Genomic DNA, 121,548 nt, shown 5'->3' on the forward strand with positions numbered 1-121,548 from the left:
TGTTCGCATGAAAACCACTGTGCGCCGCTGTCACTTTCTGCCCCTGCAAGCTGTCAAATACATCCTAACTTTTATTTACTTTCCGAGGTTTCGAGCGTGCTCTTACGAAGAGCCGTGGTGTTAAATGCAGCCTTGATGTTAAAATGAACCGTGCTGTTAGAACTATCCAGCCGTTATGTTATAGAAGACGGTGATGTTACAAACAACCGTGATGTTACAATGAGCCATGATGTTACAGGAAACCGTGATGTTACAAACAGCCGCGTTACAAGGAACTGTGATGTTACCGGGATATACCGACATATATCCAGCTCGTAACTGCTTAGCGCAGTAAAATGTACTTACAGTCATGTTCTTGAAGGCTAAGACAGAAAGCTTTTTCAAAGCTCCTCGGCAACTTTTTTTCTTGCTTCCTTAAACCTCAGTTTTGTTTGCTATTTTACTACTAACAAATAATACGTTCCAACATCTGAAAGACATTTCTTGTTCTTGTTTTCTCTGTTTCAGTCCTCCAAAATCATCAGTCATACTGCATGCCTGGATGTGTTTGGTGTTCTTACGGAACACTAAAGCCAGTACCGCTTCGTTACTAATAAAGCTCAAACCATGTTCTCTACTGCACCGGCAAAACGTCGCAGGGAAAAGCTGCGCATGGTGCGGAAGACCAAGACGGTAGCGTTGAACCGGCGGCAATGCAGGGCCGTCAGTAGCGCATCGCGGCTCAGGTGTCGAGCGTCCACTGATCTTTCGCCAGCCTGGAGGCGTCAAGGGTTTCTATATAGGCCACCAATACGCCCGATATCATCGCGCACAAGTTCAATGTTAAAGAAAAAGAAATCTGAACTCCAACTACATTAAGAAGGCGCTCAATAGGTTAAATTTTGGTGACAACATAATGTTTCAAGAGTTGCCAAGGACCGATTATTCGGTTATGGCAAACCGACTATTCGAGCCAAAAGGCAGCACTGCTCTGCGTTTTGATAAGTTGAGGGAACGCGTTGGATCTTGGAATGTTTGAGAACAGGGGGATAACAACTTAACAACTTCAGTAGCCGCCATGCTCGTTTCCAGCTCAAGCAGTGGTCAGCTATGGTAAAAGACACTTTTTCTGCATTTATATACATATATATATATATATAGAGAGAGAGAGAGAGAGAGAGAGTTCGTAATCGGCATGCACTAAAATAAAATACTCTCAGCCACAACATAAACCTCATTTAAGTTTAGTTTCATTTGCATTAACAGGAACAAGAAATCAAATGATCATCTGCACAAGTACAATGCGCTTCTTTGGTCGATCATGCTGCAGGGAAGGGTAATACATGCAATTACAAGCAATGAATATATCTTCTGGGCTAAAAAAAAATACTCTTAGTTTGAAGTATATCCAACAAAACCAACGCAACACGTAAATAAAAGAGGCTTAATTAAATGCCGCACACGATATAACTATACGCCGAATGGCATTGTCCCATCATGAAAAGTGGAAATGCACGCATCACGGCACCAAATAAAGCACACGAATAGCTCACACAACCTCCAAAAACCCGTCAAACAAAACTTTCTCGTTTCTTTGCCCATTCAGTTTCTTTTATTAACGATATTCGCGCCATCAACAAGTTGGCTTATTGCGTGGCTAAAAACAACTCGACGACGGCGTGTTTGCGTCCGGTGCAAAGAAAAGCCCTTCCAGACAACCGCGTAGGTCGCTCCTAATCCACCCGCTGTGCAAGACATCACGAATCCTTTTAGCAGATTCGGGACACTTGCAACGCCTTGATCTCCTACCCACGCGCTCCAGCGTCGTTGGTATATGTGAAGGCCGCTGACAAGGATGTGTCTCCGCCGCGACCAACGTGACTAGCCTGCTCATGTTAAAGACATGCTGTGCTATTCCAGTCGCATTCACTTGGGAAAGTATGCGATTATTGGGTATTAAAAATGTTGTACAAGAAAAAATATGAAGACGACCGGGATTCTCGTTTGAGAAAAGAGGCCAGTTAGAACTACAGAAAAAAAAAAGAAAAGAAAGAAAGATTCTGTTACGACCTGACACTAAGTCTCACGAAAGTTACATGCCTCTGACTTCAACGAACTCTAAAAGAGAGCGAAATTTCTGTGCCCTGTAGACATAACCTTCGTTATATGAGTACGATAATTTGTTGCTGATGGCTGTTTCCGCACGCACACAGTCAGCAATTCTGTTCACCGCACCTCAAATAGTTAACAACTGGCTCAAAACAACATCAGTCTACTGTTCACGGATAGGGCGAGCACGAAATACAACCTATTTTTATGCACAATATGCCTCAACTATACAAAATATTGCCGAACATTCTAGCACTCCGTGCAAGATAACATCCCACATGAAAACGCTCTTCGCAGGTGAGGCGTGGAAGATATAAGACGACAAGGAGGTTGGGGAGATTGAACAAAATTTGTTGAGAATTGGATAAGAAGTTGCAGGAACATCGCAAAATAAATTTGCAGAACATTGGGTATAATTGGGAGGATTCTATTTCTAGCCGCTGTTGTTGCAAATGATTCCAGCAACTGAAAGGCAAGTCTCGGTTTTAAGAGAGAGAGAGAGAGATAAATAAATAAATAAATAAATAAATAAAGGGGAAGGAAGGAAGGGTAACCGCAGGGGAGTATCTGGTTTGCTACTTTATACTTGGCGAGGTAGGATAGAAGGAAGATAAACGGTTAGAGAAGAGGAAGAGATCAACACCATCAGAGCGAGTACAACGCAGACACGAAACCGAAAGCACGCTGAAGTGCTGCGGTCATTTGCACAGGCCAGCTGTTTGGAGGAACAGCGCCATCTTCTGTACTGAGGATCGATGAGGCCAGTTTTGTAGTAACTTAATTTGCACGCGAAATAGGAAGTCCGCACTGCGCTCCATGTACTGAGTACATGCATTTCTGTTTGAGCGTACATAGTGTGCTAGCTGTCTAGAAGCCCACTGTAGCATACAACATCGTTATTCTTGCATGTCCTAAAGGGACTTGCTGAGGGCCTAGTTTTTTTTTTAATTTTTTATTGATATGAGATAAGGAGATGTTAACGAACAATTGAAGGCGCCGGCTACTCCTTAGCTCTTGAATGGGTCTATCTTAAAACATACAGGGTTCAAGATTACATATCAAATAACATTTTCATGCAAGCAGCAGGACCTGTCAAGCAACGTTTTCACAGTAACACTATGACGTAAGAAACGCATGGCACATACAATATACAAGTTAAATTAGTCCGCAGTACTGCAGAAAAAGGTCTCAAAAATACAAAGGATACTCTCGCCTAATAACACAGTATCTAGTCAGCGGGTGGTACATACATCGTGTAAACGCATTATCACATTTAGTCACAACAGAAAAGTCAACATAACATAATCCACAAACACATGCATACATACAGCGACAGTGAAGTGAAAGGAATAATAAAAGCGTTAATAACGGCCAAAAATGCCACTGTCTTCAAGAAAAGTCTTTAGTGTTTTTAAAGGGCTCTTCTGCAAGGACGTTGTTGGCCAAGGAACCAAAAGTTTCTTTAAACCGAAAGTTCTTAGGTCTAGTGTAGTTAGGGTTGATTTAAGTCGGCGTTTGGTGTATCGTGATGTGCGCAATCTAGAAGGAGGTGATGTATGTCTTCGTCTACAAATGCACAGTGACATTCTAGTTGGTGCATACTTGGCAGATTAACTAAGTACAAACCAGCGGCGTAGGAAGGGGCGGGGGGGCGTGCTTATGAGGCTTCAGCCGCGCCCCTTCCAAAATGTTCTCGTGATGTCATGCACCACCTACGAAAGGAACCCGCGGAGCCAGAAAAAATTGTGGATTTCATCTAGAATGTCTTTTTCATGCTCAAAAAGACATTTCAGCGCCAACATTGCAAACTCGGCAAGATTTCGCCACAACGTCTATGCACCGAGAGTCACATAACGCAAGGAGCCCCATCCGAGCACAATGTTTCAAGGGCATTTTGATGGCAAAAGGGCTCGTCGTGGCATCTCGCGGAGGCCGTGGAATCTATGGAGCGCATGGATTTCAATTCCGAAACTTTATGGGAATAAAGTTCTCATAAAATTTCGATGTGAAAGGTGCCTTGACATTTTCAATATCGTCATTTAGATTTTCAATTCTGGAACTTTGTGGGCTTAATGTTGTTATAAACATGCTATAAACTTTTCTTAAATCGTACATTGGGCCATACAATAAGACAAGCCGAATCAACACACTATCAGACAAATTGACAAAGCACGCAGCGAGGTCCGATGAGACGAAGCGGTGTTGTGGTTCATTTGTGCTGTCATGTCACAGAAAAAAATGTCAACATTTCTTTTCACCTGCGCCAAAGCATCTATGTCAAGACACTAAAGCCAGCAAAGGCAACTACGTTCTTATTTATTTTTCTACTTTGACTTTTATTCGCGAGGACACATTGAGCTCCTTCAATTTTGTTGTTCACGCTACCCGCGGGTTGCCAGAGCAAGCCAGAGCGCACACGTGTTTCTCGTGTTGCCCCGACAACCGCGCGGCGCACTTCGGTGCACCTTTGTTTTTGTCTGGTCGAGTGGATTTATGCCTGGCGGAGCTTTTGGACGCTTTCTAGCTAGCAGACGGGTAAAAGAAACAACGGTTGCTCGCCGCCATCACTGTGGGGACCCGACGGATTGCAACGCGTTCACTTGACCGCAACCTCTCTGAAGGTCTTGTCTCGCCGGTGTAGGATACCGAGCAGTATGCGTATGGTTCTCTGTGGGCCAAGCGTCTCCCGTTTTCTTCGATATTCCTTCGGTAGCCACATTAGGTGCCCGAAGTAGGTCTTCAATTGAGGCCAACGTGCTTTCCGTTGTGTCTGTTTTTTTTTTTTTCGGTGCTCCGGCCTCACAAAAGGAAAAAAGAAAAGACATTGTTGCGGCGCAGCGAATTGCCGCATGGTGAAAGTACGATTTCGTTACAACTTCTTTCTTTTGCGGAAAGTAATGAGCCACGGGACGCTTCAGTGGCTGGATACTCTTATTATATTATTGCGACAGCAATTATATGGACACTCCAGGTGCATCCTTACCATCGCCGTCGTCCTTATGTTCCGTATAAAGTCCAAGGGAGATAACATCGTGACTGCGCGCCGCATGCTGCATATGTCAGTGAAAGCGGGGGAGGGGGGGGGGCATGTGTGAGCCGATCATGGTGGCTCAGTCTTGTGTGCGCAAGGGAGGAAAGCGGGAAAGAAGCGCGCCACCTTCCGTCGCGTCCGATACATCGTGGGAAGTGGAGGGAGGGGGGCGGTCCTTAGGATTCTGGGATCTGTGAATCTGTGACTGCCCAACATGTTTCTTTGCCTTGTTTAACGCATTATAATAAGTGACTTTTTCTTAGATATGTAAATTCATTGAATACTTATACGTATATTTAAATATCTTGTTGCGAGGTTTTATGTATACTTGCACAGAACTTCCAGTGACACTTTTTTGCCCTTTATCAAGCTGTATCTTCGCATTTGTATATTTCATTGTATCTTCGCATTTCTAATGTACGAGGCCGAGTCAAATGAAAGTGAGCAGACCCACCTCGCGCAGTAATGGTTCGGTTCATTATATGCGAGGCATGTGCGTATAGCACATAGGCACCTTTTATTTACAAAAGTGACACGCTGGTGTGAAGATAAATGCTCTTTAATACTCTCATAAACTGGGTTGAACACGGTTACGTGACATAATGGGCGCTCCAATAGTTGAACAGCGTGGTGTCGTGAGGTTTTTGACAGCTGAAGGTGTTTCCCAAAAAGAAATTAGTCGCCGTATGGCTGCCGTGTACTTTGAACATTCCATTTCATTGGCCACTGTCAAACGTTGGAGCAAACGGTTCAAAGAAGGACGTGAAAGTTGCAAAAACGATCCAAGAACGGGCCAAAGGCACCGTGCAATCACCCCCAACACGATTGCAAAGGTTGATGAGCTGATTAGACAAGAACCGAGGATACGCATCGATGAACTGGCAGAGCATGTGAACATCAGTCACCGTTCGGTTCACACTATAATACATGAACATCTCAGTTATCGGCTCTTGTGTGCGCAATGGATGCCAAGATTATAAAAACCACCGCCAGAAGAGGGAGAGGTTGGGCGCTGCCTTGACTCAACTGATCCGGTATCATAATGATGGTGACGACTTCTTATCTGCAGTTGTCACCGGGGACGAATCATAGTGCCACTATTACGAGCCTGAAACACTACGGCAATGCTTACAGTGGAAACATTCGAATTCACCACCCCCAAAGGTAGCAAAGACCATCATTTCCACCGGAAATGCGTTGTTGACTTTTTTCCATTTTCAGGGGTCATTACTGAAGAATATGCTAAAGCTGGAGAGACTATGAATCGTTTTCGATACTGTGAAACCCCGGATCGGCTGCGTGTCGTCAAGAACAAACGACGTGGAAAATTGACGAATAGGGTCATCTTGCTCAACGATAATGCCCGCCCCAACGTCGTCGATGTGGTTAACACAAAACTGGCAAAGTTCAAGTGCGAATCGCTGCAACATCCGCAATACAGCTCATACCTGTCGCCTTGCGACTTCCACATTTTGGGGCAGTTGGAAAAACAGCTCAAGGGAACCCTACTCGTCTCAGGCGATAACGCGAAAGAGTTACATAATTTTTGAAGCAGCGATCCAATTACTTTTATGAGGCGGGAATCACGCGACTCGCTAGTCGGCGGGACAAATGTCTAAATGCTCCTGGAGACTACTTTTAAATAAAGTACCCCGTTTGTCATATATTCGCATTGGCTCACTTTAATTTGATTCGCCGTCTTATATTTTGAAGAACTCCTGCTTTCTATACGTGCTCTCTGTTGCGACTACAATTTCTGTGCAATTACAACACACGACTGGTGGCAGCTGCTGCTGCGCAATACATTGGAACGAAGGACAGCGTCATTGAGATTATTCTCTGGCTGTTGCATATGTACGAAAATGTAAACAAGCTTCTTGAATGACAAAGTTTCATTATTGTTCTGAACTTGTTCATTTCACGGCCTTTACATTTTTCATATCAGCGGCATGCACTACTGCTTTGCTGGTTTCGAACTGATACAGTTCTAAAGTTCGTGTCATACTTTCTTTACTTATTCAATAGACAAAAAAGGTGGAAGCGTTGATATCACTTGTATCGGCCACAATTTTTGGGGGCATACAAGTTTATTCTTCTATGAAAAAACACGTATTTTACTTGTCTTGACAGTGCGTAGCGTTCAAAAATTCTTTTGCAGCATCTTTAGAAATGGCAATGCAGTTATTATTCATGTATTTCATCCTTCGACAAACTCTATGAGACCGAGCTGCAACTATGTCGCTGACCCACTGTGTCATAGTTACATAACAAGATAAAACACGCAAGATAGATTTCAGCTTGCGACGCATAGAAAAGTATTGCACAATAATGCAAAAGAACTGAAAGTCAGGATAGTTGGTGTTGATTCATTATTAACTGCAGTGCGACAGGAAGACAACCTACTGAGACGAATGGAACACACAGAGTACTGATATCAAATGAGTTTTATTTGAAGGAAGAAAAAAATTACAACCTAATACGCATGCTTAGACTTGTACGTTTTGAGAAAGCGCCCCTGGGCTCAAGCTAGACGTGTTAGCCAAACAACCGAAGACGGTGGCAACGACAGCGCGCAATAGCATTCACATTTGTTTTCGCATTTAGTTTTGTATTCTCTGTGTTGAAATGCGCATGTGCGGGAAAAAAGGAAAAAGAGAAATAGTAAACTGCAGAGAATTTTTGCATAACACGTGTCTGTTGAGCCCTGCGGCGGTATATTGAAGCAACCACGAAAGTCCGCGCATGCATACCATTTTGTCCCTTATTTTTGGTTCTTTTAAATAAAACTCAATTGGTAGTCAACGCTCTGTGTTCACTTCGTCCCTGTTGTCTTCCTGTCGCACTGCAGTTAATAATGATCGCTTAAGGCAGTGTTTAGGAACGCCCATACGATACATCAAGTCGCGCATAAAATGTCTCTTTAAGCGTGCGTAAAATACAGCGTGCGCAGTCGAGCAGCTTGCAAGGCCTCCACTCGGTTCCCTATAGTGAGCAGCACCACTCTTTTTCCGTCAGTCGGCAAGCTGTTCAGAATTTCAGTGTACCTCGTATTCTGATTGGAACAGCACAGCATGCAGGGGATGTTCTCGCCCGGGCGATCACGTACAACAATGTGATCTCCTCGTTACGTCGAGGGCATATCGGCACAACGCGAGGTCACAGCTGGGACACGTATTCACTACCGTTCCGGTGCCTGTCCCCTTCGATTAGCGTTAGAAAAATATCCTCGTCATCTTGCTACCACATCAAACCTGAGAGAGAGAGAGAGAGAGAGAGAGAGAGAAGGGAAGACAGAAAGGCAGGGAGGTTAACTAGACTGAGTCCAGTTTGCTACCCTACACGTGGGGAGGGGAATGGGGAGCGAAAGAGGGAGAGAGAGAACTTAGGTGTAGGATGTCTACAGTCTGGCACTCAAGTCTGTTTCCCTCAGGTAGCGAAAAAGCGCTCGAACTGCTTTTTGGGCCAATGAACTATGAGGCCAGGCCCCCAAGATCTTCGCTTCCGTAAATGGCCTGTCATCAAGTCTATTTAAGGCACACTGGAGAGTCTCGCGTTGATTATCGAAGCGAGAACAGTGGCACAGAAGGTGACTGATGGTCTCTTCACACTTGCACTTAGCGCACATTGGTGAATCCGCCATTCCAATACGATAGCTGTTGGAGTTGGTGAATGCTACTCCTACCCACAGCCGACACAGCAGTGTTGCGTCACGTCGTGATAGGTTTGATGGTAATTTAAGTTTCAGTGATGGGTCGAGGCTGTGTAAACGACACTTAGAGTTCTGAGGTGTATGCCAGCAACCTAACGTGATTGTACGAGCGAGACTGCGAAGCTCTCTTGCAGCGTCGACTCTGGATAAAGGTATAAGGAGTGTCGGTGAGCCAGCCTGGGCACGTCGGGCAGCGTCATCGGCGAAGTGATTACCAACGATGCCACAATGTCCCGGCAGCCACTGAAATATGATATTATGTCCTCTTTCAGAAGCGCAATGGCAGGTTTCGTGGATTTGTGACACCAGCTGTTCATAATTGCCACGTCGTAAACTTCTCAAGCTCTGGAGGGCTGCTTTCGAGTCACAAAATATTGCCCATTTGTTGGGCGGTTCTATAGTCGTCAGGACCTACTGTCAATAGGGTGCGTTATCATCACAAAATATTTATGAAGAATACTAGTGCAGCGGCAGAATGACTTCAATATGCCCTGAAAATGTGACAGCTTGGTGCCTCCGTATCTCTATTTAAAATTGTAATAGGCTACCTGCCCACTACTGCAAGTTTAAAGGTTGGCAAGGCCCTCCGACCGGTGCCCTACCTTTTGTTAATAAGTGTGTGTGTGTGTTTTTTTTCAAGGGCATTAAGGTTAATCCACGTTTTCAATATAAGTGTTAGCGCCGCTAACATCAAGGCGTTCTGGCGACAGAGCGAGCGGCGCGTGAGCGGACAAAAAAAAAGAAAATGGGAAGAATAAGATCGCGGCCAGAAATTACTTTTTCCCTAAGCAAAAACCCTGTTGTCCCTGAGCGAGACATTATCAAAAGAAAAAGAAGGAGGGGGGGGGGGGAGGGTAAACAAAAGATCCCGGTCAGAAATTACTTATTTCCCTAAGCAACCACTTGTCTTAACGCGACATTTCAAATTTGTAGGCCAACTCGAGTAACTTGCACTACAAGTTGCTCGGAAACAAAACTTCTGAGAGAAAAGTCTTTAGCGCTATGAAGCACACTTTGTCCCTGCGTAAATGTCAATCTACACATGTGTCCAATTTGTTTATGAAGCTGCTGGGCGCGAGTGCGCGCGTCACCGATAGCCTGGCCAGCGGCAGAATCTCTGAACAGCTAAATTTACCTAAACCCTACATGCGCAACTGCACTGTTTATTATTCGGCTGAGTAGTTAGTCGCGCTAAATATCGCGCACACAGTGAACTTCAGCACGGCGCAAAACGCTGGCCGGCGCTCCGCTCGGCCCGAGCTGCCTGCAGCTTGTGTGCTTCTTGCGCAGCTAGGGACGTTCGCGCATTTCAGTGCGTATAATATATATATATATATATATATATATAACGAACACCCGGCTAATCCCACGACGGGACTGACAGATCTAGTCTCTCACTTTGTGGTGGTAATACGGCGCGTCGCTACTTTGCTTTATTGCTGATCACTATAATTTTGACATTAATGCCGAGATGGGTCCTGCCAAATTTTGTGTTTGTTTGTTTGTTTGTTTGATTGTTTGTTTGTTTGTTTGTTTGTTTGTTTGTTTGTTTGTTTGTTTGTTTGTTTGTTTGTTTGTTTGTTTGTTTGTTTGTTTGTTTGTTTGTTTGTTTGTTTGTCTGTTTGTTGGTTTGTCTGTTCTCTCGATCATTCTTCTGCATACATAAGTATGGCTGAGAAATAAATGCCATTATAGCTCGGTACACAAACTGCTGTTCATACACACCCTTCATTTTTGCACATGTGCTCTAAACGGAACGAGGTCATGATGCAGAAAAACGAGTTTTCAGTCTTTCATCTATCTATCTATCTATCTATCTATCTATCTATCTATCTATCTATCTATCTATCTATCTATCTATCTATCTATCTATCTATCTATCTATCTATCTATCTATCTATCTATCAAGAACGAACTCTGTACAAAATCGTCACTTACAGCGCATACATAGACGAGGGACAAAAAAGGCCGACGAAGACAAGCGCTTGTCTTTGTCGGCCTTTCTTCTTGTCCCTCGTCTATGTATGCGCTGCAAGTGACGATTGATACCATGGAATACCAACTAGCCCGTACTCAAACCTTGCTTCTGGAAAGAAAGTTCAGTTATCGCCCGAATGTCAGAAGAGCGCGAATCAGCAACAGCGAATGCTCCAACCAGAAACAAATTCACAGATACTCTCTCTCTCTCTTTACATTGTGTAGCGGGACCTAAGCTGCAGCATCCGCTAACTTGTCACCCGGTGATTGACGCGGAAGCTCAGCACCTCGAGTCGTTCAGCCACCAGATTTATACGTCACTCACTGCTGCGATCCGGAGGCACTGAAGGACAAGCTTGTCTTGTCTCACGGTGTATATGCGTAAATCCTCGCTATACATCCGATATTTTCCCGTGGCGCCATGTCGTGCTATCTTCTCCTCGTGCCGTATCCAAAACACGTAACACTACACTGAGACATTAATAGATCATCGCTCCCGCGTCGTCAGGCGATCCGCTTATCTTCTTAGCACTCGATATATAACGGTTTACGAGCTGAGAAGGCGACGGAGCCCATTAGCGCTCGTCGACGTCGACCGGTGTTCGCATCTACGGTGAAGCTGTTCACTGCATTCTGCCTTCATCAGCCGCGTTTCTTAACGAGTTTGAATCTCCTTTATCGCTCACAACTCGGGAACACCGTCTCCGAATTTTTCCGGAGGTTCTAATGTACGCGAAGCGCCATCGCAGATGCTCCATAGCAACGGGTGAAAGTCGGTTATCGTGCGACGCTTCCGGCTCGGGAATCTGTTGAAGCAAACAGAAAGAAAAAGTAAAAGAGACTCGCACACAGTCCGCGCGATGCGTTTGGAGGGTGCCTGTAACCTGTTCTTGCTTTCGTGTAGCTTGGCAGCGCTGTCGTTACGAAATAGCAGCCATGAAAGAGGTGCGCGTTACAAAAGCACCGAATATCTACCTAGAGTTATGAACAGATAATTAATGTTTTGCGCGTGTTTGTTCTCGTTGTCGGCTGGACTCATCCTTTCAAGTTTCTCTTTTTCAGTTGATCTAGCCAGCGGAGACTAATTAGGTGAAGTGAGACTATTCGTTGGAATATAGATAGACGGTAAATGAATAAAAAATGAAAGATTAATTACCGCGAATCGAGTTCTGGAGAGGGTGGTCTCTAGTCAGATGGACTCAGCTAGCCATAGTATATGCCTGGAATGATGTGGAACTAGACTCGATTATTATTATTATTGTTGTTGTTGTTGTTGTTGTTGTTGTTGTTGTTGTTGTTGTTGTTGTTGTTGTTGTTGTTGTTGTTGTTGTTGTTGTTGTTGTTGTTACGACGACGACGACGATTTATCGGCATCCCCTTTGACACGGGGCGGTGGGGAGTGGTCACCTATAGCCTGCTTGAGTTAATGAGTCATGTTATACATGCTTTTCATTCTAGCATTTCTGCATACATCACCTTAAAAATTTTTTTTTTCTCTTCCTCAAAACTTTTTCTTTCGCTGCTTTCGTTTTTCTGGGCGATGTTGTCATGGATAAGCTCCGATAATGGGTTTAGTGAGGTGCGCTCCTGTATGTCTGGTCGCAAGCGAATGATCGATGACACGTGCTACCAAATTTAAATGAACGCGAACGAAATAACGAACATGTTGCCAGCCGTAATTGGAAATTGCCACTGAGTTACAGCAAGACCGCATAACGAAGTGTACTTACCCTTCGAGAACATTTACGACTGCTTCCATGGTTTTCTACAGAACAAGAACTACACTTTACTCGAGCGGCACAGTAATAATTGATCTCACACTGTACCAAGGAAACGGGAAGGCGCAAGCCGTGCGAGCTTTTCTGCTTCCTTAGAATGCAGAAATGACGACCCAGGGAGAGAGAGAGAGAGAGAGGAAAGGGGAAAGGCAGGGAGGTTAACCAGAGAAAAAGATCCGGTTTGCTACGCTACGGTTTGCTACCTGGGTCGTCAGACGCTGATGAAACAGCGTCTGACGACCCAGGAAAGTAAATAGCACTAGTAGGTGCACAGGTAGCGGGAAGCTAGTCTTTTCATCCTGTTTAGGAATACAAATACCTGCTCATTGTTCCCTTGCGGTTCCTTTTGGGAGCGCATTCAGTGCCAAACGACTCGTTGCGGTTTTCTTGTATCGCAGCGTCGTCAGCGCGTGCCAAACCTCTAGAGTATACAGCTCTCCCTTTCATCGAAGAAACTGCCCCCGTAGGCACGTTGCACGAGTAACGACCGAAAGCGTCCGCCGTCTTGGTTAGTCTTCCACGCGAGCTCTTGATGGCACAGGCCCGAATGAATGCTGTCTTCGTGTAGATTACGACCCCTATATTTGTTTAACCTTACGTTTGATGTCGTATAACATCATAATTCCTGAATAACTGCTACAGCATATCGCTAACGTCGTGAACTTCATGTGCTGTGTTGCATGAAATGGAAAGGCATCATCCACCCGAAAGGCAGCACAAAGCTACTGAGGAAAACCCTTGACACGGTGGGGTTAAGAGGACTGTGTAAAGGGCACTTGTAGATGAGGATGTGCATGGGGCGCGGGACGTGGGGTCGCAGGGCTCGGTTCTTTTGGCTCTTCGATGCGGTGCGGCGCTGTGCGGGGTTTCATGCTGTCGACGACCGGTAGAACCGCCAGGCGGACACCTTGATCTTTCTTTTAATGTAAATCCCTGTGAATCGGTGTGGATTGAAACTGACTTACAGCTGAATTCTCATAATCGTAACAGTTTTATTCTAGGTTATGTCTATCGCTCCCCTTCTTCATCTATCCCTTATTTTCTAGGTGAACTCTCCATGGTTTTGCAAAAAAATTTCTCTTCAAAATAAGCAAGTCCTAATTGTCGGTGATATTAACATCAATTTACTTGACGTCGATAACGGATTATAACGTCGATAACGGATTATAACGTCGATAACGTTGATAACAGATAATAGATACTCAGATCACAGACCATTTTCCAATATTCGTCTCCTTTCAGGCCGAAATAGCTCAGTCCGAGCCTTGCTATATGTATACTTTTCCTCCAATTTTGACCGAGGTAGTTTTGTTAACACTATAACAAATACTGATTGGTCTGTAATTAACTCCCTTCCTGATCCAGATAAAGCTCTTGAAATTTTTTGTTCCATCTTACTAGAAGCCGTTCGCGCTAACACAACTACCGTCAAATGCAGGAAACATTTTAAGTTTCTCGGTAATCCTTGGGTAACGAAAGGTTTACTGACTATAGTATGCGAAAAAAGGAAAACCTACACAAGAATACTTAAAAGAAACCTTTTAATGTATGCTTAGCGGCACGCTATAAAAATTATTGTAACATACTGGATAACATGCTAAAAAAGTCTAAACAACAGTACTGCGAAAATGAATTTGCAAAACACAACAACAATCCCAAAAAAACAATGGCAACTTCTTAATGCGTTCCTGAATTTACTTAAGTCCGGTAATACTGCTGACAAAATAAATTACGACATTAATACTGATTCTTCTTGTTGTACCACTTATTTCTGACACACATTGTATTATGATTAATATTTTTAAATGTGGTATTTTCCCACTTCGCTTAAAAGGGCTAAAATTATTCCTGTACATAAGAAAGGTGATAAAACGGAGGTGTTTAACTATCGTCCTATTTTTATTCTCTCGTCGATTAGTAAAGTTGTTGAGAAGTTATTTTGTATGCGCCTGAATATTTATTTTAAAAACTTTAATTTATTTCACTCTTCGAAATTTGATTTTCCCGCTGGCAGTTGGACTATCTTAGCTTTAATAACCCTAACCGACTACATTCGTCACTCAATTTATACGGGTAACTTTGTTGGTTCGGTATTTTTGGACTTCACTAAAGCTTTTGATACGATTAATCATAACGTACTTTTTTTTACTAAGCTAGAAGCCCTGAGAATTACCGGTCCAGTACTAAAACTCCTAAAAACTTACCTGTATTATAGAGAACAAACAGGTTTTCTGGTGGTGCTTATTCTGATGCTAAGGTTATTAACCAATGTGTACCAGAAGGCTCCAATACTAGGTCCGTAACTATTCTTCATTTATATTAATGATTTACCCACGTGTCTTAAATCTGCTGCACGTTGTGTACTAAACGCAAACGATACTACTGTCTTCTTGTGTGACAATTCTTTAACAACCTTAATCCTTAAACTAAACAACAAGCTTGAACATATTGTTGCGTGGTGTTCTTTCAATCATTTAATCATCAATCCTACCAAAACTCAATTCATGTTCTTCCGATCTAGCCAAAGAATACTACCTGGTGTACCTGAGATAACTCTAGATGGTCACCACATTTCCGTTTCCGACTGTGTATCATTTTCGGGCATCAAATTAGGTTCTAACCTAAAGTTTTCTCAACATATTGCCTTCATTAAGCAAAAGTGTACCTTTGGTATTAGATCATTAATCAAATCGAGAGCACATTTCTTCAAAGACGCATTATTAGCACTATACTTTGCTTTAATTCATATTCACATTAATTACGGCATTATTTCCTAGGGAAACACATATTACTGTCATATCTCGTCTATTCAGCACTTACAAGACCAAGCAATACGCATTGTCTCTAATAGCGGATTTTTCCCGAGTGCTACTCTATTACTTCGTGAAACTAACATCCTTGTTGTAACGAACTTCAACTATCTTCTAATAATTATGTTTTATGAATTACTTACTAAACATCTTTCATACGAATTTGTTGATTCCAGGCACCTCATCAATAGTAATAATACCAGGTTTGCACGTAACTCCAACTTTCTATTGCCTATGGTTCATTCTATGGAAAAATGACATTATCATTCGCTGCTATGAAACTGTGGAATGGTTTACCCAACACCATCAAATCTTCATCCTTTCATGCATTTAGTCATGCAGTTAAGCTTTTTTAGATGCATAACTAAGTTTCCATCATTCATTACACTACATTTGCCATTTGTTTGTGTTGACAGTTTTTTTAAGCACTATATAAGCTTGTGTGCTGACAATTATTCTTGTTTATTTAATTTTATATGTCGTACCTCTCGCGATTTTATTTGTTTTTCTTACTTAGCTTTCTCGTCTTTCATACGTCTCTCCATTATTATTATTATTAACCGATGGTCCCGTTGCAGTCTTTGACATTGGCACCGTCGTCTGTTTATTTTCGCTTACCCATTCGTTGTATTTAAAGAATAATAAACTGAAACTTAAACTGCTTTTACCGTGACGGTTCGCAACCTTCTTCAGGTTATGCGTATGTGGGGGTAAGTCAGAAACCACTGCGGTTTCTTTTTTCCACGCAAGACGCCTGGCTCCTTCTATTGCTGCTTTTTTTTTTGTGCGTGTGTGTGTGTATATGTGTGTTTTGTTTTGTTTTGTTTTGTTTTTGTGACCTGGAGAATAAAAGGAGGGTACTCGAAGGAAGAAGCCCGATGTAGAAGAAGCATAGTTAATTATAATGTCTCATGGGGAGAGTAGGTTCTTTCGAATGACTAGGTATCTATTCTGACAAAGTTATCTATATATCTTTCCATTTGTATGCGCCTGCGCATTCGAGCTGTCTTGTAATGCTATATATTGTAAAGCCCAACGTTGCAATAAACCAGTTGGTAGTCTGCACTCGATTCATCCGTGTGTCTCTACTTGTGTACTGTTTCCCCATTTTGCGCATTTAGCAATCAGTCATTAGAATGAACAAACTAGCCCCTCAAGACATTCTGATTAACTCTAAGCCCCCTGTATTGCCTGTCACCAGTACTGGTTTCGCTATCAGTACACGCCTAACAAGCTGGCACTTCTTTAATGCAGACAGCTTTCCAACTCTCCCGTGGTAACTTCTCGTGCATGTCTCCCCAGATGTACGGGGGGTCACCTCTGCACAGAAGCAGCCTAGGTCATCCCCGACGGCATTGCACAACTATACATGTTTTCTCTTTCTCTCTCGCTACCTACAATGTTGCGCCACAGGATTTGGCTGCGTTCAAGCAGTTGACGCAACACCGGCCATACGAGTTGTCCATGATGCGCGGTTTCATAGTGGTTGCTGGTTAAGCGGATAACAAAATGAAATAAAGCAATACAGCTCACCCAAACGACGTCAAGGAAGGCAAAGCAGAGGCAATAAAATTATATAGTGAACCTTAACCAGAGATGTGCAATCAGATATGTAAAATGTTTTCCCCGTGGCATGTAAATATATTTTTACGGATAAATTAGCTAGTTGTGTGTTATTTTCTAATCACGTTAGCTACTAGGCTGTATACAATGCTTGCTTATTACTCTTACTTGCTGAAGATGAGCCTTTCTTTGTCCAGTACAGATTGATCTGGGGTTCGTGGAATTCCGGCATCTAATAACTTTCATCTCGTAAATAAGACGATTTGAGACGTTCTAATGCACACAGGACAACGAAAAACTCCTCGAAATGAAGCTCGGAACAAAAAATACCTTTCAAGTTCGCGTGTACGGAGCAGTAATAATGCGTAATTAGCGAAAAAAAGGCCGAAATTAAACCCAGATGTGCTCGCTAAAGTTATGCGCGCTTAAAGCTTTAACAGGAACTGTGATTTAGCTCAACAAAAAAGATTTCGGCCGATCCCGTAGATAGTGCTGTTTAAATATGCGGTTCCATCGCAAAGATAGTGCAGTTTGAAAATAAAAATAAAGTAATGCAAAGAAAAGTAAACATCCATTAAAGGGCTCTATGTGAGAGCGATATGGTATTGACGCATGGTAAGTTGGCGTAAGTGAAGTTAAGGGGACACAACAGAGGTTGACATCGAAGAAACACACACACAGTTGGAAGAATAGCAGACATTGAAAAACATGGAACAGCAAAGAGAGCGAGATAAAGAGGAAAGGCAGGTAGGTCAACCAGATATCGGTCTCCGGTTTGCTACCCTACACTGGAGATGGTAGATAGGGGTTATAAAGAGTACAGAGAGGAAAACGTTGAAAAAACAAGCACACACGGAGGCACACACACACAAGAGGCGTTCCAGTTAAAGTCGTTCACACAAGCAAACCACATGGTACACTTATGCACCCTGGAAGACTGTGTCTTGCTTCTATACCAAGCACTATTGGCTCACCTTTCGTGTATGTATAAAAGACATAGCAGATATTTCTTGTTTTACTTTCTGAGTGCGTACATCACATAATTAATGAGCGCAAGAATAAACATACCACGAAAAAATAAAGGGGGCGGGGAATAGGAGTGGACACAGAGACATTTAACTGTATATGCCTTCAATACTTGGAGTACGCTATTATGCAAAAAAGAGGTGAGGCGTGCAGACAGGACACAAGTAGAGAAATGGACAACACGAACGCCGACTAGCAACTGAAGGAGCACTGAGGCGAAAAAAGAAAGAAGGCACAAAACTCATCTGCGCAAGCTCAGGAATGGTATCACCACGTGTCAGTCGGGTACATGTGCCGGTCTACGTGAGAGATAACTGTTAAGGCACTTGATCTCTTCCTTATGTAAAGTAATCGAAGGCTGACTCACACACGCACTTCCACCATTATAGATATGTCATGCCTCTACTATAAGACGCGTATCTTCATTCTTATGCCTGTACAATATCGCGCATTCATCTAACTCTGGCGTGCAGTTACAATCTAGGGAAAGATTAGAAGACGATTCACCGGTTAATGTGTCCGGTACTCTTGTGTCCTGTCTGCACGCCTCACCTCCTTTTTTGCATAATGAATCCTTACCAACTAGCTCAGCTTTCTGTCGTTCTAAGGAGTACGCTATACCTTCCAAAAATTTGCTTGTTTTTCGTAGTAGAATTCGCTCTCATATATGTGTATGGCTTTTTCAGCTTTGTTGCAATGCTAAGCTCTGCCTGTACACTTGCTTTTGCAATTTCGCAATAAATAATTCTAATTTCGAAATTTTGGGCTTGATCATTGCTTGATATGCGCAGCGCGCACTGTCTTTACCGAAACCGCGCCGGTACGTGTCTTCCTCTGGGCGAGAAGCAGGCATCCTCTGATCTCCTCGGCAGAAATTGCACGAACATGTAACTGAGTCCTTAACACCTGTACGTGGTTCATACACCCCGGCGGTCTTACAGATCCTCGCCTATGCATTCTTTGCCATACATACTGGCCACAGCAAACGTAAAGCGATTTTCCGACTGTCCCTATTTAGCGTCCACGCTTGCTTGCTACAGAACGCGCTACGAGCTGGGTTAAGCTTCGCTTCATGAGCAGAAGAGCTCAGTGTTGGCTTTAATAAAACATGTAGTAGCAGGCGATATCATCTCGCTCGGCCTTGCAGCCTGCCTTGTGCAGGCGTCTGCCTTGCTTGGAGCAGTCTGCTTGCTTCAGGGCCGCGCTGCAGGCGAGGAAAAGGTGGCACGTCCTGCACCACTGTTCCACTGGTTCGGTTGTGACCTCAGCGCCTGCGGGATTACGAGAATGGCCACTCGCTTCTTTACGAGCCAACGCACTGTCAGCTGCGCGGAAAGGCGGGCCGCAAAGAGTGCCATAAATACAATCTGTTAGCCTTCTTTACTGCTTTGGCTCGGCTTATCGTTCTGACGCATATACTTACGCGTGAAACGGCCAGCTGCCGGTGTTGACAGCCGTGGGGCATAAAGGTGCGCCTCTCAGGCAGTTGGCGTGATACGTGAGGTGGAGTGCGCGTCACTGAGAAGGCTTTAGGTCATGTACGTGTAGGAAGTGAAAGCAGTCAGCTGGCAGAGCGACGCCCCACTCTGTATATGTTTTAAATGCGTAAGCATTACTATGCCTACCCAGCGAGGAAACCCGTCTTTCTGTCACATAATACGAATATATATATATATATATATATATATATACACACACAACAAACGAAATTCGAAAAGAATACCGTTGGCGCTGGCGAGTATAGAACCTAGGCTACGACTCCACGAATCAGAAGCTGAGTATTTTGCCCATTGGGCGAAACACCCACACTTGCAGAAGGTGATTATATCTGAACCATACGAATGTGTTGTACAGGCGGTGCAAACTAAATGTCAACGGAGAACAGTTTCTATGAAGGCTTTGCTGGAAGATATGGAGATGGTGAAATGAAAGTCATCTCTAGGACCCCGCATAGGGTCGAATTGGAGTATTGTACACATCAAGAAAATTCCGATTTCGCGAACATATAACACACGTCAGATTAATTATACACGTCGCATTCCCGATGCGTTTTGATGGTCACGGGATGCGCCCGCCGTTGGGGCGTTCCTTCCCCGACCGAAGTGCCATCGATCTCTGAGGGTTCATGCGCTTCACGTCGCGCCACACAGACAGACAAGCAGTCAAGGAGTTGATAAGGATCACAAGAATTTATGAGGGGCTATATGAATCTCATTGCGGTTGATAATGGTTTGACGTGGATGGATAAGGCACTAAAGCGATAAGGGCTTACTACGGTCGGATCAATTATGATAATGTTAATAGGTGTCAATAAGTGTTTATAAAAATCGCATCAAGTCCGATAAGTTTGATAAGGACCGGTAAGTCTTGATAAGGGCCGGATTGTGTCCCATAATGTTGATAAGGACAGATAACGGTTGATAAGGGCCGGATCTAGTCCAATAAGGCTGATAATAACCGATAAGGGTTTACAGTAACCAAATCAGGTTTCATAACATTGATAATGACAGCGGGCTGCGTGGAGAAGAGCAAGTGGCACAATACACAATTGCGCATACTTAGGCAATTCCCAGAGGAGTCTCTGCGTGAATATTTTTCTCGTTTCTTACTGCTTCTCTGTGTCCTAAATTTTAACGCAGGCCTACGTATGTTTTGAAGTATTTTATGCATACTTCTAAGAAGCAAGAAAAGGGGCAAACTTCGTTCTTGATATTTTCACCAGTGGTCCGATTGAACCACCTCGAAAGCAATTTATTTTTGCAATGGTGTCGCAAGCAGGCGCCCCCGATGTAAGACAATAAAAAATAACTAATGTGCGCTTGAGAGTTTGCTCACCTAGTAAATAACATCGACGTATCTATCTATCTATCTATCTATCTATCTATCTATCTATCTATCTATCTATCTATCTATCTATCTATCTATCTATCTATCTATCTATCTATCTATCTATCTATCTATCTATGCAAATTATGGTGCAAAAATAACAAAACGGTAGTAACAGCGGTAATGTTTACATATAGGTAAATAATGCCCGTAAGCTCCAGATATTAACGAAGAAGTATTTGCGTGAGTTATTTTCCCAAGTTCCTCTAACCTTCACTATCTGTGAGTGTGCTAAAGCGGCACAATGGTAGTAGGCGTCGCATCTTTGTTTGGCCGTATCTTGCAGGCTTTCTCAGTCAAATTGATGTGCATCTCCATCTTTGGGAAGAAATAGAAAATGTAAAGCTCAGTGCCAGGCAGCGAGTTGGAATTCACGAACCACGTGTGTAAGTGGCGTGAGCCGATGTTCAAATCTAGGGAAAGAGAAGTAATCGAATCAGAAGTTGATGACGGCAGACAATAGGATTTGCCATGCGAGAACTCAGCCATCTTCATTCTCCATCGCGCGAAGTTCGCGCGAAATTGGCGCAGCTGTTCAAATACGAGAAGAAAAAATGAAAGGCACTTGAAACAGGAGTCGATGAAGACATGACGAGGTCCGATAAGATTTGTCATCCGAAAACTCAGCTATTTCTCTCCTACATAGCGCGAAGTTCGCACGAAGCTGCTGCCATTCAAGTGATACGAGGCTCGTGATTTTCACTCAGAGACGACTCGATTCAAATTTCACAAAAATTCAGGATGAATCCTCATCCCTGACGTTCTCTTCGCTTGCGAGGCGACACGCCACGTCTGTCGAGAGAGCTCTTCGTATGGTGACAACTCGGAAATTCAATCAGCTGCAGGGCTGTCAAAACTGTCAACTTGACGAAAATTAGATATCGTGGACATGCGTCGAGCAAAGGCAAAGATTCAGTTTGCGAACTTCGAGAAGTGTCAATAAGAGCAGCCTTAGGCTTCCCTACACCTCATTCCTCATTTGGCTTCTTGAAATTGAACTGTCATTTTCTTTTTATTTTGCAGTCATCGTGAAACTTAAAAGCAAACGTTTCTTTCGTATAGTTTTTTTTTCCTTCGCGGGACAATTTGCATATCAACTAGCGCACGCCTCCCATCAAGTCACGTAACGTCGCGTTAGTCTCGAGTCCCAGTGGCAACGAGCTTTACAAAGGTCACTTTAAAGACTATGCACAGACCTGAGTGCCCAAGCTTCGCAAACACTTGCTGCGTTCCCGAAAATAAAGCCTGCGTTAACAGGTTAGGAGCTGAATCTAATATATTACGGTTGTGTTGAGAGGGAGCTGGCGATTGAATACTATAGAAACCGAAATAATATTCAAGTTTATTTCTCATTATTATCACGCAATCTAACCGTCATTTCCTTAACGCTGTTTAAACCATCCCCTAAGGCATTTGCGATAGTTACGCGCGAACCTCGAATCACCGAGCTAGCAGAGAGGGCGGAGTGGGGGGGGGGGGGGGGGGGGGGGTGAGGAAGGGGGGGTTAGGCGCTTTATAATTTAATTGTGCTTAATAACTGAAACGTCTCTCAAAAGGCAAAGTGGTCTTCGCAACATAGGGGATATTTCTTTTTAAAACCGTATACGATAAAAAAAGCACGATACAACACAGGCGCTGACCAACAATATATTGGTTGATTGCAAAGACGCAATGAATAGCTGCGGAGTTGTCGCAAACAAAACATCAAGCAGCTAAACCGGGAGAAGGGAATAGGAGGGGAAGAACATAGGAAGAACAAAAAAGAATACAGAACGAATCACGTTATCCTCCGTGCAGGATTCTTCTCGGTCATTCCCAAGCCGATTAGTTGATGGTGGTGGTAGATTTCTTGCCTAGCTTCAAGTTATAGTACAGCTAGGAAGGATTTAATTAGCAGAGAAGAAATTACGCATAATTTTCGATTGAATAGGAGGAGCTCCATACTGTGCCCGTAATGCGAGTCTTCCTATTTATATTTATTTGTTCAATTTCCACAGCCGCCCGACTGCCTGCGCATCTGATAAAGTTGAGGAAGACAAAGATGGATTGAAAGAACACAAAAAAAAATGCGAAAGTAAGCCTGCTGCATAAGCTTTTGGGAAGCGTGCTTTGGTCTTCATCGGAGACTTGCTGCTACTCCTCCCTCCCGACTTGGAGACCTGCGGCCACCAGCTCGCCCAGATGTCAGTACTATTGTTGCAACATAACTTGCCTTCTCGCAACAAAATTAAATTCTGCGATTTTACGTGCCGAAAATTCCCGTTTTATTACGAGCCACGCCCGTAGTTCGGAGCTAATTTTGACCACTCGGGTATTTTTTAACGCGCACTAAAACCTAATGCATGAGCGTTTTGCGCACGTCCCCCATCAGAATAGAGCCAACGCAGCCGGGATCGAACCCGCAGCCTCGTGTTCAACAGTGCATTGCAACGCCATAGCAACTGAGTTAACGTAGCGTGTCTCACAGGGAACCACAGGACCAGCTGTCAAAAGTCTGTATGTACAGACCTATTCTCTTTGTCGTCGTTTGGCTGCGGGAAACAAGAACAGGCGTGATAAAAAAAATATACGCCATCAATATCAATAAACGCACGCACACGCGCGCACCAGTGAGTGATACTAAATTACTGAGCCATAAAATAAGAAGGCGTCATAGGCGGCCCTGTAGGAGTGGCCGGGAATACAGCGGCGAACCGCGACCTGTACAGAGCACTTAAACAAAACGTGAAAAAGGTAAAAAGAAAAATTCGGTGAATCCCACGTTATATTTGGGAATCTTTTAGATGCGAAGCTCCGCTTTTTTTTATGTTTACTGAAACATCTGCACTTCTCCTCCTTCACTTCTATGCAGCTCAACGCTCTTCGCTCAATGCACGCAAAGAAAGAAAGCACAGATTCAACATGAGCGATCAAGGTGACAGAAAAAAAATGGTCGTACTATGTCCTTTATCCTTTAATTTTGCTCACTTTTATCGTTATTCGCAATCGTGCACAAATGACCGAAGAATCCACTTCGCCAACGCGCACTATACGCCACGACGCGCGCAGTGCAATCTGGCGAATCAAGCATCGTATGGCATCGTAGTGCAGCGGTACTAAAGGGCACCGTTACGATGCACTTCACAGCTCTGTATTACACACTGCAATCGCCCTTTCAAAAAGAAGAAACCATATGCCTCATAAACCCCATATCCGATAAGCCGATATGCAGTGGCGTAGCTAGGTCGTCTAGCACCCGGGGCCGATAGGTCTTCTGTCACCCCCCCCCCTCCCCCGGGTGTAGCCGAGGAAAGAGGGGTGTCTTCAGACGCATATGACACCCCCCCCCCCCCCTCCCCCACTGGCCCCTTGCACCCGGGACCAATGGCCCCCCTGCCCCCCTCGTTGCTACGCCACTGCCCATATGAAACTTGCAGGATCCCGTATCAAAAGCCGTTTTTTTTTTCATATGTCATATGATGGTATTTGATGCGGGAGTTATGAATAATACGGGGTTTTCATAGCATGGATGGCGAGAACTCTAGAAAGACTGAACCCCAATGCAAAATACAGAACGTCATCGGAAAGACCTCAGCAACAATAATGCCTGAATTTACATCCTAATTCCGCAAAAACGCGCTACACCGAAACGCGCTGTCACTCACATTCATAAACGTGCATTATTGGTATCCTATCTACATTTTATGCTGAAAGAGAAATGACAATATCAATAATGCGCACCGGTCACCTCACAAACACACAGCATACATAAAACTCACCCCAACACAGAACAAGAGTAATTGAAGCGTCATTATAAAACCAGCGTCTTGCAGGATGGTTTAAAACGCAGCGTGCAGCAAACTCCCATGTAAATTAACACAGAAGCGCTGTTTAAAGTAATACTTAGTCATCGACCAGTTGTTACTAGCTGTAATGTATATAGCCATGATGCCCAGACCCACCGGTACGAGTTTCTTGTTACACCAATGGAACAAGAACAAGCATCAACGTCAATAAAAATTCAGGTGATCTAACGTTTGACCACTTGCAGAAACTTAATCAAAACGTTCTTTTGATGTTTTACTGCGCTTTATAATATAATACCTATTCACGATTATTATAAATGAATGTAGAACCAAAACAAAGTCGCAGCTGTCACAACAAAGCACTTGCGGAAGTTCTGCATGTCTCAAAATTGGCTTGTTCAACGCACACTCACTCATTAAAGTAGCAAGATAAGTATTAATTGCACGCTTTACAGTCTATAATTATCTCAGTCGACTGCCCGCCCAAAGCACGCCGACTGAATCACATAGAGAGTTTCCGATGCGAAGCACTGGAGCGACCACAGAGGCAGTCTGCAACAGTTCGAGAACTTTCGCTAAACGCTCCAGGCGGTATTTGCCCTTCTTGTACGTTGTTTTCCTCCTCGTCCTCTTCCCTTCAGCACCCCAGGGCCATACGTGACCATCGGCATGGACGACTGTACAGCGCATAGCGCACTTCCCGGCTGTCATCACCCAAGCGTTCGCAATTCAGCACACGTAAGAGGGAAAAAATGAACGGAACCGCTGGCGAGAGGGACATGCTACTTTAAATGAGCTGCTCCCACCTCGCTTCAGAAGCGCGAGTGCTCGTGCGAGAAGACATTTTCTCTGCAGTAAGTAAATAAAATTGTCCATTAACGTCATGCACGTTATAGCTGGCCCTTAGAATATATGCTTTGTGACAAGCCAGAAAGATAGATAGATAGATAGATAGATAGATAGATAGATAGATAGATAGATAGATAGATAGATAGATAGATAGATAGATAGATAGATAGATAGATAGATAGATAGATAGATAGATAGATAGATAGATAGATAGATAGATAGATAGATAGATAGATAGATAGATAGATAGATAGATAGATAGATAGATAGATAGATAGATAGATAGATAGATAGATAGATAGATAGATAGATAGATAGATAGATAGATAGATAGATAGATAGATAACAAAAACTCAAAAGTCGTTTTTCTGCATCAATGCTTTGCTACGTTTAGAGCACGTGTGCTAAAAGGAAGGGCGTGTAAGAACATCAGTATGCCTGTGTACCGACCTTATAACGGTATTTATTTATTTTATGTTTATTTTCCTCGTATTTATTTATTTATTTATTTATTTATTTAGCCGTGGGATCAGGTGGCAATGTTGGAAGCAAGTGGACTGCAAGTAATATGAAACAACAAAAGAAACCTACACGGATTCCCCAGAAAGGAAAGTTTCGAAGTTGAAGCACAATTTGTCCTGGTCCAGGGAAGAAACCTGCCCCATCATTTTTCAGTTGCAGTCTGTATACTGACTTATCTTATCCCAAGGCCAGCAGACGGCACGACAATGACCAATTAACTAGTGTGCCTGTATATGCTCCCGCAGGGAGCAGAGTTCCGCATAGGTCCGCCGTTGTGTTCCAGCTCTGCAGTGAAGCAACTCCTCGAGCGCGCAGGAAACAAATCCCGCACGGCGTTCCATTTGCATTTTTGTCTGCTGGTCGCGAGCAACACATAACAATTGTTCGCGGGCGCTGAGCAAGATGACACTTTTTAATGCAGGCTACGTACGCTCCAACGATTGACGTAGCCGGAGGGGTGCCAACCTTCTGAAATTGTTAGTTTGTATGTACATATATACACGCACATATACAAACACACGCACAAAGGTGTATATAAGGAGTAAGACCCTCCTCGATCCCTCGAAATGAAAGTCTGACTACGCCCGTGGCTCGACCAGCTCAAAAGTTCACGTGCAAAGGCACATTACCTTGCAAAAAAAAGTGGTGCAATGTTTTTCAGCGGCATTTGAAGTTTTCTCGCGGAGGCCGGAAGGCAAGAAATATTTTAAATGGTGTTTAAAGAAAACTTCGCACGCGTGTGGTGGACAATTTTGTGAGCACATTTTGGCTGGCGTAACCAGACGAATAATGATCATGGCCAAGAGAACTATCGTGCCTGCAGTTATGTCAGTGACCGTTAAACGTGACCGTCATTCATCACGAACTGTCATTCACAGGTGCTGTACGTTTTTGATATATGCGGTACAGACACGTAGATTTAAACGCATTTCAAATGTTTACATGCGCACATTATATGCAAAGCTTCCTTTTACGATTCCTACCGCAAACTTCACAGCTGTTTCGTTGCAGCAAATCTGCGAGTGGAAAAAGATTAAAGATGCACGAGCTTCTAGATCAAATTTATTTCGTACAAGGGAATGGATGAGCAATGACTGGTAGCAGCAGGGGATGAGTGCTGGTTCTTGGAGCCTTCGTGGCAGAATTCAAAGGCACCGGAAAGGCAACAAGTTATTAAGAGTAACAACAGGTTATCTTTATTGCACTAATCACATAAGATGGCAGACTTGCAAAGTAATTATTCACACATTGCAGACTGTAACATGACAACACATATTTCTTTATCTCTTCATACTACTCAGGTCATTTTACTATAACATAGCGCTTATTAAACATACAAAAATTATTTCACATTCCTCACGTCGAGCCGCTCAAGCTGAGAGCGTTGTTGGGCTCACTCATTGAAGCCCAAGAACGCTCTCAGCTTGAACGGCTCACCCTTACTGAAACGAGACGCCTTATTCTATCCACGCTTGGCTTCACCTACCATCAGCAACATGGCCCCAAACAACCGATCTCGACCGACATCCGTAGATGGATCTACATAGATCCTGTCCCCAGAAACATGCGCCCTGAATATAACAGGGTCCGGCGCCAAGCTCGGGCCGGAGCTATCATAAAAGCCCTTGCTCACGTACCTGGCGTCACATTTGTTGATGCAGCCCAATATTCCCATGACACACGATTTGTGGCTGTCGCCACACGCGATGGAGTCCTACACCACGCCTCCAGTGTCACAACCCCCAGTGCCGAGACGGCTGAAGAAGTGGCCATCGCCCTGGCCACTCTAGATCCCACCTGTCACACCATCATGTGTGACTCTCGCTCAGCCGTCACTAACTTCAGCAAAGGCCGTATTTCTCCCCAAGCTCTTCGCATCCTCTGCCAGGCACCACACTTTAAAGACAGCATAATCTCCCTAACATGGATCCCGGCCCATGCGGGCCCTGTCCACCCACACCTCCCCAATCTCAACGAGGTCACCCAGTCCAGTGCGCGAGGCCTTGTCAACCGCGCCGGAGCCACTGGAGATGAGTTGGACACCAGGGACAATCTGACAACTTAGAACGATCTCGCTAAGGCCTTTTACCTCAGTCGCCGAACCTTTCCCCCGCCTCACCCCATGTTCAGCCGGGCACAGGCTACCACCCTGCGTCTGCTACAAACAAACACGTACCCTTCACCTGCCCGCCTCCACCTTATATTTCCAGACGTCTACAGTACCCCCAACTGCCGGTGCTGTGGCATTCACCCAGCTACGCTTCCGCATATGCTGTGGGAGTGCCCAGCACAGTACACACAGACTAACACCACGACTCTCTCGTCGAGGTTGCATGAGGCTATGCGGAGCTCCGCCCTCGACGACCAAACCTGGGCGACCCAGCACGCCCGCGAGGCGGCGGCGAGGCAAGCCCTCGCGTCCCTTCATGGGAGGCTTAGGCCCGGCCATCATAAAATGCTGATTGTACAATAAAAGTTTATTCCTCCTCCTCCTCACGTCGACTGAGGCTGATCGAAAAAGCAACATATTGCGGGCGGTAAATGCTGAACCTATCACAGCTGTCTCATCAGCGGTAGCGCACGATGTTTTCGCATACTACAAAACAATGAACACGAGTATGTTAATCGACCTTACATGATAAATCAGAACGCCGAACAAAAAAGGAAACAATAGAGAAAAGCCAGGATGCAGCGGGCAAATCGTATCTACTAGTATTTACTCTGTTTTGAACACACTGTTATAGAGCCGCATAGTCAGAACAATCGTACAAGCTACACAGCGAATTGGGCGAGTTGATCAGTTAACATTCTTCGCGTATATGTGCAGCGCGACACAGACGTGTCGTTCATTCTTTGTCCCGCGTCTGTGTCGCGCTGCACATACATTCCAAAAATTGCACAAGTGAACAACCTCTCATACCAGACGTACGCGTTTCAGCGTGTACAGGAGTGTTACTCGATATAAATGCTGCTTTAGTGTAAACAAGCCGAACTCAGCTGTGTAAACAAGGCGAACGCACCTCGCATATCCTGGCCCTTTCCGGAGCTGGCCGGTCTCGTCCGTCCGCACGGCACCGCGTAAAAAGCTTTGCCACCTTCCGTGCGATTTGTGCAGTTTGGTGCGCTGCACCCCGTCATACTGGAATACAAGTTTCAAAATGATGTGTTTCGTACCACTTCACTAAAGTCACTAACTTAATATCGTCGACCACCCTACCTGCAACCCGGAGCCGATCGGTGCAACGCACGCTGGACGGTCCGCTGATTGCAATTTCAATGGCACTGACAGAAATGAGTCGGTGCCGCGCCAGTAAAGTTGGCTTTGCAGCGGCTTCGCAGTTGAACATACGACGCCAATTTTGTATCACGTGATAGCGCTCGGCGAATAGCGGTGCGAGCGGCGCCGGAAAAGTTCTGCACAAGTCTGCTCCCTGCGGGAGCATATACAGGATCACTAGAATTAACAAGTTACTCGAAGCGATGCGCATTAATCAAGCAAATAGGGGCGCAGGTACCCACAAGGTGGCGGAAATTTTACGAAAAAGACATTTGGCACCAACCCTGATGTTCACATTCTGTCAACATCCAATTTATAAACAGGCTACATCAAGTCAAAGTACAATAGTCGTTTATATATACCGTACGTGATCTGTATAGAGGCACTCTGTTGGCTATACAAATACATAAGCTCGTACTATGTCCATTGGCTTCTTGGGCGCTCTATAGACTTACCGGTTTAAACTTTATTACAGTATTGTATTAGGAATATATACGCTTTTGTTTCATGCATAACAGGTAATTCTGCAAAAGCTAAAGAGAGTATTCTCACTGATCGCATGCGCGACAAAAAAAAACATGCATCACATATAAAAGAAAGATATAGGTATGAGTCATGGAATTCGTTATACCATTGTCTCATACATATCTAAGTCCCAAAATACGAGGGCGAATTCGAAACTCTTTAACCCTGTTTTTCATTAGCCGAGATAAGGTACATACAGGTAATTAGAAGTATGCGTACTATTTTACGTACTTTACGCTATCTTTCCGCATAGTCCCCACACCGGTTCAGACATTTGTCCCATGGCAGCACTAAGTTTGAGATGACTCTGCGGTAGAATTCGTCCTGCTGACTGTAGAACCACCGTCGAATTGCTGCCTTGGCTTCATCGTTGCATTTGAATCACTGTCCTGCCCGGCACTTCTTTAGCGGACCGAAACCATAGAAATAACTAGGTGTGAGGTCCTGACTGTATGGTGGATCGTCCAAACTCTCCCAGTGAAATGACCGGACCTTGTTGGCGGTTCTGAGTGCCACATGCGGCCTCGCATTCTCGTGGAGGATAACCGCGTTGTCCACATTGAGAATCCCTCGGCCTTTTCGCTTGATGGCAGCCAGCAGACGTGAACGCGTGGAACAACAACTGTCAGCATTGATGGCTGCACCTTGTGGCATGAAATCCAGCAGGAGCGGTCCTCGGCGATCCAAGAAGACCATTAACATCACTCTCCCAACATATGGCAGTGAATGGAATTTTTTTCTCACAGGCGAACCCAAATGTTTCCACACTATACTGTTGCGGCTCGGGGTGGCGTTAGGGCAAGGAATCCAACAAGCCCATCGACGAATACGTCCAGTTGTAGGAATGAAGGAAAAAGGGTTTGTTTGGCATTAGTTACACGGCTCCAGTTAAGGAAGCCCACTCTATGCCGGAGCATGTTAAAAGTGCGAGTTCACATCAGGACAAGGCGGCCCTAGTACATGAAAAGTCTCCGTTTTTAACACCGTCGTCTCTAGGCCCTGAATATCCTAGGTGAGTTGACTGGGGAAATTGAGGAGTGCATCGCAGCCAATCACAATCGTCGAAGCGGCTGCGATACGACGCCCATGCTATCGCAACGCTCCGCAGCATCTCCCTCTCCAAAGCTTCCGCTCACCCGACGAATAGAATAGGGGACAGAATAGCAACCTGGGAATCCACGGTCGGCACCGGGCTTCGGTAGCATGCTCACTCGAAGCATAAAATAGGGAACAGGATAGCAACCTGGGAATCCACGGTCGGCACCGGGCCTCGGTAGCATGCTCACTCGAAGCATAGAATAGAGGACAGAATAGAAACCTGGGAAACCACGGTCTGCACCGGGCTTCGGTAGCATGCTCACTCGAAGCATAGAATAGGGGACAGGATATCAACCTGTGAATCTACGGTCGGCACCGGGCTTCGGTAGCATGCTCACCTGAAGCATAGAAGAGGGGAAAGGATAGCAACCTGGGAATCCACGGTCGGCACCGGGCTTCGGTAGCATGCTCACCTGAAGCATAGAATAGGGAACAGGATAGCAACCTGGGAATCCACGGCCGGCGCCGCGCTTCGGTAGCCTTTGACATTGGCCCTTTTCATCATTAGTTCAGGCTGTCAGCTAGTGGCGGGGGTGGGTGCCTTTTGTGGACCCGTCAGCCGTCGGTGTCAACGCCGCGTTGACTTTTTCGTAGGCGCTGATGGATGGGTGCGGGTTGCTCGTGGCAAACGCCTATGGCAGTGTTGAGACGTAACAATACTCTGCTGCCTTGATTCCGGCGTGAAATGCAGTATCCATGTTTCAACGCCAGTAACAATGTGGTCCACAAAACTTCCACCCTACCCGGCATAGCGTTGCAGATGATTCAGTGAAACAATCAATCGCTTGCCTTTCATCATGTCATCCAACTGCTTAGACACTCTCCGACATGAAACCGTCCGGTACCCTAAGGATCGACCCGTGAACGATGCCGTAAACACTCCGATCCGAAATGCCAAGTTCCCGGGTAATGTCCTTGAGGCGCACACGCCGATCCGCTTTCCACATTGCATCCACACGGGAAATATTTTCGTCAGTCAGCGACGCACGTGGCCTCCCCGAACGCTCATTGTAATGCAAGCCTTCACGGCCTTTTACGAACTAACAACACCACCACCTCACACTTCTCAAATCGAGGAACATTTCCCATACGTGGGCTGCATTTCGCTGTGAACTGCAATGGGCATTCGTCCCTTGCTCCATAGAAAACGAATCACACTTTGTTGCTCGTACGCCGTGGACGTGTGAAGCATAACCGCCATCTTCTACAACTTATAGCAGCGCCATGCCGCAGAGCTAAGGCCGGGCGGATCGAAGAAAAGTCCACCACTGGTAATGAATATGTTGATTTCGCATTTGCAGCCGTGATTTGGCTAAAAAATAGGGGCAACGACTTTCTGATTTGTCCTCGTGTGATGCGTTCATTACATGGAAGGCGTCGCAAATATGAACCTATTTACTAGGGTGGCGGCAGGAAGTGAAGACCTGTAGCACTGCTGCGTATTGGGTTCTTTGGTATATACGAACTTGGATAGCATTTCTGCTTTCCTATCAATTTGCCTCCCCATCCCCCTTCCTCAGTTTATGGCAGTAAAACAGATTTTGCCTTCTGGTTAACCTTCCTGCCTTCTTCAGGCTCTCTCTTTCTCTTTTATAACGCCATCAGACAAGCATAAAATAGAGATGTATACACCACGATGCGCTAATTTAAACAGTTTATTCAAGGGAAAGTTTGTACATGTATACAACATGCCCAACCGCGCCACTCCTGCTCAAAACGTCGTACTGCCCCTACCATAAGAGGCAGTCTCTTTATCAAAAAATGCCGACAGAGGCAGTGCTAACGCGCCTTTAAGCACTGCGCCTGATAGATTATGCCTCCATAATATCACGCGCGTCCTTTCTCTGTGTCTGACAACAATCACGCAGTCATAAAACAAACATGTGCAGCCACACCACACACATTGACAGTGAACACACCAATGACCGTCGTGGTGATTGATTGATTGATTGATTGATTGATTGATTGATTGATTGATTGATTGATTGATTGATTGATTGATTGATTGATTGATTGATTGATTGATTTTAGCAATTGCTTGCATTCGTGATTGCTTGACTAGTTCCAGTAGCTTAACAGTAATTTAACGCACATGAACGAGCTCAAATGAAAGTGCATCAACGCACAAATGAGAGTGGTGACCACGAGCGAACACTTTGTGCTCTATTACGCACCCAGCGATCCCTTTCTCTTTCTCCTCCTCCTCTTTTCTCTTATCAAAAAGCTATCTTAAGCGTCGTGTCGCAGGCTGTCCTACCAGATCTTCGAGCCACTCTCATGGGTACGAGGTGCAGTGGTATCACAAATGGGCAAAGAAAGAGAAAATATATAGGCGAGCTCGCTTCTGCGTCAGCCGTGCGGCTGCGTCGCTGATCGCCCTTCGCCCCGCGAGTCGCGTCTGGCTGCCCCTGTGTCCGGATACAGCTCGTGGACGGGCCTCAACGACAGCAGCACCCGATGCCTCTGGAAGGCTTCGCTCTGTCTGAAGGCCCGGTCCGTGCCGTGCAGCCAGTCCAGGATTCCCAGAATGCCGTAGTTTCCGCGGAACCTGCGTGCCTCGAGAGAAAAGCCGGAAAAGTACGGTTCTTTCTTTCTTTCTTTTTTTTCGTGGCTTTGCCTTCGGTTCTACCTCTAGTTTTTTTTTTTTTTCTTTCCCCGCGCGGTGACTAATCGGAGCGGATGTCTTTTACGCGCCTCATTGGCCGCCCACCCGCTGGGTGCACGGGTCGGTGGAAGAGAACAATGTGTAGCGCCGGGAACCAATGAGGCTTTGGCGACTCAGAGGATAATTACAGCGGGAGCCATATAAGAATTACGGCCTAATAATCCTATTCTTGGCATGGGTCTGTGTTTCCCCGAACGTTACGCCTGTTTACTACATGTAATGCATCGCTTGAGTAGTCGTTCCAACTTACACAACAGGCGGTTCCAAACAAACATAACGATGTGCGATAAATACGCGTATAAACAAGTGTTGTTACCCTTAAATCGGCGCCTCAACAACATTGTAGAAACTTGTAGAAGCAATAATGATTCTGTGAAGCACGATATTTTCAAATTCTTTTCATATCGTTTCTCATCTTTCCTGCCCTTTGCTCTACGCCCAGTGGAGGGTAGCCAAGTGAACAATTAGTCTGGTTAGCCTCTCTACCTTCCACTTGTATTTTTTCCTATGCTATAGAAACAACGACGCCACATCTAACCTTATACAATTGAATATGTATCTCTATATTTAGTTTTTGTAGCCTACACATAGTGGTTTACTCCGGCAACTTCAATTCCATTCTGGAAGGGCAGAATAATAGCGGCACTTTAAGAATATGCTGCCCTCTTTTCCTTCACTCTTTGGCAAGTCCAGCAGAAAGAAAATCATCATCATCATCAGCATCATCTTATCTATGTCCACTGCAGGACGAAGGCCTCTGCCAGCGATCTCAAATTACCCCTGTCTTGCGCTAGCTGATTCCAACTTGCGCCTGAAAATTTCCTAATTTGATCACCCCTCCTAATTTTCTGCCGTCCTCAACTGCGCTTCCCTTCCCTTGGCAACCACTCTGTAAATCTAATGGCCCACCGATTATCTACATTACGCATTACATGGCCTGCCCAGCTCCAGCTTTTTCTCTTAATGTAAACTACAATATTGCCTATCCTCGTTTACTTTCTGATCCACACCGCTCTTTTCCTGTCTCTTAACGTTACGCCTAACATTTTTCGTTCCATCGTCCTTATCTTCTTCTCGAGCTTCATTGTTAAACCTCCAATTTTCTAGAATGCAATGGCTGTACAGAGAGAAAACGGTTTATGCATATTCTTGAAATTTGTTCTCACGGTATACGTATTGAACTCACAATACAGCATATCTCGCCCGTTACAGAATGCACCGATCAAAAAGATTATCTATGCCCCACCTCACTAAACTGGTACACCGGAATATTTCATAGCGATGCTCTACAGCTTCCGTATAAGTTTCCACTTTGTTTTAAGCGCAGTTTAACATTTATTTGATGAAATAGTTGAGAAATACAAGCAAATAAACGCATTACTCGCGCATTAATTGTTCCATGGCTATATATATTGCTGCGAGGCGGAGACAAGCAGGAATGTTGTCTATGCAAGGCGAATGGTGAAGGCACCAGCTGACCGTACAACATGGCGGTGGGAGCGTCCCAGCAACAATAGCACTTCTTCCATAAACCTTCGACTGGGGCTAGTTGGTATGGCATCGTTCTGTGTGTCTGTGTGTCGCACTGTGTGCCTGTCTCTTTTGTCCTTTGTATAACAGTATAGCGCAGCAAGCAGAACAAACACTTCTTCGTCATCGTCTCTTGTCTGCACGTCCTGTTCTGCATCGCGACAATTTTTTGAAACATCCAATCTACATTTTTAAGAGATTTAAAAAAAGCAATCAATTCGCTTTTTCTGTTGTCAATGGACTGTGCAAGCGTGCAGTATCAAACGCTGCACATAGCAACGCTCGCGAGCTAGTTGCTCACGGCGTACTTACTTTTTTCAATTTTAGTTCAACTTGGCAAGAGCTTGAGGAACGGAAGTATCCTACCGGAACCTGCATCTCAGTATCATTACGCCACACAATTTGACCGTTCCTTACCTATAAACGCTCTTTATACAATAAGTAAGCTTTACATATGTACAGTAATCTAACATTACACGTTAAATATAATTACGCTGTTATTTTACATTAGAAGCATACTCCTCTGCGCGAGACGGCATAAGACGAAAGCTTGCTCGTTCCTTTCTTATGTAGCCAACTACATACAATATAAAAAAGCGAGCCTTTTTACTGATTATACCTTGTCTGGTTCTAATTTGTGATGAGCTGTGGTGGACATTTGAAGTTCTGTTCAAATTGCTGTGCCATTCGATAGAAGGTGATGAAAAAATCATCAGGGAGATTAACGGATATGTATATATGATACGGCAAAAGCGTTCAGATATTTGCTGCAAAAGAAGAACGTTACGATAATGTAGCAACGAAAGCATTGCCATTCTGCTTTTATCATTCTGATCACTGTCAGTATACAGCATTCACGAAAGACTGGACTTCCGAGGCTTTCCATCCATTTCAATGGCACAGCAAAGTTGGCGCGCATACGAGATCGCCCAAGTCGCGCGTGGCAATCTATGAAGCAGAAGTCCCACGGGAACCAAGGAACGGAAGACCCAAAATGCTCTGGAAAAAATCGCTCAATGTAACCTTGGCTCGTGTTCACCGCAGACAAATTCACAAATACATCTGACAAAAAGCAAGCACTACTCTACTACAACGGCCCTTCCGGATGCAGACGTCAACTTCGTCTGCTCCACGAGTGCCTTTAGAAGCAACATTCCGTCTGGTTGGGTTTTCGTGCCCGAGAGATTACCCCGCTCGAAGAAGTCGCGCACTGAAGCGGATACGATCTTGTAGCTGCCTCGCAGGAGAAGAGTCTTGCCTCCATCGCCGGTAACAAATGCAGCCTTCGAAGCAACGCCCGATGCATCTCCCTACAGATGAATCTTTCCTGTCTACGAAAGAAAGCGGCGATACTATAGTAGTGCAGGGCGACTTTTCCACTAGCCTCACGTATGTTCTATCTGGCAAGGCAGACAGGCACCGTTCTGCGATCAGCCTGTTCCCTACAACGTCGGTCTTCATTCCCGTTTCGCCGGAGGTGAAGTAATCGCAGCGATGATTGCGTAAACCACCTCGCAAGGCGGCAATACAAATGGGTAGCCGTGCAATGTCGCATCAGGGTTTCCATTAAGCTTCGTTCTCTTGGGGGGACGTGGTGGAATGCTCGTACGGCGTAGCTAACGTCTAAAGATATCCTCGAGGTTTAATCAAGGCAGGAGTTCGAGCGGCATTGTTGCAGCTTGACAGCAACACCAGACCCGAGACAGTGACTACATTTGGCAGAACAGTTCGGTTCTGCCAGTATGTCGTAACTGCAGTGATGCACCGTGAACGAAAAGAGAGCTGTTATCAATATTTTGATATTACAGTCAGAGAGTAGGTAAGCGAACATATGTCGACACGTCCCCTGTAGTCACTGTCTTGGTCGATTCCGCTACACTACAAAAGCCTGCCTCAGATAACTCCTGTTCTACTTCAACTAAAGCCATCAACTATCTATTAAACTTTCTAATTTAAGCTATGACGCAAAGTTCGGCCAAAAGCTTTTGGACAAGTGTAAGAATACATGTTATTGATTTATCTTATAGAGCACATTTTTTTAGGCAAATCAAAGTGCTATGTAACCTGTAATTTCTTCTTATTTTTTGTATTTTAGAAATTGTTATAGATGTGAGCCTCGCGCCAGCACTTATCACTTCAGGTTTGCTCACAATACCGAAACAACTTCTGGTAGTCCCCTAGAAGAGACCTCTATCTGTGCAATTAACCAAAACCATCGATATCCAACATATACTGGGAGTGTAATGGTGAAATGACCAAGAATGCATGCTCTTCTCACAGATATCTGTTACTATAACATAAAGTCATATAAAATGTTGTCGTATGATCCTAATTTTGGAAGCTCATTGCACTCCCTACTATGAAGAAATAAGTTTACAATATTTCACTTCAAAATCTTTATTAGAAAAAGAGTTATGCCTGTTGGCATATGGAAGAATTGCGAAAAAATGTAGGTTCTGAGAAAATCAACAAGTGAGACAAGCTTTTATCGCGTAAAAGCCAGGTTTTATTCTAACTGGTTTCTGCGTATGAAGTTTGCCTCTCTTGACGTAAGGCTGTTGTGACGCCACGAAAAATACTCCCTCTACAATATGGCGTACGGCGACGCCACGTAAAGACTCCATATAAGAGACTTACGTCATTTTGTAATCCTATTCCCAGCTTACACTGTGCTGCTGCACCTAAGCGGATCGAGATAATACGCCGCTTTTCACCGCCCTGGCTGTACAACAATACAGTGGTCTCGATGACGTCATTGCACCCCTCCATGCCCCTTTACTTGGCGGCCTCTCCAGTGATCATTAACGACACTCACGTTAGGTGGTGAAAGTCGTGCATCTGCGGCGACGGAAGCAGTGGCAGGTGGTATCCCGAGTGCACGATGACGCCGTAGGGCGCCGTGAGCACGGCCCAGAGCCAGTGCACGCTCAGGTGCGAGCCGAGAACCACGGGCCCCACCACCACGGGCAGAACGTTGGAGAGCAGGTGCTCTACCGGGGTGCAGTACACCGCCGTGATGGCCACCGGCGCGGTCCATTCGTGGTGCTTCTTGTGGAAGCGTTGGTACAGCAACCGGTGGTGCAGCAGCCTGGGGTAGAAAAGACGACGCACGGAGGCGAGATCGTTTAGATCGCGTACCTCGAAACCACCCGCCAAATTTGGACGCTTTATCTCCATCCGGTGCGTCTTAACGACCCGTCGCGCTGGTTTAGTGGCTGCAGTGTTCTGCTGCTGATTATGGAGGCCGCGGATTAGGTTACCTGCTGCGGAACCCGCATACTCATCATCATCAGCCCATTGGTATGTCCTCTTTGAGATGAAGGCCTCTCCCTGCGATCTCGGAATCAGCCCTGTACTGCGCCAACTGATACCAACTTGCACCTGCAAATTTCCTAACTTCATCACCCCACATAGTTTTCTGCCATCCTCGACTGCGCTCCCCTTCCCTGGGCACCCATTCTGTAACTCTAATGGTACACCGGTTATCTGCCGGGCGCACTACATGGCCTGCCCAGCTTCATTTTTTTACTCTTAATGTCAACTAGTACATCGGCTATCCCCGTTCGCTCTCTGATCCACACCACCCTCTTCCTGTCTCTTAACGTCACGCCTAACATTCTTCGTTCCATCGCTCTTTGCGTGGTCCTTAACTTGTGTTGGAGCTTCCTTGTTACCTTCCAAGTTTCTGCTTCATATATTAGCACCGGTAAAATGCAATCATTGTACACGTTTCTTTTTTTTTTTTCTTTAAACGACAGTGCTAAGCTCCAGTCAGCGTTTAGCAATGCCTACCGTACGCAGCCCATTTTTATTCTTTTGTAAGTTTTCTACTCATGATCAGTGTCCTCAGGGAGTAATTGATCTAGATAAACTTACTCCTACACAGACTGCAGAGCCTGACTGGCGATCGTGAATTCCTATTTCCTTGCCGGGCTATTGGACATTACCTTCGTCTCCTCCATATTAATCTTCAACCCTACTCACAGTTTCTTGGATAAGGTCCTCATTCTTTTGTTGCAATTCATCCCCAGTGTTACTGAACAGAACGGACAGAGAAAAAGTTATTGGGAAAAGCACCTGCGAGGTTGCCAGCCCGCGCTCAGCCCACCCGACCATTTTGTGCGGTGAGGCATAGCCTTTCCACCGTGGGCCGCGCCCGCTGGATTGCGCATAGTTGGTCGTGTAGATCTGAGCTAGTCAGAGTGCTTAGCCATCGCTCCTCGACAAGGTCCGGTTCTATGTTGCCCTCTACGTATATCACTCTGATCTATGTGCATTTCGATAAGATGTGCGCTATGTCTGCGTGTTCGTGCTTGCAGAGCTTGCAGCTCGCGTCTGGGTATTGTTTGGAATTTACTCTGTTTAAGTGTGCTGGGTTTCCGAAGGTTCTGCTTTGCAACCTTCTCCAATCTGTTTCTTGAGACCTGTCGAGTTCATTGTGCGGTTGTGGGCATGTTTCTCTTTGTTTTGTATAGTGTGTCAATATGTCGTGGTACGTGACCAATCTGTACCTGTCGTCTTGTATCGCTACTTTGTCGTCGTTGCCTCCTCCGTGTTCTCCATCGCCTCCGCCACTCTTTCCGCGGGTGGTGCGGGGTGTTGGGCCGTCATTGTCCGGGCCGCGGTGGGTTAGTTCTCGCGCGGCTCGGTGGGCCTTCCCGTTGAGGTTGGGAGGAGTCCTCGGGACTTCCCCCATATGTGCCGGGATCCATTTGAGGTATTTGGGTGTCATATGCATGGCTGCATATGATGAGAGCGAAATGCGAAAACGCTCGTGTACTTAGATTTAGGTGCACGTTGAGAAAACCCGGTAGGTGGGCAAAGTCAATCCGGAGCGCTCCATCAACGCCGTCCCTATCACCCGAGTGCTGGGCAACATCGGGACGGCAATTCTCACATTTTATTGTCTAACTGTCTCAACAAACACTATATATGCGAGCGCATTATGTGCGCTTCACAAGGTTTCAAAACTTCAGATGTGATGCGCCCCTTTTTACGTTCACTATACTCGCGGACAACTTCCCGTGGTTATGGAAGGAAAGCTACGGAGGCAAAGTGCGCACAAGAGAGATCGCTTCTGAAAAGAGACTCCCGTTTTAATCCACGTTCATTTAGGCTGGGCAAGAGAAAACAAACACCTAATTATGAACAGTTAAATAAGATCGAAAACACGGCTGAGTGTAAAGGTTTACTTATTCTGCGTCTTTTCTCTTCCGCGTCAGGGCGAACGCGACAGAGTCACACATGGAAGCTGCGTCAATTCAGCGACTGTTCCGAGCAACCAAAGGCACTGTCGAACGCTGTCGGACTACTCGGCGCGGTAACACACGTGCAGAAGCTACGCGCCCATAGCTTTCCCTTCGTAGCCACAGAATGCTGTCCGCGAGTACGTAGGCTTTTTCACCGCGATGAGGGAATTGATTTCAATCCATGCAGATCGCCGAACGCCGCCACGTGCGCCGTGGAGCTGCTTTCCTCCTCTCCGACTTATGTGATCCGGCGTCTACACTCACGTAAGTCGGCAGAACGCGCAACATTTAAGTAAGGCTAGCTAACTTTCCGCGTTCGGTTTGCTACGCGGTATCATTCAAGTTCCGCGGGAAGCCACTGCGCAGTCGTGGATTCCACAAGCGACTATCTAAAGTGTAAAAAAAAACTGGTAGCTGAAGCATGCGGTTGTCACACTGCGGCTTATGCAGCTTGCACTGCTTCCTTAGGAAGATCAGAGGTACCTTTAGATCGCCACTGTGAACAGAGCAGAATTCACGCTTACGAATGCGTGACATGAGAGCGTACGGCTAACCGCATATGGTAATGCCTGGGGATGTGTTCGAATATAAAATTTTTTATTTGTCGCTTTTAGCGGAAATTTAAGGTGGCACGTTCTAGAAATGCCCGTGTATATGATCATCATCTGTCTTCAGTAATGATATAATTCAGCGTCATTCGTTCAATGCCGAGCGAAAGCATTATGCACTACTGCGACTGCGTCGCATAACTAAAAAGACTGAATGCGAAGGCTCTAAGGGGTCGGGTGGTTCAGCGTGCATACAAAGCTGTGCCCCACATACCGTAAAAATACGCACGCCCATTTAATTGTATATGTTGTGCGTGCGTGAAATACACAGGCAGATACCGCGTATGTCACACAGTCTCCTAAAGCCCACCACTGGAGCTTCTTTTTTTATTATTCTTTTTCTCGCAGATGGAGGGTGGGAGCAGGGGCCTTACCTGCACACTTCCAAGCTGCAGGAGGGACACTAGCTTCCGCCTTGAAATTATAGACGGTCCTTGCAGACTGTTAAGAATCAACCTATTTCCACACGTTTTGGTATTTTACGCATTTACATTCAGCCTAGAAAATAAATTTATGGAGACAGTATAGCGTCTGACAAAATTTTCAGATGTACCTACTTGCGTCGGTCTGTTCAGTAAAAGGCACTTCTGTAGCGCTGACCCACACAGCTTCCAGTTCGGAGCCTGCTGCAATGTCCTTAACTTCATTGACGGTGCTGCCTTTAGGCGCAGTGACATCTTTTCCAAAGCCACTTCCAACCACTGGGACGCTCAAGTCATCTTGCTGTTGAAGCTTAATGTTCCTTTGATTTGCCTGGAAGGGTGCCATCGCCCAGGCGGATCAAAACCGGATCACCGAACTGCAGCACTAGGAAAACGCGAGGAACAAAGTGCGTCGCTTGATGGAGAGCCACCGATACCTTACCCCGCAAAGCAAGAATTGTCTCTCTTCCTAGGGAGGGTGTCTCACACTCAAGGAGACATGTGAACTATGTGAACTCCACTACCGCGATGGTACAGCATCGCACAGAGGGGTAAAGGAACTCTACCGAACGCGGCATTCTCAGAGAAGCCTTCATTCGTTGGGGTTCTTACTTCTCATTCCGAGCACGTACAAGCCTTCTGGGCCGCAGTAAACTAAAAGGGCTGCGCGACTGACGATGACGATTGATGTTACCGTCTTTCTTAGGGACCGGGCGCGGCGAAACGACGCCGCGCTAACGTTATTCATGTTGATGTCCTAATCTCACTCCGTCCCCGCTAATATTTTGGCCTGTCCTGCTGCCCCGGGCGACAGTGACTCATTATTGATGACGCGGAAGATTCGATGGGAGGGAACGCGGCGGACGAAAGATGCGCGTGCCCCGAATAGAACAAGCCGTCGCCCAGTCAGACTACACAACACCACCGCCGTAATGCGTCGTGTCGCTTGTGTGTGTGTCTGCGTCTGTTTGGAGGAAGAAGGGGTATTTCTTTTGTCGGCCTAGTGGCACAATGTCGTCCACGAGAGGGACATCCAAGCACACGCTTCCTAGAGCAGCATAGAAAGAAATGTAGGAGGACAGAAAGAAAAGGTACGGAGGTCAACCTGACACGCCTCCCGTTTGCTACCCTATACGGGGGCACGGTCGTTAATGAATCCAAAGAAAGAAAGAAAGAGAAAAGAGAGATGAAGGCCACAGAGCAGCGGAAATCGAAAAAGAAAAATTCCTGGCAGACACCAACCTTGGGTTATCTTTGTGAACTAGCTCGCACATTACGACAAGGGACGCGCCGCATATCACGGTGGCGAACGTGTTTCTCAGCCGCCACGACGGACCTTGCAAAGAAAGCGGCACTTTTATTCAGCATCAAAACGTGTCGAATAACGAGACACGACGGGCCTCGCTTCGTAGAAACGCACCACAGTGCCACGACAGAGACGCGCAGTGAATTTCGGGGGGGTCAAGCGCGCCCCGTAACTTCCTTCTCCGTCGTCAGCTAGAAGCAGTGCGCTATGGTGCACTGCCCGCGCTCATTTTTTACAAGTAACTTGTTGCTACGCGATGCGCCTGACGCATCCAGCGTCGCAAGCGCTGGCTTGCACGAGAGACATTCTTAAGGAGGCCTTGTAACGTGCCAGGGTGAGCCTGTTGAGTGGCATCGATGGCATTGCGCCTCGGTGCGACGATTTCGTGTACTTCGTCGGCAGAACGCGACACAGAAGAGTGGCGCTACCATCACTGGTTTAATGTGTCATCAGCGATTTACGTTCGCACCATAATGCGAGTACTGCGACAAAACTACGGCATTACGTTTTACAACCATTTTAAGTTATCGCGCAGGCATGGGGCGAGGTGTTGCAACTGTGGGGAACGACGCATCAACGCACCGAGCGACATAGAGGCAGGAAATAAATTAGGAGAGAGCATTGCGTCACGCAGCGAACCTATAGGCAAGTGAAGTCTTTCCGTGAAGCCATTCCCCTCGCTGTTTCCGTCCCAGTATCGGCCCATCACGCGACCTATACCGAGAACGTTTGGTTCTCGGTATCGTTAATCGATGTACACTTGTCCGGCTGCGCTATATATATATCTAGGCTTGGAGTGGCGCCTGACACCGGCAGGAGATGCCGAGAGCAAGTGGGGCTATTCTAATCCAGGTACAACCAAATTACGGAGGCCCACTAAGCTTCAACAACCAGAACAGGAATTGACCTCACTGGTGGAGTATTCGGCCACTACCTCCCTCATGATTCCTATAATCGGTTGGCGCAGGACAGGGGTGATTGAAGATCGCAGGGAGAGGCCTTCGTCCAGGCCTTCAAAATAATTCCCATTAAAGTCAATAAACACGTCCAGCATTTCCTCCCACTGTTCAAAGCAGCTCTGGAGCTGCTCAAGCTCAATACTGTAGAGTGGCCCCTGCGAAGCTGTCTTCACGTCGTGCATAGTGGCAAATCTTTCTTTATCAACGTGTCTTCCTTTTTTTTTTAGTGATAAAAAAATCACAGGGAGCAGAGCTTGATGAATAGGGTACATGACGAACACTGACCAAAAACTCGGGGCCTAAATAGCATATCATTACCAAAGCAGCGTGAACTGTGGCGCTGTCGTGATGGAGCAACCAATCGCCCGCATTCCACAATTTTTCCCGTTTCCCTAGCACGTTCATTCTTAGTCACCTTGATACCTCCTTCAAGAAATAGCTGTATAGCACTCTGCCCAGGAGAAGCAAATATTCCTTGCGCAATTCCGAAAACGTTGGGAAAAAAGGAGGAAACCATGATCATCGTCCCCACACGAGCGTACTGTTCAACAGATTCAAGCCTTGCTTGGCTTCTGGGTCATATACATAGCTACAGCTTTCCTGAGCTATGATTATCTTCGAAAAAAGGTCTGGGTCTTTTTCTGTTTCATTTTTTTTAATATACTGGCACGAAATCAAAAAAGTTATGCTTTTTTAGATTTTTTTTTTCTTTGTCAGCACTGGGAAACAAACATCGCGGCAACCTGTGTCATGTCTCTTTCCACACTTAAAATCTACTCACAAGAGTTAAACTCATTTGAGCAGCGTCTGAAATCCTTTCAATTCTGTAGCGACAACTCTCGCTGGGTTTGTGTTGAATCTTTGCAATTGTGTACGACTGGTCGAAGGTTGGCGGAGATGATAATGTAATTTACACTCATTCATTTTCTTCGAACCACCCAATCCACTCATAACTTGTGTACGGCTCAAAAAACTTGTTCAGTGCCTCCTCCATAAACCTCGTTCAAAGCATTCCAATTATTTCTTCGGTGTTTCTTTGATGTCCGTTATATACAGACCGCCAAATTTCGCAACGGCAGCCTGAGAACAGTTGGGATAACCGTCCCCATAAACCTGCAAGACACTTTCCGGCGACGTCAGCTTGGGTACTGTCTTGTAAATCGTCCACCTACATCCACCTAGAGGGTGAACAGAGCAGTGCAATTAGGAAGAGCTCCATGAAGCTGGTCCTTTCTCTTGCCTTTCTTTTCTTTCTTTCTCTTTGTGTGTGTGGGGGGAGCGATGGAGCGGGGGGGGGGGGGGGGGTCCTTTTTTTTTGCATACACCACAGCATACTATGTGTCCCGTTCTGTCACTTTTGTGTTTGTGCGACAACGATACTGTACATCCTCCACTTTACAAGGCAAAGCGCGTATAATAGGCCAAGCCGCTGTAATAACTGCAAGGTGACATTCACACACAAATCAAAATAGTTTCCACGCGCTTCGCCGACATACGGACGCCGGGAAGTAAAAGCACTCCAGGGGAGGCCGACTCGTGCGTCTCTATTTGTCGCGCGATTAGTCAAAGCCCTTACCGACAGCTTCCCACGCTTTGCAAAGTACCTCTTCGCAAAAAAGCCGCCCTGATTGTCCACCCCTTTTCGTCCTCGTGCGCTCATTACGCGGCGCGCATAGACCGGCGCACCACTGATGCGAGCCTCTCACACTCCAGACTGACGCTGTTTGTAAGTTTTCGCTGTGAAGGTTCGTTTCTTCTGCGCGGGACATGAGCATTCTTAATCCCGGCCCGGCACTGCAGGAGAGTCGGCTGTGTAATGGTCCTCGAAGTGCTCTATCAGCGGCGGCGAAGTCCCATTTCGCCTCGTCGTACAGTGGCGCCGAGGCTGGAAGGAAGGGTTGGGAGGAGAACTCGTGTTCGAGATTGCCCTGCTGCCTTGATTGAGCCACGTGCCAAATGGCTGACAGGCCGCCGCTCTGCTGTTTCCTCGAGACTCTCTCGAGCAGCTGCTGACCCAGAACCCTGTGCAGTCTTCCTTCCAGTGACCAGCAGCCCACCCTGCTTTCTTGAAAGAGATAAGACTATGTCGCTGGTGCACTCATTCGGTCCACCCACTCTGCAAGAGAACAAGCACCTTCTACCCTTCAAGTCAGCAGATAAAGGAAGAAATCTGTCAGAGTGTGCTTAGATAATGTTGTGAGAAAATGTTGCTGTCACGGTGCGACAGATAGTTCGTTTGCACAATAAAATCGCCTCTTGCGTACTGGTTACCACCTGTAAATTCTACTGTCGTTAACCGAATAATATTTTGCCGAGACATCCGCTTGTTCGTAACCATGTCAACGCTTTCAGTCTTCTCAGTGAACGTAAAAGAATGGCTGTTATAACCACATGGGCACAAACTTTCACGCCACTCTATGAAGGCCGCAGAACGTGCTAGTGTAAATGCGGCGTTTCCAGATTCACGCAAATTTTCCAGGCTGTGCAAGTCGGCAAACTGATTAGCTACAATAGGCAAGGTTGCGTGTAAGGGTACAAAAATAGTTTTGTAGACTGCAGAGAAGGTGCCATGCATGAAATTCTTTTCTTTTCTGTGGTAAATATAACGCGGGTCAAGTGGGATGTCGTCTAAATGACAGGGGGTTTAGCAAAAGTTTAGAAAGTGGACGCGATGTTTAGCTTCTGTACACTGCAACACGTGCGAATACAGCTGCTCTTTCACAGATGTTCCGCTTTGTCGAAAAACGGAGAGCAGCCTACAAGATCGAAAACTGAAGCTATAGATATAGAGGTTGAATGCCTGGGTTTGCAGTTTTTAATATTCCTTTTTTCTTTTTTACAGAAAGAAAAACTATGATTGTGAATATCCGTTGGTGTGCGAATGTTATATATGCTTTTTGAACATCATAATTTGTTGAAGATAGCGGATGTGTCGTTTTCTTCTTCTGCCTGTCTGTTTATTTGTGATATTCTTTATGTATATATGTGCGGCAAAAATAAAATGATGCGCAGTTAATCAGCGTAAACCTTGTTGTAATCAGTAAACCTTGTTGAAGATTCTCATAGGGAGAATAAATCGCCCTAGTGCTTGTTTGGCGCTTCTTGTGCGCAGGAACTTCTTCATTCACCGAGAGCCTGGGATTTTACCCGCCGCATAAGCGCGGTTGCTTGATGTTTGCTACTTAATGAAGCATCTGTGTTAGCGCGTTCACGTAGTGCTCACTGCCTTTACCTGTTCCATCGCTACATTTCAGTGCCTTTGCTAAGCCTCATATTGTCCTTTATCGTGAATATATTCATGGCTCGTGTTTCTACGGCACTCAGTCGCAGGACGGCCCTTTTTCTGCGCCTTTCTTTAGAGCTAATCTTTCTTTGCCTACCACCACGGTTTCGCATCCGCAGCCAAAGAAATTTTCGCTTTTAGAACAACGATCAATTTCTTCGAAATGAACCGTGTTCCCCACCTGTGCGAGTAGTAGAACAGCGCCTCTTCGATCGCGACAAAACAGGCGAAGTGTGCCACGGCTCGAGACAAGGGCGGTAGGCTCAGGCTCTGGTCGAATCCGCGCAAGTCCTTCACCCAGTAGAAGAGGACGTTAATGGGCAGCTGAACGAAGACTTGATTGAACACCACCTGCCGCACCACTGGAACCAAACTTTGAGCGGTTGGCTGAAAGAAGAGACACGAAAAAAAGAAAGAGACGTGATTTGAATGCGTTCGCTGTAGCGCTTAAAGAGGGCTAACAACTCTGAAAAACTACGAGAGCTTTAAATTATTCGTCCCTCTTCGGCCGGTAATATGTTACTTTTGCTTATTGCAGGTTTAAATAAGCGCGCACTTTAAACGACGACAAATAAAGATAACAAAATGAAAACCTCGGTCTTTATTTTGTTGTCGTTCAAGGCGAACGCTTGTTTAAAGCTGCAAAAATGAATAGAACTATCCGAGCAGCACGTTCCTTTATAGGTTACCTTTTCGAATTCGCGAATCTGCGCAGCTGCCGCAAGTAGTTGTGTCTAGTAATATGTGCGCCACACCAGGGTAACTTTATTTGTTTCGTGCATGCCTTTTTAGGAAAATGACGCAAAAACGTAAACTAGTAAAACAGGCAGAGCATGGAGTGTAGAGGTCCACAATTCTGCACGGAGCACTTCAGCTTGCGTGGTGCTGCAGAGCAAGAAAGGTGATATTTGAATGCAGGTGCTAGGTTTCAGATGGAATTGCTCGATTTTTCCACTGCAAAGTCGAAAACGGGACGTGCGTTTGACTAACCACGCTGTATTTTCCTCTCCCTCTCTCTCTCTCTTTCATCTCTCTATCTATCTATCTATTTATCTATCTATCTATCTATCTATCTATCTATCTATCTATCTATCTATCTATCTATCTATCTATCTATCTATCTATCTATCTATCTATCTATCTATCTATCTATCTATCTATCTATCTATCTATCTGCGCAGTCGCAGCCACATGGTCCCACAAGCCGCATTACCCTGAACCTCGCAAGCCCAACTCAGCCGTTGTTGACATTTTGCGCCCTTGTTTTGCAGTGCATCCCCTAAACTTTGTAAACAGGTCTGTGGAGATCGCTATGCCACCCGGTCAGCAGAATTTACTGCGCGCGCTGCTTTCACAGTTCACAGCTCTGTATCGTAACTTGGGGCGTAAAGGTTTTAAAAGTGCCTCGCGACGCCGGACCACATCTTTCTTCCCCCCGAGACATTCGTGCACAGTAGAACTACTTATAACTACCCAGGAACACAGCGATGTGTTCGTGCGTTTCGCTCGTCTTGTCCGGTTTCGTGCCGTTAGATGTTCACTAAAAGTGTATATTAACCGCATGACGCTTCCTAGAGAAGGTAACCGCACATTTCAGTGAGAAGGAAGATACATTTTCTTAACAACACTTCGCCAGAACGTGCCACATCATACCGATACCTGGGGGTTCACACTGCCAGTAACCTATCCTGGAAAACTTGTACTGACTGCATAACATCTGATGCCACTCGTACACTAGGATACTTTCGCCGTAAGTTTTCCCTAGCGCCATCATCACTAAAACTATTATTGTATACTGCTTACATTCGTCCACAGCTTGAATACGCATCATTAGTATGGGACCCTGGACATAACACTCTCATACAGTCCCTAGAAGCGATACAAAATCGTTCAGCCTGTTTCATCCTAAACAACTACCAAATAACTGCGACTGTGACTAACATGACTGAAGAGGAAGTAAATAAAAAAGCAGACGTTCAGGTTTCTTTCACATCTTCCATTACTTTTTCCCTTGTTTCATCATATTACCACCCAGTTCGTGTCCTATCCCACACAGTGGTTTGTACCATTAAATAAGGCATCGTCATCATCATCAGCAGCAGCAGCAGCAGCAGCAGCAGCGTTCTAGCTGATGGCCGGCTGTCTGTTTCTTTTCAATGGGGCAGTCTACGAAGGACGAGCCTTAAGGTGATGCATCCTTGAGTGCAGTCCTCCTGAGTCTTCGCCGTCCCAGGTCCCTTCTGCCATGGAACGCTTTCCAAGCTTCCCTTCTCATAGATACGTTACCTGGAGCTGCCTCAACCTTCGACCTAATGAATGTGATGTTGCGCTAACAGGAAATTACAAACTTAGGAGGGCAAGTAAGAAACGATACGTCGAGCGCTGAAGTTCAGCGCTCGACCTATCTTTTCTTACTTGCCCTTCTTGTCTTCATTTCTCCTTGTTTTATATCTCAACCAACTCGCCCAGCAACAAGTTCTACTCAGCCTTCGAGTTGCGAAGAGATGCTGGCCACGCTCCCGTTGCCCCACCAGAGGCGCAAGTACTCGTCGCATCCAGGACTCCGCGGCGGCTCCTGGCAGGTCAACAACGGCGACCTTGCTCGGGTCAGCGCCATGCTCTCCCAACAGCTACAGAACATGGCAAGCCCCTTCATTTCCGGCATCGGGTGGGCCGCACTTAACCTTATGCCGAGAGAGAGCTTAGTACTGCACTGTAGTCGTGTTTCTACACAGTATCAGTTGTAAGAATTCTTCTAGAGTGTCTGTGCTCCGAGATATCCGACTCGAATTTTTAATTGTCGTTCGCATGATTACGCATGCAAGAGAGTGAGGATCGGCGCAAAGCTCTTCCCTGATGTGACGCGGCCGTTGCGTGTGGCGTTTAGTCTGACAACAGGACGGAGGCATAGACAAAGATAACTGCAGAACTTTTTTTTTTGCAATATGGACGCTCCAAGCGCATTTCCGCCGTCATCGTGATGTCCCGTATAAAGTCCAAGGGGGATAACATCGTGGTCGCGCCGTATGATGTGGATGAGAGTGAAAGTGTGCGAGGGTGAGCCGAGGATGGTAGCTCGGCCTCATGCGCGCAAGGAAGGAAGGCGGAGAGGAAACGCACCATCTTCAATCGCGAGCAAAGCACCGAAGGTGGGGGTCTACTACGGCGGCGGCTGCGTATGGTACGGCTGAGCGCGGCAGCGCTGGCCCTATCTCGAAAGTGATCTGTGATGCGTACAGAGCCTAGCAGTGACCAGGGCTGATAGCTTCGCATGCGCTGTGTTCTCGCCTCGTAGTTCGCGTTGAAGCGAGAGGCAAACACGAAGGTCAATTTGCCCACTGCTGCCGCCGCTATCCCTCACGCCAGCGTTTTGACAGCGAGTGTGCGCGGTCATCGAGGGAGATGTGTTCATGTTTGACGGTGCGTGTGTGACGCCATGCTTGTTAATTTAGTTAGTAAGCGAGTGTTTACGAGGTTTTACGGCCGATTAAACTACTATAAGTAGTTCACATAGCTGTCTAGATGGCATTGCAATTGATGCTGCTCCTTTCAGGCGGAACTGCGAATTTTTTATTATTGTTTTCAACCTCGCGCTTATGCCTTACATTGCGCCATCCACTATTTGTTTCTTTCTTGTTTCTTTTTAATTTGATTTCTTTTCTTTAACCTGCTAATCAGAATTTCTTTGTGAGTAACTTTCATCACTCATAGTGCCTTAGCCCATGTATAAGTGAAATGATGTATCAGAAAGCTTGAACTTCCAAAGTTACCACGTACCTGATCCCCAATGGCTAAAATTATCTGTAGACGCAGAACTCACCTTAGTCTCCGTCGCTTGTACTTTGTACCTCCTCATCCACGAAAATGCTTTGCTCGTGTCGGCCACCAAGAAAAGAAGTCCTAGAAACCAGTAGCTGCCCACTGTTAACACCCATTGACCTGCGATGCATGACAGATAGGTACGGGCGACACATTAGAAACTATACATAAGAAAAACAGGAGACAGCGCCCCCCTGTCTCCTGTTTTAAATGCGTAGGCATTTCTATGTTTATCCAACGAGAAAACCGTCCGCCACGTAAGACAAAAATGTGGGCCGATCCCGGAGATTGTGAAATACCGGGCCCACCCGCGGCGGAGGTGAAGCAGGCTCCAAGCACTCAGCAAGGTGAAGCGAAAAGTGCGTACATTCTTTGGAATCACGCATAAGATATAGACAGAGCCCGCAGGAGCGAGCGGCTTTACCTTCGTGCTGCCTGTCGCTTCCACGCGAACGAAGCGGCGAGAACACAGCGCTCACAAATTTATAAGCACGCACCGCACCCTGCTCCTTTCGCAGGTCGCTTTCAGGATATGGGCCCACGCGTCTCTCTTCAACGCGAAGTGGCGAAAACGCAGCGCGCGAAGCTAACAGCCGTCAGCACTCTCAGTCTGCATTGCAGATTCCGCTCAAGATATGGTCCGCGCGGCGCAAGATGGTTCGACGCGGATGGATGAGGCGCTAAAGAGCGATACCAGCGCATAATGATCATCAGTACACCTGGCGCCACCACATAGAGTAGTTTGCTTGCCTCATCCATCGCAAACGCATCCAAACCAAGATAATACATCAGCAACCATCCTGCTGTTATGTGGACGCGTCTTGTCAGGCCTACGGGCGCCAGAATCGCCGAACCATCTCAGAAAATGGACGTGCTGTGCGCTCATAAGTAACCTTTCAGGTGAGTTTAGAGAAAGCGAAAGCTCATTACAATAGTTACTGGCGATCAACGTGAGTGAGAGTGTAGCCATCACGAGAATTCACGCTGAAGCGGGAGCCATGGGTGCCGCCATGTTCGACAACACTATTTCTTAGCGTCCGTAAAAATTACGAACGTTAAACTCGCCAGACAGCGTACGTTATCATAGTGCACGTAAACCGCAGAAACCCAATAACGTTCCGAGCATGCGCATTGAGGACGACGCTATTTCTTTACGTTCGTAATGCGTTTACATTCCGTTGCAAACGCTATTCCAAAACTGTCTATTTGGTAAGCTTCCTACGCAATATGTCGAACCCACGACCTTTGGTGTTATTTAGGGTGACGTCGATTATTGCACGGTTAATTAAGGTAGCTTTAATCAAGGCACTCGAACCCACGACATTTGATGGTAATTAGGGCGTAGATGTTTAAGGTACAGTTAATTAATGTAGCTTTAATTAACGCACTCGAGCCCACGGCGTTTAGTTGGACAAAATAAGTATAATAAGAAGTAACAACGTATTCAAATGAAAACGTCAAGCAATTTAGTGGATGTCTCTTAAGCGCGCATGTTTTCGCCTTCACGCTCTTTGGCGTACGCTAAAGCGACTGTCGATATTTTGTGTAATTGTTTATTTGTGCCAGAAAAGTTTCAGCTGTATTAATGTTTCTTTAGTCTTGGCATCTTAGGTGGTGCGTATGTGTGTGTGTGGCGATTTGTTTTAATAATATGTTCATGTTTCGTTAACAATCGGCTTCGTTGTTTCCTTTCCCCACTGTAGATTCGCGTCAGTGGTGGCCAGAATAATTCGAACAAACATGCAAGCGTAAATATAGTCTTGGGCAAACACCACCGCGTCAACCAAGGCAAACAAAATCATAACAGTGCCACTGGGAACGTGTCGCTCTGCAATGACGAAAAAAATCTTTTTAACTTCTCCGATGTTCAGCGGAATCGAGCACGCTTAACAAGGGTTCCTCAAGGGCAGCTACGCAACGCATTAGCAGGATGCGCCACGATTTCACTGGGCATACGCCACACTTCAATGAACGCATTTCACGTCAACGCTTTAGCGAGCTGTGCCATGAATTCACCGGGTGTGTGCCGCTCTTTAATAAACCTGTCGACAACTTGGGTCACTGATTATGTGCCACTGAGTGCGCAGCAACCGAGGAAAATATTCTCGGCGTTCGCAGGCACCGGCACGCCACGCTTCTCGTCTCGGAGGCCACGCGCGGATTTCTCGGCAGTGCCACTAGATGGCGCAGTGTGTGCGGAGAGAAGCGCGCGAGAGGGGCCCGGTTGCCGCATGACGCGTTTCGCAACGTTCGCCACGCGCCGAAGCGCCATGCATTTGGGAGGCCACGCGCAGGCTTAGCGGCGGCGGCTCTAGATGGCGCCGAGTGTTCTTAGAGAAGCGCGAAAGAGTTATCTCACTGCAGTACACGCCTCATACATAACTAGTTTCCGACGCTGGCAATACGTTGTGTCGCTGTATTAATTCAATGCTAAACGCATTACCGTCGACGGTCATTGTGAGGTGGGGTTCTGCCGCAATATTTTTTTTTTGCCTCGGTATCTGCACATGCTTAGCTTCTCATCACGCCTCTTACAGAGAGAGAGACAGAGAGAGAGAGAGAGAGAGATGCAAATGAGAGAAAGGCAGGGAGGTTAAGCAGAGTTAAAATATCCGGTTTGCTACCCTGCACTAGGAGAAGGAAAAGGGGAAGACGGAAAGAAGAGCGTGACAAAAATAAAAGCATGAAAAAAATGAAAAGGGACGGAATGGGATCATTATAGTCTTTCTAATACGCCACTGCCACGTAAAAAGGTCAACAAAGGCTTGACCGACTTTCGGTGCGACGACAGTTGATGTCGGCATTCCAAGACTGGTTGTTCTGAAAGTGGCCTGTCGTCAAGGCGTACCAACGCGGTCGCTAGTGACAGCCGGTGCGCGCTGTATCGAGGACAGTGGCAATGTACGTGTTCTATGGTCGCCTCGCCGTCGCAGTGACCTCTTACAACCACCACAAGAGTGGTCGTGTGGCGAATGCTCGCGCCCTGGCGTCTGGGAGGTGGTAGGAGGGACGTCCTCTGGGCAGGTTAAAGTGTGGCCCCTGTCGGACGGGATCACGTGCACTTTCGTGTTGAGAATGAGCTTGGGCTTAATTGCAAGATGGTCGAGTTCGTCGAGAGAAAGGCAGTCCACGGCTGGCGCCTAGCCGTGTGGGCTTTTGCGGTACGCGGATCTCGGATAGGTGAGGGGCCAACACAACACCCTGTCATTCAGTTTTATATATATATATATATATATATATATATATATATATATAGCATGACGTTTCCTAAAATCGACCTTACGAGCGTTTTCGCATTTCTCCTCCGGTGAAATGCGCCCACCGCTGCCGGGTTCAAACCTGCTACCTCGAGATGAGCGGCGCCATGGCCACTGAGATTTCGCGAGGAACCGGATCTCGTGTTGTTACGATGTCAAAATAGACCCTTTGATGCACAACAGTTCATAACGATTCCGTCATCCTTGATGTTTACTGACCAGTAAATCCTTCCGCCTCCTTTGAATGCCAACGCTTCTGAAAGGTGTACACACCCTATGGATCTCGCTGGGAGGATATCTTGGCATTCCATTATGATGTGTCGGGTAGTCTTCGTTTTCTTTTTTTCTTTTTTTTTAAGCGTACACATGCCTCATCCTCTGTCGCATATTTGCTCCGGTATATGCTTTGTCCTCAGGCATCCAGCTCGGGCCTCAAATAGCAAGGCACTCCCCTTTGCGTTATCATACATACTTTCCTTCCTGATTTATTTCTTGCCGTATTTTAAGTTGCCACGATCTTTTTTTGTTTCGATCATTTGCGTCCAATTTACCGTCTCTGTTTCACTAGCGTTCTTCTTTTATATATACAGACAACGAGGACAGGATAACTACACGACGATGGCGTAACCGAAAGGAAGTACTAAGCAGGCCCAGCTTCTAGCTTTTACATTACTATTGCAGTCGAAAAAGAAAGATAGGCCAGACCAAAGAGCTGCCCCGTGTAATTCAGCTTTCAAACTTTTATTACCAGCTCACAACAATTAAATGGTAATCGATTTTTTTTTTTACTTCTAAATGCTGAAGCTGCTATTATAGCCCTTACACACTCCAAGGCTAAAACAGAACGGAAGCAGACGATGTTTCATTTATACTTTCAACTGTTCCAAAATGAGCTCGCGCACAAGGCTTTTCCTTTCTTTATTGCTCCCCCCCCCCCCCCCCCCCCCCTGGAACGCCCCTTAGCTGGCACGTGCCCTAAACACTGCGGTGGTTGCACGACGCCGCCAGCGCACGTGACCTGCTTTCCGACAGCTGTGGCTGCCTTGAATGCTCCGTCAGCGGCAACATTCATGCTGCCGTTGCTGCCACCCAGGAATGAGAGAGAAAAAAAAGCGACGACCATCAAAAGAGTATCCTTTCACGTTCTCCGTCTTCCGCCGTCTTTTGTTACCAGGTCCGCGGTCGGGATGCTTCGCGAGTTCGATGAAGCAGCAAGGATACAGCGGCGCGGCTCGGAGGACACGCCTGCACGGGGAGAGGCGAATGACGTGCGCCGGGGGGGTTATTGGCTCCGAGAGAAAGCTACAGGCGGCGCGCCGAAGTCGGGCGAAGCGTCGGTGAATTCTTTCTCGTCGCGAAGAGAGAGGCGGCGAAGGAGGCATGCAACGAGGCCTAGCGAGGACGAGGCTCTCGGATATCGTTCAAGCGAACAGAAGAGCCTTTCCGTATATACTCGGGGCCGGGCGAATGACGGGGAAGCGCCCAGCGAGAAAAACAAACGCCGCCGTCCCTATTAAAGGCGGGTTGGGAGCTCCGTCGATGTGCAGTGGCGTCCGTAAATCCGTGCAGTACGTCGGGGAGTCAAAGCGTCATCTAAGTTGTCTGATGTCAGTGCAGGCCAATTGCGAGCAACAATTGTTTACATAACCTTGATTCACAATTTGACTTGGAAATCGGCTATATTACTTTTTTGTTGGCATGTCCTGCTGAATAAGATTGGCGCGATGCTGTCTTTTTCCAGTGCGCTGTATCAAGTGTGCCTTTCTATCAACTACATTTAAGGACAGGTTGGTGTCTACATGTAGCGCCGGTTACTTCTCTTCTGTGACATGACAGTTGTGCTCGAAACAGTGCTTATTACGCAACCAAAAGCAAGACTGCAAAAAATACATTCATATTTATAAAGCCCTTCAGGCACCAGTTAATTCTGTCCATCGAAAATTAGGGTTTAACCACAATACATGCATTTTGAGAATCGGCAAAAGCTAACAGCTGCAGAACAAATTGAGAAGTTTATTTCTTTTTTGGAGTTATATCAAGTTTGGCAAATGTGGACTCCATGCAAGAAGTCTCGACAGGAACGTCAGATATGATAAATATCAACTACTTCACGTCATGCACACGCGGAAGGAACCCTATCCATTCATTTGGAACTGATGCCTGATGCCAAAAATTGTCATAAACAATGAAAGAAGTAAACCCGCTACATGACGACACACTGGCATCGTGAGCAAACATGCCGCAGACTGGCTTCCAAGTCGTTTCACAAAAGCACTCTAGAAATAACTTTCAAACTGGCATCACATGTCCAATGAGAAGTGTTTCAATATGCATGCGGCTCATTTTGAACATAAACATCTTTGTCAGTGCTATTTCTTATGATATGCTATGCTGAAGTGCACAATTGTGCTCAAAGTGCCTGAAAAGGTAAAGCTGCGTTGATCTTCATTGGAGCAAAAGCTTTATCTCTTCGTATAATACTTATACTTTCTCCTTCAGCAATTTAATATTGTAGAATGGTCGGTCGGTGCAGGTTACGAAATTTTCTGATCTCTTCGAAATAAACATACGAACCAAAAAAAGAACAGCCTATCGATTCGTCGGATTCGCCGAACGGTATATAGAAGACCAATTCGTCTGCAGTCTAGAACGCGTAAGCAGAAGACGATATTTTGAAGATGCAAGAACGCGAGGTTAAGCGGTTAAGCGGTTAAAGCGAGCAGAAGGGTTACAGATGTTGCAGCAGATGAGTGCAGAGATGGAAAAATCGCTAAGGCTGTTGATTTTCCTGGCAGCCGCGGCTGCACTCAGAAAACATTCCGTAAGTTCCACGTCAGAACAACCATCGTAACAATTGCTCCGTGATCCAAAATTTAGCAGCGTTGGGAAGTCTAAAGTTTGCGCTCTATAAATGTATATTAAGACGCTTCATGAAGCGTTTAAATGCACCCTAACGAACTACTCCGTCGCCCTATCAAACTTTCATTTTGTCAATGAGTAGTCAATTGAATACATTCTATAGAATACGGCAGATGAAAAATGTGGGACAAAATAGTTGCAAAACTTGCTTTATAAGCCTATGTAAAGTGCGCCGACCTTACAAATTGTCTGTGCGCGGTCTACAAACCTTAGAGGTGAATAGATATGCACTTTCCAATGAGTACAATGCTAAAGGTGTCAATTTAGAAATGGTTTTAGGCGCAAGAAAATAAGACACTCACAGGCGCACACTCGCAAGTAATTTTTTTTTCCCCGATGCTTCACTTATATACCCTCAGGCATGCGAACAGGAACATGGACAGGTGAGGTCACAAGAGATAGAAACCAAACCTAATCATATCCTATTAGCCAGGAAACTAAAGTCATTGTGAAGTCAGTGAACTCTAAACTCAGTGATGCGTCGGGGAAAATAAAAAATCAGTTGCGAGCGTGCGCCTGTTCGTGTCTTTTATTCTGTTGTCCGTGTCTTATTTTTGGCGCCTAAAACCATTTCTAAAAGCCATGTACCAACCAGCCCGGCAGCAGACGTTACTAAACTAAATGCGTCAGCTAAACATGCACTGATTTTACGAAGCTGCTCACAGCTACGAATGATACTCGAACAGGTGACTTGTCCGCTGCTGTAAACTAACACACAACGGCCCCCAGATAAGTGAAAAAGATACAATTTTCATCGTCAAAAATCTCTTTATGATTTATGAAACAATAGCCATAGCTCATGATGTCCAACATTCAAAACAAGCAGCTGGACAAGGAAAGGCTGCAGGAGAAATCTCCTAATTCATTATGACCACGTAGGGTTACTTAAAGTGGACACGATTCGCTACCCATTCGTTCTGTCGCCATTAAAAGCCGGCCGGTAACTTCGATCCTGTGACTAGGCAGCAATTCACTATGTTATATTTTGCATTCCTTGCTCATTAAACGCCGGCCCACAAATTAAGTCGCGACATCGCGCCCTGCAGCTAGCTGAACTCCATAGGCGCTGCTATATACTGGGGCCTATGTGAGCACTGTCGTCAACGCGGCCACCAATATACTACCTGCGAGATCCTGAGAGCTAGATATACCGGGCGCGCGGCGGCGGGTGGATGTCTCGGAGGCTCTGTCTGCTCAGATCACGCAGTTTCCACAGCCTCCGCAGCGCTGTACAGTTTTCGAGAAGCGCCGCGTATACGCTATTGGCAAACGGCGTCGTCGCCTGTCTACGAGACTTGACGGGACGGATAACGAAAGCAGCACGTCGCATCCATAACAAAGACTCGACGTCGAGAATGTCCGCGTCGTCGCGGAGTCCCCAGAGACACCCCCGAGTCTCTTCCAGGGTGAAGGCTGTCCTTCTTGTTGTTCTGTTTCGCTAGTTTCCAGAGTCCTGTCAGCTGGTGCAAAGGAAACGGGGGGGGGGGGGGGGGAAACCAGAGGGTGAAAGAAGAATAGAGGGCGGCCTTTATGCTCGACGTCACTCGTGAATGGGTTTGTTTTCTTAGACCCAAGTCGAAGGGATTTCTATCTTTAGAAGCCGGACGTTTGCCGAAAAACGAAAGACAGCCGACGACGCACCTTGACGCGCGGTTCTCGTTGACATGCGTTCTCGCTCCGTTCGCGTAAACTTATTCTTTTTTTTAAAGCTGATAAGGAAGAAGCCCGAAGCGTGAGCTATAGGACAATGACGACTTGCGAAAAAAAAAAGATAAAGAAGAAAAAAGGATTTCTATGCGACATCGGCGCGCCCCTATATCCGTCTATATCGAAGCGTTTGTTCAAGTGCCAAAGAAAAGAAAGGAATGACGTCAGCTCATCCTTATTTGCTAGTGCATTTCTTTTAATTTTGTATTTCATTACGCATAACATCCTAAAATAGCAATATTTTAATTATATTACGATGCCAAATGAGTTGACAAGTGTCACGCGTTCCTGGCAACCAAAACAGAAGGAGCTGTGGCCTGGTTTAGTACTGCTTGTCTTTGGCGATATCGATACAAAAAGAGCGTAGGACGGGCTCAGTAGATGTAGGACATGTTAAACCATAGGTTTAGCCAAAGGGACATATATTTTAACTCATAAATAATGCTAGGAATAACATTAAACTTGGATCTCCAGCTTTGCTTCGCGGATCCCCTTCGATCCCTAGTTTGTCTTCACTACATTGCGTTCGGCGGTGCAGAAAAGGAAGCAGTACAGGACAATTCTGCGGGAAGAAAGCGATCCCGGAACGGTTTCGCGAGTTTCACGAGGGCGTCGACGCTCTGGTAACGAAAGTGAGAACTGTTGCTGACGAAAGAGCGAAGGATGTAAATAAAGGACACGATCGGGTATACTTGCCAGTAGTAAACGTTTTGCCGACCTCAACTAGCACCCTCCCAATTAGGAATAATTAAACGACTAATACATTCAATGTTTATTCGCCGCAGTAGCCCAGTGGCTTTGGCATTGTGCTGCTTAGCTCGAGGTCGAGGGTTCGATTCAGCGGCTACGTTGGCCGCATTCTGGTGGGGGCGGAATGCAAAAAAACACTGGAGTACCGAGCACTGGTGTGCACGTTAAAGAGCCCCTGGTATTAAACAATTTATCCGGAGCTTCCCGCTACGCCCTATTTCATAATCGGACCGTAATTTTGGCATGTGAAACCCTAGAATTTCATCTTTTTCTTTTTTCTGTCTTCGATGTTTGATGACAACGTGTGATGGCGTGAGATTCTTACAGTGAAGGCAATCGAAATTTATTTACATTTTAGCAAGCGTCGGTGAATGACGAACGATATACAAATCGCGATTTAGTTATGCGCCCATCGGCTCTGCGTGTTCCGTGAGCGTACACAGAGAGTCGCCATCTTTTTCTTTCAGAAGTAGTGCAAAAGTGCCTCGTAAACATTTGCGATCAATAATGCAGCGACGGAGAGAAGAGCAGCTTGACATAGTAGTCGTGTTGTGACGTTTTATATACATCGTCTTCGGGGCGCTGCAGGCATCAGCGCCAGCGGCGAAAACAATAGACGAGCCGTGGAAAGACGCTGTCTTCCGTCGGCAGGAGTAACCCTGGCTATGAGGTTTCTTTATTTTTTGCTTGTCATCACGAGAAGTAGGAGCGTTCTCAAAGCACCCGGAGAATGACATCAAATAAATGTTATGAACTCGGAAAATAAAAGCAACGGATAAAGTGCGAGCACGTTCGCTCATTCGTGTGTGTTCGTAAGAGTGGGTGGGTGTAGAAATGTAGACCGAACACATTGTGACAAGCGCTTGCGAAATTCTAGTTTACGTTATTCGTACGAGGGATCCTTCAGGAATAACACATCTCGGGCTGCGTTCAGTGGTGCCAGCAATGTAGATTTGCTGCGAAACTAGGCGCAACTGCTCTATATCTCGGCAGCATCTGCGCCCGCTATCTCGTCATCTTGTCTAAGCAGCAACAGGGTATGAGACGCAAGTGAGCCATAGCATTCGAGCGACAGCAGCTAATAAACTTCCAAACATCCACAGCTTCGGTAAGAAACACGAAGCCATGCTTGCAGAAGCGCCTCCTCTGGTCACTCTCAGTAGTGACGCCATGTTGCCATTGGATGCTATACTTATATGGCCCCCTCTCGTTTGGCTTCGCTGACTGCCCGTCGCTGAATCTCCTGTCCGTTCCGCAAAGCTCTCTCGGTGTTCTGTCCTAACTCAGATTAAATGAGTGCGGAAAGCTGGTTTATCCAGCCATAGCATCCTGCTGATAAGTTTCAGTACAGTAGGACCTCTATCGGGCAGGGAAGTAGTGAGCCTGAATGAATACAAACGATGAAGCCGGCCCTGGGATGCGCATTCCTGGCGCAGTCAACCAATTAGCGCACCCCCTCCGCTTTGGTAAATTCGACGAGCGCGCCTGGGCCATCGGTGTGTCCTTGACATCGCAACGTCTATTGCGGTGTGTACATTCGGAGGAGGCCACGCTTGTCGAAAGAACACCGCATTTCGTTCATTCATTCTTTCGTTCACTCGTTTCCTTTTTTTTTCATCCTTTTTCCTTACTTTTGTTCCTCGAAAGAAGATTGCGTGAGCCTACTGCGAAGCCGCGTTCGAGAGAAGCAAGTGGTGTGGACAACGACAACTAAACCGAACAAAGCCGTGTGTCACCGTGAACGCTCATCTGAAACTGCTCTGGAAAGCGCACGAAGCAATTGCGTAAGACTGAAGGCTAGGCACAAGCGCTTCGCCATCACGGGAACGCTTGGCGAGCATCTCCAATTCGATTGTCTGCTTGGATCGCGGGGCGACGAAAAGCCGGGTCGAACTGATTGCTTCGGGAAATGCACTCGACGTCTCAAAGACGTAAAGCCTCGTTTCCATTTCTCCTTATCGTTTCCTGCGCGCACGGAAGAAGAATGCTGCCTAGTTCAATCTTTCTTTATTCGCGCGAACGTTGCAAATCTCCCAGGGTGTAGAATTACTAAGACGATCCCGAGTTCTTGCTAACGAAAAAAAAAGAAACCTCGCGAATAATTTAAAGAAAAGAAGCTGCTGTCGACGCTTTTGTATAATCCTTGTCTCTGGGCTGTAGTTCTTAAAACTAAAGAAAGAAAAAATAAAGAGGGGAAAGTGTGACGGTCACTCGCACGCGTTCTCAGATCACCGGGTGGGATCGGGCTCACACAAAGCAGGTCTGGGTGACTGAAGCATTAGCAACGAGCTCTTCCTCTCCTCGCTGTTACCTAAAAGGACCAACAGCCAATTTTCAAGCATTCCCCCTTTCTTGGAAGCCTACTATGTGAGTTATCTATACGCGCAACAGTTCATTCGAGAAACGTCTGAAAATATTTCTAACGTTACTTTCTGATCTGCTAAGTCTCTTCTGCTTGCCGTGTATGGTCGCTGCCAGCAGTGATTTTTCGATGACCAAAAGCCGAGTAGCTGATGCTTCGCGGGCCAGCAAAATGAGTTTCTTTCTCATTTTTCCTTTTTTTTTTTTTTGCCGGTCAGAGCATTGGAACGAGATGTCTAAGCGATAGCTGAAGGATTTCCACTTGTCAGTCGCCTAAGAAAGCCAATTATGCAAATCCCACAAACGCTGCCAATCAATTTTATGCAAAGCATTTTGGAGGTGGCTGGCCATCTAGCCTCGTTTGGGGTTCAGCAATGTGTTACCACACGGCGCAAATGCGTCCGTATATGGCGATCTATTGTGTGGGTGTGTGAGTGATGCGAGCGTGTGTCTAAAGACAACGGCAAGGCGACGGCACAACTACGGCACGATGGCCATTGTTTGGCGACGACAGCGCTGAAGATGACACAACGACTGATTTATAGTATTCCGGCGATGAAAGATTACAGCCTTATCCGTTACGATCTTGGCCAATCCAGAAGGTAGTGTGCACCGGGTGAATTGGCGGTGCAATGTCACAATCCCGAAGGTGGTGCAATATCACATAGCGTCCTAAAACGCTCGCTGCCGGACAGAAAGGCAGGAAAGGAGGAGGAGGAGGAGGAGGAGGAGGAAACCTTAAATAAATTTAAAAAGAGCTGGCTGGTGGGCGGGATCTTTAGACCAGGACTCTGTTGGTTCTACCCTCCGTTTTCCCCCTTTCTGTCACCCGTAGCTGACTATTGGGGCTAGAGGAGTTAGCAAGTTCACTCTGCCAGAGCTCGTTGGTTGGCGTGTGTATGGGATCCAGAGAAGCTGATGCGCTCTCGCACAAGAGGACACAGTTGTTGCTACGCGACGTGATGCACTCGCCAACCACTGTAAATCACTAGCTTGCACGTGAGAAGGAGCGTGGTAAGGTGCTTCGCTCACGCCGTGCATGCCTGATGGGTAGGGCATCGGGCTGTACGACCCTGGTTCTAATCCCACCATCAGACGCGTAATCTTTTTTTGTCAAGCGACAGCTTGCGTCAGACCCGTCCATTGCGACTACATGGAAAGCGAAGGCGCCCTAACGCCGTCTCGCATAGAAGGCACAACGCTGTTAGACGCGCCACTTGGTGTATGTCATTTGGTGTACTGTATGATGTCACGGCGAAACACCAACTCGCGGCACAACCGGCGGTGGCGCGCAGGCTACTCCGACAACGACGCAAAAAACCGGGGGAAGCTTTAAAGAATGCTTGGCATTAAATATGTGCAGCAGAGAAACACCAGGTGGCGCCTCCAACACTCAAATCAGGAAAGAAACAATTTATGATAACTCAAAGGGAAGCTCACTACTTTTCGAAGCGAAATCAGGATACCTTAGAACACGCACTTATAAGGCGAGATATAAGAAGGAAGAAGAAGCATGTGCTTGCTGCGGTAAAGCTAGGGAAACGATGGAGCATGTTTTATTAGAATGTGAAGCTATCTGCCCAGCGGTCGATTTAGGAATCGCTGGCCTCCTTGAAGACCTTGGGTTCAGCGAGAGCAGGGGGAAAGTAAGCATGTCCGTAATAGAGATTAGTAAGAGGTGATGGGAAGATTGGTGGAAAGAAAGTAGGGAAACGACAAACAATGGAGGCGTACAAAAACAAAGTTCACAATAGGGGTTCAGAAATTTTGATTGTGGGAATTCATCGCGCGTTCTTTTTTTTCTTTCTTTTTTTTCTTTTTTAACCTAGGTAGGACATTGGGCAATAAAATAACAAGACCTTGGTGGCACAACCCACCACTTCGCTCTAAAGGGGACGCTCATAACATCTATCCATAACAGCCATCCATCCATCCATCCATCCATCCATCCTAATGGAATGCGAAAGTGTTCACCCGACGAGACCAGTAGGTAACGTAGACCTTCCAGAATCGCTTTGATTTAAAATGGATGGAAGCACCAAGCAGTCAACAGTCAAGATAAGCAAGAGACGTTTAGAGTATTGGTGCAAAAGAAAAAAAAAGACAGGGAAGAAATTTAGATGACCGGATCCATTACAGGCATAGGTAGCGGTACAAGATATATATAGACGTTTTAAGGAAGAGAAAAGGAGTATGATGATGTATACAAAATGCTAGAATGAAAGGCTTGTATAGCATACCCGATTAACTCAAACAGGCTACGTGACTGATGCCAATAAATCATCATCATCATCATCATCATCATCATCGCCGTCATCATCACCCGGATTCTCTTAGCTTAGAACCTAATGTCCAAATTCTACGACCATGGTATACCACCACATCTGTTAAATACACATTTTTAGATCCCTGTTCTAGAATTTTTACGTATTTTTATGTCACAAAGGCGCAAGTCGGTTGTTGTAGAAGTTGTTTAATTATTGACACTCTGGGAAAATAGGCCACCGAAGGGCCGGCTATTGGAATCGTGAAATTATACTCCTGCGACTAAGGAATGTAAAAAGCTTAGGGAAAAAAAGAAAGTGAAAGGCAGAAAGAAAATATAATGAACGAGTAAAACATCAAATAACTCGGGCATAGTCTGCTACACTATTTATACATATGATGAGTGTTAATCTGCAACAAGTTGCGTCTAGTCCCAACAACAACAAAATCTGTGGAGATTTAGTGGTAAAGGCAAAAGAAACGCGCTAGCGTTACATCGCACCTATTTGTGGTCCCGGATCCATGCTTTCAACGCGTTCAGCCCATTGCAAAGTGTGGTTCAAGAGCGCACTCGACATCGCGCCTCTTCGAGGAGCCAAGGAGAACTGACGACAGTCCGTAGCATATATATATATATATATATATATATATATATATATATCAGCACATCACTACATACATCTAAGAAAAAAATCACAGTACATTCCGCTAAATAAAGCAGACAATGTCGGTGCAAGTTTCACTTGAGGTTGCACAAAGTGAGATTATAGATAGATTCACAATCGATCGTCATTCAAAGAGACTCCATTAGGCCGCTGTTTATTAGAAAGTCGGGAAGTTCTGTGACAGCGTGTCCTTGTTTGTCTGGCACGACCAGGAACCTTGTCAGCGGATAAAAGATGCCTATTCATCCTGTTCCAGCAGCTGCGCAGTGCCTCTCGCTGCCGCTCGTATTCTGGGTTCTCGGTCAGTAGATGCCCCACATACGCACCCAAATTTTTCAGTGGGTGCAGGCAGCGAACGAACTCTTCATTCCATGCGTGAAGTAGGGCCCACTCCAGGGCTATAGCCCAGGCAATATCTAGATTCGGTCCTCAATTTCGTACAATCAGCCAGACTGCTGTCAACCTACGATGCAAGTCGGTAGTGGTGTCTCATGCATCCTTGCGAATGCATTTTGTGTCTATTGGTAGCTCAGTCGAGAATGTAGCTCTGCAGAAAATAGAACGCTCAGCGTTTGCGCTGCCGCCACTAAATCATCAACAGCCACGTTTAATGGGTTACCATTCTTAGGGTACTTCGCACACTCTCCGGGTCTATGTATCTATGTATATTTATATATGTATGTTTGTATGTAACTGTTTTCCCGCCTACCTGAATCACGGGCAGTCAGTAGTCGAATGCGTAGAGCATCAGGCAGCTGTACTAAATTAGCAGGACTCGAAACCAACCATCGGACCAAGTTGGGTCACTGAGCATGTGGCGATATGTGCATACGTGCCGATCTTCAACGAACCTTTTTGACGCCGACTTGGAGCACCGGATGCGTGGCACTTGGTCTGTGCTAGTCTCCAATGAACCTCTTTGATGCCAAGTTGGGTTACTGGGAATTCCTTTGGTCCACTGTAGTACGAAAGCCTCTCGCAGCGATATCCAATCACCCCTGTCATGCGCCAGCTGACCCCTTCTTATGCCTGCAAATTTCCTAATTTCATCACACACACTATTTCTCTGCTGTCCTCTACTGCACTTCTAACTCTTGGTACCCATGCTGTAACAATAGTAGGCAGCTAAATAAGGCTGCAGGTGCGCTCGGAAAGCACAAGCCTCACGACCCACCACAAACAGGCCGAACTGGGGTAGTGCAAAGTAGGGCATAACCCCGGGTCGACGCTTAGCCAACGTTACAATGCGTTAACCCGTCGGTTGCCAGCATTTCAAAAAAGGTTATTCCTATCCTATCCTAAGACTATATTAAGAAAAGCGACAACGAAGAAGTAGGGTGAACTGAAACGTTGCACACCGTGTGAAATGAGAGCAAAGGCGAAATACGCGTAGTCCATGAGTTCCCCGCTCACTGTGCCATGTCGGCGGAAGTAACGTCCAACAATGCAGAACGCAAAACAGCGCACAATGCTAAGGTGATCTACATAGAGCGTAGTATTCATCGTTCCTGCGTCTCGGGTGAGATGAGCGGTGACCTTATGGGATGGTGATCTTACGGATCTTATCACGTAAGAAACCGACCAAGACAGGTTTTGCTATTATCATGAGAAGACTGTAATATAAATCGCAATCATTATAAGCCAACAGACAATGTCACCAAGAAAAACACAGGAAAAGTTATTTGTTGTTTTTAACTGAAGTGAAGAAATGATCAATAAATGGAATTGAAAGCTGATGAAAACACAACCGACGGAAGGTGGGATACGAACCCACGTCTTCGCATTACGTGCGCGATGCTCTTATCAATTGAGCTACCGCGACGCCGCCTCCCCGTCCAATTTTTTGGATACTTATATATGTGTACTAGATTTAACCTTGGTACTGTTAGCTAGTTCCACCACTCACGGTTATGGCTGTAAATACAGAACATCTCACAGAAAAAAAACAGTCTGCTCGTGCCACGAGCGCGTTATCGACTGCCAGGAGCGTGTTGTCTAGTAACAAGACCCAATTCATAAAAAAAATTTATGCACACGGATATGTAATGTACACAGGGCTCACTATAGACAATTTCTGTTGGCTTTTATGCTCAACATACTCTTCACAAAAGGCGGACGAACTATAAGGGCGTAAGTTCATAGACTTACTTTGAATATTTGCAGACTTCGCACGCTTGAGCAGGCTTTAAGCTATGTTATTAACGCCAAGAGTATTCCTATACAAAAGGCGTAGGCAAGAGGGAAAACAATCTGGTCAGACAATGTCTGTTGCCGTCTAACAAACGTCAATATAGTGCCCAAGTGTGTGCTGACAAAAGAATATGTTGCTGGGCGAGTTGGTTCAAGTCTAGGGGATACATATGAGCGCGACGTGGAAACAAAGACTTAGTAGGAGGGGAGCAAGAAATAAGAGAGCCACCGCTAAGCTTCACCTGCTTATTCGTAGTGCAAAGTCACAGAACACAACACCCGGACATGCATGCAGTAGTCACGTTAAAAAAAAGTCACAGAATTGTGTCAAACAGTGAAGATGCATTACTGATACGTCTGTTTATCTCTTCAAAAACGATTTCCGACTGTGCTAACATGCATCTCCTAGATATACCATGGTTGAGATTAGACGCCATGCTTGAGATGTCGTAAGGGTAGTCGTCATAAATCTTCTACAAAGGCACTCGTCGGCCCATCATGTAGGAATAGAAGTGTGCATTCGGATCGCAATTTATTGACGCCAACCCCAGCGTCCATGTCGCTCCATGCTCGGTTCAGCCAGACAATGATACCGACAGCACGTGTTCCCACAGGGCCTTTCGCTCCAAATGTATCATCTCCCCATTTCGGAGTGTGTTTTTCTCCAGTGCCCTGACTCTCAATGAACCTCCCGTGGAACACCCTAAAGAAAAAAAATAGATTTTTTTTTCACTTTCCCAAGTCAACCGAGAATCAAGCGGACATCGGTTCCACGTGGCATCAGCACAAACACTTTCTTTTCTTTTTTGCACGTCAACGACTACCGCTACTTTGTTGTGCCGGAGGCTATTTTTCTGAGCATTCGTGAGAAAAGCATCGAATGCGGTATATGTAGCTTCCTGCACAAAGCCTCACCTCTTACGCAGTTCACGAGAGGCGATGAGTCTGCGCACGTGCTGTCAAAACTCCCCTGATTCATTTTCTTGTTCTTTTTGTTTTTCGCTGCTTGGCCTTTTTACTCGGACTTCAACAATGGCCAAAAGGTCATTTCTGGCAGCGTGCAACTGTCGCCTTGCTTTTCAAACGTCCAACTCTGTTCAGAATGATAAGAATTGGATCGTGCTTGTTTTTCTTGTCTTGTCATTTCTTCTCAGGTCACTGTCGCGAATTACTGAGCTCTGGTGATTTGATTATGTTCAGTTAGGTCTATTAGATTTATCTTTCCCATCCAACAGAACCTAGCAGCCGGGCAGAGGAGCCTAATTAACTAAGGTTTTTGCGAGCTGTTTTCACAAAAGTGATGAACAGTCGTTTCATGCGGACGGCCCTCTAGAGTTCTTGAAAACTTCTCGAATAACAGGTCCGGAATCGGTGTGCAGAAATAACAAAAGGTACCGCATGAGTCTGGAGTCAATTTGTCCAAGCCTGATGTTATTCTATCACAAGCATAGATTGGCTGATTGGTCAGGGTCTCGGTAGTTTTTATGTCATTGTCATGGTACGAGAGCGTCAATCGTAAGCTGTTGGTTCATGCTGAAGATAGACATCGTTTTTCCATGACCGTTGTGAGGCCGCTCTTTTTTTTTTTCATAACAGCCAATAGCGACGTATACTAGTAACATACCGCATGTTTACGAACATTCACGCATGTGCCGAATGCAAAGGATAATCGTCCCGTTATCTTTGTGCACGAAAGTAATTAATTTCCACATACTGAAAATCTTGACAACCGGATTACCTGCTCTTCTACCTCGGCACTTTACCGGATGAACTACCGGGGATGGATATCGCTTATCATTTAATAAACATTTCTTTCTCTTTCTGTCTTATTCGTGAACGAATATATTTCTTTCGTTAGACGAACACACAGCCTTCTAGAAGTACGTTTTTCTGTACACGCCTTATAAGGGGAGAAAGGGAGCGGGGGGATTTCGCAACATATACTAAAGCACGTCACCTCTCGCTGTTCTCCTGCGAGTGGAACGCCAAACCAGAGTCTTTTGAAACGTATCAAATGATTCTGGTCGAAATAACCCCCTCCCCCCAGAAAAATAAAAATATTACCTTCACGCCTGCCACGATTTTCCAGCCTCCAACCGGCACGTTTTTACGAACTCTGCGCGTGTGCGCGTGCGTGCGTATGTGTGTGTAGCTCTACCTTATAGTTGGTAAACTTGTTATGTGCCTCCATTTCAATTTTTTTACAGCACAGTTCCAGCTTTCAGCGCAGTTTCGACATTTTTTTCCCGTACAGGTAAGTTTTCACCGCAAGCCAACAAAGCTCGAAACGAGACCTTTATTATAGCTCGGCCGCCGCGCTCTTCATGACCACGCGTGGCAGTTCACAAAGGTAAGCAGGAAACCGCCGCAGAAAAATTGTCCTCATAATTGTCGCTTTTCGTTTTCGTTGTGTCGCTCTCTCAATACGGAAAGGTCAGCGTTCACAAGGAGCTGGCGATGCGCTCGAAGTCATAAATGCTACGGGCGTTCCGCTAATTGCCTTTCTGAGACCCAGACGTCGCACATCGAGAACAAAAGAATACGAAACTGCGGAGTCCGCAGAACACGCGAAGAAAAGATAAGAGTAGAGTGCGTGGGCGTCGAGGATTGAAATCACGTACCGCCAGCAGTCAGGATAAAGTAGTCGCCTTGAAACACGTAGACGATTTTCTTGAAGTTCAGGTCCAGCGTCTCCCGCAAGGCTTCGCCGCTGCTTTTCGTCAACCTACGAATACCGAAACAAAAGTGGTCGAAAGAAAAGGATCAGTGGCGATAACGGCAACTTCGAATTCTTTCGCTTTATCGCCTGTCACAGAAAGTTACTGCTGTCGGACGTTTGCAATTCGTTTATTGCGAGACGTATAGTGCTGCGATAGCCACATACGCTTCCTGCCTCTTTCGTCCATTTTATAGCCTCGTAAACGTCAAGCGCTAAGGGGGGAAGCCGTTTTGTACCTCGCACAAACTGTGGGGATACTGATCGAAGTTGCCCACAGTGCATTCAAATATGCTTGTGAAATGTACTTGGAATTTCATTTAAATGTTCGCGCCTCAGCTAACGCTTTTCGGCGACGCTCAGAACTTGTCACCACATGAGATTTTGTGAAAATTTTGCAACCTAACGCGGCGACCGCCGATGCCTTAGCGCCAGCACTTTAGCGAAAAGACAGGTTTGATAAGATGCCCTTTATTTATCGGTGCAACCGTACAGCCAATAACTTTCCTTTCATTTTCAAGTGGATAAAATCACGCGAGTTCCATGGCGTGATTGATCTCGCAGGTTATGATATCATCATGCCATTACAATGATGTGTTGCTTTGTCGGAGCCCACATAGCTGTCTCCTAGCTAATTCTTATATTTTAATGCTAAGCATCTGCTGGTTCATACAAGGCACTTTGGAATAAGTATGTAGGTTCCTGTCTCGTATCATTTCATGTCTTCTCAAAAGAAAATTCACCGACGTTCACGATACTCCGTAATGCAAATTTAGAGCGCAGCTATATACGTGTTTTCATTTCGCGATATATTGGCTGGCGCTGACAATCGGCCTCACTCGGCATGCACGTTGCAAACGTAGCGAAGTGCGGCAAAGACTACCTCGCTAATCGCGACGCGTGGACGCGATTCACAGCAGCTGCCGCAGACAGACTTCCGTTCATGCAGCGCTTTGTTTCCATACAAACGACGCGCGCTACTCTGCCGCTACTCTGTCCAACAAAAATTCCTTGCTTGCAGTGTGGCGGGTGATTACTATTGCAGTCTAAATATTTCTGGCTAGCTTCCGGTAAAGTGTCGTTCTCTGTTTTCCGTTTTCTGTGTGTACCGTCGGGTCGAGGAAGTTGATTTGACTAGGAGAGTGGTGAGCAGTAAATTTAATACTCGAGTTAAAGTGGTTAAAACGGCTAATTAGGTAGGTTAACGCCTTTTGCCGTGTTCCCATATCATAATTATGTCGTCAGTGTAACACAGATAGGTGTCGGGTTTTAAAGGGCAGGATTTTATCAGGTCTTCTTCAAGATGTCCCACGAAAATGTTCGCATAAGTGGGAGCGAATGGTGTTCCCATGCTAGTGCCGAAAGTTTGCGGGCAGTGAATAGAATAGAATTCTAGATAGTTGAGCGTGAGGACTAACCTAAGGAGCGACAGGTAAACTTCAGGCACGTGCGCTTGGGGATTGAGTGCGACAGATTTCGACAAGGCTTCAATTCCTTCACTCACGGGTATGTTAGCGCAAATGGCAGAAACATCCAAAGCGAGACGCAGCACGAAGCTCAATTCGCTCGCTGCTGCTGCCGCGTTACTTCACTCCAGCGTTTTGACAGTGAGTTTCCGTGGTCATCGAGTGAAATGTGTTCACGTTTACCTGTGCGTGCGTGACACCATGCTTGTTAATTTTGTTAGTAAGCAAACGTTTACAAGTTTATATAGCCGATAAATCTACTGTCCTTACTTCGTATATCTGTCTACTAGTTTGCTATCGCAATCGATGACGGCCAGCCCAGCGCAATGGTCTCTTGAACACTCACTGCCTCTTTAGGTTACTGACACGGCATGGCCCATCCGTCGTACACACAGCTTGAGTATTCCTATCACAAGGAAACCGTATACATCAAACAGTATGCGAAAGAACGTGTGCGCTATAGTGAAAGAAAGTCTAATGATAACTAGAGAGGGTAGCAGACGAAAATACTTGGCAAGCTAAGGCAGATTTAATGCATCATAAGAGATCAAAGAAAAAGAGAAAGGAAAAAAATACAGACACCCCATGGCACACGAACTTGGAATTTTAGACAACAGTGAGCGCAATGAAATGAACAAAATGGAAAGTCAAACTTTAAGACACCGCAAAAAGAAGCACTATGATTCACCTCTGTCTCCTTGGCGAAAGCAGCGCACGTCCTGTTTGACAATATCGAAAATAGTAGCATCAACAGATAGCACAGAGACGCAGGAAATGAATTTTTCACTGGAAGCCCCAATATGATATCGTTTTTCTTTTTAATTGATATGATATAAGGAGATGTTGGCGCGCAATTTAAGGCGCCGGCTACTCCTTATCTCTTGGGTGGTTCCGTCGTACATCATTCAGGGTTCAAGGTTACATATCAAATAATCTTTTCGCACAAGCACCAGGACTTATCACGCAACGTTTCCACAGGAAGACTATGACGTAAGGAACACATGGTGAAAATGAAATGAAATTATGGGGTTTTACGTGCCAAAACCACTTTCTGATTATGAGGCACGCCGTAGTGGAGGACTCCGGAAATTTCGACCACCTGGGGTTCTTTAACGTGCACCTAAATCTAAGCACACGGGTGTTTTCGCACCTCGCCCCCATCGAAATGCGGCCGCCGTGGCCGTAAAGAACACATGGTACATACAATATACATGGTAAATGTCTCCACACTTATGTAGTCGAAAGTCTCAAAAGTATAAACGATACTGTCGCCTAATAACACATTGTCTAGTCAGCGGGTGGTACATACATCGTGTAAATCTATTATCACATACAGTCACAACAGAATTATATCGTTTTGTTACCTACTGCACTTTCGGTTGGATGTAATATTTTTGGAATAAGGAAACACATAAGCGCATTACTTATTCATAACTCGAAGAAAAGAACGCACTGCCCGACATGTCCATCTTCTTTTTTATTCCCGCCTTTAGAGTTACTGCTGTTTGTTCAGTGCCCACGAAAAATGAATAAAGCATGACCCTGAAGCTATGCAAAGATATGCACGATGCGGAAGCACAGTTGCATCTTGAACATTTTTCTTTTCAAAAACTAGAAGTCAGTTCGAAAAGATAACTTGTTCTCATGTTATATTATGTTTATCTTATCACTCAATCAATATGCGAACTCGCGCACAGGATGTACTGCCATGCATTGTAAACAATTCGCGCACTATGATGGAACAGGTAACAAGCAGCAGGAGGAAGCTTTAGCTGGTGGCATAATTCGATTTCCGAATTCACATACACGTGAAACGCATAAACAAGTTGCATTAGACGACCGTCGAATCAATCTCCACGATACTTTGAATTTATGAAAAAGAAGTATGAATTCTACCAAATCAAGTTGAAATTTTATTTGGCGTTTTCCAGGTGGTCATTTTTTTTTTTTGCGGGAATTGACAAAAATTGGGAAGTTTTGAAGGAATTGAAGCGTTGAGGTTCACAATTTCGTATAACACTGCACAAAAATAGCACATCGCTGTTTTGCAAACTGCACTAGTTAGAGCATCTGAAGCGGACAAATCTTTTACACCGTGTCAAACAGAATGTTTGTTTAACAGTGCGTCTAAACTACAGCTATGTAACGCGTAATCTCAATGTTTAACCCCCGCAAGGGTCACAACTTAACTTTCACGCAATTTTTTTACGTTTATGCGCTACACGGAACGAGATTCATGCCGAAATGCAAACACCAAATCAGGCGGACGCACTGTATGAGATGTCTACGCCGCGATGTCACGAGGACAAAGGCGGTGTATGACGCTTGTCGAGGAAAGAAAATGGCGATCGCAGCTGTACACAGAGAAGTGCGACACAGCTTCACCAAAAAGATCCGCTACCTGTAGCGTCACAGTGACACATACCCGTTCTGGAGAGCAGGTCAAGGACAGGTACACACACCCTGTGGGGCATAACGAACGACTAAACCGAAGAGAATAAAGTAAAACAATGAAGTCGCTCACTACTATGCGCTATTTCATTAACGGGTCGGTGCTCTTTAGAGATACTTGTGAGCCGGCGTGTCTCGCTGCTGCTGCCGCGTTACTTCACTCCAGCCTTTTGACAGCGAGTTTATATATTTTTTATATATTTGACAGGGATTATATATATATATATATATATATATATATATATATATATATACATATATATATATATAGCCGAGATACCGAGCGACCCGGAAACGACAGCAGTCACGTCAAAACCCAAAGTTGCAGGTAAACAAAGCTTCGTTTTAAGATCTCCTGCCTGCAGTCGATAGATTTTAACTTTTACTTTCAAATGTAAAAAAATAAATAAAGAAATATCATCAAATTATGTGCCGTGGATGGCGGGGAAAACACTTCCCGCGTATTTAAATAGGAGATCCCAGGGCAGAGTTCCCTCTTAAGCAAAACCGGGCAAACTTCTGGCGAAGACGTTTGCAGGTCATTTGTAACACCCGCCCTAAGACAGGGACGCGTCTGGCGAGTCTGCGCATTTGCTCTCTGTAGCAGCAAGTTCGCAGATTACAAGGTTACCTCGCGCGGAGGCGAGACATGGCGAAACCATTCGTAACGCTCGGTTCACGCGGAGCCGCTGAAAATAATATGAGCACTGCGCGAACTGGGCGGACGACTGAAGCGTGCGGTTCGCGTTGCGTGATGCCGAAGACAAATTGCTGGAGTGCGTTGGGCGTTTCTTGCACACAGGGGTCTACTTTGCGTACTCGCCTTGCAAGTGCGCAGCGAGTAATGCGTGCAAGTTTGTCCGTGATTTGCAAGTCTGAGTTTTGCATTTCGTTGCCTCTACTTAGGGAGACGCAGTTTGGTTTGCCAATGGGTAAGAACAGGGGTCACAAATTATTGAAGGTACCGGAAGGTGCATAATTCACCTTTCAGATTTCCAAGAAAGGGATGTTCTAGTTGTCAAAGTTGGTGTCCTTTCCACTTAAAAAACATGTTCGATATAGTTCTTTGGCGGGTGCACAATTTGCAACGCTGATAAGTTTTCCCACAAACCTTTTTTTTTTTTTTACTTTTCTGGCTGTCGACAGCCTGTTTGTAGAAGGCGTTTCGTGCAAGCTGAGTATGTTTGCTGCTGTTTGTGTTCTCCCTCTCCTTCCTAATCAATGACTGCGTGAGTGGAGGTGCGGGAGCCGTGACATTGATCGTCGTTGTGCGTGCGTGGAATGAGCAACCATACAGCAGTGGGGTGCAGTCGCCACCGACGGCGACTAGAGATAGGATGCAATGCGAAGCAACGCACAAAGAAATCACGGACAGAAAATTTTTCAGGTCGTCCTGATAAGCGTGATAACTTTCCGACTCATTTACTTCACGGCGAAGCAAATGCTGCTGCAGCTGCCGGTGAAATAGAACGATAAGAATAAAGGCCGCGCAGCGCAGCTGACGAAACTTTATTTCCGGAACTATTAGGGGCAATGTTGACTCCCGCTCATAACCGCGCTATTACTTTTATATTATTACGGTCTGTCGCCATTACAAGAAGAAATAAAAATGGAATGGAGCCTAGTTAGAAGGGGTGTGCGATAACCAGTTTATTGGAGCTGGCGCTATACATCTATCGAGCGGTAGTTAAATTTATGACTTCGCTTTCTAAATCTTTTGTGTGGAAAGGAATCGCAACTCGCGAGGTGAACGTTTTTCACGATGTCGGTACATTGTTTTATGCTCGGAAGAAATTTGTTTGGTTTCTACAAATACAATGCAGATTCACCATTATAATAATCATAACATTAGAAAGGCACCTGCTGCGGCGGCCCAGTGGCCATGGCGTTACGCTCCTGCACACGGGGTCGTGGGTTCGATCCCAGCCGTGGCAGCGTCATGTCGATGGCGTTGGAGGACAAAGTCGCTCAGATTTAGGTGCAAGTTAAGGGACTTCAAGTGGTCAAAATTAATCAGGTGTCCCCACTGCAGCGTGCTTCATATTAGATCGTGGTTTTGGCACGTAATACCCCAGAGCATAACTTAGTTTTACAAATCGCATTCTGAAACGAGGACCAACAACTGGAACAGCATTGTTCGGTTCGTCGACGATTCCGTGTAGCGTACGCGGAAATGGTGCCTGACTCATACGAAAACACAATTGTAACGAGAGAACGAGAGGAAGTGGAGCGTTGCTTGCTGCAGGCGTACCTATAGTCCTGCAAGAGGTCGCCGGCGATTGCTCGGCCCGAGAAAATGTAACAATGCTTACGATTGATTTGGAAAAGCTCAACTCACAATTTAGTGCTATGTTTCATAATGGTGTATAACACATCACTTTTGTCCGCTTTATACGTCTCAATAGGTGCATTTTACAGAATTGTAGTCACTTTGTTCATTGCTGAGTTACAAAGCTCTAAACTTGATAGCTCGGTTTTCTTAAATTTTGCAACATTCAACAATATTTACTGCGATAGCAATCATATGGACACTCCAAGCGCCTTTCTGCCATCGGCGTCGCCGTGAGGTTCCGTTTAAAGTCCAACGGCGATAAAATCATCGTCGCGCGCCGTATGCTGTATGTGCGAGTGAAAGCTTGCGAGGGTGAGGCCGGCGATCACGGCTTAATCTCGCGCACGCAACCGCGGAAAGCGGGGACGAAGCGCTCCGCCTTCCGTCGCACGCAAGGCTTTTGGGGGAGGGGAGGGGAGGGGAGGGGAGGGAGGGAGGCCCGTTCTACTCCGGAAGGCCCGGGCGGCCGCGCGCTCAGCCAGGACGATGTATATTGAAAGCCATCTGCGACGGGTACAAAGTCCGTGCTGCGCTGTTTTTGCGGCGTAGTTCGCATTGATGCAAAGGGCTGCACGAAGGTCAGTTCGCTCGCTGCTGCTGCCGCGTTTCCTCACTGTAGCGTTCTGACAGCGAGTTTCCGCGATCATCGAGTGAGATGTATTCACGTTGGCTTGTGCACGCGTGATACCTTGCTTGTTAATTTACTTATTAAGCGAATTTCTACAAGTTTATACAGCCGATAAAACTACTATTCTTGTCTCGTATTGTTGTCCACTAATTTCCTATCACAATCGATATTTCGACTTTCGGGCGAGACTGCGACTTTCCATTTTAAAACATTTATAGCCAGAATAATAAATGTGCTCCCTATAGTAGGTATATTTCAGCTTTCTTTTTTTAAGTGCGACAGACCTAATCAAATTGGGTGGAGCGTGTGCTGAGCGAAAATATTTTTTTCTATTCCCATGTATTTATATAGAAGCTCCTGATGTAAACATTCTTCTTGACCTCGCCTCGTTTCCCATCTATCTATCTATCTATCTATCTATCTATCTATCTATCTATCTATCTATCTATCTATCTATCTATCTATCTATCTATCTATCTATCTATCTATCTATCTATCTATCTATCTATCTATCTATCTATCTCATTACCAGCAGAAACATTCAGCAGCTGAACCAATGCAATACAGGGGCTAGGATATTGTAGCGACTCTATTCCAACCATTTTTCTTCTGCCGCTTCGTCAACAACCACAGCGACGTCCCGCCTACGTTACATTATAACCAGTAACTATCGGTCGTGAGTTGTAGTTTGAGGGAAAGAAATTGTTCCATTAAGGCGGTCCTCCACTGTTGAATGGCACTAACATTACTAACACGGGGCAGAATATATGGGGAATGTTTAATCAAGAGTGTGTCAATATCGCCATGTATTCTAATTCGAAAGTATACACTCCGAACGTGGCAACCTCTACAAAAGTACACGTTTTCGCAATTTAAAGGTGACCAGCGCTGTTTACCTAACGTAACGGCAAAATAAAAGCATGAGTTCGGACATTCGCGACACATCTTTCGCCAGGCCTCAGTTTAGGCCAATACAAGTAAAATTTACAGCATTTATAGCGTGACGCCTGGCGGCGAAGTTACATATGGTTTTCTCCCATAAAATTTACTCTTAGCACGTGCAACTTGATGCCTGGCACTGATAAGTTTTTATCACTTAAGTAACGTTTACTAACGTCGATGGTATATACATTCAGACCTACAGGCGACAAATAACCAAACCATTCAAGCCTGCACGGCATGTTAAGCTATATAGTTAAACTATAACTAGCGCCGGTTACCTTTACATGGTGAAGTTGCGTGCGTTCATAAAGTTACCATGATTAGGATGTATAAAGGCAGAAAAACATCGCTTTTGATAAAGATGGAACGCGCGGACGTGGGGTAACGGGAGTTCAGTGACGGGGTCGACACCCTCTACATCGAGTGGCACTGACATTCTTATAGTGCCACCTTGGTTGGAAGCAGCGTGCTGGAGAAGCGATAACTTAGACACCAAGGCAGGCTGCAGCCCTCACAAGTACGTTTTGCTCAGTCACGAAGCCAAGCTTTCTTCTCCTAAACACCATATATTAAAAAAAAGACAGCGAATGTCAGTTCCTAAATAAACCTATACCTCCCTAAACTCACCTCAAGCGCCGTGGGCTCGCCTGTGAATAAAATATGCCCGAGGACAGACTTGAGGTTTGAATCCCTTAAAAAGTAACATAAATTCCACCTTGTAGTCCGCACTGGCTGACCGTTGCTTCAATAAACGATGCCCAGATTAAATTATCTTTTTTTTTTTTTTCAGCAGAGGATTCGGAGGCTCGCTGTGAGCAAAAAAGAAAAGAAACGGGCGGCTGCAGATTACATATAAGTGCATCACTCTCGCTGTCCGACAAGGCGGCTTACTCTAAATTTCAGGCACTCTAATTAGAAGGACACATCGTAGCAGCAGCAGCAGCTTTCTCGGTCATCTACTAACTTGCCGGGACATTCTGAGAGGGCTTTATTATGGTTCCTCGGCCTCACCGGAAATGAATTCCGATAGCAGTATGGGGCATGCTACAGTTTTTGCACGACGCAGGGACTAGCCTTAAGAGTGAAGACTAAATATGCTGTCTTGTTCACGACTCCAATTACAGCACTAATAATTTTGTCATCATTATCATCATCCATCCCCTCTTATGTTCCCCTTTTCCCCTGCTGCTATAGTAGCGGTCGTAGTAGTAGTTTCCACGTGAGGCCGTGATTAGCTTTACTGATTTTGATTGGTCGTTAATCATCTTATTTTGTTAGTATTCACACCAAATTTATTGTGCGTGCGTGCGTGTGTGTGTGAGAGAGTGAGAGAGATATTAAGTTTATTCCTATCAGTAGTGGTTCCATTTCTTTATTAATATTTTATGCGCATGTTTCAGTGCAGTTCGTGTATCATGCTTTGGTATAGTTCTTGTATAATGCGCCTAAATGCAGTGGTATGTGTTCAGCGTTGTTATAATCACAATTAAAAACATTTTTTTCCAATGAAAAACATGCTTGTATGTAAATAGGAGCAAAATAATTTTATTTCAATGGGTACCCCATCTCAAAATTATATGCCCGCGAACGTGGTTGCGAATCTTACTTAATTTGTGCATAGTTTAGGAAAAAGGAAGTTCTGACTTACAGCGAATGTTCACTGTGTCATTGTAATTCATAAAACGTGCAAGATCAGAACGAATAATGCACCAGAAACGGTGATAGAGCTTGAACGTAATCAGAGGCAGCATCACAAGAAATACGTCACGCAAAAGGAGTACATTCAGACTTCAATGAAATGGGACGTCATGGCGAATAAATGGGCTAAACCTCACGATTACAAGTAACTGAATTTGTAGTTGCTGAACATCCTTCGTATGAACACGATAAGTGTTTTGCTAAAGTATGGCGTGACAAGGTATGAGCATACGCTATAAGTGGAATAAGTGTCAAGGTAGCTTTTAATAGATTTAATAGCCTTGGGTCACTTAGACGACCGTCCTTTAAAGAGAAGATCTTGGGGACGTGGGCTCTTGCGTCTGCGATGTGCAAGGTGACAAACACGCTGGTGCGTTTCTCGAAATGCACCAGCGTATATGACCGCCTGTGATTGACTCAGTGATGAACGCTTGTGTGTGTAACAGTGAAAGCTGTGAACTTTCTTTCCTTCCCCTCTTTCAATCCCGTTTCCCCCTTCGCCAGTGCAGGGTAGGATAGGATAGATACACTTTAATAAAGCATAATCAGAATAATAGCTAATGGTCGGGGCCCCTAGTCCAGATCTCCGCCGGCTCTTGCCATCTCCTCAGCTTTCTATATCAGCTTGAGCTAGTCGTCGAGGGCCGAGCTAGACAGCAGTGTCTCTCATTGCACCCTCGTGGTGTTCGTGTCCTGGTGTTCCATGTTGTGTAGCGTGCACTCCGACGTAATGTGGTGTAGGGTTGGGTAGCCTGCCGGGTTCAGCCTGGTTAACCTCCCTGCCTTTCCCTTATGACTTCTCTCTCTCTCTCTCTCTCTCTCTCTCTCTCTCTCTCTCTCTTTCTATTTATTTATTTATTTATTTATTTATTTATTAATAGTAGCGGCCGAAACTGCACTCGGTCTTTGGCGTACGCAGCAGTAGAGAATTCTACTCAAGAATTTCAACCACCTGTGGTTCTTAATCGCGTGCCTAAATATAAGTACACGCCACGTAGCTTTCTTTGGATCCCCCCTTCGTCGGTATGCTTGCTCCCTGGTCGGAATTCGATCCTGCGCGCGTCCGTGGAATGTCATGGCCACGGAGACACCGCGCCGTGTAAATGATCGAAGCCAGCCCCCAAAGAAACGCTCGTGCACAGGGCCTCTCTAAGCAAGCCGCTTGATTTATACCTGCGTCACATTCGCGGGACGCGCCCGCATGGAGCGCGCACTGCACGCGACCAATATCCCACGGCCTCGTTGCGACGTTCAAAGCCAACCGCACTCTCAAAAGGTCGCCAGGCGGATCTGCCACGCGTTACGATGCCTGCTGCTTCGATCTGGGGCGCTCGCCGTCTCGACAACGGGTGGGCGAGCGGGCGGCGGCACTCGGATGCACCGCGAAGTGGTCTCGCGCGAAAGCGCGCGCAACCATCAGTCACTGTCGCCAACACGCGCGACGACTACAGCCGAGAAGACCGTGGGCTCCGCTCGCGAGACAACGCCCGCGCGGAGACGATTCCGCGTCACGCCTTCGACCCCGTCCATTTAGCCGTCAGCCGCCGCGTAGTGTACGTCGACAACAACGCCACGCGCCAGCGAGAGAGCGAGCGACCGCGAGGTCGCGGCGCAGCGGGATAACGCCGTCGGGGAGCGTCGCGTCGCGGCTTGGGCTGTGGCTAAATATACGTGTCGGCGACGATGTTGCGCGCCCGAAAAGTGGCCGTCACCCGCGCCGGCCGAGACGATGGGAGCCGCCCATATTGCTGCGCTTCTGTCTCGCCTCATCGGTGGACGTCGAAGCGAAGGCAGGAAGGGACGTCGAAGGAGTGACAGCCCAAGTTAGCTACGCTTCTGCATGTTTTTCTTTCATTGATATCATTTCATAGCAATAGCTGCACCAAGGGCGAGAGGATAGCGGTTGGATATGGGGTCAACGAGTACCCGCAGCGAAAGGTTAACATCTTATGAGAGGACTTTGTAGTGGACTCGTGGGTGGATCGGTGTTGATTTTTATTGCACTGGTGGGGTATTACACGCGAGGTAATATGCAAGACTGCACAGCGATGTGTCCTTCGCTTATGCTATTTGCTGTGAGCTGAGCTCGGAACTATGAGCTTGGACCTGTCATCTGCGTCTGTACATGGAACTTTCCTGCACCGAAGGTTAAACACTGCAAAGTATGTATCTCCATTCTGTAGCGGCGCGGGCGTTAGGTGCTTGCTGATTTAGCGTTCCGTCGTGTTCATTGATCCTTATCTATATCATATTTAGTAGTTGTTTCTATTGTTGAACAAAGAGAAATGGCGTAGCCAGGATGTTGCAATCCCTCCTCAGTCACCCGTCCACAGAAGAACGGAGGAGCGATATCCACTATAGCATGACCTGACTGGTCATCGGCGTCCGCCCAAGCACGGTCAATGCGTAGATTCGACCCCGGAATATGCGTACAGTGGCCACCACCACCGCCTATGAGCAGTGTGCCTTACGCGTCAATAACGATCACCCCGTTCGACCACAATCTATTAAAGCATAAGGCTTACGCGCTACAATGTGGGCGCACTAACTTCACAGAAGATGCATGGGCGAATCACGCTCGCATTGTGCGCTACGCTCTTACACAAATGTACACCCTTTGAGTCGTATCTTGCCACACAACGATAGTCGTCATCTGTCTTGCGTTTCCTTTCTTGAAAACGTTGCGCTGGCTACGTTCCTGTCGAGAATGATCTGTCGTGCTGACAACGCGCATGCCGTTCGTGACTTGCTAGCAGCGTTAAAGAAAGAAAATGCGGATATTTAAGACAAATGACGATTATTGTTGTGTGGTAAGATACGACCCGAAGGGTGTAATATAGTTTAGGAGTGTACACTCTAAAAACAGTTGCACCCTTTGGGGTGTATATTTTCCACACAACAATAATCGTCGTCTGCCTTGCCCGCATGTCCTTTACTTTACATTCTTAAAAAAATTACACCAATTGGGGATTATCTTGTCCCACAGCAATAATCGCCATCTGTCTTGCCGGCATTTCCTTTCTTTAACGCTGCGAGCCCGGCACTTCCCAGTCACGAACGGCTTGGTCGTTATCAATGTGACACAGCATTTTCGACAGGAAAGTAGCGAGCGCAGCGTTTTCAAGAAAGGAAACGCAAGCAAGACAGATTACGATTATTGCTGTGTGGCAAATATGCACCCCAAAGGGTGCTACTGTTTTAGAGCATACACTCTTGAGAAAGTTAACACCCGTTGGGGTGTATCTTGTCCCACAACAATGATCGCCATTTGTCTTGCGCGCATTTCCTTTCTTTAACGCTGCGAACCCGGTACTTGCGAGTCACTAACGGCTTGGGCGTTATCAGTGTGACACAGCATTTTCGACGGGAAAGTAGCGAGCGCCGAGTTTTCAAGATATATGAAACGCAAGCAAGGCAGATGACGATTATTGTTTTGGGACAAATATACACCCCAAAGGGTGCAACCGTTTTAAGAGTGTACGCCGTGCACCCATCTCTGTCATAATCAAACCACAATTCGCGTTATTGCGCAATGCAGCAGTACGCCACGTGCACATATGGCATACGCCGCAGGAGGAGATCACAATACGAACCTACTGTAAGTTCTTATTCAAAGATATAGCTGATGCACTGTCAATGGTCAAGCAATAGAAATAAGGGAGCCTAAGTAACAAGTATTTCTCGCTCTCCGCGCTCCCTATTATTCATTACCTTCCACCACTCTTACTTTGATGAGTTTCTTCCTCATCGGCCCCTATACCAATCAGCCTGTCCATCCAGAGTTTCTGTGTGTTGAAATCTCACTCGATATCAGCTTGCCAGCTTTTGTTGTTGGCCAACCTCGTTTTCTCACGGCCACCAGTTGATAAGAGGCAAGAGTGTAGCAGCCGAACTCTATCCCGTTGTTCACGGTCCCGACCTTCTTATGCACAGACCGTCACACCGCGCCCCTGAAATTGATCGATGGCCTGCCGCCTCCGGGCTCTATATGCAGATTCCAAATCCGCTTTCGCGCTCGACGTACTCGGGCCGGGGCTTATTCACTCTGCGAGAAGAAGGCCCGCTATACAGGTGCGAAACGAGTCAAACAATGGAGACTGGGTCTTCCGCTTATCTCCCGCGAAACTGAAAGGTGCGCGCGAAGCTTCGCACTATACTGGGTGTGCTTCTTTCTTTTCTTTTTTTAGAATATACTCTTTTTTTTGTTTTTGTTTTTATGAAGCGTATATGAGCATAGAATATACTCGTTTTATTTTTTTATTTTTTATAGCGTACATGAGCATAATGAACGCGGTATTCTTACATAGAAGCTGTAAGGCGAAGCGGACATACTTTGCCACTAATAACGTCAGCTTTAAAATACTACGTAACAAAAACATCGGTAATTCGAATTTTTATTAGAACCTTGTTGGGGCGGTTCCTTATATGGCAAATTTTAAGGCTGTCGCAGCTTAATGCACACCTTTTTTTTTTTTTAGAAACTTGAAAATCGCGCCTAATTTTAGGTATTCATCATCGAATTTCAACTCGCATTCCAGGCAGCATCACCCGCCGCGGTTGCTCAGAGGCTATGGTGTCGGGCTGCTGAGCACGAGGTCGCGGGATCGAATCCCGGCCACGGCGGCCGCATTTCGATAGGGGGCGAAAACACCCGTGTACTTAGATTTAGGTGCACGTTAAAGAACCCCAGGTGGTCAAAATTTCCGGAGTCCTCCACTACGGCGTGCCTCATAATGAGAAAGTGGTTTTGGCACGTAAAACCTCATAATTTAATTTTTAATTCCAAGCAACATCAAAATTGAGAGCAGCGGCTGCAGAAAAGGCAACCCCGGTGTTACGTCAGTCGGAAACGCTCAGCGACCACGTGCGTGGCGAATTTTGAATGATGGCACGTCGCGGCAAATGCTAATACCGTGACGTGCTTGCGAGGTAAAAGGTGCCGTATCGCTATCTGCCACGACTGGCCGCAACGTTCAGTTTCAAATTGGAGCGCTTTTTGTCACAAGGCGCTTCCGTCTGCTATGATGGTGGGCCTGGCTTTTATACTCACCCGGCGCGCTCGGTTTAGATTTTGCCTGGATTGAGCGTGGAAATTTGATTATATATATACGAATATCTCGAATTAGGACTTGTTTTTCAAGATTTAAGAAAAACACGGGCGCAATAAAATGTGACTGCGTCTAAATTTGCCGTACAAACAAAATCCTCTCAAGGGTCTAGCAAAACAGTCATTCAGCAAGTTTTCGTTAACTAGCCTTCTGAAATTTAAGTTGTGCGCGGCGAAGTATGTCCGCCTCACCCGGCAAAGCCTCTGCGAAAGCGCCATGTTCTCTACCCTCATAGCCTTGTATATAAAAAAAAATGCTTGTAAGTAAAAAAAGAATAAACAAGAAACACTATGTATAACCTGCTCAATATGTCTCTCCGACTTCCAAGAAGAAGAAAAGACAAAAAAAATGTGAGAATACATAAACGAACGAAAAGAACGGAGCCTGCAGGTTTTATGAAAAACCCTCTTGTTTTCCGGTGGTGCAGCGCGATTAGTTCTTTCAATGCGTGTACAGCGTGAGTACCGCTGAAATTGGACAATGGCGCCAGACGAAGGACAACGCACTTGAGCGGGCTCAGACGCGACCCTCAAACGCAGGCGCGTGCACTCGTGTGGGCCCGCAGTCGGACACGAAGTGCTTGGGGTCTGCTCGAAGTTTGCTTCTATTGTCATAATTACGGTTTCGTGCTTTCACGTATACCTTCAGTTAAGTTCGTGTCCTCATCGGCACTTTATTTTCCAACGCTGATTGCACCGTGCCTAATTCCGCAGAGTTCATCAAAACGCAGTTTGCACATCAGCGCAGAACGTGTCGCGGGAAATTGTGAAACCAAACTTTTCAGCCTGTCTCTCTAACGTGTTTAGAGTGTCTGAATGGTGCGTTTTATTTCGTGTTTTCTATTTTTTTTTATAAAAATCATATGGTGGTACTATTTTCCGGGGACGTCTTATTTATTTATTTATTTATTTATTTATTTATTTATTTATTTATTTATTTATTTATTTATACGAGTTCGGAACGCTACTATACAGACCTGACTATACAGTTTGCCCCTCCTTATCTGCTACTCATTAAACGCTACTTAAGATTCTGTGCTCTTCGTTATCTATCTATCTATCTATCTATCTATCTATCTATCTATCTATCTATCTATCTATCTATCTATCTATCTATCTATCTATCTATCTATCTATCTATCTATCTATCTATCTATCTATCTATCTATCTATCTAATCTATCTGCGTGCAAGCGTGCGTGCGTGTATCTTTATCACATGAGCCTGTTTCCTATAATCTGGTTCGAATGTGCACCAGTTTAACTTATCTTATTGTTCCTCTTTAATGTTCCTTCTAAAGAGACGATCTAGTACTAGACCGAGCACAAGATTGCTGGGAAGGCAAGCAAGTTAGTCGGCATGCAAGACACTATCTGTAAAAAAGAAGGAAGAAAGAACGGAAACCAAGTTGTAATAAAATTTTCATTTTTGGCGTCTATGCTGCGTGTGCACAATGTATTAGATGTGACGCGGCCTCAGCGTTCAGTAACTTCGTTCTGCTGTTTTTCTTCTTCCAAAGTTATTTACTCGTTGCTGATTTCTTCCTCTCCTACCATCAGATTCTTGACCTGTCCTCTTTAGGGTGTTGCGACATTTCACTTCAGAACCACAACGGCGAAATTTTACTTCGGTTCGCCGCGAAAGCGGCTCGGCAAGCAATACCCAGGATAAAGCGACGTTTTCTCTTCGTTTTTTTTTATCCCCCTCTTTCTTTCTCTCAACTCCTTCCCACAAATTTGATCATGTTGCAGATATGACGCGAGTTCCGTCTCCAATATTTGGCAGACAGTTGCGAGGGAAGACCTATATCCACCCTGTCTACCCCCGCGTTCTAGCGTTAGAAATCAGTTTCAGTTAGCCTCAAAACTAGTTACCCCGCGTCTTCGTGCTACAAATTTCTGAGGGTGTTCTTTCAAATGCCGTGCTGTACGTTAAGCCGCCGATGCAAAAGTTATAAGGGACGCCAATTGGGTTTTTTGCTTCAACGGATCCGATCAAAGCGGGGTGGACTCCAATCTAATTTAATAGGCCGAATACGTTAACGCGAGCGTGGGAAGCACGTTCGGATATGAAATTCTGGATGCTTAGGTTGTGGTCTAGAAATGTAGGACAACAAAAAAAAATGTGAAGTGCTCACAAGAAAATGTTGCTTGCTTTGTTATAGGGTCGTGCGTTTTATGGAAAAAATATCTTAGGCTTAACGCTGCTCTGTTATTGCTCAGATTTAGCAGTAAAATCGCATTTGATGGCTCGGGTCCTTCATTGTAGTTTTACGCAATGTTACTAGCCTGCTTCTAAAAAGCAAAAAAAATAAATGCCAAGTTGCCTTCGCCTGCGTCTCTCGGATGTAACTCCGAGCGGTTAATGGAAACAAATCTCGAAGGTCATGATCGATGGTATTGCAAACAGTGGTAGTGACATAGCCACCATAATTTAAGCATAATTTACAGCGAGGGGCGCCGATGAAGACAAATTCAAAGTTTTTTCGTTCTTTGTTTTGTTTTGTTTTTTGAGAACAGTGTCAAGTGTTATGCTGAATAATCCGAGTCATAAAATGCAATATTTTCAGATAATTTAGGCAAGAACAAATGAGTGGCTGGAGCGATATCATCCTTCTACTACTTTAAGGGAGAAACACGCGTCCATGTCAAGAATACGCTAAACTGTCTGAGCGGTGAATGTCCTCCTTCCCCTTTCTTCCACCTCCTAGCCCTCCCTCCCCCTCCAAAAATATAGTTTCCTTATAGCATGTATAAAGAAGAAAGAGTTCTTATGCAATGTACTCTTCAGCTGGCCGCTTCAGAGTGCTTCGACAGTAGTGCAGAAGTCGTGTAAATCCCCATTTGTGTGGACACTTGTTAAAAGAAAACCTCAATGTTAATATTACGTTATACTGTATTATCTATTTGCGCACTCCGCATAATAGCAAAAAGATCGCTATTTCCGTGAAAACTTGGGGGTGGGGGGAGGGGGGGCTGGGCTTGGCAAGGCAGAAAAGAACCAAAGACGAGATCGTCGAAATGGCAAACGACACACAATCTGAGATCCGACGTCTTAACTTGCGCTGCAACATTTCCGTTTCGACCGCTTAGAGTTCTGCGCCAGCGACGTTCCTTACAATTCGAAACGTATCTGCTCTTTCGCTTATCTAATTTCCGGTACCAAATAGGACGACGCCCAATCCAACTCGCTGACGGCAGAACAACACGAGGCGTAATCGTTGAGCTTAGTTCGTTCAACGCAGCGAAAAGGTCGGGGCCGCGACCATAGGCTGCAGTAATTAGTCGGCGCCAGGAGGGCACGAGACCTCCATAGCGCAGCCGAGCCAACAGTTTGTATATGCGACGCCCATCTAAAAACGCACAACCCTCGGGGGCACAGTTTCGGGAAGGGGGAAGGGCACGGGTGTGAAAGGAGGGGCGGGGGGGCACAGGCGCGTCAAAGAGTGCAAGGTGACTTCCTCCTCTATAGGACCCAATTACGCCGCTACGCTGAGCGCGTTCCGAGATAGCGCGAGGATGCCAGACAGCCTCGAACGAGAGCGGCATAGCATAGACCGCTCAGAAGTCAGTGCACGCCCAAGCGACTCTTTTACGCGGAAGCGCACTCACTCTCACCCGCCGTGTTGCTCGTGAGAAGGTAAGGACGGCGTGCCGTGAATTCACACGTGCAAGCACTTTCTCTCACTAATACTGCGCAGCGTCGTTGAGGCTAGGGCCGTGGTGTCAACTAAACGAGGGCCGGCCGAGGCTGCGCTTGGGAATATGCCCCACAGTGAACCGCGCTTAATAACGCCTCATGGTGTCCTACGTCGAATGCTGTCGGTTTACGAAGGACTCCATATGATCACGTGAAACTGTTGGATGCATATATATGAAGCGTATATGCGGCTCTATAAGGGTTCATTTAAAAATATGGTACGCCCTTTGGTGTACGCTCCTAATTGGTGCGACTTGTTAGCACACGGACACAGGACTAGTCGAGGGGCTCATTGAGAGCATGAATCGTTGATTCGAGCCATTCGTTACGCGTGACCAGCTTCGAGAATTCAGATCTCGCCTCTGTTTATCAGAGCGCAAATAGAAAATAAGAAAGGAACACGTGCACAAGGACAGGATCCAGCATTTACTCGCATCTAGGCTGTTGCGAGGCGCAACGAAAATGAATCAGGTATCAGAGAAATCCGTACCGACTACGTCCACTTTCGGCGCATCTCGTCCGTATACGGCTAGTTCTGCATGACATCAAACTTTGTGGCGTCAACAGGACTTGAGTAACGTGTACAACACCATCGGTCGAGTCCTGACGTTATCAAGCTATTGTTTGTGCATACAGTGCCGCATGTACGTTGTGTGCTGTAAGGCCTGTTTTCACGTAATCACCCCCCCACCACCACCGCCCCTCCTGAATAAAAAAGATCCCTGGAAACGCCATTGATCCTACAACATGAAAGTCAAGATTCCGGCCAAGTGCGATAGCTTAAACAATGTCCTATTCGATCCTTACGAACTGTTCTTGGACGCAGAAAGCCTTGCGACCTTATCCCAGTGATAAGGTATACGCCGCTTCAACAGCAATGCACGGTATTAGTTAAATGAGTATGTAAACGATCCTACAGCTCAATCTCGAGCAAATTAACTGCGATCGTTGGTCTGGTTCAGTCCTGTAAACGCGAGCAAGGCGAAGGAAAAATTTCACAGCTACACTGAAAATGTAAATTGCCGGAGAAAAAGAAAAGAAGTTCCAAAGTTGTTCGAGCGGTATAATTGGATGCGCTTCAGAGCACCCTTCGGAATGCAGGAAAATCGCTGCAATGAAGATGCTTGTTATGACTCTACGTTGTTTGTGCAATACTTGATATTACACAGCCCATGTGTGAAGTTATGTGCGGTGCCTTCCGCTTCTCCCCTTTTTCTCCTTTCCTTCCTTCTCTTCAAGTGTGTGGGCGTGGTGTCCTTCTCAAGGCACAACTGCCAGTTTGCTTCCCCTTTTCTTTGTGTGATGTTCATATGTTTCCGTGAAACAACAACAATGAATACTTTCTTGCGGACTAGTTGGTTCATACCTGAATTATAATTGTGCTGCGCAAGAGAATAAAAACAGGACAGGACAGAGCGCTCTGTCCTGTCTGCCTCTTCTTTTATTGTGCGTCTTGCGCAGCACGTTTATAAAACAGCAATTAGCTCTTATGGCAGACGCAGCATTCTGGCTGCCTTTTGTTTTCCATGATCTCACGTCAGGAAAGCGCCCTCAGGGTCTGGCATATTCGCAAGAAAGAACTTGCGCTAGAAGTGTTCGTCGTAAGATCAGACTCCAGCCAATCGTGATGATAGAATCACCATTAGCAAAGGCGACCGGCCAATGATAAACAGCACTTACGAACCAAAGCGTTTGTGAATACCGGCCCAGTTTTGATATCGGTACCCAGGAGTTGGATGCTTAATGACGACAAGGATGAGGTTGCAACACGCATGCGCTGCACGTTTCTTCCCCTATTTATTTATTTATTTATTTATTTATTTATTTATTTATTTATTTATTTATTATCTGCGTCGACATACTTAGCTTTATCGCTATACAATGATGCAATGTCAGTATATTTTGCTCTGTTTCATGACTTTGCGATGATGTCTATGACGCCAGGTCAGGCATTTCGAGACCAAGGCCGGTTAACGAAGCGATCCCTTCCACTGAATTCTGTGCTACTTTTGTCATCCAGCGTCCACGGCGGGCTGATCCAGCTGTTAACGCGGGCGCGCAGTACCGCTGTGACCAATGCCGAAGCGTGAAAAGGAGCGTCATTGGAATGGGTCAACCGTACGAAGGCATTGTCCAGTGTCCGAAGTGCTCCGCTCGTGCGTCTGCAGCGGATATGCCTGCCATCTACTTCGGACGCGCGCTGGGACAAAGACAATTCGCGAAAGTGTACTCAAATGCGTGAAATTGAACAGCGATAAAGCTGAAGACTATGAAAGACGAATTACGGACGACACATTTTATAAGTTACTATTGCAGTATCTCTATGAAATAGGCCTACATGCTCATATTTATTTTCATACTGACATTATGCTGCGTGGCAATCCGAGAGGAAAAAGAAAGAGGAATTGTTGCATCATCGCGTCCCAACTTCGCTATCAAGTTAATGTATCTCTTAACTATTCTTCCCAAGCGTCATACTTTCTAAGTGCCATACGCGCGAGGAACACGTGGTAAAGTCTCTACAACTTCCGAAATACGTGTCCTTCGAGATGCCTGTCGGCGCTCGCACACCGGTGCCCGCTAGCCCGGCGACGTGAATTAAAATATTCAGATAGCCCGTACGGCTCGCGACCACGCTTACCTCGCCCGGAGTGTCGCCTAACTCCTGTCCGCGCATAATGCAAATAATTTCCCAATGCTGCGACAGTAACTGCTACGTTCATGCTCCCACAAGTGGCGTTGGAAAGCAGCCATGTGTGACTCTCTAAGCAGCCTGTTCTTGAGCTAAAGAATAAAAGACTTCATGAATATGCAAAACGAAAGGTGTCTTTGAGACACACAATCATTTTAGTAAAGCGGGGAAGGAGGAAGAGGAAAAGGGGGGAGGGTCAGAAAGAGAGCTGGAAGAATATTTCGGGAAGGCAAACTTCACCGTGCATATTTAGGTACCTGTTTTCGTATTGCCTGAGAAGGTAGCAGGAAAGACAATAGCGTGGTCTTACCCTGCTGCTGTGCACAGCCATTCAGAATATACGTGCCTGCTAATGAAGGCAGTTTCGCCACAAGATTGCATGCGAATGCTGTTCAGTTGTTCAGAGACCACTTGAACACCGGGTACAGTACTGGTAGGTTTGTTTCACTCACTAGCGAGATCTCCAGGGAAGTTTTGTGCTGTGACCTTCTTTAGCTGACATTCCCAATAAGCTGCGTATGCGATAACGCGCTTAAATAGCTTGCACTCGTTAAACACGTTAAACACGGTTAAACTTGAAAACTGTTCACCAGTAACATGCCCAAAGAAACTGTGTATTTGAGCTGTTCCCCTGACCGAAAAGCAGGTCCGCTTGTCGAAACATTGGCTCCATCGATATATCTTGTTCGACCATTGTTTATCACTGCATATTCGATTGATCATGTGTTTAAAAAGTTTGAAAAGAAAATTACCCAAAAGCATCGACAATGATTGTCAATGTAAGCGAAGAGCCTGAAGGAGTGGTCGAGCGAGCGACAGTACCCCTCTCCCCCCCCACCCCCCTCTTTGCCCGGCAACTTGGTTGTGCGATTGCACGCTCACTTTCCCTCGGGGCCTTTTTAGAGAGATGCACGTTTTAATTTAAGGTAACCTTCATCCTTCCCCTCCCCCTTTTATGTATATATATATATATATATATATATATATATATATATATATATATATATATATACACAACTCTCTGTAAACATTGAATGCTTGTTGCTAACTGTCTTTATATTTTGAGTTTTTCTTTTCAACATGCTGTTAACGGCCCACGACTTCTGTACGCAACAATAAGTAAATAAATAAATAAAGTAACTTAATGAAGCCATAATGCTTTGGCGTTTAAATAACGTAAGGATACTTAAGTGTCTTCGAGGTAGGGTGTTGAATAGTTGTGTTTATGTATGTAATGCTATGCGCCTATTTCGAATATGAGTGTCCATTTTTGTTTATCCCCTTTGGTTCTAATTCCATGCTAGCTTCCGTTAATTATTTTGTGCATAGATTTGCAAACTACGATTTCCTCAGATTTCGTTAAACATGTTATCAATGGCTTCTGCATGATTCAATGAATTCCGAAAGACCAACTCCATTGCTCCGCCTACCTTAGAAGAAGAGTTGAAAGAATATTCATTTGAAACTCGAGAAAGATATATAGAGTGTGCTTTTGGTGCTAAGTTCGAAGTCTCGCAACTCTTGTTTCAGGATAGGCAAAGCAATAACGTTGGCTTTATGGCATTTCTTGAATTACACAGAAGCCATAGATGCCCTGTTTTAGCGAAATCTGAGTAACCAATATCTTGCAATACATTGCAGAAAATTGATTAAAGGAAATGTGCATAAAACTGGAACCCGGACAAATAAACAAAAATGGGCCTTATATTAGAAGTAGACACATAACATTACATATATGTACAACTTTTCAGCACCATACTTCGAACAACAACTCTTTATTTGGGTTGACTTTCCTATACTTCGCAATAGCACTCAGGAAGTGCACGTTTGCGTTACTTACGACAGCGATGTCCACAATGCAGACTATAATAATGTTATTTGACTCTCTTTATTGCACTATGTTTCAGAGCAGCTCTTCGATTAAATGAAATAAATACGAAAGTCTAATGTGGATGACAAAGTATTTTGCAGGCGCTAAAGCAAGATAAATATACTTATCTACGATGACAAAAGGCAACACCATTTAATGGGAAATAAATAAAAGGGCTAAACATAAGAGATTACATAATACGATAATCGCTACAGAAAAGGCAGGATGATGACACATTGTTGCAATATGTGAGATGCTGGCTGAAGTGGTGCACAACACGCGACAGTCAGATGAGACACGAAAGTTTTGCATTCCCTGGCTCATACTCCTCCTTTGTTCACACAGAAAGGAACATCGAAAGTCAATGACGCTTACTTAAGCGCGGTTTATATGGCGCAGTGTATGCGCGCGCCCGTAAATGCCAGGGAAATTACCACTTGCCCTATTCGTCCCGTCCCGTCTGAATGTGCATATATTGGCATGTCTTCGTCTTCGGGTGATATACCGGTACTGCTTTCAAACCCGAGTTAGCATTGGCTACGTTATATCGGTTCCAATTTAGGCCAGTCTTAAGGTTTTCAAGTTCGGAGATGTAGGCCACGCCACAGTCTTTGTGACAGGATTAGTTATGACCCACGTGTAGTTAAAGCATTTATGAGCATGCGCTTTTCAATTCCTTGATGAAGCTCCATGATATATACATACATATTGAAATTAACATGAGACTGCACGCCTTGTCAGTTAAACTGTCCAACTTTCAGTATAGAAGCACTCATACCGGACGCAGCATAGTCTCAACGGTGTATGGTGCACACGAGAGCGTCTATATCATTCTAAATTTACACGGAACACTCAGTCCGACTCTGCAACACTTCACCCACGACCTTGCAAGACGGACCTGTTCGGCAACGAAGAACGATATGTGGGTTGACGCTGTCGTCAATGGTGCAGAATAGAACCGCCTTGCCAATAGAAGCGCCAATTTCCGCGTAAGGTGGTTTTGAAGAGAAGCGCGTCTTCTGACATTTGTCGGAAGAGTACCAATTTTCTGTAGATTGGGGACTCGCGACTTTTTTTTTTTTTTTTTTTTTTTGCAGCACATATGTGCTTGCCAACTGCGCATGTCAGGAATTCACGGTCCCTCGAGCCGACTGGGCGTCGTAGACGAACCGCTGGTTGGTGCCGCCGCTCTCGCGTTGTGCTTTAGCCAGCAGGTCATCGCGCGCGACTCGTCCACGGGGCTCGTAGGACCGCTTCCAAGATGGACGCCGAACAGTCTTGGCGCCGCTACACAGCTGGGAGCCTCGTCTGCTGCGGCCGCTTGGGACAACCTTTGTGCGTGGACGGGGACTTGGTAAGTGCGGGGTGTTCTCCCTTGGGCCTGATTGACTTTCGCATCGTGATCAAGGCCAGCGCGAAGATGCAGGCGAAAAGGATGCCCGCGGCGAAGACGGCGCAGGCCGCCACCACCTCGACGCGCACGCAGCTTGCCGTTGAGGCGGCGTCTCGTGCGTTCGGTTCGGGCTCGGCGACGGGTGCGTCGACCAATCGAGAGAGCGTCTCAGCGTCGGGCTCGCCCGTCCGAGGCGACAGGCGTCGGACGAAGACCGAGTACGAAGTTCCCTCCCACAGCTTCAACGTGGCCGACTGCCGCGACGTGTACATGTGGCCTGTCACGTCCGCCGTCTCGCCAAGGACCTTCCACGTGACCTCGTACTTGACTTTCTTGGCCTCCGGCGAGATGTCGAAGTCCCAGGCGATGTCGACCTCGACCAGGTGCCCGCCGGTGTGCCTCAGATTGATCACTTTCGGAGCGGCAAAGGAGGGAAGCGAACTGGCGACGGAGGCGTCCGCCTGCACGGAGTCGAAGTCTGCCGAGTCCAGGTCCAACGCCACTCGAGTTTGAGCAAAGACGCCCTGCGGCGAGAGTGCGACGATCTCGAGCTCCGAGGCCTGCTTGAGTTTGCTGCGGCTCAAGGTGGCGTTGTGGTACAGCGTCTGCTCGGCGTCCCCGAAGCGTTGATCGTCGAGAAGCCCTCTGAGAAAGAGCACGTAGACTAGCGCTCGCTCGATATGGTGGTCCTGGGAGCTCAGAGGCCGGGACCAGGTCACACGCACGTCATGTACTCCACGCGCCTCCAGCAGCGGAGGCTCAGAGAACACGCCCGAGTACTCTTCCTCGGTGTGGCTAGTCACTGCGGTGCCGGGGCGTAGCTTCGTTGACGTCTTGTGCCAGAACGAGCAGGCCTGTTGGCAGCCGGGAAAACATAATTCGTCCACGGTGCACATGTGTTTCCAAACTTCGAAGTCCTTGTAGAAGAACTCGCACACGTCCCAACACATGTTGCACTCCTTGTCTGGCGCGCATTCGATGTCGTCTTTATCCGTCTTCAGGCCAAGCTCACCGAGGCAAGTGGCGCGACATCTCGCAAACCGGAACACTTCCCGGAGATCCTGTACTTGATGCGCCCACGTCGGACGGTACAGCGGTGCCAGGCCGATCGCGCAGAGCCCGAGGACAGCACCGAGGGGGAATACTTGACGGACGAACATGACGAGTGGATACAAGCACCGCAAGTGCGACTGCGAATGAAGAGCCATCCAAATTGCTCGCGCTCTTATACACAGTAGTCGTTTCCCGTTCGACGCACGAAGACTACGTTCGTCCTCGCGGCCGTTCCTGCTCCTCGCCATTAATTTCCTTAGTGTCCTAGATACTCGCGTTCATTTCCGCGAGGCTCTGCTCGGCGTCCATCTTGGAAGCATCCTACGAGCCCTGTGGACGAGTCGCGCGCGATGACCTGCTGGCTATGGCACAACGCGAAGGCGACCGCACCAACCATGCAGCGCTTTGTCTGCGACTCCTACTCGGCCTAACGCCACCCAAAGCGCCGCGAGTTCCGCAATAAATGGAAGCCGAGAAAAAAAAAGGAGGACCAAGAATATTTCGACATATGAATGACAAACACTTCAGAAAGAGCTCAGTTTCCATTAGCAAGAAACGGTGGACACTTTCAGGAATTATATCATTGATATTGGCAGGTTATTGGCAGCATAATCTTGTCACCATACAGTGTCACGATATATTTTCAAGTGACAAATAGCAGCAAACCTTTTTTCGCTCAACTAAGGTTTTACCGTTAGACTCGCTTCATAGAATGAAGGCTGCTCAATGCACATATAGCGCAATAAAATGTAGCCATCCCCTCCCTGCGGGCAAATTTACTTTTCCAGCCCGCAATACGAGAGCTGCAAACAATAATTGTTTATGTTTTCCTGTTGTTCGCAATATACTATATTGATTCTGCTATATACAAGGCAGCTTCTAGGATTTTATGGCGATCTTCTCTGTAATTCTAGATACCCACAACATCAAGGTCTCACACAGTTTTTTTGCAATCTCTGAAGAGCTTTTTCTTGGTGTTTAAAAAAATTTGACGTTCAAAAACATTATTAAGCACTAAGTATTGCTGTCTAGTTAAGGAAGTATCGATGAATTAAGTTAAATGTATTGATATGCTACTACATGCTGTTTTCTTTTTAATTCCCATATGGTTGCTGGATCCGGTAATATAGCCTTGGTGGCTATGGGTCCAAACATTCTTCTGAGTATTCTTTGAAGTTTTGATTAAGGTTATTAAAATTGAAGTGAATTGAACTGAATTAGTGTTGTTACCGCATGGCTGCTGCCAGGTGCGCGCTGACAAATCCACATCGCTCACGCACATGCGGTAACTGTTCTAGGCGTGTAACGATAACTGTGTGGAACAGTAGCGCTATAGCAGAACGTTGTAAGGAGTAATCCAATTATAGTGGCCAACTTAACATATTCGCCATGGTGTACAAACAATAACATTATTCTACTTCATGGCCTACCATTACTTTGCTCAGTTTAAAGCAAAGCAATGTTGCATTGGTTTACTTCAACAGATCCCTAAAGATGACCATATACTAAGCGCTTAGCTTTTTACCGAGTAGTTAAGTCCCAACATGCATTATATGCCAAATATATAGGACGCTCTAAGGTGTCATCAATACGCACCATTGACAAGGGTTCTTTCAAATTGTAATGGTCACATCGTGGTAATGCGAATGGCTTGTAATTATAAGCACAATGCGGTGAATCGTCAAGCACTGTTAAGCTAAAGGATGCTGAAAAACTTATATTACAGTACAAAATCAAAGTAGCGAGATTTTCTGGATCAAGTAGGTGGACGGGCGTGGAACAAAAAGAGAGGTTACGGCAAGACCAACGGGCTACACGTAAACGTATTAGTATGTAATTTAGCTAACTTAAAGTCAGCCTGTCCTTGCTTCTTTTTTCCCCTCTACAGTACCTCAAAAATTCGGGATTCGGCAATGTGAACCAGCAATGTATTTTATTTTTCCATTAATTATATGAAATACCAGGCGTCAGCAGCCCCTACAGTATGCTTGTAAATCCAGTTGTCGCTCGCACACCAGCTACAAGTTTTCCTTTCTTCTGAAATACAGTCATTGAATGAAACGATCCGTCTGTGGATATATTCACTTCTACTAATGTGTACCAGTGTCCACTGAAATGTTTTGCCTGTAACCAAACCAGGTGAATTCTCATTTTTATATGCACGTTATAGCTTCGTTATGCTTTGTCAGCTTTTCATAATCCAAACGCAGCCTATGTATTCGGTTTTTCCTTTCTATAATGTTTTTCTTCCTGTCACTGCAGTAAATGTAACTATTGCATTGTATAACTTCATTCGTACGTGCGAAGGCACCAAATTGAACCAAGTTATAACATCGAAGAGTTACATTCACAGTAATTACAAAATTACGGAAACGCAAGACTCAAGTAATAAAAATACATGAGCTGCAGGCCGGAAATGAAGAGGCTGGTCGGTTGGCTTCAATTGGCGCTCACAACGACTGTGACTGCCCGGAAATCTTGTGCGAGATTGATGACGCTCGTCTGCTGAGTCGTCATCACCTCGTCAAGCAACGCCCAGACTAGCGCGTCTCAAATAGAACGTCACTGCTCCGTGTTAGCGGTCGAGGCTTGTCTTGTCGCCCTAGAGCCCTGCTAATCAAGCTAACAGTTGGCATATGTTCTCGTGCGTGAACGTTTACAGCGACAGGGACGCGTCGACTGTGCTTCGTGTGCGTCTTGCGGTTGGGGCGAGACACTTCAGCGCCTGGTATTGGAGTGTCCCGCTTTCATTGCGCAGCGCACATCGCTGGGTGAGGGACTATCACCTCCTTGGCCTGCGGTGTGCGACACTCGACGAATGTTTGTACCCCAGTGGTCGTGCGTCTCGACACGATCAGGCCCATCGCGCTCTCCTTACTTTTCTAAAAGTAATTAACTTAGGTTCACGTTTTTATCTTTTCTTTGTTTTCGATGGCCAAGACCTCGGATTTTATTTCTTGTATTTTCTAACATTCCTCTAGTAGCGCGATCTGCAGTGACCGGCTGTACTCAATATTTTGTCACATTTCCCCCTCTATTTAGTCAGACATGCCATCTTGTTCCTTCTTTGCACTTCACTTCCCTTCTTCACAACTTTCATTTCCATTTTTCTGTGCCCTCCTTTCTGAAAAGTTGGCAGAAGTTCTGCCCCTTTTCGGCTGCAGTTGCCAGCCTGAGCCTTGCTTGCCTTTTCCTCACCTTCAAGTGTATATATGTTATCACATAAAGTAATCATACTAATAATATAACTTGATTTCATTCAATCCCTGCTAATCGGGTCCTACAACTCATGTCACTGGAACATGAAATAATATTATTTCACTTGAACTAATTTTCTCGTTACTGCAGTCTGCAGAGTACATCCCATTCAGTCAAGAATTGTGACGATGTGTCGACAAACGGGCATGAAAGTTACATAATTTTATGCCAAGGCGCGGTAAACTCTATTCAAAGGAAGTCAAGGTGACAGGACGATATTTTATGCCTTTTCTAATGAGCGTAATTAATTCTCGGATTAGTGCACAATCACTCATGTAGCGTCTTTTTATTGTTTAAAGAAAATGAAGGACGTACTCAAAGCGCATGAAAAATTGCGTTATTGGCCGCAAGTATTACGAAAAAGGAAAAACTATCTGTATTGCTGACGGAACGCAGAACGCCCAACAATGCATCATACGCGGTCTAGTGTCTTCGTCAAAGTGATCATGTGTAGATACAATCAGCGTACTGAAGCGAATAATAGCCATGTTGGATAAGCAAATAGCTCTATTGACCTGCCGCTCAAAGCCTGCCGTTTGTTCTTATGCACCCCTAGACAGAAGCGGCAAAAACAAGTCCCGTAAACATACGTATTCAACGTGACAGAAGGGGGTGCAGCAACTAATAATCCATTCCTATTTGCGTTAGATATACTGAAGCAAGGCGTATAGCCGGGCCAGTTGGTAATTACACCCTGGCCTGCAGTATCCTGCAAATGTAAACAAATTAACTAAAGAAGTCGCAGTTTCGCGACTGCGATAGCAAATTAGTAGACAGCTATGAGAAGTGAGGGTAGTAGTTTTATCGGCAGTGTAAACTTGGAAACATTTGTTTACTAACTGAATTAACAAGCATGGCGCCAGCGTGCACAAGCATACATGAACATATCACACTGGATGAGCATGGACAGTCGCTGCAAAACGTTGGAAGCTGGTGCGAGTAAGTGCGGCAGCAGTAGCGAGCGAAGTGACCTTCGCATGGTCTATCGCTTCAACGCAAGAGCGGCGATAACACAGCCCGCACAAAGTTACGAGCCGTCTGCAGATCCCTTTCAAGATACGGCGCGCGCGGCCGTGCTAGCCGTGCGACGCGCTTACTGGCGGAGTCGAAGTCGCCCTCCATGAAGGAAGGAAAAAAACTCCGCCCTCACTCCCTCCGGTGCTATCTCACCACTTTCCACGTTTCCATCGTCAGTTTCCCTTGTACCCGGTCGCGAAATGAGCACTTGCTGCCGGAGCGCAACGCCGCCACCCCTCCCTTCCTCCTATCCCCCCATGACCTTTGGCGCGACGGAAGACGGCGCGTTTGCTCCCCGCTTTCTCCTTTGCACGAGCCAGATTGAGCCGCGATCGTCCGCTTCCCTCGCGTGCTTGCACTCGCACATACAGCATACGACGCGCAGCGATGCATGGTGTTATCGCCATTGGACTTTATACGTAACATCACGGCGACGGCGACGACAAAAATGCGCCTGGAGTGTCCGTATAGTTGTTATCGCACTAAACAGATAAAATCGCACTACTGCTCACCTGACGATAGAGGGACTCCATACGTAAGCGAACGCGAGCAGCGCCGCCCATGTTAGGAGGGAACCGAGGATGACGTAGCGCTGCCTCCGACCAGCGCGGTCTGCTGCCCGGGCGACAACGGTCATGCACGCGGCGTTCTGCGGCACTGGCTAAGACGCTGATGACGACGACGGAATTGCGCTGGTTCACGTTCCTTCCACCTGCGCGAGAAAGCCAGTACCAAGTAGTCTATTTCAAACATGTTATTAGAAACGTGCAAAAACACCCGTGTACATCAAACCACCCGTCAAAATTAGCCCGTACTACGGCGTGCCTTATGAGCACTACGGCGTGCCTTATAGTCAGATCGTGGTTTTGGCACGTAAAGCCCCATAATTTTAATCATCGCTCTCTCTGTTTACTTCAGTTAATGGTACCTGTCGATTCCTTGATAGTGTTGTCGGCGTTGTTTGCAGTTAAAAAAGAAACCGTTTTACAATCTTTCCTTGCCTGTGCAACTTATATGAAGGGCACGAAACAAATAAAAAAAATTATAAAGCTTTCAATAAAGTTTTGAAAAAGTGAAAAGTAAAGATTTCATAGCTTTCTTGCACAGCATCACCTGTCCATGCTTGCAATATTTCCTACAATATTGTATTGTGCTTCATGCTTCATTCTACGCGGAGCAGTGCGCCATGCCCGCTCTCTTCCTTTCGTTAAAGATAAATTAAAGTATTGGAAAAACTTGCATCTGAAAAGGTAGACTACTATGCATTCCAGCCACAACTCTTTGAAATATCTCCTCTTCCTCTTCCCCTCCCCCAGTGTAGAGTAGCGCCCCCCCCCCCCCAGACACTTTCTGATTTAATGCCCGTGCCTTCTTTTTCCCTCTTACTCTCTCTCTCTCTCTCTCCGGTATAGTCTTAGTATAGCCTGAAAATAAAATACACTCATTGTGTAGATTTCGCTCTACAACTATCGGGCATTTGAGCTTCGTAATGAAAGCAAACGCCAACGTCTCGTTTTGTAGTTGCTGTTGTGGTTGTCATCGTCGTCGGCGTCGCTACTAGATCACTCTTTTCTTTTGCGCTACTAACTTGTCAATGTTTCAGGCCAGAATTTTACGTTCGCATGACTCCGTGGAAGCGGATTCGGAATAAAAGTCACATTTTACACGTATCCGCCCTTCTATACTGAGCCCACTGAGCAACTTACACAAGAGTGAAAACATGTTTTTGAGCAAAGAGGTGTATCGCTCCGTTCACATGACGGCTTACGGAGAATAAAAAAAAAGGACATTGTTTGAAACAACGTTGTTTCTGATCCCATGACCTCAAAGACAAGTTCAAGCAGGCTTAAGCTTTCGTCAAGGTAAAAATAAATGAAATAATAAGCCCCAGATAAAAAATTTAACAAAAGAAACAGCCTCAGGCGCAATTCCGATGTCTCCTAAGAGACCCTTTTCAATCTCAAAGGAACGACTCTTTCTTCATTTATTTTTTTAACAGTGTACACAAAGCGGCTGTTCAGTATCGATCGATCTTGTCATACCAGGGAAACCAGGCCCCAGTTTTGTCATGTTTAGACTTTTTATTTGTTTTTGTTTTTTCGAGTACCTTTGGCTTTAGCCATCTCGAGAGGGCCATGTTGACCAGATTCACTTTGACTGTTGCGACTTGTCGCCCTACTTTATCGTCTTTAAATTACTTTAGAAAGTACACGACTTCTCCTTGCTTTTGCTGCAACAGTCGTTGTGAAGCTTATCTCAGCAAGGCAGACCCGCTAAAGGCACTGCCCTGCAGATACTACGTACAAGAGGACGATTTTAAGACCGTGGATGGCCGGAGTACGTCTTAAGGAAAGGAGTTTCTACTTGTTCAAAAGGAAGAAGCCGTTCCAGTACAAAGAGCAGCAGCTTAAATGCCAATGAAGCGGGAACCGTGAAACTAGTTTGGCAAATACAATAACAAAAAATAAACAAAGGAGTGAAATCGAGTTGGGAGGAAGAATCGTTTGGAGAAAAACTCGGGGACAGTGGCGGTGTTATGAACTGTTACGCCTCCCTGCGGGCACGATAGAACTAACCGAGGGACTTGAACACGCACGAAGCTTTGTACTGGGAGTCTCTGAAATGGCGCAGAATTGTGAAAGTTTGAGACAACGTTATCCAATAAGAAGCTGAATAAAAAAATCTGAGCAGCCAAGTTTGTTAGATTAAGCGTTAAGAGAAAACAATGTGGAAGGTACACACAGTTGAATCCGGATAAAGCGAATTATTCTATAAAGCGAAACTTACTTTGTAAAACAATGAATTACTCGCGAGATCATCCACCTTAAGCGAAGGATCAGTCGCCAAAGACAGAAAAAGGAAAGGAATCGTCACAAAATATCGAGCATGTCAGCGCTACTACGGAACATGCTGACAGAAGCCAAAAATAAATATCACCGAGAAACACTCACAAATTTTCCCGCAACATCTTTGGCGCTACCTATCGGAAAGTGATAGAAAATATTACAGCGTAGTCGTAAACAATGCGCTTGTGAATGACCCCGCGGTAATATCGTCATGCTTTAATTCATAATTTCAGTCAGTTTTTACTGCTTCAGATCAAGTTGGTTCATTGTCCCTTCTTCGATATCAGTACCATTGCGCACCAATGCCTGACATAACAGTTAAGTACGAAGGAACTTTGTCTCTTATTTTGGACATGGCTGAAAAAAAAAATCTGTCGGCCCGGATAAAATACCGAACGCATTTTTACGAAGATAAGCGGAATGTGTAGCGCCCACTACTTGGAAATAATATTTACTGCATCGATCGCTCAAAAGCGACTTCCGGACGATTGACTAGTGGCAAAATTAATCCCAATACATAAAACAGGTGACAAGCAGCAAATTGAAAATTATTGTCTCATATCTTTGACCTGTGCTTCTGCAAGCTACTCGAAAATATTATATCGAAATCCATATACACTTATTGTGAACATAAAACCTCTTTTTTTCAAACCAACACGGGTTTAGCCAACGCCTTTCTACCAACACGCAGCTAATGGAAACTATCAATGACTTTCCTAGCGCTTTGGATAACGAAAAACAACTTGACGCGATTTGTTTAGACTTCTTTAAAGCCTTTGACAGAGTCCTTCAGTCTCTATTAATCAGTAAGTTGGCACAAATGGGGAATTAATCGCAATTCAGTAGAATGGATCCACGCATATCTGTCCGGTAGAACGCAGTATGTGGAAGTGAATGGCATAACATCGACCACCCTTACTGTGAGCTCAGGCGTAAAGCAGGGGTCTGTTTTAGGTCCTGTTTCATTTTTGGCATACATGAATGGTATCGGTTCCGTTATTAGTGAAAACATCGCCGTACGTTTGTACGCAGATGATTGTCTACTTTACCCGAAAATTAATGACATCCATGATAAAAAAATCGCTCAACGACGCTCTTGCTGCATTGAAATGCGGTGTGAAAACTGGAAAATGAAGATAAATGAACAAAAGACAGTTGGTTTTCAGGGTATCCAACAAGATAAAGAATGCCCTAGATCACAAATACTTTGTGATTCCCGATTACTCGCTACATTTGATACACTCAAATACCTAGGACTAACTATCACCAAGAACCTAGGCTTGAAAACGGTTGTCACAAATATCAGGAGCACTGCCAAAAAAAAACCTCAGGTTCTGCGCAGGAAGTTGAAGCTTAAGCGCCTCAATCTGTCAAACTAACCACGTTTTTTTTTTACTTATGTGAAGCCAACGTTAGAGTACGCAAGCATTATATGGGACCCGTTCCAAGTGGGTCGAATAAACGAACGCGAAAGAGGTACAAAGAAGGGCTGCACAGTTTATTTTGTCCAAATATTCCTCCGCCGACTCGGTAAGAGAGATGTTAAACCTGATTCAACTATACCACCTCTATCACAGCGGCCCCTAGAGGCAAGACTATAATTCCTATTTTTGCTTTCTAAACACCATTTTAACATCGAAAAAAAAGTGAATACTCCGGAAAAAGCATAACTCAATGTTCGTTGTGCCACAGCTGCATATTGACGCATATGCATATGCATATTCATTTCTGCCTCGAAGTATAAGAGACTGGAACGCCCTGCCATCATCGATTGTGCAATGCACCTCAGCTGGAATCTTCGAAAAATGCATGCATATGAATTTGAGTGCTTTTCATGAATTAGAAAAGTGATTGCCAACGTGCTATATTACTGTTAAACCTATTAATTTATCTGTTTTCTATCACTGTCACGTTACTGATGTACTATAGTGTACTCTAATGTACAATTTCTTATTCTGCCTGTTTTCTATGACGGGTACTTCGATTATATGTGTGTGCGTGTTTTTCTTTTTTCCCCTTTTTTCTGAAATCTCTTTCTCTCTCTCTCTTTCTATGTATGCGCATATTCATTTATCTTTCTGTCCCGTTACCCCTTCCCCAGTGCAGGGTAGCAAACTGCATATATATCTTCCGGTTAACCTCCCTAGCTGCCTTTCGTATCTCATTTCTCTCTCTCTCTCTCTCTCTCTTTTTTTTTCTTCAGTGATGTAATTTAGAGTTGTAGCACCCAGTTTATATTCTTTAACTACTGCTCAAATTATGACTTTTACCCGTTTTCTATTAGTGATACTTAATCGATGTGATTTACTATAGTAACACATAGTTTGTATGTTTCACAACTTATTTTTGTTGTAACAACCAGTTTTGTATTTGTGATGCCTTAAATTCCACTCTGCAACGGCCTTATGGCCAACAATATCGTAAATTCAAAACGAACTGAACATCAGATATATCGAACTCGGCGCCACCACTGCCAGCACCACAAAGTCACGTGCATGCGGCGAAGGCAGCGCAGAGGGGAGCTATCTTTATTTATTTTGTTACGCTAGGAGGGGGAGACCACACGCTATAAGCTGAGACACCGGCCAAACTTACTGCCTACTTCACGGGGTTCAGCTTTCAGTAAATGGGTTCCTTTCTTGCATCTATTTTTCACTGGATATAGCAGATCTATATACCGTACAACGAACGCATTGCCAGAGGACGTTTGAGTTCGTTATAGGCACTTTTGAATATATCAGAATACGTCACACACCGAACTTTTTATTTAGAACATGTCCGCTCATTATAATCGTGTTCTACTGTAAAGAGAGCAAAAAAAAAGAAACAGAAAGAAATGGGAGAGAGAAAGAGAGAAGTGGTAAAGAGGGAGAGCGAGCGGACGAACGCCCTGTTTGCTGCCTTACCCAGGAGAGGTGGGTGAGAGGCTGTAAAGATGGAAAGAGGAGAGGGTGAATACTACGCGCACGCGTGACGACGCTCACGGCACGGCATCGCGTGGTTGTCACTCAGACCAGCGCTACCATACGCACTTAATTACCTAACCTAACCTAACCTAAACTAGAAACCACCTCACGGTATACGTTACCGTTGGGATTCATTGCGTGAACACATTGTGGGTGCGGAACAGACGCGGCGCCCGTTGGAGATGCGCCTCCTGGTGGATGCTTTATCGGCCGGCACCTATATAAGCTAGCCGATGAGGGTGACCAGCGATGCGCGCGGAAAAACGAAAATGTGCCGAATTTCAGCGGTAAGGTATATGTAGCATCCTTTGCAGTATTCGAAAAGGAAAGTCAAAACTGAGCGAAAGAAACGAAGACAAGCGGAAGGAACGCACAACCCACCACGAGTGTGTTCCTTCCGCTTGTCCTCGCTTTTTTTTTTTTTCGCGCAGTTTTAACTTTCCTTCAAGCATACCAACTAGCCTTCAAGAACGCCCCACTACAGTATTCTAACGGGCCAAAGAAAGAATAACGAGCGTTCAGACGACGGTCTTAACAAGGGAGAAAACGAAGGCTTCAAAAAGTAACTCGAAACCTCAACAGTGGTTTTGCGCCATCTTTAAGAACATCATCATCATTATCATCCCTAGAGAGTTTTCTTACCATATATAACAAACATGAGGAGACGGTACTTTGTCCACGTACGTGGAGACGTTGCTTTCGGCGTCTAACCTCGATACATATGCGGAAAACAAGTTTTTCACGTCCGCAATTTACCAGTATAGGCAATAAGAGTCGACTTGAAAAGTGTCCCTAAGCTGTTTTCGAGCCTCATGAGGATACGACAGAGTGTAACGGTCGCCTCTCGGGAAACGTCAGAGCCTCGTCGTTGAGCCTCGTCGTTCTGACAGGCCAAAAGCGGATCCGCAAGAAAAATGGACGTCGAGTTTTCCCAGAAAGAGATGAACTAAAAAAAACGGATTTGCGTTCGTCTCGGTTTAAAGCTAGCCAAGAATGAAATGTGCCGTTCGAAGACAACCAGAACAGAAAGCTTGAAAAGCGCCTGTAGTTCCTTTCTTCCCTGCGCTTGACGTGAGCGTAATCGCGAGAAGCAAAGCAAACACAGGACGAGAAAGCTCGGCCTTCTGTCATGAGTAATGGCGCACTCAGGCGCGGAAATGGCGTCAGTAGTAAGAAGCGTGTCGGACGACTGTGTGCGCAAGGGCAAAAGAAACGTGACGTTAGCCCGCGGTAAAGTGCAAGTTAGCGACTAGACGCAAATGTTAGCCGATTTCCTTAAACGCGGGAGCATTACCGAGCGCATACATGCTTTTCGTGTCAGGGTAACCCTTTTGAGCGAAGCAGGTGTGCAAATGTCAACTAAACCGTTGTTCCATAACATATTTGAAGAATTGACAAAAGTTGATAATAGTATAAGGTAAGGTGCTGCTTTCGAATGCCGCGGCATTTGTGTCACTGTGTTTATGCATGTGCGTCTCCCTCTGAGGAATGGGGCGTTTCCTGACTCTTTCATCGTGAACCCCCTGAGTCCTACGGCTACCGTGGGACCACAGCGGTTGAGCGACGCGAACCTCAAAGTATGTAAAGGAGATGCGTTTTCTTGCAACCTAATTTTTATATTGAGAAGTGACGTTTTCCTCCCGGAAATAACAACACCCCATGAAAACACGGAAACAGGCAGGGCAAATCACCGTCACATGCAGTTAAGCAAATTTAGTTCAGCTAAGCCATTTCCCTTCTACTTAGTGCTACGGACAGAGCGCTGACGCGAGCTTGACCGCAAGAAAGGCGGATGCTAACTGCGTCAGCACCTCATCCGTAGCACTGATCAAGTAGAAGGGAAATGGCTTAGCTGAACTTCGTTTAACTACACGTGACGATGATTTGCCCTGCCTATTTCCGTTCGCTTCCGTAGGATGTTGTTATTTCCGGTAAAACTATGCCCCTTCTCAACATAAAAATTCATTTGAAAGCGTATACCGTCCTTGTCGTTCTTCCTCGGCCCAGTAACTGTATCAAACTGGCCCAAAAGACCGTACTCCTGAGTATATGCCGTGGGGAAAAGGCAATTTCTTTAGACCTCTGGCTTGGAACAACTGGAAACTATAAGCAGTACGTTGAGAAAGTCCTCGGCGGATTGGTAAGGCGATAAGTTTCCTAAAAAGTAACTGTTCAAAACAATTTCTTAAGGGTTGTTCAAGGTCAATGCGATTGATTGGCTGTGTTTAAACGTCTCAAAGTGTGCAATCGCCTGGCAAGAACACTGCGGAAGAGAAAATTTCATAAGTTTTGCTAGCTCGACTTTCTTTCTTTCTTTCTTTCTTTTGAATCGGAGCTACAAGGGCGCTTTTGCACTCCGCCCCTACCTCGAAATACGATCGGGATTCGACCCTGTGACCCTGTGCTCAGCAACCGGGCATCATAGCCGGAGAGCCACCATGGTGAACACACTTTAGGTTAGACTTGCACTCTTAAAGGAGCTAATAATCTCTACTTACGACCAAGCAAATGACGCCTAAAATGCATATACTGCTGCGAAAAAAATCAAGTGCGGGCGCGACAAAAAAAAAAACTAAAGCTTGAGAATTTTTCTCGCGTTTCTCCTCGGGTTTCTCGTGTTGATTTTTCACCACTAAAAACGGGGTATCACATATGAGAGTTATGATTGAACTCTACTAGTAGTAATATCTGCACCTTCAAGCACAAATCTTGCGCCTTTGCTGTTATAATTTGAAATTCACCTATCGTGTTTTTGCGCGATTGTACAGTCAGCCACACAAGCTTACGGGATGTGGGATTCGCAAAAAAAAAAAAAGAAAGGTTGGGGGGGCACTGAATTTCCGCGAAGGACGGTCACATATACTAAAGCCTCGAATTCGAAGTTTACAATAAAATTAAATTCTAAGGTGTCACGGGCCATAATCACGATTAGAGTACCCGGGGACCTTTACATGCGCCCAATGCACAGTACAAGGGCATTTGTGCATTTCGCCTGCATCGAATTGCGGGCGCCATGGCCGGGTATTGAACCCGCGTTTTCGTGCTTAGCAGCGCGGCGCCGTAGCCACTAAACCGCCACAGCGGTGTGATTCACATGTTTCAGCGTGCGCGTGGCAACCTTTGCGACCTACAATGTGATTCAGCTAGGCTTATATGTTTCAACGCGTCCCGTTACAGATAGACTGAGCCTGTAGTTTTCAGCGGCATTTTTACGTGACGTGGCAAAATGTCTCTGAAAAAAGGAATCAACCTTCTTTTTGCGAAACTTAGCCCGGATTTATTGAAAGAAATTCTTACTCCACTAAACGTGGAAAAGAACGTTTTAACGACTTGCAGATTATAACAATGCGAAGGCCTATCACATTAAAATTAAAGCATTGTACCCTGCCAACATTGTTTTCTGTAAATCTACACCACTATATTGCCCCACGGGAACTTAAATTTGTGTCACTTTCAGTATGCTTCCTTTTTTTTTTTTTCTAAATTTGGCAAGCTTTGATTTTTGAGCAACTGCCTCTGCCTGACCTAGAAATCAGGGTATCTTTCTGTGGGGGCCATTTTATCCAAAGTTATGAAGCTCAACAGTACTTCCGAAAAATGTTCAAAAGGCTTCTCGCGAACTAAAAGAAGTATGCAACTACACCGCGTATTTATTTCGTTATAAAACCCCGGAAATGCTGAAATTGCAAGAATAGCAAAAATTTGACGATTTTGTAGATGTTTCTAAAAAAAATCATCGCTGATTTTTATGAAAATGTTACATAATACCCATCCGGAACTGGTAAATCTAGTACTGTAAAAACATAATGCTTTTTTTTTATTTTAAGTGAAAACGTTGAGAGGTAGAGAGAGATATAAACGGGATGGGAAAGGCAGAGAGGTTAACCGGATGAGATTCTGGTTTGCTACCCTGCACTAGGGGAAGGGAAAATGAGAGACGGGAAATACAGCGGAGAGAAAAAGCAATCTAACTGGAAAAAATGTAGGGAAAGTAGTGAACGTCCATGAGAATTACAGTCGCTCCAATAGGCCACTCGAACGTAAGAATTTCAAGAGTGCCTTTACTGCCTCGTGGTGTGGCCACCGTATAGGTCCGCGTTCCAGGACTGTCTGCTCCGAAAATGGCCGGTCGTCAAGACGCTCCAGCGCGGTCGCGAATGACTGCCTGTGTGCGCTGTATCGGGGACAATGACGAAGAACGTGTTCGATAGTTTCCTCGTCCCCGCAGTGGTCACATGCAGCACTATCCTCCCATCCGATACGGAAAGCAGAAGGCTTCGAAATGCGACGCCAAGCTACAATCTACGGTAACGTACGGTTGTCTCGGGTCGGGATAGTCCAGGTGGAGGATGAAGTTGCAGACAGGGGTCCAGTCGATGTAGACGTGTGTGCTCGAAACTAGGTGTGTTCCACAACGATTGTAAGGCATCATTTGCAAGCACACGGGGAAGTTGCGCTGCTGCATCTGTTCTCGACAGCGGGATTGGGGCCGGCACGCCGTCTTCATGAGCAGATCCAGCAGCTTCATCGGCTTGTTCTTTATCCATTATGCCACAGTGGCTAGGGAGCCACTGAAATGTGACGTCGTGTCCTTGCTCGACGAGGCAATGAAGGAGCTCGCGGATTTGCAGCACTAGTTGTTCGTAGGGTCCACGGCGTAAGGCGGGAAGCCAGCAATGTATAGCTGCCTTGGAGTCGCTGAAAATGCTCCACTTCTGAGGTGATTCTTGTAGAATTATGCGTAATGCGCTACAAAGAGCAGCACCCTCCGCGGCTATGGATGTAGTCTGATGCGATGTCTTGAACTTGAAGGTGGCGACTTTCGCAGAAAAAATTACAGATCCTGCAGATCCGTCCAGGGTGGTTGAACCATCAGTGTGTATATGGGTATGATCGTTGTATTGTTCGTATACAGCAAGAGCAACGAAAGCTGTTTAAGAGCTGGTGATGAAAGTTGTGCCTTCGTTTGAATCCCGGGTACTGTCAGTCGAACTTGTGGCTGAGCCACATGTATGGTCACCCTAACAATGTGTCTCGTTCTAATAGTAAAATAAAATCACACTCTTCGAACTATGAACTCATTCTTGTTCTTGTAGTAAAAAAGAGTGACTCAGATTGTCTTTCTTGCCTCTATTTAGCCATGAAGTGTGTTGACCTTGAGTTCTCGGGGCTCCTGCATCCGTATTCCTACCACGGCACGATGGCACCTAAATGATAGCCCTATCGTTTAAGCGCAATCGTCGTCTTTTCTAGGAGCCGAATCAGCGGCACTTTCAGCCATTTCCGCAGATGCGGTGTAGCTGCGGCGAAAGACCTGCCCTTTCGGATAAGCTTCCGTATATCATCCTATGTGCGTAAAATGACATCACTCTGTTGTACAAGTGTGTATAGGTATAAAAAGAGCTGGATAATCCTGGAGAGAGAGAGGAACAAGCTTTAATGATATGCTGCCGATGTTAACCTGGTGTTTCGTTTCGTCTGACATGCTACTCCAGGAGCTAGGTTGATTAGGATATATACAGTGATTATATATATATATATATATATATATATATATATATATATATATATATATATATATATATATATATATATATATATATATATATATATATATAGACCTTTTCATCGGGCGAGGAGGATAGGGCGCGCGGAGAGCCATTCCTGCTTTCTGGCTTGGGCGATCCGGCGCGGCGCTGCTTGTAAGTATTGCTGTCGCGTACTGCGGAACGATTTCGATATGCTTTAGATGGTACTTTGTGAAATTTACGCCACGTCCGTTCATAGAAGGTCGTCAGGGAAGCCTTTCGGTGCATCTGTAACTACAGTAGGCGGAAATATCTCTTGGGGGCGCAAAAATGTGACGCGCTTTATCAGCCGCGGTGTACGCACATTATCAGTCGCGGTGTGTGTATGTGTTGTGAAATATTTTGCTTATATCGGTTTTAATTCAACAAAGAAAACCGGTGTCTCTGTATTAGCAGCATGAAATCGTAAATCTGCTCACTATCTGATCGCTTGGCGCAGGGAGTAAAACATAAAGCATAAGAGCGCACGCTCGTGCACGGCCAACCTAAGGCAACCACGAAACATCTAAGCGGCAGGCGCTATTAAATAATTGTGATGCACCGGCATCGTTCTCGCGCATTTCAAGTCTAGTAGGCTTCAAATTACCATACGTCTACGCTAGCCTTCCTGCATGAGGCCGATGGCGCTGCTCAACACAGCGATCACTGCGGTTGGTGAACCAGCACGATAAGTATGCAAGCTGTGCGCTTCGGCATTGCCTTTTTGGCCTGTATACAGCCATAATATATGAGAGGGATCGGATAAAGAAAATGCGATGGCTATTTTCGAGGACAAAATTTCCGTAATACCTGTGAGTGCGTCGTAGAGAACGGAACGAACACAACCGAAAGAAGAATTCGGTTATCATCCTCTTTCTCGAAAAAGCAAGAGAAAACGGGCTAACGCCGCAATACGACGTCGCATAGTCACGCCGCACAACGTTTATAGATATATAACCGCTGATGCCGTATGCTTGGACGATGCGGTATATAGAACAAGGATATCTGTAATCCAGCACCTATACCACTACTTAGGACGCTCGCGCAGTTCGTAAACAGTCCCTTTGCTGGACAAGCTTAATTCAGACTGTAAGGTATGCTGCTATTACTTGCCAAAACTATTTTATTCAGGGGCGGAAACCTCATCTATCGAACCAAGTAGTCACGCAATGTAACCTGCAGCGAACAGTTTGAACGCCTGTCAAAGTATAACATCACAGCTCCTATCGTAGCAGAACGGTACCCGCGCTGTTACGATTATCGCGTATATTTCATGGCTCCTAAAGCGCAGCTTAGAAATAGGGGATGATACTGCAATAAGCTCACATTAGTGATTGGAACATTCAGATATACACAATTGATCTCCGAGGCTGATTGTAGGCTCAAATATGCGCGCACACATCATCACGCTGCGTGTTCCGTCCACCTCAAGGCCAGCAGAAATTCCGGCCATGACGCCTTAAACCACTTCAGCACGTCTCACAGAACCGTTTACCACGTAGAAGACGCACGTCATACTAAACAGACCGCCCGACCGCGAAAACAAACGCCAGAACCTACCGCCGAGCGTATACCTGCCATGCAAACGACCGCTTTCACCCAAGCCAGTATGGCACTGCTCATAGGCGGCGCCACCGCGTTCCCAATATGGCGGCGCCTACGAAAAAACGGTCTATACGTTCGGTGCCGCCGCTCAAGAAAACACCCAAGAATGTAGCTTTCTACGCCCTTTAGACAAGAATACTATCTCTACAAGAACTAATGAAACAAATAAAAGGAACAACCTAGATTTCAAGTAGCTAATGCCAGCAGCATTGTCTTCTAAATAGTTACCAGACCATATTTTCTTTCGTTCATTTTTTTTTCTTGTTTCACTTTCTATTGTGCTTTCTATTAATGATGATGAAAAAGCTTTATTGCCAGAAGGCAGCATACGAGTATGCCTAACTTCCTGAATTCTTGTTCACCGGAAAGAAGATAATAAAATAGCGCATACCTTTTATTGTCAAATAAGCAAACTCACATGCAGTCATAAACGTATTGCAAATAAAGCTCTAAAGCTCTAGATTATGCGTGCCCATACGAATCACACCAAAGATAACCGGCGGCGTTGTTAATGTCTCGCCGTCTCATTCCGTAGCTTCTCCCACCATCCCACAAAGTTAAAAAGAATTCCGAGCATGACAAAGAAACACGTTGCCGCTAACGGCGAAAGCTCGAGTAAAAGAAGTGAACATATGAGATAATTGAGACTATGCCTGACCACTCGGGGCTGCCAAAAGCCGCACAGATTGCAATCCCCTCCCGATAACTAGACGAATTCTTTTGATGTACGGTGCTATATTATGCGCAAGCAGAACCTCATCCATTTACTCTGCTTCTATGCGTGTGTCAGTTTGGTGAACATGACGCGGGTCTTAAGCTCGCGCGTCTGAAAGGCGGTAAAAGGATCCGCGGTCCATTTCTTTTTTGAAATCTCAGGTATAATGCGTTGGGAAACATCTAAACGTGTACAATCTGCAGAAGGTCGTTTCACAAAGGAAGTCCGTTGTACAGTAATGGAGCGACGAGTAAAGGGCCGAGACAAATGTATATATTGTCTTGTTTGTTTTTTAAATATGTCCGGACGTTAATATTTTACAACAGTAATACATGAGGTCACTTTTTGATAATATGATTTAAGTTATTACCGTTTGTTTACAGAACGCTGCCTCTCTTCACGACCCTTGTCTTCTATCAGCAGAATAGCGTATTTTTTCATTCGTAGTGTGCATATTGCTCATTGTGGTGAGGAGAAGTGGGAGGGTATGTCTAGACCCGCCGCGGTTGCTTAGTGGCTATGGTGTTGGGCTGCTAAGCATGAGGTCGCGGGATCGAATCCAGGCCATGGCAGCCGCATTTCGATGGAGGCGAAAACGCCCGTGTACTTAGATTTAGGTGCACGTTAAAGAACCCCAGGTGGTCCAAGTTTCCGGTGTCCCCCACTACGGCATGCCTCATAACCAGATCGGGATTTCGGCATGTAAAACGCCATAATTTATTTTTATGTGTATGTCAAAGTTTGATGTTTATGTCTCTCAAGCTGCCCTACTAGAAAGCCATCATTTTCAATCGGACGCAGTGCTAGTTTCTGACTACAGGTCCCAATGTTGCTTTTACGCCCTTTTCATGATTTTTCTAGTGCGACAAATAAAAGTTCAATTCAAATCAAGTGAAAGGAGGTCATTGCATTCGTGACATGATATTATTGCACTCGTCCAGTCGGTTTCCTGTTATATTCGCACTGCTCGCAAACTCTGGAAAGCGAGGCTAACTCTATCCCTCATTATCCTCAGTTTTCTAGAGCCAGGAGTTACACTACGCGACGCACGTGGGAGTCCAGGGCTCAGCAACGCTTGAGAGCTCCCAGCGGATCGGTTTCTCCTTAAGAAGGCCCTGCTTTTTCATCGAGTTGAGACTCGCTTCCAGCAATAGCAACAAAACTCCTTTAATTATAAAATATTAGTATCCGTGTTATCAACAAACGAGAAGCAGGAAGTAGTGGAAACGAGCTTGGTTCTTTCGAGGAGTGCTGAAACGTGACTCTCTACCATCACAGCAGCTACACTCACTTAACCCACACTGATCCACGCAGCACTCAATGTCATGTGGGCGCTAGCGTCAGAAAGGATGCACGTAAATGATACAGAGCAGCGTGAGGTACTAGCATACAACACGACGCGCCTTGAAATGTGCGCTCTTGGAGAGGTTATAGATAGCCGTCTTATTTTCAGAAGAAATGGCTTGCCCCGCGATCAACCTGTCAACTTCTAAGGAAAGAAAAATCGATCGCGATTTCGAGCAAGAGATTTGTATTTTTGTTCGTTCGCCGTCTAAATACACGGTATCTGAGAAAAGCCTCCGTTTGAAAGCCGCAATACACCGAAATGTCAGGGACTAACCGCCTTGCTCTCAGACGAAGACATGAAATCCTATAACGGCCATGAGCCCCGAGTTTGCGGTTCGTTTCTCAAAAAACGAAGCACAAGAGCGCAAAGGTTGCAAAACAATTGGATTCTCAAGGTTCAGTGCCTGTCTCGCACAGAAAGAAAAAAAAGCATTAAAGAATGAGGGGGCAAGGTTCGTGTCCCGTTCGCTGCCAGACAAGAAAGAAGTAAGAGGGACTTCAAGAGTGCGGAGCATTGGAAGAAAGACAGTGAAGGTATGTACAAAAGCACGCGAGCATACGCGCAGTCAGAGGTCGTCGCGCATTTTGTTTGTCTCGAAAAACGGCACCAGCGCTTCCTGGTAGTTTTCTTGCGTAGATGGCTTTCTATGACGCCATTGAATATATAGTTGTCATATCGTCGTGGGCATATGTTGTGGCTTTGGATAAGCCTTTGGCTAGCGCCGAAGATATTCGCACGTCAAACGAAGAATAGAAGTGTCTCTTAGCCTTCCTCAACGGCAAAAGTATAATGTGGAACTTTCAGTTGTTCGTTCATATATGGCCTATTGCGCTAGAAAGAAACCGTTGAACGAATTTGTTAGTGAAAAGTGCTATTAATAATTACTCGAGAGGAAAAATCTCAAAAGCCATTCTCAAAATTCTCGAAAGCAACCCGAAAACCGCGGGGACGAATTGATCTGGGTACCGGATCACACTGGCAACCCTAGAAACGAGGCAGCTTACAATATGGCTGGAGGACCTATCAGCCAAGCCATAAGCCACGACTCGAGCCCGGGTCACACAGAGGAAGGTCTCACCAGCTACCAGGAAATCACCCAATACTTTAATCTAGCTAGACAAACGCTACGCTACCTCACAAAAGTCTTACCAAAGTTCAAGTGGTTAGACGGCGACAACTCCAAACCATTACTCTCCCAAACCCGGTCAGAATGCATCACATCAACCCAGATGAATTCAAACCCGGTTGCTCAAGACGTGGCCAGATAACCACATCTTTTGGTATTACTCCGCAGGCCCACCACCCAAAGAACTCCAGAATCTTGTAGTCTCGAAAGGGTGATAGAACCTGCTGGCCAGCTCTGCTCCGGAAGTACAAGGCCAGATCACAGCACGAGCCCAAGCCATCTGGTAGGGTGGTGGAACCCATCACTCCCAGTACCGATAATAAAGTATTAAAGTTTTATGACTGACTGACTGAAGACCAGCGGATAAATGAGCGGAGCATTCGAGAAAGCGGTTAAGCGAGCACGGTCAACGGCAATACACAGATTCGAAATCGGTGAGTCCGGGTCACTGTCACAATTCACAGAAAAGGGTTCAAAAAGATGCTCAACATCCACCGTCGTTGTCCCCGCGAGATGTTGAATAACACTGTCAATGTTAATCGACTTACACATGTACACGTAACACTCAAGAAAATGGGCGGCTTGCGTGTGGCTATTGCCGAGCGCTCTGTTGAGAAGCATCGGCAGCACTTCTCATTAATCGGAAGCTCCAGAGACAGATGTGAATACTCTTTACACTTTACACACTGCCCGCTCTCCGTAATTACGCCATCATCCGTCACAGTGAGCGCAGATCAGACTATCCCATCTGTCAGGTCTGTGAGCAACACCCTACAGCGTGTTAAACACATGCCGTGAAAACCGGCGAAAGTCACGGGACCTGATATATGGCGTGTCGTGCCATGCCCCGCTGTGCGGCCTAGCAGTGGTAAAGACGCTATACCGGAAACGTCTTCGAGCCCTCACCTAACATCATGTGCGCCAGCACTTCCAGCCCGCCCTTCCGAAATTTCTCGCAAGTTTGTTAACACTAATAAATGAATTTAGAATTTCCCCAAACAATATTTAAGTGTCTCGTGGTATCTTACACTGAACCTACTCTCTTGCCACTTCTAAGCCCATGGGGAAGCACCACCGTTGCGAGCTACGAAAGGCTGCTGGTGTTTCTAAGGTCCGCAGGCCTTAAGGGGCACTAATGAGAAACACAATCAGTTTATATTGATAAAGTATTTTTAAAAGCACTAGTTTCGTTGATATCGTGGTAAGAGGCTGATTATTAAAGGGCCCCTTACCAGGTCTGGCCATTTTGAGCTGACAGACGCAGAGCATAAATTGCGCGATAACGATCGTGTCTGCAGAGTATTACATCACTATGCGCGGCGGAAAGATCTGAAATTTCAAACCGAACGCCATTTTCCCTTTTCCTCGCGGCCACCGCACTCCAAGCTGGATGATGACGTGCAGAGAGAGAACAAAAATTTTTATTGGGTGAATTCAGCTTTGGAGAGGCAAGTGGGTCTGCTTGTTTCCATGTCGTGCAGTCGCACGCAGACACCGAAACTATGTCATTTACTACCGTGTTCCAGTGCGGGATCGTGCTCTGTGATCCGCTTGTGTCTGCCTCAGTATTCGTGTAGCACTGACTTATACCGCTAGTCAGGTGTCGTCCTGCACAGCGCGCAAAATCGTGCGCTGCGCGAAACGAGACAATCACGACACCTAGCGCGCGACGACGTCAGCGGAAGTGCGCCGCGCTTTAAAAAAAAGCGAGAAAAAAAATCAACGCGGGGCCCGTGACGTATGCGTCACGCGATCTTCGAGGTCCGGTAGAATTTCCCACTATGGGAAAACGCAGGGAAAGAATTTTGCTTGCGGAGGCAAGTGTTCCTATATATGCTCCCGCATATACAGGGGCACTAGCGGAGGCTAGAGCGGGCTAGACAGGGCAAGTGGAGAGAGCGTCTCGTCTGGCAGTGGAGCTCGCCTCCTGAAATCATGGGTTCGCGGCAATGAAATATTTGTATCTCGGCTATTAATGAGCCGATTTCAAAACATTTTGCCGCGGTACTCTCCCTAGAGGACAGGTAACAACTTCCAGCGTATAACCAAAACTTTCTATGGGGCCTGGTCAGGGGCCCTTTAAAAGAGAAGATGAAAGTGAAAGTTAAATTTTTTGAATTTCGCGCCGGAATCCAAGCGTTGGGACGTCAGCTTAGCGCCACGAATTTCAAAGAGTTTCGGCTGTTGTGGTTGAGTAAAAGCTCTTGAAACTTCCTTAATCTAATCTTTCGCTTTTTTTTTTTTTTGGAATACAGCGTAGTCCTTCTTTTACCGACAAAAATTTGACTAGGCCGAGCAGACGGCGTCAAAATCCATGACGTCACAGAAACATGGTGCGGGAACTTCAAGGCGGCGTCACCACCCATCTTTCGGTTTTGTGTCTTTTCGAGTTACGACTCTAGCTTTTCATTCAGTCCCGAAGCTTTTAAAAGAACCCACTAGAGCTTTATAATGTAACTCGAGCTAACCTCGGCTGTGACCAGGACACAATAGTAATCTTTTCCGTAAGGAGATGGTTATCAAGCCTCTCGAGCACTGTGCAGAGATCTTTTCATTGTGCACTGAAACGATGACAATCACATATAAGTTGCGCAATCATCCATTTTCATCCACAAACTTCACACTCCGTACTTCTGGCCATTCCGATGAGGGAGGAGTGGGCATTAGTATTCGAGTGCTACTTCAAACCATAGGTGACAAACGAGAGCTACCTCCCGTCGTGGTAAGCTGTGCGGGAGGCAGAGCTTTAAATCAAGGAACATAGGCGCAGGTTTGTAATGCTTCCCGCATTATAGGGCGCCAATGTAAGCTCGCGATGCCATGCATGCGATCAGCTAGACTAACTTGTCCAGCTTATCACTGACGCCTGCCGGTGAGGATTCATTCATCCCACGCACAGTATGTAATAAAGACGAAATGACGTCGTTATATAGGCCGACACCTTTACAGTAAAGAAAGTTCGCGGGCGTCATGTTATATCTTGATCTCATTTGATGGCAGCATATTAACTAAATGTTCCATATAAGAGTGTGCCATAACATACTTCGTTCGTCTGCAAAGGTTATGTCTACCCACAGTGAACCGGGGACGGATGAGGAAACGGCAAGGCTTGACGTGAACTCGTATATGCTGATGCTATAAAACGAGGTGTCTGCGTTATAGTCTGCTCTAAGGAGGAACGCTCAGTCAGTATCCTGCCATCACTTGCGACAGGGATATATAACATGAAAGCCCGCAGACGTTTTTTCTTTTTATGTATATGAGCTTGTGCCTAATGGCACTGTTTTGGCTTCATTGCATAATGCACGCGAGATAGCACGTGTTACATCCAGCATGCTTAATATTCGCGTCCCTGCTCTTAGTGCCGTCCGCCACACTAAATCAGCGCCGCTTGTATGCTTTATTATTGATAGCAAATTTGCACAGAAAAGTTAATGCCAAGGGACAAATCTGTACAACGCATAACCAGAAACTGTTGTTCCCGCGAAGTTTATTTATTGTTACTTTTTCTCTTAGCTTGCATGGATCAAAAAGGTGTTAGCAAATGTATTCTCTCGTTAGCTATCCCCGCTCGTAGCGCCAGCTAGTGCACTTAATTACGTGTAATCTGACCGCCTAAACCACGTCATTAGCGTACAAAGTAGCGCATTAGCAGCGCATAACCACGGAAAGTAAATATGAGGGAACAGGGAGGTGTGTCAATCAAAGCCCTCGCGCTGATCCGAGAGTACTCGACCAAATGCTTTAATTCCGCAACAACGGAATTTCTCATTTTGCGCCCGCCGGAACATCTCTCTCTCTCTCTCTCTCTCTCTCTCTCTCTCTCTCTCTCCCTACATTCGTTCAAGCAAAGCGCGTTTACCGAGACCGACAACAACGCCGGCGTAATCAAACGCATTCCAGCTCATGATTGCTGTGCTTCGATCAGGCGATCTCAAACCAATAACTGCAGCTTCGTCCCGCATCATTTCCGGTACATCGCGGGGCGTATACGACTTACACCACGCCATTTACGAAGGAACGAGGCACGCGTTGAATGAGGAGCACGGAATACCTGAGCGGTCACGGCTCGTCCCTCGCCACTGGAGACATGCGCTTCGCGCAGGTGATTGCTCCTGGAGTCGGACCGCTTCGACTGTCCCCACAGGGCCGGGTACGATGCAATTGTCACCTTGCTCCACGCGGAGGGACACGTGCCGAGCAGGCGTCTCCCACGACGAGGGGGGAGGGCGGGTCACTTGGGGCGTCTAGAGAGCCAGCCTTCTATATCCTTACTTTTGTCCCCCTCTCAACAGCACTTCTGCAACGTTGGTACATTTCCTCTTGCCCAAACGTATTGTTTCTCTCTTTCTTTCTCTCTCCCTCCTCTCTCATCCGCGTCTTCGTGTGAACCGAGCTTATCCTTCCGTCGCTTCTCGCTACTACACCCTCTCCCGCTACCCGTACGGCCACGCGAGCGTACTATATATCGTCTTCGAGACGACGTTTTCGCTTCTTGCGACAACGACGAGGTTCACCTCGTTACGAAAGCCGCGCGACGTTCGCGGTTACCACTTTCTCACGCGAGAACAAAGCGAGCGCCAGCACTGAGATTGTGCGGTTGCTTGCGAGGGCTCATTACTTTTTCATGGGTTCGCTTCGCGCTCGCTCGCTTACCCACCAATTTTTCTAGTCGCTCGAGTGTAATTACACGACTGGGCAAAAATAAATGATAATAACAAAAAGCAATGGAGAGACGTTAAATAAGCTGCGAGGAAGATACGACATCAGCTTTTTTCGGGATAACTGAGGTGGGAAAGGGTTAGGACGCTGTTTTATTTCACCGCAAATGCCAACCGACCAGATTAAAGATTTGCTCGGATATGCGGCGATTCCCACCGCGTGTAGCCTATGCCTAAATGTAAAGAGAGAGAAATAGGAAAGGCAGGGTGGTTAACCAGACGCAATTCTTCCATGCGCTAGCCTGCACGGGGGAGGGGAAGGTTGGTTAGCAATAAGAGAGGCAGAAACAGAGAAAAATAAAGTAACTAAGGAGGGGGGGGGGGGTGCTCGCGCTCCTCAACCTCCCCCCTCCCCTCCCCTCCCCCCCCCACCCCTGTTTCTCGCGCCACGATTTGTCATTTCCAGACTTCTGCCGCCCACATCTGAGGTCTCTTCTTGCAACTTCTCACTCGTTAAATTTTTCATTTGACTAAAAACTTCTTACAGTATTTTTAGTGCGGGCGTGCTCCGACTATTTATTAATTCATATTTTTACTTAATTCATGCGAATGTCAATAATAAAGGGAAAAGCCCACTAAAAAGTAATTCAGCAAACAAACCTAATTTCTAATGGTATGAACAACTTCCACCTTGAAAATATGTTGCTAAATGTTCCCTTTGCTTCCAACATTGCTCTGCTAGCTTTTAACAGCGAAGCTGTTAGTGGGAAAACTTTAATGGTGTCCTTGGATCACTAGATAATTCACGGAGCTTTAATAGGACTTGCTATAGGAAGTACTGATGGGCTAGTTGCTTTTTTCAGCACAGAGTGTGCGGGTCGATTTCCGCCGTTCCAGTAAATTACGTATGCAAGCGCTGCGGGACGTTAAATGTTTTACAAATGGCACCGTCTTTTAAGAACGGCCCGCCGTCTTTGTAGATGTCTGACTGCCGACGAGACGAAATTTGTTGAGAAAGCGAAACGCGCATGTGGGGATAAATGTGCAAGCATAAATTATTGCTTTTGTAAAAAATACTTTTTTCGTACCACGTGCTCGAATGCCTCATACGTAGGATCCTTCGTTTTCACGTCTTATGATATTGTTTTTGTTTTTCGTTTTTAATTCGGAGTGTAAAAATCGGGCATCATTTTTTAGGCAGAAAGGCGGAGAGAAATTGGGATTTTACCGTCTGGCAGCCGAAAGTCAGGAATTTTCCTGGTAGCTTTCACCAAGGATTAACACACGCAGTGACTGCTTCCTAGACACAGACGTACTTAAACAAGCGAAATCCCTCACGCACAAGGTAAATGCAAGGAGGGCTGTTCGCAGGTCATTAGACGAACTTAGTCATGCATATCCTCGTTAACAGATATTATTTGTAGTTTTGAAAGAAACGATGTAAACAAAAACAACAAATGGGGACGTGTAGTCAACCGCCTAAAGTTTACGAACCCCGGGATCTCAGAAAACGT

General features: G+C 45.8%; 2 protein-coding genes and 1 long non-coding RNA gene across 3 annotated transcripts; 1 reads left to right on the plus strand and 2 right to left on the minus strand.

The window, feature by feature from the left end:
* Positions 1-32,567: 32,567 nt before the first annotated feature.
* LOC126537026 (fatty acid hydroxylase domain-containing protein 2-like) lies at positions 32,568-119,687 on the minus strand. The gene is made up of 7 exons (XM_050184138.3): positions 119,428-119,687; positions 99,713-99,912; positions 69,501-69,604; positions 50,767-50,885; positions 47,128-47,333; positions 37,935-38,207; positions 32,568-33,472 (listed from the first exon to the last, which is right to left on the minus strand). The coding sequence occupies exons 2-7, from the start codon at positions 99,835-99,837 to the stop codon at positions 33,274-33,276; spliced, it is 1,026 nt and encodes a 341-aa protein (XP_050040095.2). The 5' UTR covers positions 99,838-99,912; positions 119,428-119,687; the 3' UTR covers positions 32,568-33,273.
* LOC129386176 (uncharacterized) lies at positions 80,655-90,192 on the plus strand. Its single transcript, XR_011893832.1, has 2 exons — positions 80,655-80,935; positions 89,938-90,192. It is a non-coding gene; the product is annotated as an uncharacterized lncRNA (long non-coding RNA).
* LOC140217094 (uncharacterized) lies at positions 92,614-96,131 on the minus strand. Its single transcript, XM_072287512.1, has one exon. It carries the CDS (start codon positions 95,171-95,173, stop codon positions 93,767-93,769), a length of 1,407 nt encoding a protein of 468 aa, XP_072143613.1. The 5' UTR covers positions 95,174-96,131; the 3' UTR covers positions 92,614-93,766.
* Positions 119,688-121,548: the final 1,861 nt, after the last annotated feature.

The sequence above is a fragment of the Dermacentor andersoni genome, chromosome 4, assembly GCF_023375885.2.
Source record: "Dermacentor andersoni chromosome 4, qqDerAnde1_hic_scaffold, whole genome shotgun sequence".
NCBI lineage: Eukaryota > Metazoa > Arthropoda > Arachnida > Ixodida > Ixodidae > Dermacentor > Dermacentor andersoni.

Excerpts from the sequence above, each read along its gene's own strand:
- LOC140217094 (XM_072287512.1), bottom strand. The coding sequence starts at position 95,173 with ATGGCGAGGAGCAGGAACGGCCGCGAGGACGAACGTAGTCTTCGTGCG.
- LOC126537026 (XM_050184138.3), bottom strand. The coding sequence starts at position 99,837 with ATGACCGTTGTCGCCCGGGCAGCAGACCGCGCTGGTCGGAGGCAGCGC. Across the intron at positions 50,886-69,500 it reads CTTTATCCTGACTGCTGGCG|GTCAATGGGTGTTAACAGTG; the intron begins GTACGTGATTTC and ends CATGCATCGCAG. Across the intron at positions 38,208-47,127 it reads CTGTTCTACTACTCGCACAG|GCTGCTGCACCACCGGTTGC; the intron begins GTGGGGAACACG and ends TTTCTACCCCAG.